This window comes from Hylobates moloch, unplaced genomic scaffold (genome assembly GCF_009828535.3).
Source record: "Hylobates moloch isolate HMO894 unplaced genomic scaffold, HMol_V3 SCAFFOLD_4, whole genome shotgun sequence".
In the NCBI taxonomy this organism is placed as follows: domain Eukaryota; kingdom Metazoa; phylum Chordata; class Mammalia; order Primates; family Hylobatidae; genus Hylobates; species Hylobates moloch.
In genome coordinates this window covers 89,895,877-90,040,055 of record NW_026652279.1, presented here as the reverse complement: position 1 = coordinate 90,040,055, position 144,179 = coordinate 89,895,877, and the positions used below count along the sequence as shown (strand labels likewise).

Sequence of the window (144,179 nt, the reverse complement as noted above, 5' to 3'; positions counted from 1 at the left end):
GAAATGACAGAAATGCACAAGCTAGACATCCAGCCAATCAAAACACATTGCCCAGAACAGTCAAGTTTAAATGGGAGCATGCGTTCCACGTCTTGAAGTTTAAGACACATTAACATTAAGCCTTTCAACTTCACACAGTAATACAATCCAGCAACAACACAGCATCAATCAACAAAATCAGACTTCACTAAAAGAAAGAGCTTGTGCTTCCCCCAAGGGAGCCCTGTAGACAGATTGCACCTCAAAGTTGAAAGGACAGTTAAAACTGCCTTCTCCTTGTTGCTTTCTCTGTTCTGGGACCACTTTGCAATTTTCCTTCTTTCTGAATATGTTTTATCTCAGGTACAAATAGGTTGGCTCTTCTGCAAAAGACTAGCCAACTAGTCTACCACAGAGTTAGTTAAGTCTCATTGTTTCAAATAAATTTGTGTTGCATTTTTAAACTCATTGACAACTCTATGTGTTTTTAATTAACTTCTTTGACTTCAGTTGTTTGAAATCCGAAAGTGGGCTTGGATAAAAATTAGCTTTATCAGTTTATGCCAGTGTATGTTTAACCAGGTTTTTTCTTTACTATACATTGACTCCAGATAGATGGGGACTATTGGTTCATCAAAGGCTGGCTTTTCCTGCATCTCTGTGGCAGACACTGGTTGGGTTACCTTGTGCAAGACGGCTCACACCAAATAGGGTTGGGGGAAGAACTGACACTTCCAAAACCAACTATGGTTGCAATTGTATACAAATGTCAAAGAGCCCGCATTCTTTATAAAGCTTAGCTAGGCATTGAGATGTAGGCTTTTAAAATATGACTTCTTCGTGGGTTTGTTTTGGTTTTTTGTTTGTTGGTTTTGAGACAGGTTCTCACTCTGTTGCCTGGGCTGGAGTGCAGTGGCACTATCATGGCTCACTCTAGCCTCGACCTCTTGGGCTGAAGTAATCCTCCCACTTCAGACTCCTGAGTAGCTAGGACTACAGTTGTGTGCCACCACACCCAGCTAATTTTGTTTTGTTTTTTATTTTTGTAGAGATGGGGTTTCGCCATGTTGCCCAGACTGTTCTGGAATTCCTGGGCTCAGGTGCTCCTCCTGCCCCAGCCTCCCATTGGGATTACAGGCGTAAGCCACCATGCCCGGCCATAATATGACTTCTTAAGCACCTTTAATACACCTAAATGTTGGGCTCTATCTTTCGATTTGCCAGATACAGGGTGGCCATATAATTTATTGTCCATGCAAGGATCTTGAGAATGGTTAGGGTTACTAACCAGATGGGTTGCCAGGACATCTGGTGTAAACCTGGACATCCATATATATGGGACTCTTTTGCCCCATGTGCCACTACCAAGTGTTTTTGAAAGTCATGTGCGTGTTGAAAATATTGCTAAATTTCACCTGCTAACTGTTCTGATGAATCTATGAATTTTTTTCATCCTGGAATCATCCATGACTTCCTACTTGATCCATCAGATATCAGTATCTCACTATTTCTGGACCCCAGGACACTTTCCCACCACGAAGTTCTTTTTCTGCTTACAGTGCTACTGTCTGTGTTTCCCATCTCTGTTCGTGGAGATCCCAGTGATTCTTTGGGACCTAACTCAGCAGGGCATCTTCCATCACCTTAGCTTCCACAGGGCTGTATTTATATCCTCCTTAGGGCACTCACCTCTTCCGGTTTTGTTATATTTTTGTGTGTTGTATCATTTTTCATTACTTAACTCAGAGAAGGAACCAACCACGAAGCTGCACCTCTACATTACTCATTGAATGTGAGCCCCTTGTTTTAGCTACTTCTTATATGTTTGGTGAATTGTTTTTAAAAGTGTGGTAGGAAATAAACATCCAAGAAGGTAGAAAGCCTTGTTGTATTTGGCAAGGAACAGGCTGATGCTACTGCTGGATTTGAATGCCGGCTTCTCCAATTAAGAGCTGTGCAATCTTGTGCAAGTTACTTAACCTCTTGGCGACCTGTAAAATGGGGATAATAATAGTACCTACCTCCTAAGATATTGAGTATTTAATGTTGCCAGGCACTGTCCTCACAGAACAGTGCTTGGCAAACAGTGCCTGGCAACATTAAATACTTAATATCTCAGCTATTTTTATTGTTCAGACTTCATTTCCCTATTTTTTGAGGTTTTATTCACATTTTTTAATTGTATTGCAAATAAAAGAAAACCAAGAGCTATCGGCATGTGTAATGGAGGGAGGCCTAATGGCCACCTATGTCAGGCACACCAGCAATATCCGCTGAGAACTAATGCCTTGGTGACCCAAAAGACACTTGATGGGACAAAATAAAAAGTCCTCCTGACTTGAAGGGCCAACCAGGCCAACCCCAACCTCTCAACTTGAAATCAGAGAGTTGAGGTGCTAGTTCTCTGCACATCTGTAGAATAGGGACCATAATAGTACCTACTCATGGGGTTACAGTAAAGATGAAATGAGATCATCTGTGTAAAGCACTCAGCATAGTTTCTAGTACCTGCTCTATATTTGCTATTGTTCACAGCATCTGTCCTGGAACATGAGTTGATTGTTGAGAGAGGTGTGGTGGGTGTTCCGGGGAAGATATCCTCATGTTTCCTCCAGCCATCAGGAACCTCATGGCTAGCTCCACCAGGAGAAGCTCAGCAAGAGAGTGAGAATGCAAGCCTCTCGTTTTTTTATTAGAGATGGTGATGAGGAGACCACCTTCCCCTCTCTGCGAGCATCCAGTGCAGGAAGGCCAACATCTACAGCTGCAAGAATGATCAGGTCGATGCTGAGGCAAGAGTTATGATTAGCAACAGAAGTGGCAAATTTAAGGTCACTAACTAGCAGGCTGGGAAGAGCCAAGAAATCTGTATTAATCATCAAGGACAGAACGTGAGCTGTTTGAGACTCTGCAGGGAGAAAAGAGGCTGAAAGTACCCACAGTTCTTCTGGAAGGGGGCTCAGAACCAATGAGTTTTCATTAGCATGGCTATTGCATCCTATAACCCTGGAGTGACTCACCCAGACTATAGTGGCCTAAAGAACTCAGGGTTACACACAGCACAGAGCCACTGTCCCAGGGAAAGAAGTTTATTTGCTTCCAGGCGCCTCTGTACCTAACTGTTACTGTTCTTTTCCCAAAGTCTCCAAAGAAGAGAGTTCCACCAACTTTTCTTGGCATTCTCTGCCAATAATTAGCAATTTTTTCTTTATGTTTATCCTTATTAACGCCTATTCCTGTTCAGCTGTGCTCATGGAAAGATAGCCAGCGTGGTTTGCACTATCCCAGGCAAGCACATCTCAGAGTCCAAATGGCACAGTTGCCTTCAGTTAATTTTCACTTAGATCTTAACCTTCTGAGTTTATTTCCACTTGAACTCTGGATATTAAAGTAGAAATAATGCTTTGTGACCTTTACGCGGGACACCAGCTGCTTCTCCACCCTTTCCCCTGTGGTTTAGTGACCCACACAGTCCAGTTCTGCAATAGCCTTGTTTCTGGAGTTCTAACCTCCTTCCCAGCAGGGAATGACTAATGCTTAGAGCCACGCATTACACCAAGGTTTACCAGGCAGAGCAAATAAATGGTCATCTGAGACATGCTTTCAAACAGAGATCTCTGTTCTTGGCATGAAGGTTAAGGTTAGTGAAAAAAAGTCCCACCTCTGCCCCTTTCTGTTCAGTTCCACCCCTTTATCTTCCCAAGGACATGATGAGAAAGATTTTAAAAGTGATCACAGTGGTTTATCTTCATGACATGGGCAGAGTTCCATGAGTCCTGTGACTCACTGACACTCTGAGGAACCCATGACTGTGGGGTGGGCTTGGAACAAACTCACTGTTGGCAGAAGCTGTCCACTGCCCCTATTTTTTGCTCTGGCAAAAATAGATTTCAGTGGCAGCTTAGGAAGGGGCCACGGTGGGGAAGAGGTTGTGGTAAGAGAACGTTCTTTCACATTCTCCAAATCTTCCAAACCAAGCTTTGCTCCATGGGACCACTTCACCCAGAAGTCTGGGCAGGAGCTCAGGCTCTGACGCTGTCATGGCTCCCAGCTTGATGGATGGGAGGAGGCCAGGAGCTGGGTTTCCGGCCAGGAACTAAGGGAACTCTATGCTACTACAGTCCCTTTACTTACTGGGATGGTGTTCATGGCCGCTGCCCACTGAGCCAGCCAAAACGATCTGTCACAGCCAAGCCCAATCACTCCCCATTCCCTGCTCCAAAAAAGAAGAAACCTTGCTGCAGCTTCATAGACACTTGGTCAATCTGCAATAATAAAAAAATAGAGGCAGTGGGGCATGGGGAGAGGGAAAGAAGAGAGGCTGGGGGCTGGTGATGGGACAAGTTGAGTTTGGAGCTGCAGAGTGGGAAACTTTGGGATGGGCTGGGAATACACAGGGGAGGATGCCTCCTTAAAGTAGGCTTCGGACTATGTATATGGATCCCCTTTGGGCTTTGGGATAATTAGTGAAAGATCAGAGTTATCTTGAAATTCCTTTGTTTGCAGGACTGCGTGTTAGGCTGCTCTGTGGGGGTCCTGGCTGTGTAAAGGTCACACGTGTAAGTGGATCATGGGCTCATTCATCTCCATAGGGCAAGCTGAAGAAGTTTTCCTTGACTCACTGGAAACAGAAGTAAAAGGCTGAGGAAGGCATTGTAGGGTGGGTATATCACACAGGTGATGGTGAAAAGTGGAGGTGATGTGGTAGGGAGGAAGGCATCCGTGTTTGCTATTGACTTTCTATTTCTTCTGCCAGGGAGCCTGGCATCTGGTTCGCCTGTTGCCCAGCAGTGGAGCAGTCACTTCATTTCACTGTGTCTCACAGTTGTCTCTGCTGTTGGCAACTGGATGTGGGAGGGAACAGTGAAGAGACTACTAAAGTTTAATGTCCTTTTTATGACCAACTTTTGTTGCTGACACCTTCCTCTTGAAGAAAGACACTGATTTATGACTGAGCCATCCCTACACACAGAAATCAAATCATTCTTTCTGTCTCTTAGCTTATTTTTGTTTAGAGGAGAGGATGGCTTCCATAGGCTGTTCAGAAAATGGCTGGGACAAATCGGAGTAAAAAAACTTAAAAGTTTTATTTCTGTCTCTTTCTCCCCACAAAGGAGTTTGAAATTCTTGCTTCAGGCCATATGGAGTGGATATTCCTTCCAGAAGGAAATTACAGACCACTCTCTGTTTCTACTCAACTGCTTTTCACTCCATAAGTGGATTCTTTGAAGCAGCCTTTTATTTACCTCAGATTCTGACATGAATAATTGTTTAATTGCCTTTCAGCCTACACAAGATAAGGAACCATGTCTCAAAAATTGTATAATTCTCTTAACTAAACAATAGCCAAGCCATCCGGAGTAGTTTTCAAAGCAAGAAAAGAATTCCTCACATATGTTAAGCATTTTATTCTTTTCAAAATGCATTGCTCTGTATTATTTCACTAAATTGGATAACGTATATGAAAGCGCTGTGGAAATTACATCACATAACAAAAAAGTGAAATGTTATAACAATGATCAATTTGATTTTCCATGTGGGAAACTGAGGCTTCACGGGGGTAAGTTACAGTCCCAAATCACAGCAGTTAAACGGAGCCCAGACAGTGGTCTGCCTTCTACCTCCGGATGTGCTCTCTCCTCTGCAGAGGATGCTTCACCTCTTGGGGCCTTCCCCAGCAGAGGCCCAGGATCACCTGCAAAAGGCTTCCCCAAGGGTGGGGCCAGAAGCAGGGCTGCAGATATGTGTCCTGAACCTCCCTGCTGGCTCCCTTCAAAGGCTTCAGGCATAGCAACCTGCCTTTCTGTCTTGTTCAGTCGCCACCAGTCAGCCGTCTGCAGACTTCTCTCCCTCATGTTGTGGCAGAGGAGTTGTACGTTCTCTAGATTTTAAAAATGTATGTTACGTTTTCTTTAAAAAAAAAATTGTCTCTGAAATAAGTTCCCAATACATTTGCATATTTTTAAAACGTGTTAGCAAATTCTCATAATAGGATTTGCGTTTGTTAGAGGAGGACTGGGGCAGAAATCACAGAGGGATGAAGCACCTGCCACTCCCCCACCCCTCAGTGGGTGCAACCCACCCAGGGAGGCAGCAGGATACAAGGTGGAGGAGTACCCCCAATACCCAAGAACCCCATGCGAAGGGCAGAGCAGCCTGAGAGCAGGGGCAGGATACCAGAGGGAAGGGCTCAGGAGGGTTTCAAATGCATCAAAGGACACAATCAACAGAGTGAAGGGGCAACCCAAGGAGAATCAAAGAAAATATTTGCAAATCATATGTCTGATAAGGGATTGATATCCAGAATATATAAAGAACTCCTGGCCAAGCACAGTGGCTCATGCTTGTAATTCCAACAGTTTGGGAGGCAGAGATGGGAGGATTGCTTGAAGCAAGGAGTTCAAGACCAGCCTGGGAAACAAAGTAGGACTCCATCTCTACAAAAAGAAAAAAAAAATTAGCTGGATGTGGTAGTGCACACCTGTAGTCCCCACTACTTGGGAGGCAGAGGCAGGAAGATTGCTTGAGACCAGGAGTTTGGAGGCTGCGGTGAGCCCTGATCTTACCACTGCACTCCAGCTGAGCTGGTATACAGTGAGACCCCCGCTCTTTAAAAAAAAAAAAAATTAAACATTTAAAAATAAGAACTCCTGTAACTCAACAACAACAAAGTGAGTCCAAATAAAAAATGGGCAAAGGACTTGAATAGACATTTATCCAAAGATTATATGTATACAAATGGTCAATAAGCATATGAAAAGATGCTCAGCATCACTAATCAATCATTAGGAAAATGCAAATCAAAACCACAATGAGATACCACTTCACACTCATTAGGAAGGCTATTAATGAAAAAAATAGAAAATAACAAGTGTTGGATATTGAGAAACTGGAAGCCGGATGCATTGGGAATGGGCAGGAATGTAAAACGGTGCAGCCACTATGGAAAACAATATGGTGGTGCCTCAACAAATTAAACATAGAATTACCATGTGTTTCAGCAATTCTGAAGCAACATCATTCTCTGGGGTAAATACCTGAGGTTTGCCATCTCATGCCAAGGCAATCGAGTATGCAGACACACAGGAAGTGGGTTTAGGAGCAGAGGTATAATAGGCAAAAGAAAGAGAAAAGAAAACAGCTCTCTTCTGTGAGAGAGAGGGGAACTTGAGTGGGAGTTCCGGCCGGTTGTGGAGTGCACAGGGTTTTATAGAAAGGCTTGAGGAGGCGGTGTCTGATTTACATAGGGCCCAAAGATTGGCTGGACCTAGTGTGATGTTTACATAGCTTAAGGGAAGCTGGCTGCCCCACCCTAATCTTATGCAAATGGGCTATTTGCCTGACTAGCTCCATGTTGTCTGCCCCCTGCTGCACATGTGGTTGGCAAGGAAAAGGGAAGATGAAGCTGCCATTTTGAACCTGCCTATTTCCCAGGTAACCCCTTTCCTATTGGCACAACTGCCAGCATTCACCTGTGCAAACTTCTAGCCTGCCTTTCTATGTCTGCAGCTTGATTTTACTGGCTGCTCTTTGTTAGAAAAGAAAATGATTGGGGGCTGCTTTTCATTAAAAGGAAAACCTTACTGAGGACTTCCTTACCCTCACTATCTGCCTAAATAATGTCTTTTTAACTCCTATATCATTTCCACTTCTGGGTATATACCTAGAAAAGTGAAAGCAATGACTCAGACAGTTAGTTGTACACCCATGTTCATAGCAACATTATTCACAGTAGTCAAAGGGTGGAAGCAACCCAAGTGTCCATTAGCATATAAATAGATAAGTAAAATGGGGTCCATATAATGGAAAATATTCAGCCTTAAAAAGGAAGGAAGTTCTGACACATGCTATCACATGGATTAACCTTGAAGACATTATGCTAAGTGAAATAAGCCAGACACAAAGGAACAAATATTGTATTGTAGACCAAAAATAAAATTATAAGGCCCCCCCAGTCATCTGTAAGGACCCCTCGTCTCAGCCAAGGGCACTCCAAAGTTAACCTGAAGAACTTGTTCAGGTCATCATGGGAAGGTGGGTGGGACACACCTCATTATACCCTCCTCCCTTTTGGAAATCAGAAACAGCCAGCCAGCATTAACATGAACACAGTCCTTAAGTCTGATAAGAAACATTTACAACCTATTCTCTTTGGAGCCTGCTACTTGGAGGCTTCATCTGCATGATAAAACCCTGGTCTCCACAAGGACATTTACCCAGACATTCTTTTTTTTTTTTTTTTTTTTTTTTGAAGTCTTGCTCGATCGCCCAGGCTGGAGTGCAGTGGTATTATATTATCTTGGCCCACTGCAGCTCCTCCCACCTCAGCCTCCCAAGTAGCTGGGATTACAAGCATACGCCACCATGCCCGGCTAATTTTTGAATTTTTAGTAGAGATGGGGTTTCACCATGTTGTCCAGGCTGGTCTCAAACTCCTGGTCTCAAGTGATCCACCCCCCTCCGCCTCCCAAAGTGCTGGGTTTACAGGCGTGAGCCACCGTGTCCCACCAGACATTCCTTTTTATGATAATAACTCTTTCAACCAATTGCCAATCAAAAAATCTTTAAATCTACCTATAACTTAGAAGCTCCCCCACCCCCCAACCTCCCACCCCCCCTTGCTTTGATTTGTCCTGCCCTTCTAGATGGAGCCAATGTGAATTTTACATATACTGATTAATGTATTATGTCTCCCAAAAATGTATAAAAACAAGTTGTATCTCGAACACCTAGGGTGCAAGCCATCAAGACCTCCTGAGGCTGTGTCATGGGCATGTCTTCAAAAATTTTTTTTTTTTTTTTTTTGAGATAGAGTCTTGCTTGCTCTGTCACTCAGGCTGGATGCAGTGGTGTAATCTCGGCTCACTGCAACCTCCACTTCCCGTGTTCAAGCGATTCTTCTGCCTCAGCTTCCCGAGTAGCTGCAATTACAGGCACGCACAACCACATTCGGCTAATTTTTTTGTATTTTTCGTAGAGATGGGGTTTCACCATGTTGGCCAGGCTAGCCTTGAACTCCTGGCCTCAGGTGATCTGCCCACCTCGGCCTCCCAAACTGCTGGGATTACAAGCGTGAGAGAACTTCCCAAAAAAATGTGAAGGTCTGAGGAGAGAGGGAGGTATTGAAATCCATCGAAGCTCTCTCCAGGGAGGACACTTTCTGGAGGCTGCTCCGCTGAGGCCGATGCCACTTAGAAGAGGAACTCACGCCCCTCGTCACCTCTGCAGTGTGTGACAATCCCTCAAGGCCCTTTCCCAGTGGGTACATGGCCTGGGAAGGATGAAGGACGAGGTGTCCAGCTCCTACCCCAGGGTCATCTATCTGACAGTTCATCTCTCCTGTCCCATCTGGATGGCAGACAGGACAGACTGTGCCCATCAGGGACCATAAAGGAAACTCCCCTGATCACTTGGCTCCTCCAGAGGGTAAGAGAAGAAACACCCTGTGTATACAGAATTAATACAGAGGGTGATGTATGACAGAAGTTTGACCTCATTCCTTTTTCCATTGGTTTTTAAGCTTTCATTTAAGCCAAAACAAGTGGTTCCAAATCGTCACACTCACACACACACACACACACACACACACACATACATGTTTTATACTCAATAGTTATTAAGACCAGCTATAAATTTTGCTAATTTCTTTGCTTCTTCCTGGACTACACTTTCCAGCAATTCTTTCAGGATAATTGATGGGTGGGACACTTTCTCAGGTCTTATATGTCCAAAAACATCTAATTTTACCCCTCATACTTGAATGATAATTTGATTGGGTAGAGAATTCTATAACAAGGTCACTTTTCCTCAGCATTTCAGAAAGTGACTACTCCACTGTCTTCTTCCACTGGGTGCTGCTAGTGAAGTGTGATGTTAGACTGATTCACATGCCATAGTGGGTGACATGCTTTTTCTCTCTCAAAGATTTTAGTTTTTCTTTATCCTTGCTATTCTGACGCCTTACTCTAATCTACAGGGGGTGATTTGTTTCATTAAAAAAAAAAAAAGTATCTTGCTTTGTCCTCCAGGGAACTTTCAATTTGAGGGCTACAGTTTCAGGAAATTCTTCTCTGTAATTTCTTTGTTAGTTCTGCTCCCTCTTCTCAATTTTTTTCCTACTGGAACCCTTAAAAGAGGGCTTTTTAACCTACTGTGTCTGGAGTCCATATTTCTTACTTTTCGTTCTTCCATTCCATTTCTTTATCCCTGCGTCCTGCTTTCTGGGAGATTCCCTCATGCACTTGGACTTATTTGGATATTTGGCCTTCACGCTTAGGTGTCTTTCTTTCCTTCTTTGAGACGGAGACTTGTTGCTCTTGTCGCCCAGGCTGGAGCACAGTGGTACAATCTTGGCTCACTGCAACCTCTGTCTCCCGGATTCAAGGGATTCTCCTGCCTCAGCCTCCCAAATAGCTGGGGTTATAGGTGCCCATCACCACACTCAGCTACTTTTTTTGTATTTTTAGTAGAGACGGGGTTTCACCATGTTGGCCAGGCTGGTCTTGAACTCCTGATCTCAGGTGATCCACCTGCCTCAGCCTCCAAAAGTGCTGAGGTTACAGGCATGAGCCACTGTGCCCAGCCAGGTTTCTTTATTCACAGTGACATAGACTAATTCAATTTGCACTGACTGCTAATAGGAGAGGTGGATGCAGCTGCCTTGTTCTGTGCTCCTCTCTATTCACAGTGACACAGGGGGGAATGAGTCCACCAGGGTGGCTCTGTTCTTCCCGAATAAGCACCCTGCCTCTTGTGCCTAAGCCACCCAGCTCCTCGATTCCAACCACCAGGTGGGACAAATGTTTGGTGGCACCTGGCCCTTCTGCAGCAGGACTCTCTTGCACACACCTTAGGCTATTTTTTTTTCTTCCTCTGATCCTTTTGGTCTTTTAGGGATTTTCAGTTTCTGAAAACCCCTTTCCCTAAAAATCTACAGTGGTGCAATCTCAGCTCACAGCAACCTCTGTCTCCTGGGTTCAGCGATTCTCCTGTCTCTGCCTCTCCAGTAGCTGGGATTACAGATGAGTGCCACCATGCCTGGCTAACTTTTGTATTTTCAGTAGAGATGGGGTTTCACCATGTTAGCCAAGCTGGTCTTGAACTCCTAACCTCAAATGATCCCCCCCATCTCGGCCACCCAAAGTGCTAGGATTATAGGCGTAAGCCACCACGCCCAGCCTGTTACATATTTTTTCTATTGTGTCTGAAAACCTAGTGCTGAAGGGAAGGCAGCAGTATGTGTTTGGGCCACCATTTTGAAAAAGGAAAGCTTCAAATAAAATCTTAGAAGTTCGAGATGTAAGAGATACAGTGCAGCACTTTAGTTGAAGCAGAGGTGGAAGCCCCAGAGGTCTACTTCCCTTCTCCCTCCCAGTGGCCTGTGAGGAGGCTGCAAGGAACACCCAAGGCTCTGTGGAGCCTGGCATGAAAACCACCCATCCATGTTATTATTGTGGCTTCATGTCAGCATCACAATGGATTTGATAGTTGGCACCAGGATCCTGATAGCCTGATCCCACCAATAGTGACAGACTACTTTTTTAAATTTAGAAACTTGGGACCCTTTTAGGACTTTCCTTGAAATTTCCATTTTTTGGTCTGACAGTTCACTTGCAAAGAACTGTAATAAGTAGGAGGCCATTGGCTTGAGGCTGTGCAGGTACTTTGAGTTCCTACACAATGAACTGCAATCTAACTTGGTATATATAAACAAACGAGAACCTAACTTAAGAGTGTATTTTTTTGTAACAGCCGGTCTCAGCCAATCACAAGCAGCCAAGCTTCAGCCATTCACAGGTAGTCAGCTGATCAGACCATGTCCAAATAAGGCAAATTCCTAGCCATAACCAATCAAGTTATGTCTGCACTTTACCTCTGCATTCAGCCTATAAAAGCCACAGCTCATGCTGCTAACTTGGAGCTCTACGAACCTCTTGTGGTTCTGAGTGCTGCCTGATTCATGAATCATTTTTTGTTCAAGTCAATTCTGTTGAATTTACTTTCTATAAAGTTTTTCTTTTAACAGAACTGACATTCTTTGAGCTCAATAAATTATCATGCCATTGCTGTCTCTGTTTATTAAGCCTGACTACATCCCCAAGTGCTCTCTGATGACTTAGTAAGGTGGATCTTCATACCACCCCAAACCATAATCTTTCAATATGTAGTAAATATACTGGCTATGAGTTCCACCTATGTAAGAGGTGTTTTTAAATTACTTTATATGGAACTCTCCCACTGTGGATATGAGGTAACAAACCCATTTGTCTCATGCACACAGTGGGGGATGGTTGAGTGCAAAGATTGTTGATGTTTTGCTGTGTGTTCCTCTGTGTAAGGCCTTCCTGGGGGCCATTGAGATAACTTCGGTGATTTATATCACCTCAAAACTTTTAAGGATTTAGACTTTCTTCTCTCTTGGTTGTATTCCTGTCTAAGGCTGGCCTATGTATGACCCAACCTTATTCAGGTAACTTATTCAGAGGTAGAAGATATTTTATTTATTTAGAGAAATAAGAAATCATCATACCAGACTAGTGATTTGAGTAAGAGATTTAAACAGAAATTTTTTTTTTTTTTAATTCTTGAAAGTATCTGTTGTTGGACAAGCAAAATTTTAATGTGTCAAAAATTTATTTAAACTATGTGGCCATTATCTGGAGTAGAATAGTGAGTTATGTCAATTATTTTGTTACTTATCTTACATTTTAAAGTCCTATCTACATACATAATTTTCATATACACCATAGAAAGTCTACTCAAGCCTCCATTTTCTCCAAATATTTAGTTGTTCTTAGTTACCTGTGATCATAAAATGGATTTTAGGCAGTATTATTTGGTTGACTTTTGCTTCAACTCCAGCAAATCCAGCAGTTTGTTGGTTTGTCACATATTCATCACCTATTCTCTTATCTGTGTTCTTTTCTAAGCAGCCCACCACCTTCCACTGGGGGATCCATGAGATTCCAGGGAAGCTGACTTTATCAATGGGAGTGAGGCATGAGGTCTAAGTTAAGCCAATCCGTGCTTTCCATTTCTTGGAACACAGATATTGGCTGCAGAGGGGGCATGTGTCTTAAGGGGGTCCAATCAGAATGAATTTTCAGATTTTCCTTGGAAACATTAGGCAGGAATGCTGTCCTGCTTCCCTGCTTCCCTTCTGGATTAGAATGAGGAAGTAACAGCCCTGAGAGCTCCTGGAAGCCATAGGGGATCTCAAAGAGAGTCAGCCTTAGAATTTGGCCCCAAAAAGGGCAATATGAAGAGCTAGGAACAAATAAGGTTCTTGGTGACATTGTTGAGCTCCTGGATCAAGCCTTATCTGGAGCCAATATTACCTCTGGCATTTTCAGTTGCTTGAGCCAACAAATTCCCTTAATTGTTTAAGCTATTTTGAATGAAGCTGTTTGTTGGTTGCATTCTAACTTGTATACTTTGTAGATGACATATTAGTATACAGCTTCACAGTTTAGAAATTGTATTATCTTACTTGATTGTCACAACATCTCCATAGAGGTATTTAGAAAAGCTGTTACTCCTCTTGTTTTATATGAAGAAAGGGACTGTGAAAGCATTGCCCTAGGTTAAACAGATGGTTAAGTAGAAGAGGAAAGTTATATGAGGACAGGAAGAATGTGTTTATTTTAAAGTTGTATTCTCAGCATCTTTTATGGTGCTTGCCAATTCAATGTAATACAAATTTGTTGAACAAATAAATCAAATAATAGAGCTGTAACAGTAAAAAAAAATGGGCTTAGCTGTAATTGATCATTAATTTTTTCCAACAAATATTTACCAAATGCCTATGTAGAGGTATGAGGCTCAGTTGTGCCAGTATGTCTAGTGAAAAAGACAAAGAAAATTGGTATTTCTAATGTTCTGATGCTCTTTTTAAAGTTTCAGAGAGTTAAACGATTATAGTATTTACATATCAAGTCCTGCCATGACTTGTTAGGGAGGGTCCTTGCATTTCAAATCTCTTTCTCTCTTTTTTTTTTGAGATGGAGTCTCACTCTTGTCATCCAGGCTGGAGAGCAGTGGCGCAATCTTGGCTCACTGCAACCTCTGCCTCCCAGATTCAAGCGATTCTCCTGCCTCAGCCTCCCAAGTAGCTGGGATTACAGGTGCCCACCACCACGCCTGGGTAATTTTTGTATTTTTAGTACAGACGGAGTTTCACCATGTTGACCAGGCTGATCTTGAACTCCTGACCAGGTGATCCACCTGCCTCGGCCTTCCAAAGTGCTGGGATTACAGGTGTGAGCCACTGCACCTGGCTGTTTCAAATTCCTTTTCTATTGCATATATCCATAGTTTCTGCCATATTCGCCTTGAGAATGGGGACTGCTGAGGTAGAAAGTCATGCCAATTGTTTCATGTTGTAAGTACTCAGTACCATCTGAATACCTCACAAATATTGAATTATATTCTCAATGTCTAAGTCTCTCTCTGGCAGTATGTTAGAATGTCCTTTCATTCAAATCTCTTGGGGACCATTAAGAGTTGAATTTACTATTTTAGCATGTATTATAGTAGATCAAAAATCCATACTTCATGAGTGAGGCAATATATAGATTTGATATTCCATCAGATTGCAAAGTAACAAGAAAGTAGAAGGAGAATCACCCTGTGGGAATGAGGCACCAGCTACCCAAGCAGTCAGAGAAATAGCCTGAATTGTAGTTCCCCAGGGATGGAATGAAAGAAGACACAACCAAGAAATTTAGCTCTTTAGATCTAATAGAAACCTCAAAGAATTAGATTTCAAGAATTGATAGATGAAAATTGTTTCAGGATTTAAAAAACTCAGCAAGGTTCCATTTCCTCTTTTCAGCCTTGAGTATTGGAAAGAGCAAAACCTTTTGAGTGAGACAGAGCAGGGTTCAAATCCTAACTCCAACAATTTAGGCAAGTAACCTGCTCTCTCTGAGAGTCATTTTTCTTATCTAGAAAATGGATAGTATTTACCTTGATAGGGCCAGGCATATAGGAAATGATAGCTGTTATTCTGTACTTTTTATATAAGTAGGACAAACTTAGAGTCATGAAAAAAGTGTTGTCACACTTATTTTTTGCTTTTCTTAGAAGAAAAAAAGGCTATACTTCAAAGCGTTCAATAGCACAGAAAGAAAAAAGAAAATGAAGGGCACATTTTGTAGAATCAAGATTTTTTCCTCAAATTCAATCATAGCCCCATAATGAGCTAATGAGGGTGGAACATTGCTCTCTCGTATCTCTCATTGCTACATTTACTAGCTTTCATCTGAGAAAATGAGGGAAGCTTTAGTTCACATACTTGAATACTGTTCCAAATGTCTCATGTTTCTGATAATGTCCTTCAGGACCCTGAGCAAACTAACTATAAAAGTGATGAATGACTGTGGATTATTCAGCAGATTCTTGGTATCCTTTCAGAAACGTTAAGAACAGCTCCTTAACTCTTCACTCATAAACTCGGTGTTGTTTCCCCTTGGGTAATTTCTCTCATCTTTGAAGTTGAGTCCCATCAGGTGACAATGGCATGATTTATTCACGTCCAGGGCCAATGGAAGAAGCACAAGGGTGGGAGGCTGTTAGCTCTCGCCAGCGCCCCCTCTGGCCACTCCGGCAAAGGCCGCCAAGTGACAGCACACTGAATTCCGGTGCAAGGCTCTGGTGCGGCCCTGAGCAGAGCCCAGAATGTTGGAACAAGAGTGGGGTGACCTGGCTTGCTGCTTCTGAACCTATATCATCCTCACTACTCTGATTAGAGAAAAAAAATGGGAGAAGCCTTGCAAATACTGTGCAATAGAGGTGGTAGTTTTACATAAATCTAAAATATTTGGCATGAGTTTTATGGAGACTCAAAACAACTTAAGGAATGCAATTTTTTCATATAAAATACCTGATAATTAACCTCTTCTTACTTTTTGAGTTATTAAACTTGAATCTTGGTAGGTCTTTTTTTTTTTTGATAGTATTAAGTCAAATCTGTGATATGTATAAAGTATCACTGACATGCTCAGAAAATACCTTTATCCTACACCACCCCCAATGGCTCCCAAGTACGTGACTTAGGAACCTTAGTGAGTTCATCAGTCATTCAAATCAAGGAAACTTATTGCCGAGTATTCTCCCTTCTTGGGAGAACTCAAATGTTTCACTCCTGTGTCTCACTTCTTTCTCATCCTGAAGTTGAATTTAGTCATAATTGTTATACTACTATAGCATTTGACACTTTTCAAAGCATGTTTATTCACAATATTACAAGCAGAGAAGATTTCACTGTTTTTGCTTTTTAGAGGAGAACATTGGTATTTAAAGAAATAGACAAATTTTTGTTTAATCTATTACAGTCTTGGATACTGATCAATTTATAGAATCCCTGAGTCTAGAGAAGAAACCACACATATCAGCTTTTAGTTGCAAGTTAAGTTTGAGATAAGTTCAATTTTAAAAAATCAAATTATAAATTCATTGGAAGAAAATTTTTAAAAATATTGTTATGATTTGGGGGAAGGTAGAGAAAAACTTAATAACTGGGGATTCCAGGATGAAAGTCATAGTGAAAAATATTGCTAAACTTAAGGGCTTAAAACACACACACACATACACACACATTCAAAATTTCTGAATGGTAAAAAATATATTCTGATATATTTTGGAATTTATCAAGCAAAAAGGCAAATGACAAGAATTTAAAAAGTATCATGTTTAATATATAAAGAGTTCTTGCAAACAAATAAGGAAAAGATGTCTCCATATGTTAACAACAGATCTAAATTGCAAATTCACAGTAGAAAAAATAAAAATGGCCAATAAACATAAAAAGTTTTAACCTTCCTGGTAACAAATTTAAAAAATTAAAACAATAAAATTCTCCAACCTGGTAGGGAAAAATAAAATAGAATAATAATACACAGTTTTGGCTAGGACTTTGGGAAATAGGTAACTTCATGCTATGGTTTTGGGAATTTCAGTTTGGAGAGCAGTTTGACATTACATATCAAAATCCTTGAAAAAGAGCATAACATCTGATCCAGGCTAGGGATGAATCAGCCAGTAATTGGAGAAGTTGCCAAAGACACAAGTGCAAAAATGTAAATGGCAGTATTTTTATTTTAATCATGAAAAATGAGAAACAACTTAAATTATTGGTAATATGGGGTCATAGATGTCATAATTAAGCCATAAAAAGAAAGGCTACCAAATACAATACCATGAATAGTTTGATGTAATTTTATTTAGGAAAAATGCACTCATTAATAAATACACACATATATAAATATATGTCATAGTGTACATATAAATTATATATATTTCTGTGTGTGTGTGCATATGTGTGTATATATATGGAGAAAGAGAGACAGTGCCAGTCTTGGTTCTCAGTGCTTTACATATAACAATTCATTTAATCCTCCCTACAACCCCAAGAAGTGAGTGCTGTAATAAACTCCATTTCACAAATGAGGAAACTGAGGCAGAAAGAGGGAAGCACTTGCCTAAAGTCACACAGCTAATGAATGGCAAAGCCAGGATTTGAATCCAGATATTGAGGCTCCTAAGTCTCCTGTCCTAAGCAACAACCCGGCTGCCCTGGGTGACATAGGGAGCTCTATGCCCTCTGCTCTAAACAGATAGACAAAGGCTTGGGGGACTCACAGTAACTGGCATTCAGTGCTTACCTCTGGGTGGTGGGATGATAGAGGGGACTTCTGTTTATTACTTGAAAAAATTAAATCAATACTTTCTGATTTTTCTGCACTTACAAATCACTTAGTGGTGAAGCAAAACAAATGTTTTTGTTTTGTTTAGTTTTTGAACTACAAAGTTTAGAAAACATGGATTTCTGCCCTTGTCCCGGTAACTTACAGGCCAAAATAGGATTAAGGGAGAGCTGGCCTAGCTTTCCCCACTCCATCTCTCTGCTAAGCCCTTGATTGTGAAGCCTCACAAAGACACAAAGTGTGTGTGGGGGGTTTGCTTTTTTGTTTTCATTTTATTTCTTTCTGAACATTCTATGCCTGTCAATTTTTTTTTTTTTTAGTAAAGGAACTATTGCATTAGGCCCAGCATTCCAAAGACCTGACATGCAGGCCGGGAGTTCAGGCCGTTTATGTGATGGGGCCTCTCCCTCTGGCTGTTGTCAGCCAGGCATTGGAGGTTTCTTGTTATTTCTGCTCAGTGTTTTGTTTTGTTTTTTTTTCCAAAATCACAGAGGATTTTAATGTGAGGAAAATTCTCTATTTTTTTTTTTTTTTTTTTGTGGCTCAAGAAGTTTTGGCTTTTATGGTTGTGACAAATACCCAGGGGACTAGAAATAGTACAGTGTTTCCTGGTATTAAATAAATAGAAGTTTTTAAAAGAGAACACAGATTTCTGAAATCTGTGTCAGCTTGATCGACTCTGAGGTGGACCTGTTTAGACTTTTCAGGACCATGGTGGTGGTGATGGTCATAATGACGGTCACAGTTTTCTGGGGGCTGGCCCTGTGCTCTGTCTTGTGCAAAGCGCTTTCCGCACGTTGTTTTTATTGACTGCTCCTAGCATACATGGGAAGGAGTTAAGGGTATCCCCACTTTTTGCAGGGCCCAGTGGTTTCCTGGCTGCCATGGGGTCACAGAGCTCCGAAGTGGAAGTGCTGGGATCTTAACTCAGGTCTGTCCAAGTTCAAAGTGTGTGCCTGACCATGCAGTTTGGGTCTAAGACCAGAGGTAACTACTGACTTTGTGGAGAGTGAGTGCCCACTTCCCATTCCCTCATCCACCCTGGAAAGCACCGGGGCAAAGGGGCTCAATCAACGTTTATGGAATGAATGAATGACTGGGTGAATGAATGCATGAACACAGTCCCCACCAACATGCCAAAGGGTGTGAACAGTAGAAAAAAGGCCATTGCGTAAAGTTCCTTTTAAAACTTTAAGACAAGGACTTGAAGGATGAAGAGTCTGGGTTTTGGGTGGCTTTATTCTCTTTTGGTCTGGATTATTTTAAATGTGGAGGGGGAATACTTTAAGTTCTGGAGAGAGAGAAGGGTGCTGAGGGTTGCCTAGAGAAGACAGAATAACTTACTCTAAATTACAGTTTGGTTTCTAGAGTAGGGAGTGGCAAACTTTCTTTGGAAAAGGGTAAGCAGTAGACATTTTAGGCTTTAAGGACCAGAGAGTCTCTGTTGCAACTATTCAGCTCTGCTTTTGTAGCATGGAAGCAGCGATATGTAAACAAATGGATGTGGCTGTGTTTCAATAAAACTTTATTTAAAGACTTTGAAATGTGAGCTTACTTTGTATTATTTTTGCATGTCACAAAATTATTACTCTTCTTTTGTTTTTTTTCAACTATTTAACAATACTACCCAAAATGAGCTACAGATTCAGTGCAATCTCTATACAAATGAAAAAAATTCTTAATCATGGTCATACAAAAATAGGCAGCAGGCTAGACTTGGCTGGTGGACCATACTTTTCCCACCCCTGTTCTATAGTCCAGACAGATGTGAAGAGTGAAGCTTTTCATCTTTTCCGTCTTGTCAGCTCAGCTGCCTTGGGTAGGAAGGGGTTTATAAAAAGTGCTTCTTCACTGCATCAGCTGTATGGCTGGGCAAGTTACAAGTTACTGGCACTCTGTGTGCTTCTATTTCCCCTTCTATAAAATGGGAATACAAATAGTTCATAGTTTGGAGGAGTAGATAAAATCATCCATTGAAGACACTTAGAACAGTGTCTGACATGGGGAAATCTTCACTAAATATCAGCCATTCTCATTATGGTTGTTGTGGTTGCTGCTGTTTGTTAATGGGGTGGAGAAAGACATGAAATCCCAGGAACAGTTTGGCCCTTTGTTCCAGGAGCAGCAATAATTTTGACAATATTATGGGATTCCCTGGGTTCATCCCTTGACTTTCCCAATCTGCCCATTTTAGGGTATAAATCTTTAGCGTTGGAAGGGTCTTCTAGTGAAACCCCCTTTCTAAAGCCAATCTTATCTGTAGACACCATTACTAAGAGCCATCCCTCTGTTTTTTATTCTTTTATAAGATAGGTGCAACCACAAGAGGAGATGCAGGAGAGGCTCAGGAAAAAACGAAGCTGATTATACTCACAAGTCCTAGGGACAAGGGGCACACACGCCGTGTTGGTCCATATGAGAAAGACACCAGGGTGGAGTGCGCAGAAGACAGGATGAGGGGGAGATTTAAGCCATAACCTTTGTTGGGGTTTCCGGGGAAAGGCGAGGCAGGGCAGGGTAAATGGTTTTGGATGGGCTAGACTGAATAATTCTGGCAGGCTTTGGGCTACAAAAAGGGGTCTCTGTTGCTGGCACCTGGTCCTGGGATGATGTAGGCAGAGGAATACTGCCTCGTGGGATGCACTGGCCAGATACAGGAGGTCTGGCACTGCACTGGTTAGTTTGCATATCAAAGGCACGCTTCAGTCCGAGTCCTTTCTCTAAGAATTGGCCGGATCCAGGAGGGGCTGTCTCTCCCCAACCAGAAAGGGTTTTAAGATGCCAAAACATCACAGTATACAGAAAATTTTAAAGTCTTTGCAACATACCCCCTCAAATGTGATTTCAACTGCATCCAACCCCATTAAAAGTTCCAGATGAGCCCCAGTTGTGTCCTGTACCTAACCAACACTCTTGTTTTTAGGCTTAGAGACCCTCCATCCCGACTTTCTCCTACAAAACTAGCTGTGCTCGTGTCCCTCTCCTAGGTCCTCCGTCTCCTCCTCCAACACTTATTGACCACTTGTAGGTGGCTTGACTTGAGGCCCCGGAGACGGGGAACAGGTCTTAGGCATCTTGGAGTCCCACACTCCTAGCCCACGCCAGCATTCCATCAGTGTTTGTAGAATTGAGTGGTACCCTGGTTCCCACACGTGGTTCACATCAACAGACTCACTCTTCTCCATAGTCACTTGCGCCTCCTCCAGATGCTCCATGTACTGGATGCTCCAAGCTGCTGCAATGTCCTAACCTACATTTGCCCCAGTGCCCCACAGCACTGAGCACCTCACCAGCAATTAAAGAGGTTTAACCAAAGTGCCAAAGCACATACGTAACCAGGATCAACTGACTGGCCTGGGAAAGCTTCTGTGTGAACCCTGCCACCAAAAGCGAGTGTTTGTTTGGGCAGACAGGAAGCAGTGAACTCAGAGAATAACATAGGCAGAGCCCAATGAAGTAAGCAGAGGGAAGGAAGTAAAATTTTCCATTCTAGTTTAGCCATGACTAAAGTTGTCAGGAATCAATGCAATAACTTCGAATTTGAACGTATTTGCATGAGTGGATCTCTTTGCAAATCTTGGCTTTTTTTTTCCCATATGTTCCTACTTTAGCTTTCACAAGACTTTTTACAGTTACAATTGCAGAAGAAATGATCTGAGACATGTTCAGATATATTTTGTTCATTTATTTAACAAACACTCAATAGTGCTTATTTATGCCAGGCACTGTTCTCAGAACTTTATATATAGCCATGACTCAATGCTGCTTTTCATTCATTTATTCATTCATTCAATAAAAATAAATCTGATATCTTCTGTGAAACCACATTGTACCAGGAATAAAAAGGCATAAGATGCCATTTTCTTTTCTCTTGGGCTTAGTGGGTGAGACAGACAAGTAAATCAATAACACAACGCTTATAGTACGTGATGTGATAAGGGGACACACAACGTGTATCATTTGTCCTATGGGACAAGGAGGAAGGACACCAAAATTAGCCTTGATAGGTGATTCTGAAATTGGGTCTTAAAAGTTGAGTGAGGGGCTGTGAAGATAAGAGGAAGCTGTGGCAGGAACAGCTTGTCCACAGCATCAAGGGAAAGCTAGCTGCACCCTCAGGGAGCCAGAAGCCGTCTTCCACAGCCTTAAGCAAAGGCTGTGTATCTGAACATGAGGAAGGGGCTTAGACAGCTTAGGCGGCAATCACGAAGTGCCGCCAACTTTGTGTCTTAGTTTGTTTATGCTGCGATAACAGAATACCAACTGGGTAACTTATAAAGAACAGAAATATATTTGCCTCATAGTTCCAGAGGCTGAGAAGTCCAAGATCAAGGTGCCAGCATCTGGGAGAGACTTCTTGCTGTGTCCTCCCATGGCAAAAGGTGAAAGGATCACCTTTATAACAAACCCACTCTCCATAACAAACCCACTCTCCGTAACAAACTGGCTCCTGAGATAATGACATTAATCCATGCATGAGGCAGTGCCCTCAGGACCTAATCACCTTTTATTAGACCTCACCTCCCAACTCTGTTGCCTTGGGGATTAAGTCTCCAATCCATGGACTTTGCTTCGGATTTGTTTGACACATTCAAACCAGTGCAAGATGCAAGTTCAGTTTCTGATGAGGGCTCTCTCCCTGGTTTGTAGATGGCTGCCGCCTGCTGTATCCTCATGTGGTCTTTCCTCTGTACGCCCACAAACTCTGGAGCCGTTCTCTTTTTATATGGACACCAGTCCTATGGGATTAGAGTCCCACCTTTATGACCTCATTTGACCTGAATGACTTCTCTAAACTATCTCCAAATACAGTCACATCCTATGGTGCTGGGTGTTAGGACTTCAGTACGTGAATTGCTAGGGGAACGTGGGGAGGAGGGATTGGGAGAGAGGAGACTGGTATGAAGGCTACTGAGATAGTCCTGAGAAAAAGTGGCAGAAGGCTAAGCAAAATCAATGGCAGTGGGGGTGGGAAGGAACCAAGAGATTCCTGAGATTTGTAGAAGGCAGAGTCAGTGGGTGGAGGCACCCAGTTGGCTAGGAGGACTGGGGTGGAGGAACAGCAGAAGATCGTAGCGGGGGAGGGAGGAAGTGAGAGGGTGCACTCTAGGATGCCCTCACAGCGCTGGATGGAGGGATGGTGATGCCTCCCTGGGATGAGAAACACAGGAGAAACAGCACATCGGGCAGGAGGAAGACGATGAGTTGCAGGTGCCAGGGGGAAATCATGTGGAGAGGTTAGCAGGAAGTTTTGTAGATTGGTCGGAGAGCCTGACAAGAAATCTGGCCTGGAGCTAGAGATTCAGACATCACCAGCTTATAAGTGGTCATCAGAGCCAAAGATTTGGACAAAGTCATCCAGGGAAGGTGGACAAGGACAGAACTCTGCAGTTCAAGAAAATGAGTGGCCTGAAATGAGGGACAAAGAGTGGGAGAAGACAGGGAGCTGGTACTATTACTCAAGAACCAGGCACTGAGCTAGATGCTGTGCGTGGGCAGTCACCTCACTGTACCCTTACAGAAGTCCCCTGATGTAGGCATCAAGCACACACACTGCACTTACTATATGCCAGATAATTCTTTGCCATAGCACATCAAATCCTCACAAACCTCACTCTTCACAGATGAGGAAATGTAAGCACATAGGAGTAATGTGTTCAAGACTGCAGAGCTAGACTCAAGACGCCAACTCAGGTGACAAGGCACCAGAGTCTGAGTTCTTAACCGTGTTGCTCTCCTACCTCTCCCTCTATTACCCTAATTGTAGAGATGAGAAAATGAAGGACAAGAGAGTTTAGGAAACTTGCTCAAGATGACATGGCTAGCAAATGTTAGAGTTAGATTTTTCAACTCTAAACCCTTTGCACCTTTCACTACATTGTGCAAGTTCTTCACAAGCTAAGGGAAGAGAGAACTGCAGGGACAAGTGTAGTCTATTGAGATCAAAACAGAAAGTGTTTATGAGGTTTAGTAACAAGGAGGTCATTGGAGACTTGGTCAGTTTCAGGAGGTGTGATGGGCAGAAGTCAAGGTATAAAGTCTTGAGGAGTAAATGTCAGGCAAGGAATTCAGAGAATTTTTTTCAGGGAGTTTGACCATAGAGAGAAGAAGAGAGATGGAAATGTACTAAAAGGGAAAGTGAGATGTTAAAATGTTTAAAAAGTTATTTTTTTTTAAGACAAAAGAAACCTGTAGATGTTTGTATGCTGACAGAAAATCCAAAAATGGTGGTAGTGGTGGTGCCTAATTGATTTTTAATCTTTTGTGAATTTGGTAAGGTTGAATCAAAGTTTCCGAATATGAACTTTGGACCTCCGAAGCTGAGAAACTGTGCCTGCAAGCTGCTGATGTCACCAAAGCACAGTTACCTTAATGGGGACACATAAGGATGGCAAAATCTTTATCTTGTCTTTTACCTGTGAGCATAGCCACAGACTCACCAATTGGTGATTGCCTTGCTATAAAGTCTCTAAATTTGAGTGGTAACACTATAGCTCAACTGTTAATCTCACTTGTAGCTTAAATAGCTATGAGGTACCCTACTCCAACTGCAAAGATTTAAAACCATGAGAAATCACTGCTGGTGAGAAGACAAATTGGTGCAGGCCTTTAGGAAAATGATGACACACGTTTCCAGAGCAGTACACATTCTCATATCATTTGTCCCAGTAATTCCATCTCTGAGAGCTTGGATACAGAAAAACAAAATCTAAGTCTGAAGATGTTTATTGCAGCATTGTTTATAAGGAAAAACCAGAAACAATCTGAGTGTTCAAGAGTAAAGAAATGTCTAGACAAACAATAGAATACACACTTGATGGAAAACAGCATAGTGATTTAAAATACTATTCACAAAGAAAATGCAATTTTCACAACATAATATACATATAATGTTAAATACGCAAAGCAGAATAAAAATTCTACAATAGGAACACAACTATGTTAGCAAACCGAGAAAAGACTGAAAAGGTCTTCACCAGGAGTGATTGTTTGCCTAGTTGGTACTTGGGTAATGAAAAAGACACTAAACATGAAAGGATCTCTCTAGCTCTCTACTGATTAGCAATGGCTTACATTACATTGAACACTATTTTTTTTCTGTTCACTTTTTCATATCTTTCTCTGGCATTTTGGTAATGCTTAAATTACCCATAAAGAAATGCAGGTGTTTTGCTGAAAATGCATCAAATGAAACCTCTAGACAACATACCAAGAAAGCACCTTTAAAATATTTTTATTATGCTCAACATCATGTTTCTGTATAAAACAATACACATTTATTTGGAAAATACAGGAAAATTGTAAAATCACAGAACTGCGGTGAGGTAAAGAAAAATTTCGTTTAATTCTTCTACTCAGATCTAAGTATTGATACCTTACTGTGGAGGAAACTGATTTTTTTTTTTTTTTTTTTTTTGAGACAGAGTTTCACTCTTGTCACCCAGGCTGGAGTGCAATGGCGCGATCTTGGCTCATTGCAACCTCTGCCTCCCAGGTTCAAGCGATTTTCCTGCCTCAGCCTCCCAAGTAGCTGGAATTACAGGCATTCACCACCATGCCCAGCTAATTTTTGTATTTTTAGTAGAGATGGGATTTCACCGTGTTGGCCAGGCTGGCCTGGAACTCCTGAGCTCAGGTGACCCACATGCCTTGGCCTCCCAAAATACTGGGATTACAGGTGTGAGCCACCACGCCCAGCCAGGAAACGGATTTTGATGGGAGGGACTGGTATGTTTATCTTAAACAAATGCATATAATTCTGATATAAAACCCCAGTTTAACATTTTACCCTTCAAGAAAGCCAAATCATTCATAGACAGTGTGGTGTAGGTTTAAGGGCAATCAAGAGTTGTTGAGCTTGATCTATGTGAAGCTCATAGGGTGAGTTGTTGAGTTCGATCTATGTGGAATGGGGAGTGTAGGGGCTGGTGAGGGCTCTGTAGTGGACCTACCCTCATTAGTGGACCTACCCTAATTGAAAGCAACTTTTGCAGCTGTTATTGTTGTTGAGGTTGTAGTCCACCAGCAGGTTGGAGACATAGGCAAAATATAACTAGATTTCAGCCACATGCTTGGACATGGTGCCAGAAGACGAGTTCATGCTGATTCCTGCATTTCTCCCTGTTATTTGAGGACAGGGACCATCCTCTATTCAACTCTATATCTCCAGCAAAGCACTGAACATAGCAGATGCTCAATTAACATATGTTGAAGTAAACTAAAGGCTTGGGTTCAAATTCCTACCCTATCACGTATTAGCTAGGTGCTCCCATTCACTTCTTTGGCTTCAACCCCATCTTTGATCTAGAGACTTTCAAATCTCCATCATTGACATTGTCTCTCCAAAACGCCAGACCCAGCTAACTCCTTGACTCCTGGACTTTTCTAGCTTGATGTTCCATAAGTAGCTCAAAATCAGTATGTCCCCCTTGAACTCTCACTACCTCTCCTCAAACCCTTACTCTTCCTCCTGTGAACCTTAGCTTCATTAATGGTGTCACCATCTCTCTGGGTACCCAAGCAAGAAACTAAGTGTCTCTCTCTGCTCTTTTTCATTTATTTACTCGTGAGATCCTTCCTGCTGACTCTAACTCAAAAATGTTGAAATCTCATCTCCATTCCCACAGCTGCTTTTGTTCAGACCCTCATCATATGTTATCTGGATTATTACATCAATCTCCTAACTAGTTTCTCTGCCTCCGATCTTCCTGTTTCAAAACATTTTCTACATGGTCATAACCAAAGGTTTCTGTCTGAACTTAGGCATAATTATATCACTTCCTTTCTTTAAAACATCCCAAGGCTCCTCATTGCCATAAGAATCCAAATTCCTAGACGACTCAGAGGGCCTGTCACAGTCTGGCTCCAACAGCCCTTTCTGGTCTCATCTCATATAAAACTCACCCCTCTTATCCCAAATAAGATGGTCTGCTCTAGCTGTTTAAAAATTTCCCCCCTCCCCCAGATGGAACCATAGCATCTCTCTTTGCATAGAATGGTACAGAATCTCCTCTCCCATCTTCTTATTGCTGCTGCTCCTTCCGCTGGGAGCTTCCCCTCTCTATTGGAAGTCTAGCCATGTGTCACCTACTTTGAGCACCCTTCTTGGGGCAGAACCAGTTCTTTCTCATAGTGCTTAGTCCATACATCTGTGATAGCACTTATTGGATCCTTGTGTGTGTGTGTGTGACCTCAGAGCTTAAGATGGTCCCTGGTGCATAGTGATGACCCTGTCAATGTTTGGGACAAGAGTGAAGTTCTAAGTAGGGCACAATGGATTTAACTGCTGGCACCAAATCCCTCCCCTGTGAAAACAGCCCCAGCCTCTGAGTCCTGTCTACAGTCTCAGCCCACCCCAGACCCATTCTCTATGCAGGGACCCTCAAACCTCCCTTTGCAAGAAGGTCTTCTGGATGCTTTTTTCACAGGTAGAGCATCCTTCCTGCGCCACAAAAGATTGAGTCAGTAGTGATCAATTCATGCTCAGTGAATTAGATTTGTTCAGAGAGGCCCAGAGATGGGGTAATGATCCCATGGGTAAAAGATCCATGTCTGGAGAAAGGATAGGTGTGCACCTAGAAGAAGAGAAGAGAGTGGGGCTCATTTATATTCTGAGATTTAAATGAGATATGGCAGGACTCTTCATCCCATCTGATTAAACCTACACAAGAGTTCATGTGGGGGCACACAAAGACTAACTAAGGATATTCTCTAAGTTCTACTCAACTTTTGGGATGTAGCTTAGAAACCTAAATCACAGTACTACAGAAAGCCTCAAAACTAGTCTAGATTCTCCTCCCATCCCATCCAGGCTTCTCCGCAGCAGAAACAGGTGTTTAATTAAATGGAATAATATAGTTCTCCTTTCATACCTCAGGAGATCAATGAGCCCATAGCTAGCACTCACATATTTATAGACTGAACAAATGAACATATTCTGGGGCTCAAGGAGATCACCACCTACTGGGAAGGCAGGGGAGGTGGGAGGATGCTAGGACCCCACTATCCCCACTACACGGCACACTGCAGTCTAGGGTTCACCATGCAGTAGAATGGAGAAGCAAAGCGATGAAACCCTCGTGGGATTCGTGAAGGCTTTATGGAAAAGTGATGTGATGATCAATGGGATTTCTAGGGGGAAGGGATCCAGGGCCAGGAACCAGCTGAAGGAAAGGCTGAAAGGAGGGACATGCAGGGTACGATCTGGATGGAGTTAAAATGGCAGAAAACCGAGGCTGAGTGAGAGGTTTGGTACTGAGGTGGGGATCGGAGTTCCAGCACTGGCCTTTGACAGCCTCTGGGTCCCAGGTGGAATGGGTGGGGTGAGAGCCCTTGCCTTCTTCTCCAATCAACATCAGGGGTGTGGTGTCTTAGGCAAGGGTGGGTGCTGTGCGCCCTGCCGCCCACCATAGGCAGGGCCTGGGAACCCGGAGAGGACTCTCCCCACCTCCAGCCTCCGGCAGTGTCCGCCAGGCAGGGCGGGGGCCAGCCCTGGTGTTGAGTAGCGGACCCCAGGGGGATGACTAAGCCTTGGCTGCGAGCAGACACGAGCCTGCCAAGTTATGAGACGATGATAACTCGGCCCCGAGCCTCTGGGGTCGTGGCCGTGGGCCGGCAGGGGCGAGGCGGGCGTCCGGAGGGCGGATAAAAGGGGCCGCGCTGCGCCGGGGCCGCTTTCTCCGCGCGGTGCCTGCAGGGCTCCTAGCGAGTGGCAGCTTGGGAGGGGCCCCCCGGGCGATCAGACTGGCACCTGAGCGGCCACCGCGTCCCGGCCAGGCGGGCAGACCGACCCCCTCCGCACCTCGCGCGCGACTGACGCAGGCAGGGCGCCCGGCCCCTCCTGGGGACCATCAGGTGCCGGCTGGGGGCTGTAGGGACCGGACGGAAGCAGGCGGTGTGAGGACCGACGACGCGGGCATGGCGGGGGCGGCCTGCGAGCCGGTGGCCAGGCCGAGCCTGACCTCCATCTCGTCTGGGGAGCTGCGCAGCCTGTGGACCTGCGACTGCGAGCTGGCCCTGCTGCCGCTGGCGCAGCTGCTGCGCCTGCAGCCCGGTGCCTTCCAGCTGCGCGGCGACCAGCTCGTGGTGGCCGGGCTCGGGGAGCCGGCGGCGGCGCGGGGGGGCTTCAACGTCTTCGGTGACGGCCTCGTGCGCCTCGACGGGCAGCTCTACCGCCTCAGCAGCTACATCAAGAGGTGGGTGGCCTCGCCGTGCGCCCTGGCCCGTCGCCTGGTACCCGCAGACGCCTCCACCCGGCTGCGGCCTCTGGGAGCCTGGGCTGTCCTCGCTGCCTGCAACACCGCGTGGCCCCTTGCTCCGTGCGCTTCTAGACTTTCCTTCTGCTTCTATCACCCGGAGCCTGCACGCTCGCCCTGGTTCTTCTGCCTCTTGCACTGACATTTTGCAGCTGCTGCTTGAAGCCTCCCAGAAGGGCATCAGGACTGCGCGCGAGGGGGAGGGCAGGGGCCCCCAGCCGGAGCTCATGACTGGCGGATGCTTCTCCCATTCTGGCTCCTTAACTAGGTCAGATGAGCTCAAATTGGGAGCACACCCTTTAGGGGCTGTCTGCAGCTCTGCAAGACTCACATCCTGGCTTTGGAGCATGGGTGGCGGTGAGGAGCAGGGGGCATGCACCATTCTGAGCACTGCCAGCCCTCTCCAGTGAGGAGACCGAGTGGAGAAGCATGCAAAAGCTCAAAGTTTCCCATCTCTGGCCTCCTTTCGTGTTTCAAAAGTAAACAAACCGCAGCTGAGAAGGGAACAAAGCCGTTGGAAGTCCAGCCCGGGGCCATGTGGGCTGTGGAAGGCACAGATAAGTTCTGGGGAAATAAGTGAGAAACCTGAGGGTCTTAATGGGAAGGAGGCCCCCAGGATGCTTGACTGTTGTGGTCAAAGTGCCCCCAGGCTCTTCTTGGCAGACCAGCAGGATGTGGCCCAGCGATGTGAAGCAGGCTTTGGTGCCACGGGGTAAAGGAGGGCACTTCAGGCCTGATTCCACATGGCCTCAGGCCTCCAGAGGTCACTCTTGGCGAGGGCCTGGAGTGCAAAGCCCTGTTATATTTGTGCTGAGAGGGCCAAGTGCCTGAAGAGGCAAGCATGGTCTAGAGTTTGACTCAGAAATGAATAAGATAGCCAGCTTTTGAGACACAGCGCCTTTGCTACTGGGAAAGACAGCGTGCTGTGGCGCCCTGTGGGTAGGAGGGAGCCAAGAGAGGCAAGCAAACAAAATGAGATATTGAACGTGCAGTCTTCAAAACTCCTGGAGAAAAAACTTGCTTTTCCAAAGATAATGAGGGCTTTGAATGCCTGAAGAACCATTCCCCAGCAAGAATTTCTCCCTTTCTTCGTGAAATGAAAATTCCAATTTCAAACCATAAGTGGAGGACTGTGGGAGGAACTGAGTCAGAAATCAGATGTGCACAGATTTAAAAAGAAGATACCCATTGTATTTGAGAACAGGGTATGAAAAATAAAAATGTCCAGAATGAACTAAAGCCATAAGTTAGGCTTTTGACAGAACCAGTTCTCCTAATTGTAGCAAACAGTGCTGCAGAATCTGAAATGATTTTGAAGTCCATCATCTAACTTTTGCTTTGAACACCTCCTACACAAAAGAAAATTAAACAACAGTGATTCCCCTGACAGCTTTGAATCTAGAATAAACAGCTGGGCCACAATGACCAGGTAACACAGACCAGGGTGCAAATACAAACCAACAAATAATAGGCTATCATCGTATAAGCAATACTGTGAGGGCTTTTGTACCTGGGAAATAGCAAGGAGCCTCCGAAAATAATTTAGGTGATGGAAGGAGCTATTCTATTGTCCTCAGGCAGGGAAGGAGTCTTTTATAACCAAGTGTGCAGTCCTGAAGGATGGCCAGGAGGGAATCTGGTCTAAATGGAGACAGCCTTCCAGACAGAGGAGGAGGACTGGATTCTGGGCAGCAGTGAGAGGTTCTGCCCTCGTGAATCAGGAGGTGGGAGGCATGCCGAAGCCAGAACTCAGATATCTAAAGCTTCGCTCCTCTGAGCTGCCAAATTTGCCCAGTTGCTTTTGGTTTTAGAGATAGCATACAACCTCCCTCCCTCCCTCCCTCCCTCCCTCCTTCCTTCCTTCCTTCCTTCCTTCCTTCCTTCCTTCCTTCCTTCCTTCTTTTTGAAAAATAAGCTCTGGCCAGTTTTATTAAAGATTTGCATGATTTTCTTTCACCAGTCTGTTCTGGCATGCTTCCAAAGATCTCAGGGCTGGGTGCAGTGCCTCATGCCTGTAATCCCAGCACTTTGGGAGGCTGAGGTGGGCAGATTGCTTGAGTCCAGGACTTTGAGGCCAGCTTGGGCAACATGGTGAGACCTCCTCTCTACAAAAATTAGCTGGGCATAGTGACATGCACCTGTGGTCCCAGCTGCTCAGGAGGCCGAGGTGGGAGGTGGATGGCTTGAATCTCGGAGGTGGAGCTCGCAGTGAGCCAAGATGGTGCAACTGCACTCCAGCCTAGACAACAGAGTGAGACGCTGTCTCAAAAAAAAAAAAAAAAAAATCTCAGAATCCCCTGGATCAGTGACACCAGGGTGCACTTCCTATAGTATTTTCCACGTGCTGTGCCCAATTTAATGTTATTACTGCTGGAGTGGTAGATGGCAGTTTTGAGAGTGTGTGGCTTAGTTCTGTATTTCAGATTTCCTCGAGGCCAGGCAGTTGGTGGGGATGACCAGTTTCACTTTGCCTTGTGTATCATCTTCAGAGCCGGCTTGCCCAGCTTGTATTTTCCACCCTTCTTAATGGGTTTGGGCCTAGAGTGGATGGACTCCAGTGACTTTTCATCTTCTTTGTGGCCACCATATTCTGGCCTTGGATGTGGGATGGCCTCTAACCAAAAGCAGCCACCAAGATGGCCAGGGATCCCAAAAGGCAAAATGGTTCTTGATCATTTTGGACCATAGAACTTTTGAGAATTGTACGTAGATTCCCCAGAAATGCAGATATATACCCAATTTTTGCTGACCATCCAGGATGTTCATGAGATACTTGGACCCAGGTTAAGAATCCTTGCTCTATTAATTAATTAGTTCTTTTTAACTCAACAAATATTTTTGGCATATGGGATAAGCCCCTGGTATAATTAGAATTTCTTTCTAGGACCTCATAAGTATATACTGTGGCTTTCACGAGGCCCTTTTCCAAGGAACCCCGAAAGGCTAAGAGCCACCGACCCTGACTTTCAGGTTATTCAGTCGCTAAGAGAGCAAGAGGATGATTTTAGCAGCCCTACTTAGGTTCATTTTCTAATACTTTAACATTTTTTCTAAGTACATACCTACCAAGTAAACTAAGGAAATCTAGCGTAGTGGGAAGGTTTAGTGATGACCATCAGCTCTAAAGCTCCTTCAAAAACCTACTTTAAAAATATTTGTCCTATTTTGTAGGATTTATGGCAAGATCTTTATTTTTATTTTTTTCTTTCGTGAGCAGGATTTTTGCCCATGTTGTAAACACAATGTGCTCAGGACACGAGATGTGGGTAATGGTCATTCAGGGAGCCATTCACTCAACACTTAAAAGTCAAAATTACCATTACCTATGACACACACACACACACACACACACCTTTTTTCTTATAAAGCAGCCTCTTGGTGAAGTATAATGGCAAACGTTTGGCAAAGAAGACCTGGAGTCCCTTCTTTTTGGTGCTCCCCTAGCATGAAAGAGGCTGCTTGGGGAATAAAAATAAATACAATAGTAATGGTGGCTACTAACATTTACTCAAATGGTGCAAAATATTTCACAGCTATTATCTCATAAAAGTTTACAAAGTTGGCATTACTGCTGTTTCTCGTTTTTACAGATGTAAGCATTAGGACTCAGAGCTTAAGTAATTTACCTAGGTAAGATGCTGCTAAATGGGAGAACCAGGAGAACCAGGAGAACCTATGCTTTCAGCAAATTACTTCAAACCTGAAATAATCTTGCTTTCTCACTCATTTTCTGAATCTACAAATAAATAACTGGAATTATGTCAGCTAGTGCACATCTTGTACAATCATCCTACAAAAGGAAGTAAATGCAGTGATGATAAGAAAGCCACTAAAAGCAGAGCTGTGACCTGCTCCTGGATGGGTGACAGTCACACCTACTCAGGGCGGAGAATGCAGGTGAGGTGAAGCGGCACTCATGGGGGTAAAATAAGGACAGTCAGGCTGGAACACACTTGGAAGTTTACTGGGGGAAGCCTCACCTCCATCCCGCAGTGGGAAGTGCTGGGCTCTGTCTGCCAGCCCAGGCCCAGTTCTCAGAAGAGATTCCAACTTGAGGATGGGAGGTTGGAAGATGTGGTCTTAGATGTAGCAACCTGCTTAGGACAGCAGCCCCTTAGCAGGACACATAGTGATGTTGGTGGAATAATAACCATGCATTGAGCTGTGAGATTTTTAGGAGCGTCAGTCTAGAGGAAGGGCTCTGCTCTTTACTAGCTGAATGACCTTGGGAAATTTACTTACTGTCCATGGGACTCCATTTCCTCAACTATAAAGTGGGAATAGTAATAATACCATTAAGCAGCACCAGAAGCCAAGAGCTTTACACACATTATTTAATTTCTTAGCCACTCATGGGGTACCTTTTTTTAGCCAGATTCTACAGGTTAGGAAAATGAATGTCTGCAAGGTTTAAAACACTAGCTGAGGTCACAGAGACAGAAATCACACTCAGATCTGATGTGTCTACAGCAACGTGCCACCTGGCCTTCTTTCCTGCCTGTCTTCTTCAGAGCCAGGCTCTGGACTTGCAGCCACACTTGGGTCTCCTTTCTACTCTCAGCTCCCCTGGTCCTTGCCACCTACCTGCCTGCCTGCCTGCGTGCAGCCACCCCATAGTCCCCATGGATGGGCTAGGCTGTGACTCTTCCTGGGGTGTCCCCTGCCCCTGCTCTTGTCCAACCCTTGTGTGCTGTTTGGCTTGACAGGACAATCTCTCTCCTACTACCCATCTCACCCCAATACATGGCTCTAACCTCAGGCCCCTTCTGACTTGCTCCCTTTGGCTTAATTAACTAGCAGAGAACCCAGTGGAGCCCGGACACATGAATACAGAGAACTATGCATTTCTCTGGCATTAGTATGTTTGATTTACCGGTTTGCAAGCCTATGAATAGCAGGGACCATGTCTTAGACCGGTGCTTCTCAAACTTTAAATAAGTATGCAAGTCTCCTGGAGACCTTGTTAAAACACAGATTCTGATTGATTCTCGGGGGAGCCCCGGATTCATCATGCCAGGTGATTCCAGTGCTATTAGTCCAAGGATCACACTTTGAGCAAGAAGGTTATACATTCATCATTTCATACCAAAATGGTGTATTTTCTCATCTGTCTCCCTAAGAGACTGTATGATCCTTAGAAGCAATGCTGTTTCCTTTCTCATCTCTGTGTCCCCAGTGCCCAGTGCACAGTAGGTACTCAGTAATCATTCCTCGCATGCATAAATGAATGAATCATTCTCTGCCCCATCAGAGTTTCACACACACTGTGTCAATAATTCCTTAAGGAATGAATGTATGAACATGTGTACCCTTGAATAATGTCTGTATGAGCCACACACATTAGAGTGAGAAGTGTAAAAATTTTGCTTTATTTCAGTAGAACTAGGGCAGAAGGCAGAGGGAAGAAGGAAAAAGAGATTAGGGTGAGACTCTGTGTAAGGCGATCAAGCTAACACTGGAAAGTCATGGTAGGGGCAGCCTGCTTCCCCCAAGAGTAAAATGGCTCTGTAAGCTTTTGCTTAGTGTCACAGCAAAGAATTATGATGGTGGCAAGCAGTTCCTGGGCCTCCTACACAGACTATTGCAGTGTGTGTTCCTCTTTTTCTCTGCTCAACTGTCCATATTTTTTTTAATGGACACACACACACACACACACACACACACACACACACACGCACTCCACCCGTTGATGGAGGCCATGGAGGATTTGAATTCCTATTTGTCACTGAGCAGAAATTGTTAGAGCCAAGGGAAATTTGGGGAAGCTTTGAAAGGTGGGTGTCTTAGAGGTGGGCCATCTTTCAGTGGCTCCTGATTTGCTAGAAGCAAAACACAATGCTCTTTTTTGGTCCTGCTTTTCAGATGTTGTTGTCATTAAGCTGCTCCCTTTAGCCTCCTAAACTGAAAAAATGAGGAAAGAAATTGGAACAAGGAAGGAACAACTCTTCCTCATTTATCAGATGCTGATATTTTCCTCATTTCCTGGGAACTCAAATGAACACAGCCCTGGTTGGGAGTCAGAAGCTTACAGAACTTCATCCTATGGGTTTGCCAAGTTGGCCAGGATTAGAGATACTTATGATGTTTATCAAGCAGCTACTATGGGTTCAAATTCATGTTTACATTGCATGTACTGCATTTGCTCATCATGAGGGGAAAAATACTGTTATGCCCTTTCCACAGATGAGTGAACAGGTGCAGACAGGTTAAAGAAGTCCCTCAAGGTCACAGTGAGTTGTGGCTCTGGAATTGAGTTCACATAGCCAGCAAATCAGGACATGAATTAGATCTTATTTTGAAATACTATGTTTCCCATTACATTGTCCTGCTGGGGTTTTTTTGTTTGGTTGGTTGCTTTGGGTTGTTTGTTTGTTTGTTTGTTTGTTTGTTTGTTGAGATAGGGTCTTGCTCTATTGCCCAGGCTGGAGTGCAGTGGTGCAGTCATAGCTCACTGCAGCCTGGAATTCCTGGACTCCAGCAATCCTCTCTCCTCAGCCTCCTGAGTTGCTAGGAGTATAGGCATGCACCATCACACCTGGCTAATTTTAAAAATTTGTTGTAGAGGCAAGGTTTTCCTAGGCTGGTCTGGATCTGCGTTGCCCAGGCTGGTCTATAACTCATTGCCTCAAGCAGTCCTCCTGTGTTGACCTCCCAAAGTGCTGGGATTACAGATGTGAGCCACCACGCCCAGCCTTGTCCTGCCTTTTAATCTTTGGATTGAAGCCAGGCTTAGAAACTTTCATCCCAGAAGCATTTTGGGGCCAGGGTAAAGCAATGAAGAAATGAGAGTTTAAAGAAACTGTCTATCTTAAAGTGTTTGCTTTTCATTCCTAATGATAAGAATTTCAGCAACTATGATAAATATTCAATATGTAGAAGCAATATTTGCATTAGTAATTCTGAAATATCTATGATTAAAGGCCGGGTGTGATGGCTCACACCTGTAATCCCAGCACTTTGGGAGGCTGAGGCAGGCAGATCATTTGAGGTGAGGAGTTCGAGACCAGCCTGGCCAATGTGGTGAAACCCTGTCTCTACTAAAAATACAAAAATTAGCTGGGCATGGTGGTGCACGCCTGTAATCCCAGCTACTTTGGAGGCTGAGGCAGGAAAATTGCTTGAACATGGGAGACAGAGGTTGCAGGGAGCCAAGACTGTGCAAGTGCACTCCAGCCTGGACGAAAGAGTGAGACTGCATCTCAAAAAACAAACAAACACACAAACAAAGAAGATCAAATAACTAGTCCCTAATATAATCTAGTAAGGATAGTCTTCAACTAAAACCAGTGATTACATGTCAGAAACTTAAATATCTGTGCACCTTAACAACTAAATTCTCCGATCTTACTGTATTTTAGTGAATGCTGACATTTATTTATTTCAATGGAATTTCAAGGTGTTTAACAATTGGACCATAACTGGGAGGCTAGGGATGGAGGAATTAATGAGGTATTTCTTATCTGTGGCCTGGCTAGAGATTGGGAGCTTATTAAGTAGGGATCTTGCCACAGTCTCTTGTCTGTAAGTTCTGGCATCAGAGGTCTTCTATAAGCAGTGTTTTCACACATCTGTGGTACAGTGATAACTGGCATGCACTGTGATGAGGTTTACAGTCTGTTAAGGAGCTGAAATTCAAGTACCCCTGAATCATCAAAGGCAGATTAAATTATGTTGCATGTAGTTTTATTATCCAAGGTGTTTTATGTAGCTCATGTGTAGGTCATACATTACACTCAACGTGTGGCTATCCAGCAGACTTCCTTCTGTGACCATGCCAAATATCTGCTCTTTGAGCCCAGTAGCATTCGAAAAAGCCTTCCACCAAATTCCAGGGAAAACTGATTATTCTCTGAACTAGAGATCATTTATAAGTTGAGATTTTTATTTGTGGGATCACTGACCCATCGGATGTCAATCAATTTTGTACGCAGAGGGAAATACTGCACTGGCATTTGTGTCATCAGGAAAGGCATCAAAACTGCAGATTTTCTGGGTGCATTGTACACAAATGCCATGTGCTTTCCATTAAGAATGACAATCAGACTCCAGATATTGAGAGAATAGAAGAATCACCATGAGGAATATAGTAAAGAAGCTGAAATGACCATGACTGAACTCCATGTAAACAGGGTGGTAGGAGAATAGGAAACCTGCCTCGAATGGGTCACAGGTGGAGCCTACCCCCTGCCTGCACCACCCATCTATTTTTTTATGTTTCTGTCAACCAGACTTGCCCTTTTCTTCCTCTGTTGCTACAGGGGTTTTCTTTCTCTTTTCTCCCTCTGTATCCTCACCCCCAATGTAACCACAGACTTCACCTTCTCTTCACCCGCTTCCCAAGCCACTCTTGCCTGCCTGCCTAATGATAATTTCAGCAACTATGATAAATATTCAATATGTAGAAGCAATATTTGCATTAGTAATTCTGAAATATCTATGACATTTGTGCCGGGTGTTTGGCAGCTGAATAGATGGATGGCAAGAGGGATGCGTGAGCACAGGGGCACCCTGCACTGCCTCCTTCCACTGCCCCCTTTCTAGCCTCTGAGCCCCTCCAGCATAATAAGGCAATGAGACACATGTAAATGCTCACCTGGTGCCCGGCTCATCAGTGGGACTCAATGAAGTTGCTGCATGAATGAATGAATGAGCCCAGCAAATGGTGGTTTTCTTTTTCCTGCCTTCTCCTTTGCTTTCTTTCTCTAGTAACTTTTGGCAGTTGGTCAACTGGGACAAAGAAGGGCAGGAAAATTCTCTCCCAGCTGACGTGCAACACCAGCACCACTTCCCTCAGTCTCCTGAGGTTCCCCCCATCTCACCTCCTTTCTCCTGTTCTGCCCAGGTGAGGGTGAGGGCAGGGGAGGGGTGAAGGAAAAACCATACCAAAGCCCGGTGTGGGTCTGCATTCTCTTACCTGGCCGTCCATTCCCTTGTAACACCCCAGCGCCCCACCCCAGTGCCCCTCCTCCATTCCCATCGTCCTCTCCTCTACTCCTGCCATCCTCACCCACTCTGTGAGCATCAACATCCGCACCCACCTTTTTCTTCTCTGGAACGCTGCAGCCCCATGTTCCCCTCCCCACCCCAGGAACAGCTCCCAAGCAGCCACCACTACAGATGCGGTGGGAGGTGGAGATTGCTTTAAAAGCTTGGTGAAATAGAAGGCAGGAAACGTTTTAGAGGCTCCATCAGGGGTCAGGTTTTAAACGCTCTCAAAATCAGGTCTGACAATCCCAGCAGAAAGATAATGACATAGATTTCTAAGAAACCACGCTGGGAGACAGCCGAGCGGAAGCCGTGTTTTCCTGCCTCAGGGTAGATATTCTCTCGCACGCTCTTGACACATGCCCCGGTCACTGTCTTGCGTGCTGGCCCCTCCGAGGGGTGGTGGGAGGTGGACGCAGGGGAGGGATGCCGAGAGTACTGTGGCCACCACTCCCTGCAGCGGCTGTTTTCTCGCCAAGGCTGTGATTTTCATGTCAGGCACTGGAAGGACAACCAGCCAGAAAGAATTGCTTGGAGCTGTCTCTGCTGATGACTAGATATAAGAAACAAACATGCTGCGGTGTAGCAAAAGGCAGCCCGCGCACTCAGCTCAGCCAGCCACTCGCTCCGTGCAGATGCTCGCAGCTGTGTCAATGGGGAACCAGCTCCGTGTTTCAGAGAGACTGCGGCAGGCGCATCCTTCAGCCCGCTGGGGGCCATTCAGCCTGCCTACATCCACATGGCATCTGAGCTTGGGTTTAGTTAGAAAATTAACTAGCTTCTTCAAGGAAGCTAGTCTGCACTTGGATCTTTTTATCAACGATGCGGACAGAGACGTAGCTAGGCTGCTTGGAAGATGTGAAGGGCAGGGAAGAAAGCTAACATGCTGGATGACACAGTCAGGATTCAGGAAGATCTTCCTAAATGAGAATAATGAATGAAAACCAAAAAGGCTAAATTTAACAAGGATGTAGTGAAAAGTTCAACATCAGTTGTTTTAGTTTTTTAATTACACAAGCTCAGCATAGGGGAGATGTGAATTAGTGATAGTTCATATGAATATGGGTTGATTCTGTAATCTATGGAGGGGGCTGGTTTATCTTGGGATTAGCGGGGAAGTGGGGAGAACGAAAGGAAAATTCCAGACCCACAAGTCAAACAGGATGACTCCACTGGAGAAAATTCAGCTAATTCTACTTATTATGTAGAATTCATTATCAATTCAGAGGGACTTAGAGCTCTTATAGCTTCAAATGAACGCTTTTAGCCCAAATGACAGATGATACTGATGATCATCTGGTAAAGTCTGAGAGCCAAGCGTTGATGCCAGGACACCACCAGGACCATGGCTGCCTGTGGGCTGCACGCTGATCCTTCGGCCAATCAGCCATGACCAGAAAGATTCATTTATATGGTGACCTCTATAAGGATGCATTTCAAGGAACTTCCCTCCAAGGTCTGGGGCTGTGGCAGATACCTGTCCAGTACATCCTCTTCCTAACTTAGATGAAAGGGTATGTTACATTTGCAACGATCTCTGCTTTTTCATAGGTATGTGGAACTGACCACCTACTGTGATTATAAAGACTACAGGGAAACTATATTGAGCAAACCAATGTTGTTCTTTATTAATGTACAGACCAAAAAAGACACTTCAAAAGGTAAGTATCTATATTAGTCCATTCTCACACTGCTATAAAGAAATACCTAAAACTGGGTAATTTATAAAGAAAAGAGGTTTCATTGGATCACGGTTCTGCAGGCTGTTCAGGCTTCTGCTTTTGGGGAGGCCTCAGGAAACTTACAATCATGGTGGAAGGCAAAGGGAAAGCAGGCACGTCTTACGTGGAGCAGGAGGAAGAGAGCGGAAGGGGAGGTGCTACACACTCTTAAACAACCAGATCTAGCAAGAACTCACCCACTATCATGAGAACAGCAAGGGGAAAATTCACCCCCATGATCCAGTCATCTCTCACCAGGCCCCTCCTCCAACATTGGGAATTACAGTTTGACATGAGATTTGGGCAGGGACACAAATCCAAACCGTATCTAAATAGTTTTGGTTTGGTCCTTGCTGGGACCAAACTGGGCTGGGGTGTGGACTGATGAGCAGGGCAGAAATCAGCTTGTGACAAGGTAGACAGCAAGGAGCCTGGTGTGTGAGGCCACCTGAAGCACAGCACAGGCCTGCAGAACAAACCCCTCAATGATCCTAGGGCAGAAGCCACCTGCCTGGGAGCTTCTTTTCTACTTCCTGCCTAGGCAGGAAGTGATCTGACATTCTGAGACTTTGGAGGTTGCAGAAATGACTAGAGTGATGAGGATGATATATAACATGCTCTACCACATATCAAACACCTACTATGTCTCAGAAGTGCTCTAATGTAATGGATCACCACAACAACTTTGTAGGGCTTATCAATTGAGGACGTTATGAACATGAACATCATTACTATCAATAATTATTCTGGGATGAAGGTATAAACTGACCCGGGCAAACTAGGATGCATAATTATCCCACTTAGGAGGTGCTTACACTATTCCCATTTTATAGATGAGGAAACTAAGAAAATAAATAGCCGTTGTGGATGCTTTTCTGTTTCATGCCATGATGTTGGAGTGTCACGTTTAGACACATCTCTTTATTGTTTCTTCTAAGAAATCAGATTCGCTGGTAACAACTATATTAAACCAAATTTCAGTATGAAAATGTCTCCATTTTGCCTTCCTCCTCCTGCTCAGAATGATATGTGGGGGAAGTCATGGGCATAACGTTCTGTAATAGAAGTAGAATTTCTTAAACTTGCTTCTAACTAACATTCTTAAAATGAGTCCAAGGAAATAAGAAATGATCCATGAATTTCAAATAGATTTCCCCAAACATTCACTCTCATTCAGATTTGTGGAGCTCTCGCTGCTCATTTGACAATAAAAAGTCACGATGCTCTTTCTGCAGGAGAGGCCAGGAACAGAATGCCCAGTAACAAGAAGTGCTCATTAGAACATCTGAAGCCCACGTGTTCTTTGGCTCGATTATAACCAGAAAGCCAGATAGTTCTTTAGGAATGTAATTCACAGCTGTATCAAGTACACCTCCTGCATCGATCACTCAGGAGGAATCTAAAAAAAGAGTAAGAGCCCTCTTCATTTTAACATTTTAATGAAAGTATAGGTAGTGGTACAAGGAGGAATTTGTAGGTAGCCTACAGAATGTATGAAGTTGTCGAACAACTATTATGGAAGGAGGCACGTGTCTGAGGCATGCTATAATGTGATGAATCTCCACAACAGAAATCCAGAAACCCACTACTAGTTAACTGTGATAAAAGCCATAAAGTGAAGAGGCTCTATGACACAAAGCTTAAGATGGTCAATTTTAAATTGCAAAATTATGATTAAGGCAATATGTCTAGTCTTGCTGTTATTCTAAACTGCACTTTTGTGCAAATCAGAAAAAGCCACCATTTCCTCAAGACGATTACTAATGCTTCCCACGAGTTTGTCATAATATAAAAATAATGTCTGTAAATGTGAATGACAGCCTCTAGAGTTAGGCAGTGTACAATCTGCCCCATCAGCACAACCGTGGAGTGTGGTGGCCATGAGTATATAACGAGCCCAGAGGTGTTAGTTTGGTTTACGTGAGATTTAATTGAAAGTATCAAGGAGTTTGCTTGCTTTGTTTATCTACTGTCTTAAAGAGGATATAAGGCAGCTTATATCTAAAGTGCCCAAAAAATAAGTCTGGAGAAAGAAAAACATGGGTAAGAAAAACAAGATGAATAAGGTTAGTTTAAAATGCCTTCCTCGAGGACGTAAGCACTTGCTGTTGGTGGACCGAAAGTTTGTCTCTGAGATTCTCAAAGTCAGTGTAAAACACTGAGTTCTAAAAATCACACTGGCTGGTCCCTGGCTGTTAAATGGAAGAGAACACAGGTATCTATGTGTCTCCTTAGACCAAGGACTGAGTAATTAAGGCCATGGAGCTTGATGCTGGGGACTGGAAAAGTTAAGACGTTGCTGGTTAATACCATTTTATATTTCCTAATGAGTAAACAAGATTCTTTTGGCTTAAATCACGCAGAATTGGACATGAGGGGTTACCGAACCAATCAATCAACAACAAAAAAATCTGTCTGCCAGGACAGACACGTGGTATTATTTAAACAATGAGAGGGAGATGTTTTCCCACTTGGGATTGTGTTAGAGGTAGCGGCAGGGAGAAGAATCAACCTCTGGTTGCCTTGGTCCATAGACCCCTAGACTAGCCATTTGTCAGAAGCATGTCTGGTCCCTGGAGAAGCTGGGGAGAGCTGGGCACCGGGTGGGGGTAGGGGTGGAGGTGGAAAGCATGGAGCAGCCCTGTTTCCTGACCTTTGCAGATTTTCTTTTGCAAATAAGAAAGTTTCTGTAAGAGCCAAGTTGTGATTTGAATACCCAGCAAGTCATGGTGGCTTATGCCTATAATCCCAGCACTTTGGGAGGCCATGCCTGGCAGATTGCGTGAGTTCAGGAGTTCAAGACCACCCTGGGCAACATGATGAAATCCTGTCTCTGCAAAAAAATACAAAAATTAGCCAGGCATGGTGGCAAATGCCTGTGGTCCCAGCAACTTGGAAGGCTGAGGCAGGAGGATCACTTGAGTCCAGGAGGTTGAGGCTGCAGTGAGCCTTGATTACACCACTGTACTCCAGCCTGGGTGACAGAAACTCTGTTTAAAAAAAAAAAAAAAAAAAAGAAGAAGAAGAAGAAATCCAGCACGGCAGGAACATGAAAACTGGCTATCTCGATCTTCCACTTCCCTTCCCCACACTGGATACATGCTGTGGAGGCACAATTCTCATCTGTGATAATTATAGGGTGGAATTTTTGATTTCTGAGACTCCAGTTACAAACTGCAGCCTTGTGGGAGCTGATTGTCTAGCCTGCCTTTACAGCAGCCCAGAACCTCCTTCAAATCTGCAAAATTCTCAGAAACACTTCTAGAAATCTGGCGAGGCTTTGTAGTAAGGTTGTGAGGGAGCAGAGAGGAAGGTTATAAATGAATAAAATCTCCAAAGGAGGTGGGAACCACTGCTATAGCAAATTATAAGAAGCATGCTTGTGGCACATGGACACACTTGTTTCTGAATTCTGCTTGCTAATTTCTAGAAAGGACGTACGCATTTCTTGTAAACACAAGGCACCCCAAGATAAGAAGACAGATAGAGCAAGGGATGGACATGGTCATCTCCTCAGTGATTGGAGAAAGTTACCGGCTTCAGGTAAGCCTAGCCTGTCTGAATCCAGGGCTGTCAACCACATGGAAGGAGCTTGTGCATTTCATGCAGGAACTGAGGCCCTATTGCCCTGGCTTAGGCCAAGAGAATGGCCTTTAGAAAACAAAGTGCATTCAGACACTTTATTCTCGAAGGTGGCATTATTGCTACCAATAAAATGAGTTTAGTTCTTAGCAACCTATTAGAAATGGGTAAGAATAAATGTAATTTTGGCCAAGCAGTTCAGAATTTTTAGATGGAATACGATGCAAATGCAAAGTTTTGTTAGAAAAGATAAAGACAACAAAAAATATCTGTGAAAGTGAAAGGGAAATAAGAGGTGTGATGTTTTGGATATTTGGGCGGTTGTTAGCTCTACAATGTCAACAGGATACTTAATGTCCAGGAAGTCAATGCAATGTTCCTCTCTCTTTCAGTTTGATTTTCAAGAGGCAGTGAAGAATTTCTTCCCCCCAGAAAATGAAGTGGTTAATGGAGAAAATTTAAGCTTTGCATATGAATTCAAAGCTGACGCATTATTTGATTTCTTCTATTGGTTTGGGCTCAGTAATTCCGTTGTAAAAGTAAATGGAAAAGTTCTGAATTTGTCAAGTACAAGTCCAGAAAAGAAGGAGACGATTAAATTATTTCTGGAAAAAATGAGTGAGCCTTTAATCCGAAGGAGCAGTTTCTCTGACCGAAAGTTCAGTGTAACTTCCAGAGGTATGTTAAAAAATTCCCAAGGACATGTGGAAGGTAGTTAAATAAAAGGGTAGAATAAAATAATGGAAGAGAGTCAATTGATTCAAAAGGCAAGATCTATTAACAAAAGGGAAATAGATCACAAAATTCAGAAAGTAAGAAATGGGACATGTTTATTACCAGAAACAAATGTAGTGACTTTTCCTTTTGGGCCCCTTTAAGTTTTCTGACATCAGGATTATATTATGCAGTATACCCCAAAATGACTTTAAAGATTATTGTTAATTTAAATGAGCATTAATGATCATTTGAGTATTATTGGCAATCATTTAGATATTAGGAAAGAACGCTGCCTTCCAAATGTTCATATTCTGTATAACAGAATGTGAACAAAAATAATCAGTTGGGAGGAGTCTCTATATGGTCAAGATATCAATCTTTTTTTTTTTTTTTTTTTGAAACAGAGTTTCACTCTTGTTGCCCAGGCTAGAGTTCAGTGGTGTGATCTCGGCTCACTGCGACCTCAGCCTTCTGAGTTCAAGCGATTCTCCTGTGTCAGCCTCCCGAGTAGCTGGAATTCCAGGCGCCCGCCACCACACCTGGCTAACTTTTGTTTTTTTTTGTTTTGTTTTTTTTTTTGAGACGGAGTCTCGCTCTGTCGCCCAGGCTGGAGTGCAGTGGCGCAATCTCGGCTCACTGCAAGCTCCGCCTCCTGGTTTCACGCCATTCTCCTGCCTCAGCCTCTCCGAGTAGCTGGGACTACAGGCGCCCGCCACCACGCCCAGTTAATTTTTTGTATTTTTAGTAGAGACGGGGTTTCACCGTGGTCTCCATCTCCTGACCTTGTGATCCGCCTGCCTCGGCCTCCCAAAGTGCTGGGATTACAAGCGTGAGCCACCACGCCCAGCCAACTTTTGTATTTTTAGTAGAGATGATGGGGTTTCACCATGTTGGCCAGGCTGGTCTGGAACTCCTGAACTTGTGATCTGCCCGCCTCAGCCTCCCAAAGTGCTGGGATTACAGGTGTGAGCCACCAGGCCCAGCCAAGATATCAGTCTTTACAGTATTTGGAAGGGTTCTCCAGATTTGGACAGAACACAAAAGAATAACTCTTGAGAAGGTTTCATTTAACACACTCTTGATGACATGTGGCAGGTTCTTGGTATTGACACCCGTGTGGCTGCAGGTGGCATGAATCATGGCTTGTCTGGATGTGTCTTCTGCAGAGCCCATTCTCTCTGTCTTTTGCTAGTCTGGACTGGAGAGCAACTTCCCTGAGTCAGGACTCTTGCTGCTAATTGCAGAAAACCAGCAGTCTCTGTGAAGTTGTGCTGTTCTCAGAGTTCAACTGTAAAATATAGAGTCCTCATTAATTGTATTTACAGCCTGTGTTTTCTGCTCTTTTGTGTGCGTGTTTTTCATTTTTTGAGATGGAGTCTCGCTCTGTCATTCAGGCTGGAGTGCAGTGGTGCCATCTCGGCTCACTGCAACCTCCTCCTCCTGGGAACAAGTGATTCTCGTGTCTCAGCCTCCCAAGTAGCTGGGACTACAGGTGGGTGCCACCATACCCAGCTAATTGTTGTGTTTTTAGTAGAGACGGGTTTTCACCCTGTTAGCCAGGCTGGTCTCGAACTCCTGCCCTCAAGTGATCCAACTGCCTCAGCCTCCCAAAGTGCTGGAATTACAGGTGTGAGCCACTACGCCTGGCCACACCCTGTGTTTCTTTCTTCAAATGTTTACAACAAAAATGCTTGCTACTAGCTATTTCTTATCCTAGATGTGATCTCTCTCGTTCTCTCTTCCTCTCTCCTTCCCTCCTTCCTCCTCTCTCTCTCCATTTCTTTCTCTTTCTCTCTGTGTGTTTTTCTCTCCTGCTCTTTCTCCATCTCTGTCTTCATTTCAGTCTCCATCTCTTCCATCTCCATTTCTGTCTCTGTCTGTTTCTCTCTCTTTCCCTCTCTTTCTCTGTCTCTCTGTCTTTCTATTCATCTCTTCCCATGTTGTTTCAGCTTTCTCTGCCTGGGAGTTACTCACAAAGATGCTTTTGTGCTCTGCTCTGTTGCAGTCATGTGGAGGATTATACTCTGATCCTTTTGGAGGGGACGATTAACTGGCCCCTTTGCTGCAGTGCCATATGTGCCTGGGCCTTTCTCTGACATCCCTGAGTTCACCTATCAGCCCCAGCAGCCTGGGCAGGATTTTCCGGTTTCACCATGGCTCACCCTCTGTCCTGTGGGCTGCCCGGAGTGTCCACACCATCTTTGGGACACTGAGGAACATTTGAAGTTAGGCAGTGCTTCCTTGAAAGTTTACTCTAAGCCAGCTCCGGGGCCACTTCAACTTCAGAGGAGTGTGGCAGGGTCCTTCCTGGAAGCTGTCATCATGCACTGCAGGACAGCACAGCCAAGATGCACCTCCTGCTTGTCACGCAGTCCAAACCTGGCACCCATGACAGGCAGAGCACAGGGCCACTAGGGTGCTAACCTGGCCCCATCCCCTGCAAAAACTGGCCTCTGTCTTCAGTAACTATTCCCAAAATAGAAGCCTTTTGCCCTCAAGTGTGAAAGAGTATATTAAGCTCATGGCAAGTTCACTCTAGCCCGCAAAAAAACAAGTGACAATCTTGTCCCACTAATAAAAAAAAAGCAACACATTTCTGTTTAGCCTTTTGAATTTTTCTGAGGAAGCCAGGATTCTCTATTAATTATTGAAATAGTTATGTTGCATGAATTTGAAAGGCACTGTTGGTTTTTTTTTCTTTCAGTGATGGTAATAATGCATGCTTTGTTTACTGTTTTTTAGGTTCAATAGATGATGTTTTTAACTGCAATCTGTCACCCAGATCATCTCTGACAGAGCCTCTTTTGGCAGAATTACCATTTCCAAGTGTTCTGGAATCTGAAGAGACACCCAACCAATTTATCTGATTGGACTGAACATTCTAGCAGTTGCTCCCACACTCCAGGCCTGTGCTAGACTATAGGCTGGGGGAAGGGTAGGAGGTGGGAGGCAGATACTTCCACCTGCGTGTCAATCTCCGGCTCCTCCATGGCTTCTATGGAGGACTCCTCTCTTCTGCTTCTGTGAATGTGATGCCCTGGCAGGCCCAGGGCAGCTGATTCCCCTAAAGGTTATGATTACCAGGATGGAAAGGCCTTGGTCCCATGGCATCGGGTGGGGCTGGGGGATATTCTCTACTTTGAACGCTTCTCCAAAGAGGCAGAAGGGCCACAGAGTTCTGCCACCCTGAACATTTTTCTCAGTTTCCTGGGAGTTTTCCTGGCAGTCTTTGTGGGAGTGGTCTGACTGGCTGTTGACCCAGCATGCTTCATAAATCAGGATTTGGCCCTCTGCTTGGAGTATCCGACCCCTTGATCTCAAACCTATCGAACAATGGGTTAAGAGTTCTATTCTCTTGCCAACCTGGCTGGGCAAAAGCCTGTGTCATCATCTTTCACTGGAAGGCAAATATGTTTTTCATCCTGCCGTATGACACCTATGAGAAACGTTCACGGTGAGGTTCACTGGAGGAGTAGCTAGGATGCTAGGACAGTAACCCTGCCACACACTGCCGGAAATTGGAACTCCCTTGGCCTCCCTCTTAACTAAGTGAACCATGTAGAAGGAAGCCAGGAGATATGCTACCGAACAATGACAGGGGAAGGGTATTGGACATGGCAGTGTCCTCCTTATTGAAAACACATTATGTCAGTTGGGAATTTTAAATAAGCTTTTAGCAATCCTAACACTAAAAGCAAAATAGAAGAAAGCTATACCATTACCATAATACATTTTTCATCTCATGGCTACCATGGAATTCTTGAAAAGGAAAAAAAATCCTATCTACATATAAAAACCTGCATGAATGAATCACTACATATGCTTATAATGGGGAAGAGTTATGGGTCCTGAGTGTAATTTTTTATCCTCTCTTACAAAGTTTCTGTATTATGCATTTTGATAACACTACTGATGATCCTTCCACTTATATTTGAAATGTTATGTACCACATTTGCACAATTAACACTTTTCTTAGCATTCAACCTAGAATTGATTAAATTTATGACTGAGGCTTCATGTGAGCTTTCCATTGTGGTTTGTGGGTGGTGTATTTGCCTTGTAACTTACTGAATTACAATAACAATTGTGGGTTTTCATAGCCACTTTCTCAGGAAGAGCCTTTTGAAGAACAAAGCTATGAAGTATTTGAAGAAAGGAAATAAAATTTGATACTGATCTTTCAGAAAAAAGAAGGGGAATGCTACTTAATAACAGAAGATGTTAAACATCTATTATTACACTCAGTAAAAAATGAAGAGTATTAACAATAAACTAAGTTTTACACCAGTGCAAACAAACTTTAGGTGGATATCAAATATGAAATGCTTCCCAAAGGAAACAGAAACTCTATTCACAAATCTGACAAAGAAGATTTTTTTTTTAAGTAGCAGAATTGAGAAAAACCATCAGTATCACCCCAGGAATGGACTAAAGATCTCGAAGGGTTCTTTCACCATTAAAACTTCTTTTCAGTCAACTCTGAATCAAATGCATTCACCCATTCCATATTTACTCAGCAAAGTTTTATTGATTGCCTGTAAGAAATATACACTGTGCTAGTGTATTTTATTAGTAAATACCACAAAGAAGTTATATTGGGCAATCTTTAAAATTGATGAAAAGCCTAGGAACAGATCTTCCTGGGTAAAAGAGGCCTCACACTGAGTATAAATGTGGCCCAATGTTGATATTTTAACAGTTTAAGATCAGTACAATCTGTAGGACAACAATGACCTAAGCAAGTAATTCCTTCATTAATTCGTTTCATCTTCATTCATTCAACACACATGCTTAAGTGCCTACTAGGTGCCATAGGCACATACCAGGTAGATGCTGGCATACAAAGGTGCCTAAACATGGCCTTTGCCTTCAAGGAGCTTCCACTCTTGTGAAAGAAGACCCTTGTGTAAGCTAATAAGACTAAAACAAGTGCTCTGAGAGAAATTCAGAAAGGAAAACATCTAAGATGCTTGTAATCCAGTTCTGGAGATAGAAACCAATGACATGTAATGTAAAATTTAGTTTTTATTTTATTTTGTTTTATTTTTGAGACAGAGTTTCACTTTTGTTGCCCAGGCTGGAGTGCAGTGGCATGATCTCGGCTCACTGCAACCTCTGCCTCCTGGGTTCAAGCGATTCTCCTGCCTCAGCCTCTCAAGAAGCTGGGATTACAGGCGTGTACCACTATGCCCAGCTAGTTTTTGTATTTTTAGTAGAAACGGAGTTTCACTATATTGGCCAGGCTGGTCACAAACTCCTGACCTCAGGTGATTCACCTGCCTCGGCCTCCCTAAGTGCTGGAATTACAGGCATGAGACACCATGCCTGGCAAAATTTAGTTTTAAAACAAATATTTAAGGATTGATTGATCCAAATGATTGATTTACCCAAACTCTCAGTGACCTTGGAGGCTAGTCACTTATTCCAACAAGAATGCAAGTCCAGAAATGATTTACAGAATGAGGGAGTTTTTTTTTGTTTTTTGGTTTTTTTGCCTGATGGTAGAAGCCTGATTTTTGGCTAAAAGATAACATTGCTCAACTTGATCGCCTACCTTAATTATCAGCTTGAATGCCGTTTTGCTGTTTCAAATATCCAATCTATCCTGAAAAAGCAAAGTTATGCCCCCACTGAAGAAATTCAAAAGAATGCGTGTCAGTTTTCAAAGGGAGTTTCTAAAGAATTTCAAAAATGCTTCAAGTGATAGCAACAGTAATATGGTTTGGCTATGTCCCCGCCAAAATCTCATCTTGAATTGTAGTTCCAGTAATCCCCACGTATCATGGGAGGGACCAGGTGGAGATGACTGAATCATGAGGGTGGTTCCCTCATCCTGTTCTCGTGATTGTGAGTCAGTTCTCACCAGATCTGATGGTTTTATAAGGGGCTTCCCCATTCACTGGGCACTCATTCTCTCTCCTGCTGCCCTGTGGAAGAGGTGCTTTTCTGCATGATTGTAAGTTTCCTGAGGCCTCCCCAGCCATGCGGAACTGAGTCAATTAAACCTCTTTTCTTTATAAATTACCCAGTCTCAGGTATTTCTTCATAGCAGTGTGAGAACAAACTAATATAAGCAGCATTCAAATAATTACTTTGAAAAAGAGAACATTCATTTGGATGGATAAGTGCTGGTATAGCAGATTTAAAATGACTGTTCACTTTTGCTGTTTGCTACTTGCATAAACCTGAGAGAAGAACTAACAATGGAAGGCATTGATAATTACCCAATGGCCACCACAGCCTGTGTGTTTCTTAAGTGTTCGGAGAAGAGGCTGGGTGTGGTGACTCACACCTATAATCCCAACACATTGGTAGGCTGAGGTGGGTGGATTGAGCCCAGAAGTTTGAGACCAGCCTGGGCAAAATGGTGAAACTCCATCTCTACAAAAAATACAAAAAAAAAAAAAAGTTTAGAGAAGAATCAGGGAGAGAAGGGCTGGCTGAAGAGGGAGGTCACATGTAAAAGGGATTGATGAGGTTTTGATAGAATCAATAGTCTAAACTTGCTGTTATGGTTTTATTTAGATGAAATGTAAGTAAATTTGGTAAGTAGCAAGTTAGAAGCAGAGCTTAGAATTTACCCCATTAAATTAGACTACCCTAATAGAAAGTAACTATATAATTTTTTTCTGGAATTTCCAATAAGAGGACCGAAATCATGGACTACTTACCTACAACCCCTCTTAGTGGCAACTATGACCTAGATGACTCAACAAGCTCTGAGTCTGTGATGGCTAATTCTACGTGTCAACTTGACTGGGCCACAGTGCCCAGATCTTTGGTCAACAGTCATTCTGAATATTTCTGTGAGGGTGTTTTTGGATGGGGTTTAGATCATGGACTTTGAATAAAGCAGATTGCCCTCTCTGATGTGGGTGGGCCTCGTGTAATCAGTCGAAGGATGAACTAGAACAACACATTGGCTTCCCCCAGCAAGAGTGAATTCTGCCAACAGTCAGCCTTCAGACTCAAGTGGCAACATCAACTCTTCCCTGTGTCTCCAGCCTGCTGCCCTATCCCACAGATTTTGGACTTGTCACAATTGTGTGAGACAATTCCTTAAAAGAAATCTCTGTTTTATTTTTTAAATAATCATGCTCGAATCAAAGCACTGCATACTGCATAGTAATATAAAGTCTTTTGTCCAAATATAAGAGCGAAGGCAGAGAAGCTTCACTTCGTTATCTTTGTATCCAAAGTAATTGGCAAGGTGGCAGATTGTCTGTGACCTCTTCTGGGCTTTTGGCAGTGGCCACCTGTAAATTCTTTTACCCGTTCTTCATTAGCTTGCTCTTTAAATTTTTGTCTTCAACTCTTTCCTCTCTCCCTCTCATCTGGGAGATGACCTTGCCTCTCGTATGACCTGGAGCAGTGCTTCTCAAACTGGAATGTTCTAGGAATCCTCCGGAGATCTTGATAGAGTGCAGATCCTGATTTAGCAGCTTTGAGCGGGGCCTGAACTTCTGCATTTCTAACAAGGTGCTATTGAGGTTACCGGAGCACAGCAAGGTTCTAGAGCTGTCCATCTCAAACTCTGTGAATCACCTGGGATCTTGTTAGAAATGCAGCAGCTTCCTGAATCTGAATCCATGTGCCCACACACGCCCAGGGGCAGATATACACACTCAGATTGGGGAGCAGCTCTCCAGCACACCCATCTTCTCCAGGCCTAGGCCCCATCTGCTCTCTCCTGTAGCTTCAAGCTCTATTTTTCTGCTCCTGACCCTTGGCCTAGGAATTTGGTTACTCCTCCCCTGTTTTAAGTAATAACTCTCTCTACCTGAGCCCCTCCTCCTCCCCAGCTAGAGGTTTTCTTCTCTGTTATAGTTCAAACTTGAGTGTTCTATATTTGCTGTCTCTTCACCCTTACCACCCATCTCAGTCTTTACTACTTCACATCATGTTCTCTTATGTGTGTGTGTGTGTGTGTGCACACGCGTGCATGGACATGCACACGCAGGTCTATGTGTGCATGCAGAAAGAAATTGTCACAAATTTTTTGTTTTTTGTTTTTGGAGATGGGGTTTTTCTCTTGTCACCCAGGCTGGAGTGCAGTGGCACCCCTACAGCTCACTGCAGCCTCAAACTCATGGGCTTAATCGATCCTCCCACCTCAGCTTCCCAAGTAGCTGGGACTACACATATGCATCGCCATGCCTGGCTAATTTTTTCATTTTTTGTAGAAATGGCGTCTCCCTATGTTGTCCAGGCTTGTCTCGAACTTCTAGGCTCAAAGGATCCTCTTGCCTTAGACTCCCAAAGTATTGGGATTACAAGCATGCGCCACCACGCCCGGCTGTAATCACTTCAACTGAAAACAACCAATTAACATTTAACCCATTCAATACAACTATTCTCAATTGTTTTGGATCAATTTGAAACTCTGCTAAAGACATATCAGTAACCTAAATTAGTAACCTAGATGCTTTAATTTCTGAATGATTAACTTACTCTGGCAGAATGATGTGGAATTTTGCCTTTCCTCCTTCTGGAATGAGAGGCCAGGATTTACTTAAACTTCCAACCTGGCCCCTTCACTGCATTGTTTAACCCAAGCATGCTCAGGTGAAGTCCAAGCGTCTCAGGATGGCCTCCAGGGACTTCCACCCCAGCCGGCTCTCAGTTTCCCCTGACACACTTTACAATATGGCAGTATTAAACTACTAAAGGTCTTGGGACTACACACACTGTTCCATGCCTCTGGGCCCTTGCACTACTTTGTGTCACCTGTCACCTCCCCCTGTTCACCTGGCTGACTCCACGCATCCTTGAGGACCCAGCTCAGGCACCTCCTCTTCTAGGAAGTCGTTCACTATAATAATCAGGGTGTTGCCCCAATGCCATCATACAGCTCATATTCAGTGCACGGTCAAGGGAGGGAAGAAAGCAGGGGGGAAATACTCTACTTAATCATTTAGAAGGGTTGCCTCAGGCAACCAGAATTCAAAGGCAGGAATAGTGCTATACCGCTAGCCATAAAATTGACCCACACAAAAATACACTTTGAAGTAGGAAGACTATAAAAGGAATGAAGATCAGAATAGCAACAAGAGCAATACCTTAGATTTGTGTGATTTTACAATTTATAAATTATTGTTGAAACTCGTCATGTTTACAGCACAGTGAGGTGGGTGCTGGTATTCTCATTTACAGATAAGGAGACCAGGGATCAGGGAAGGATTTGCTTACCCTAAGGGCCTGCAGTGACAGAGAGATCGATCCTTTGGCTCTCTATTTGGTTCCTACTGCACCATTTCACAGCTTGCCTAAAATGAGACAAATTGTAAGATATTAATAAGAATTCACTTTCAAAATTCTATATACTTGCTGCTCTATTTTAAAAATATATTTCTCTTAAATTATGCTATGCTAATTAGCTCTACCATTTCCAGACAGTAATCTGTTATTGGGTGCTACTTTTTAAATTTAGATGCCACTACTAAATCCTAATTTAGACTCATTCTTTTTAATAACATCTATGCCTTCTAATGTGTTCCACCCTCCATTGCTTCAAAACATGAGAGTTTATAATGTGTTATATTCATTCCATTATATGGATAGAACTCTACCTTCAGAAAATTCTAGTTTAGCTCTTCATTTTAAAGACATTCCTTGCACATATATTTGGGATCCTTACCTTGATGCTTTTTCTGTCTCCTTTGATAAATTCCTCCTTTGTCACACTGCACTATTTCTCTGAGGTCTTATATTAGAATAACCCCTTAAGAATAGGAACTGTTGTAAATTGCTTTGTAAACAGGTTGCCAGCTGACTCCGATATGTATTTCCTGTCTTCTCTTTTCACCCAAGTGGGTAATAACTGTGTTGTAACCTGGAGGCAGTCAGTAGTTACTAACCACCTAGTATGTCAAATTACCAGGTAGTGTTATCCAGCAAAAGGGGCTCACTGCACTAGAAGCCAACACTATGACACCAAGTTTTTGAGAAAAGAAAAGCTTCACATTGCAAGTCAACTTCTGAGGAAACAGGAGTCCAGTTCAAATCTGTCTTCTTGGACTGGCTTTAAGGCAATAATTTTATTACAAAAGGTTTAGGGTTGGATCCTGGGGTTAGCAGGTAATTGGTGGAAGCAAAGGGAACATCTGGGAAGTCTTCAGGCATGGATGGTTCTCTCTTCATGCTTCCTCATAGGTCCCATGTGCAAATTTGGAGGGAGTTAGTACGAAACATGCGGTAGAAATTCAGGCTGTGACATCAGCAAGCTTGCTGTGCGCAAACTCCATTTGGCCATATTGATTCCAGCTGATTTCAGTCAGTTTTGTTATAAGCAGAGGGAGTTTCAGCAAATTGTTTCTTTTCTTATCTGCCCCTGAAAACAAGAATTTCTCTTACTTACTGGTGTCTTTGACTCTTTGAAACGGTTTCAGTAGTTTCCAAGACATGAAGATAAAAGACCCCCTTCATCAGTGAAAACTCTTACAAGGGGATGAAAGACACAGCTTCCTCTATGACAGTACAAGAACAATTCAATTGACACTCACAAACGCTATGGTTGGTGCCAGGAACGTGGCCCGGTGAGGAGGACAGTGTCACATCCTCCCTGCCCACTCCTGTTTCCACGCGTGCATTTCCCCTTCTGCCCCTTCTCCTAAGCCAGGATAACCCTTCTGACCACGTGGAACTATCACAGAAACTGCTTCCATTTATACCAGACGACTTGGGATTCAGTCTTCTTGCTTGGTTCTTATTGACTGCAAAGATCCATGACAACTTTGCACACATTTGCTTAAGCTGAAAGCTAATGGATGAAAGTTTGTAGTTGAAAATCTACTTTCTCTTCAATCTCTTCCCTTTTTGCTTTTCTTAGGAAACATACAAGACAGTGGTCCGGAAAGCTCACTGCAAGAACTGTACAAATAATGTAAAAGTAAGGCATCCATAGGATCAAAACCACATTTCTTTGCTCTCTGCACCCCATTCCCGCGCCGGCCAGGTTAAGCCTCCTGCGTGGCCAGCACCCGTTGGCAGGGGCAGAACTCCCTGGAACCCGACCCTTGTCTCCATGGCGACACGTCACAAAGCAGCCCGCGGCTCCCGCAGCGCTGAGATAGCTGGAGCCGGGGCCCCGCGGCCGCCTCCTGGGGCAGAATGGAACAGCCTGGGCCCAGGGCTCCGGATCCCTCTCTCTGCCGCCACAATCTCCAGCCAAGTAAGACAGCAGACTCTGCCGGTCTGCGGGGCGGGGCTGGGGTCTTTCCCGGGAAAAGGGTCCTGTTGAGAAAAAGGGGCCTTAGGTCTTTAAGGGGGTGGCATCGCTCTTAGGAGTACGCTCAACTGAGGAAAAGAAGGGGAGTCAGAGAGAATGACAAGGCATTCATGACGCTGCCCCTTTTCAGTCCTTCGCATACCCTTTGCCAAGTCCCCGCTCCCTAAAACGCGCAGGGTTAAGTTTTAAACACTCAAGGAAATGCCTGGCTAAGAGAGGGCAGGAAAAAAGGAAGAACCGGTGATTTTCCAAGGAAAACAGGGCCAAAGGCAAAGAAGAAAGAGAAGTCCCGGAAGCCCTGAAGAGAACAGGTCCTGCATGAGTCCCGATCCCCACACAGGGTCTAGGAAACAGCAAGGAAAGTTGGGGAGGGGTTGGCTGCTGAATGCAGTCCCAGCGGTGTCTGCAGAGGCAGGGGCCCTCCCTGGGCTGTCGCACAGGCTGGGAGCCATGGCCTTCAGCTACCGCCTCTAACCCGAATTGATTTTCTTCCACAGAGATTTTGTATTTCACAGAGGTAGTGCTTTTCATCCTAATTCTGCCCACAGACGCAGCAGGTTCACCAGTTCAGCCTTCTGGGTCTGTGGAGGGAGAGCCACTCTAGCTGTGACGCTAGTGGCATGATTACCGTGTAGTCAGCTCTATCATGGTCTCTTGTGGCAATAATTGCCCATTGCTGCCGTATAGCTGGGTAATTGTGATTCCACAGTGGCTATGGAGGAGTGAAGGATTGTTCAAGTACAAATTCCCTAGAACTGTGCTCGCAAAAGAATGAATGAAATGCATATTTTCATTCCAATTCATTCCATTGTAAATTAAGAATGGAAAATGAAAATACTTAATTAGTGCAGAAAATATCTAATACACTCAGTTTCTATATGATGGGAAGGCAAACAGGAGAGACAGAGGAGGGAGGATCCTCCTAGCATCCCGACAGCACCCCTTTGGATGCTTCTCTTCCCTTTCTAACCACCCTGTTTTCCCACTGTCTCCCCATTTCATCCCCTTCTCATCTGGGAACTGTTGGAGCCCCAAGATTGATCCTTCGAGGCTTGCCTTCTCTTTGTGACCATATCCTGCCACAGGGCTTCAGGTGCTGCATAAAGGTGCCAACAACTCTCTAACCTTTATCTCTGACTTGGACTTTCCTCCTAATTTTTCAGACCAGAATATCTGTCTACCAGACAGTTCCATGTGGGTGTCACAGCAGGGCCTCCAACTTGACATGTGCAAAATCACACTCCTTGTCCTCCTCAAACCTTCCAGACTTTGAGAGTTCAGTTAAGACGGTCCTAGCTGCTCAATTTAGAAGAGAAGGCAGCTTCCTTGAGACTACAGTTTGATCACCAGGTCTCTTTGATTCTGCCTCCAAAGCTCTAGGCGAATTCACCCCTTTACCTCCAGGCTTGGGCCTCTAATGGCTACTCTGTGCCACTTCATCCCCCACTGCTGGGAGAGTCACCTTCCAAAAGGTAGGCTTGATGTGTCACCACTGCCCAGCTTTGGTCCAAAATAGGATGCGGTTGATGGTGACTGATGACTAACTGCTACTGAATAATTACTACAGATGGGGCTCTGAGGTGCTGTATTAGCTTCCTGTGGCTGCTATATGTTCCCACAGACTGGTGGATTCAAACAACAAAAATTTATTTGCTCACAGCTCTGAAGGTCGAGAGCCTGAAATCAAGGTCTGGACAAGTCTGCACTCCCTCTACAGGCCCTAGGGGAGAAGTGGTCCTTGCCTCTTCCAGCTTCAGGTAGCCATCGGCACTGCTAGTGATGGCAGCGGCTGCTGCCATCATGCTGGCTGCAGCAGGGAAGCACAGCTGGAGCTGCAACACTCTATGGGGCCGGTGGGAGCTGCCCCTTCTGAGTTGGGATGGGAGCTCCCTGTGCCGCTACAGCTGCCTAAACCACAGCTGTAGACCCAGGCCTCCTGCTCTATGGAGCAGTCAGGAGCCCTGTCATCCTGGGTGAGGCTACAGCCACCCAAACTGCGGCTGTGGGTCTGAACCTCCCTCTGCCTCTGAGCCTCCCTGTGGAACCCACAGCTGCAGACCTGGGCCTTTCACTCCATGAGGCATGCAGGAGCCAGGGACAAGCAGAGCTTTGCCTCTTCCAAGTTGGTGGGGCAGGAGCTCTCTGGTGCAGCTGCGGCTGCCCTCCCAGGCATGGGACCTGGGCATCTCTGCAGCCTGCACCCTTGGACCCCCCAGCAAGGACACCCTTCACCCATCCATCACTGCAGGCTCAGGGGTATCTGCTCCCATTGCCAGGCAATACCCCACTCCCATCCCTGCAGGCTCAAGGGTATCTGCTCCCACTGCCTGGCCTCTCTCCACTGGCTCTGATTTCACAGTGGGTTTTGGGCCAAGCCCCAGGGCTGTGAATGGCAGCAGAAGGCAGACAGAGTCCTGGGTGGAAGGGGCTGGAGTCCCCAGTAAGGCCCCAGCCTCCGACCAGGGAGGGCCTGAAATCTGGGGACCAGGCTGCCAGTCAGGAACCTGAGTGGGGACTCATGCTGCCTCCTGCAGCCTGCCCATGGCCACCCATGGACCAATCAGCATGCACTTCCTTCCCTCTGAAGTCCATAAAAACCCTGGGCTCAGCCAGAGCAGGGAAGAGGACAGCCAGAGAACGAAGAGGGCAGGGAAAGACAAGGGAACCCTCAGCTGTAGAGGAGTATGCTCTCTGCTGATAGCTGGAGATGATGGGGCAACTAGCTGCAGAAAGGAAGGAGTACCCTCTCGACTGCCAACAGAGAGGAGCTACGCTCTCTGCTGAGAGCTTCAGAGAGCTGCAGAGATCTCCGAATGACTTGCCTATGGAGAGGAGCTACGCTCTCCAGGGCCTCCTCTCTACTGACAGCTGAACACTTGACCGGATGGCCTGCCTACAGAGAGAAGCTACCCACTCCTCCGAGCTGTTCTAACACTAAAATTCTTCTTCATTCTTCACTTGTCTGTGTACTTCAATGTGGGACAAAAACTCTGGCAAAGGCACTGTAGCCACAGTTTTCCAGCCAGAAAAATCAACACCCCAGAGATCCTGTAATGCTAGCTTGTGGCCTCATCACTCCAGGTCTCTGTCTCTGTCTTATGAGCACACTTGTAATTGCATTTAGGGTACACGAGGATAATCCAGGATGATTTCCTAATCTTGAGATCTTTAATTGCATGCACAAAGACCCCTTTTCCCAATAAGGTCAGATTCACAGGTTTTGGGGATTAGGACATGGACATATCTTTTTTGTAGTGTCAACATGTGGCGCACTACAAGCAACTTATATTTATCAATACCTTGAATCCTCAAAACAAAGTGAGGGAATAAAATAATATATGTGAAAATATTTTGTAAAGTATAATAGAATATACATGTTACTATTTTATAATATTTTTAAAGCTTTATATTTTCCTAATGGTGAACACATCCAGTGGGTGGTCAAGGTTAGCAGAATGAGGCTTTAGGATGCTTTGCTGACCTGTCATTAGCCATCTTTCCCTTTGCTCCATTCACATGGAGCTATTTGTTGTGCCTTATCTCAGACTCTCATATCTCCTGCTACTTCCTCTGTAAATTGCTTTACTTCATGTCCTGTGTTTCTCTTTCAAACATCTACTAAATTAAATCGCAGCTCAGATGCCACCTATGCTATGATGACCCCTGGGCCTGCCCTTGCTGCCCCATCTTCTCATCCAAGCAGAAAGAATTGCACCCTCTTCATGTTCCCTATGACACATAGGACATCAGCACCACATTAAACTTGTGCTCATAGGATACATAGCTCATCTCTTGGCCTGTGAGTTCTCCAAGGCCAGGTCAAGACTCTGTGTCCCAGTGCTCCACAGGGCTTGGTCCACGGGAGGGCTTGGGGACTCGTTTGCAGGAGGAACAGAAAATGAGAGAAGAAAGAATTAGGAAGACATAATCACAGGAAAGATGGATATGAGCTACAGAAAAGGACATTGAAACACTGAGAAGAAAGTAGTGACATGCAGAGAACATACTAGAAACAGATTTTCAGAATATTGTGATTACAGATTTCTCAATGAACATTTCTGTTAATGAAGAAAATTAATTCCAATAGCATACTGTACTTTCAGAAGCTTTGTCAATAGAGGTAAAAAGCATGGAAATACAGCCCTTACAAAAAGGGTTGTAGTAAGGGAAATCATTAACATGAAATTAAAGGAAGATGTACCAAAGATCAAGTGTGCATCCAAGCAGGTTAGGATTAGGGAGTGGAGGGAGTGCCTGATCTGTATAAAGGTAACAATGGAAGAGGGAGGCTCGCATGGCCTCAGTTCCTGGAAGCAGTAAGGCATGCTGCTCTTGTCCGTCAGACTCCTGATCCGGGCACCTGGCAATTGGTGACTCCAGCTGCCAATCTATCTTCAGAAGGGATAGGACCCTAGACAGGAACACAGAGAGGCATGTTGTGCTTGCCCACATGATTGATTGGGAGGTGCTGCCTGGAATGCTGTTCTGCCAGGCTTTTTGAGGCATATCTGAGCCTAATAGAAATGTGATCTGGACTGTTAGAGTTGTTTGCCTTAGAAAAAAAGAGGGAAAACTTATGTGTGGCTTTTGTGCAGAATATCCTTGCTGATCCTTCCAAAAGTCCAATGCGGAAGTTCAAATCAGGTAAGAGAAGGCTTCTTTTATGAGTGGCATGCCTCACAATTTCTTCCCTTTTACTTGTTCACACTTGTAATTCTTTTAACAAAGAACATTGAATTCTGCTGTTGGGATAAATGCTTTCAAGCATAAAGTGATGCCCACTAAAGAAGGAATATTGGAGAATGACGTCATTTCTTGTAGAGCAGGATTAGAGTACAGACGCTAGGAGTGCATAGAAGCACAGTTAGAGTGGGGAATACAAGGGCCTAAGGCTTCAGTTATCTGACTAAGGGGCTTTTAGTGGAGGTAGAACTTCAGCCAGGGTTAAGGGCACAGGTGATAGTTTCAGATGATCAGATCCTGATTGGAAATGAGAGTCTGTTAAATTATAAACAAGATTTGATTGGGATAGATGAGGAGATGAACATTAAGAGGTTCACAGATAATAGGAGCCATAAATATTTGACCAGAGCTCCCTTTGCTAAGCAGTAGCATATAGCTTTTAAAAATATTGGGAAATTGAAGAAAAATACTTAATAGCAATTGTAATAGGACACATGAAGGGGAACAAATACAGGCAATGAGGTGGCTACAGTATTCTAGGGATGAAGTGATAGATCCTAGAGAACATTGTGTATTCAAAAAGTAGAGATGTTCAACCCAGGTTCTCATGACATATAAAAAGCAGCAGGTAATTACCCAGATGTGAAGAGTGAGAGAATGACTGAATTTTAAATTTAAAATGTATATTCCTGAGAAATTTGGTGGTACCTTGTTGACAGTGGGAGTTTGGGGCAAATGAATGGTGTTGTTGCTGGTATCTACCTGTCTTAGTCCATTTTCTGTTGCTATAACAGAATACTACATACTGGGTAATTTATAAGTAAAAGAATACTACTTTAGCTAATGGTTCTAGAGGATGGAAAGTCCAAGAGCATGGCACTGGGATTGGGTGAGGGCCTATTAGCTGCATTGTAACATGGTGGAAGGCATTGCATGGTGACAGGGCGAGAATGTGCTAGCCCAGGTCTCTCATCCTCTTTTTATAAAGCCACCAGTCCCATCATGGGGACCCCTCTCTGATTACCTTATCTACTCTTAATTACCTCTCAAAGGCTCCACCTCCAAATGCTATCAACATATACACTTGGAGATTAAGTTCCCAATACACAACATTTGGGGGACACATTCAAACAATAGCACTACCAATGGTAAATTCTCAGCTGGCATCCTCCTGGAACCATCAGCAGTATTTAACTCCCTTCTCTGTGACACTTTCTTTGACTTTCAGGATGCCACTGGCTCCTGGTTTCTTCACCTCGCTAACAGTTCTTTTCAGCCCCTTTACTGGCTCCTCCTTCTCTCTCCAAATTCTTAACATTGGAGTGTTCCAGATCTCAGCCTTGGAACTTCTGCTCCAAGTCTACTCCCTCCTTCATTGATCTCCCCATTCTCATAGCTTTAGATAGCATCTACACCACAGAATTTTGCACAACCATTACAAGACATGAATTAGAACTACACCAGATGACTTGGAGGAGTTTTCTATCAGACACCGTTAGTGACAGATATAAGAAAAAGACACTTTGTGTCATATGAGCCCACTTTTGTGGAACAAAATGTTGATAACTGAAACCCGACATGTCTATGTATAAATCAGCATGTGATTACCTCCACATGTATGCAAAGAAACAGGCACAATTGTTAACATGTGCTGCTCGGGAGGAGGGATAGGAAGGAGAGTGGCAATGGCAGGGAAAGGAAGAAGTAAGGAGGTGTCCATTATAAAACTTGATGTGTGTGATATGATCCCGTGTGTGTAAAGTCATTCTGGGTGTCTTTAGGTACATCTAATATGATGCATGTAAAGTTGGTGACTAAAACATAATAGTAGGTCTCTTAAGATGATAGAATTCCAGATGAATTACTTTCCTCTTTATACTTTTATGTCTGTCTTTAATTCTTTAAAATAGCATGCATGAATGCTCAGGAGAAACAGTAGAACTATCTTTTATTTTGGGGTGAAACACAGATAAGTCGAGCTTTCCCTCCTTCCTATTAGAGGTTGTGTTTTGGCCTTTATTCCTTAGACTCTAAAGATAAATTATCCAAAATGTTTTCTTCTCTTGCAAAATTATCTTAATTGTTAAAACAACATTTCATCAAAATATTCTGGTTTGCCATATTTAAAACTGCTTTATTGTACTTTTAGCAGGTGACCCCAGCTGGGATTCCTATGCTACCACTATGAGGACTGCATTCACGCCTAAAACAGGAGCAGTGCCTGCCTTAATTCGGTAGATCATTATTTGAGTTGGATTGATATACATGTTTTAATTTGTTGACTTGTCTTTTATGACTCAGAATCCAAACACACAGACAGGAATTAGAGAAGCCTCGTAGAAATGCTCTTGGGTACGGGCTACTGTGTGCATACCTCTGCTCCAAGCATCAGTGATACCCCTTCCCCTCAAACAGTATCCAAACCTCCTATAGGGAAACCGAGAAAATGGCTACCAATTTTTCATAAAGTTCCTGTGTATTGTGGTTTACAGCAGACCCAATATATAGGTTAATAAGGTTGTGCTACCTAAACATTCATGTGACTTGAATCCATTCCCTAATATATAGTAGGCGGGCAATGACAATTGAGTGAATAGATGAATGGATGAATAAATACTTGTTATCATAGCATCACCAAGACTAGTCTTGGAAGCTGGAAGAAGGCCACTGTCCCCCTATTCTTATCTCCACTCCTCCAGATACTGCAATATTGGCTTCAGCTTCTCCTCCAATTCAACCTAGCTGAGAGTAGTGGGAGTTTATAAACATCAGCTGCCTTTTTTTAATTTTTTTAATTTTTGAGATGGAGTCTCGCTCTGTTGCTCAGGCTGGAGTGCAGTGGCTTGATCTCAGCTCACTGCAAGCTCCGCCAGCTGGGTTCACGCCATTCTCCTGCCTCAGCCTCCCAAGTAGCTGGGATTACAGGCATCCACCACCACGCCGGGCTAATTTTTTGTATATTTAGTAGAGATGGGGTTTCACCGTGTTAACCAGGATGGTCTCGATCTCCTGACCTCGTGATCCACCTGCCTCACCCCTGCAAAGTGCTGGGATTACAGTCCTCAGCTGCCTTTCTAAGCTTCTAAGTTCATCAGTAGGTGAGTGAGAGTGGGATTATGGGAACTCCATCATCTTTTTTTTTTTTTTTTTGAGACGGGGTCTCGCTCTGTCGCCCAGGTTGGAGTGCAGTGGCGCCATCTCGGCTCACCGCAAGCTCTGCCTTCTGGGTTCACGCCATTCTCCTGCCTCGGCCTCCCGAGTAGGTGGGACTACAGGCGCCAGCCACCACACCTGGCTAATTTTTTGTATTTTTTAGTACAGACAGGGTTTCACTGTGTTAGCCAGGATGGTCTCAATCTCCTGACCTCGTGATCCGCCTGCCTCGGCCTCCCAAAGTGTTGGGATTACAGGCGTGAGCCACCACGCCTGGCTGCCCCATCATCTTTTACGGTGTCACTGGTAGGTATGAAATCAGCATAGAGAGCCTTCAATTATCTTCATTCTGTGAATTGTGTCCAGTGAGAATCTTTTCACCTTAAGCCTGGCCAACATGGTGAAATCCCATCTCTACCTAAAATACAAAAATTCGCCGGGCTTGGTGGCGGGCACTTGTAATCCCAGCCACTTGGGAGGCGGAGGCATGAGAATTGCTTTAACCCCGGAGGTGGAGGTTGCAGTGAGCCAAGATCACACCACTGCACTCCAGCCTGTGTGACAGAGCGAGACTGTCTCAAAAAAAAAAAAAAAAAAAAATTTCACCTTAAAAGTTCAAGATATTGAGAAGTGGAGTAGGGTATTGGTAAGACCATGGCTATGGAGTTAGGCAGAAATGGCTTCTATTCTCAGCCCCCTACTCTTATCCGTATTATCTCTGCTACCTTGCGCAAGTAACAAGCCATCTGGGGCTCAGTTTTGTCATTAGTGAAATGGGAACAATGATACCTGCCTAAAGTGGCTGTTCTGAGGACACAAAGCACTAGGACAGTGACTAACACAAAGAAGTTAGTCATTTTCATTCATTTTTCCCACCATAGTATGTGATAGATTTCCAAAAAGTACAAGGCTTCAAGATTCCAGATTTCTGAGTTACTAGCTATCCCAGTGAGTCCTGTAACTGGGAAATTTTATCATCCGACTGTAATGAAAGTGCCAGCTATATAACAGTTGCCTGAAGAAGAAATGTTTAGGATGAAAGCCAAAAACAGATAACTTAGGGAGTCTAGGTCAGTGATGTTTGAATTTATGTATTTATAAAGTTCTCACAAACGTTTTCAGTATCAAAGTTTTAACTTTTTTATTTCAATAGCTTTTGCGGTACAAGTGGTTTTTGGTTACATGGATGCGTTGCATAATGGTGAAGTCTGAGTTTTTAGGGTACCCATCACTCAAGTAGTGCACATTGTACCCAATAGGTAATTTTTTATTCCTCACCCACTTCCACCTCCCTCCCTGCTTCTGAGTCTCCATAGTCCATTATGTCATTCTGCATGCATTTGGGTACCTATAGCTTAGTTCCCACTTATCAGTGAGAACATATGGTATTTGGTTTTCCATTCCTGAGTTACTTCACTTAGAATAATGGCCTCCAGCTCCATCCAAGTTGCTGCAAAAGACATTATTTCATTCTTTTTTATGGCTGTGTAATATTCCATGGTGTATATATGTACCACATTTTTTTAATCCACTCACTAATCAGTGGGCACTTACGTTGGTTTTATATCTTTAAAATTGTGAATTGTGCTGTGATAAACATACATGTACAGTTGTCTTTTTAATAAAATGACTCCTTTTCCTTTGGGTAGAGATACCTAGTAGTGGGATTGCTGGATCAAACAATAGATCTACTGTTAGTTCCTTAAGAAATCTTCATACTGTTTTCCATAGAGGTTGTACTAATTTACATTCCCACCATCATTGTGTAAGTGTTCCCTTTTCACCACATGGTTGCCAGCATCTATTTTTTTTTTTTTTGACTTTTAAATAATTAAATTCAATTACCCTTTTTGCAGGAGCAGAGTGGTATCTCATTGCAGTTTTCTTTCGTGTTTCCCTGATGATTAGCGATGTTGAGCATTTTTTTTTTCGTATGTTTTTGGCCATTTGCATACCTTCTTTTGAGACATGTCTGTTCGTGTCATTTACCAGCATTTTGATGGAATTTTTTTTCTTGGTGATTTCTTTGAGTTCCTTGTAGATTTGGGATGTTAGTCCTTTGTTAGCTGCATGGTTTGCAAATATTTTTCTCCCATTCTGTGGGTTATCTGATTATTCTAATTATTCTTTTTGCTGTACAAAAAAGCTCTTTAGTTAAATTAGGTCCCATTTATTTATTTATTTATTTTTGTTGCATTTGCTTTTGGGGTCTTAATCATGAATTATTTGCCTAGGCCAATGTCCAGAAGAGTTTTTCCTAGGTTATCTCCTAGAATTTTTATGGTTTCCAGTCTTATATTTAAGTCTTTTATCCGTCTTGAGTTGATTTTTATAAGGTGAGAAATGCTAGCCAATTTTCCCAGCACCATGTATTAAATATGGTGTCCTTTCCCAAATTTATGTTTTTGTATGCTTTGTCAAAGATCACTTGGTTATAAGTTTATTTCTGAGTTCTCTATTCTGTTCCATTGGTCAATGTGCCTACTTTTTTTTTTTTAAACCAGTACCATGCTCTTTTGGTAACTACAGCCTTGTAGTATAATTTGAGGTCTAGTAATGTGATGCCTTCAAATTTATTCATTTTACTTAGGATTGTTTTGGCTATTTGGGCTCTCTTTTGGTTCCGTATGAATTTTAGGATTTTTTTTCTAATTCTGTGAAAAATGATGGTATTTTGATAAGAATTGCACTGACTCTGTAGATTGCTTTGAGCAGTATAGTCATTTTCATGATATTGATTCTTCTGATCCAAGAAACACATCCATGGGATGTGTTTCCATTTGTTTGTGTCACCTATGATTTCTTTCAGTAGTGTTTTGTAGTTCTCCTTGTAGAGATATTTCACCTCCTCCTTGGTTAAGTATATTCCTGGGTATTTTATTTTTTGCAGCTGTTGTACAATGGATTGAGTTATTGATTTGATTCTTAGCTTGGTCATTGTTGTATATAGCAGTGCTACTGATTTGTGTACATTGATTTTGTAACTTGAGACTTTATTGAATTCATTTATCCAAACTCTAGGTATATGATCATATATCATCAGCAAACTGCAATATTTTACTTTCTCTTTTCAAACGTGGATACACTTTATTTCTTTCTCTTGCTTGATTGGTCTGGCTAGGACTTCCAGTACTATGTTGAATAGAAGTGGTGAAAGTGGGCATCCTTTTCTTGTTCCAGGCCTCAGAGGAAATGCTTTCAACTTTTCCTCATTTGGCGTAATGAAAACTGTATTTTTGTCATAGATGGCTCTTATTTTTTTGAGTTATATTCCTTAGATGCCTAGTTTGTTGAAGGTTTTTATCATAAAGGGATGCTGGATTTTATTGAATGCTTTTTCTGCATCTATTGAAATGATCATATGATTTTTGTTTTTGATTCATTTATGTGATATATCATATTTATTGACTTGTATATGTTAAAGCATGCCTGCATCCCTGGGATGAAACCCACTTGATTATTGCATATTATCTTTTTGATGTGCTATTGAATTCAGTTAGTATTTTGTGGAGGATTTTTGCATCAATGTTCATCAGGGATATTGGTCTGTAGTTTTATACAGACCAGTATTCCTGGTTTTGGGTATCAGTAATACTGGCTTCATAAAATGAGTCAGAGAGGATTCCCTCTTTCTCAATCTTTTGGAATACTTTCAGTAGGATTGGCACCAATTCTTCTTTGAACGTCTGGTAGAATTCAGCTGTGAATCCATCTGGCCCTGGCTTTTTTTGAAGCCAACAGTTTTTTTATTACTGACTCAATCTTACTGCGTGTTATTGGTCTGCTCAGGGTTTCTATTTCTTCCTGATTTAATCTAGGAGGCTTGTATGTTTCCAAGAATGTATTCATTTCCTCTGGATTTTCTACTTTGAGTGCATTGAGGTGCTTATAGTAGTGTTGAATGATCTTTCATAATTCTGTGGTGTCAGTTGAAATGTCTCTAGTTCTATTTCAAATTGAGTTTATTTGAATATTCTCTCTTCTTCTCTTGGTTAATCTAGTTTATGGTCTCAATTTTACCTTTTCAAAGAACAAGCTTTTGGTTTCATTGATTTTTTGTTTGTTTGTTTAATTTCATTTTGTTGTGCTCTGATCTTATTTCTTTTCTTGTACTAGCTTTGGATTTAGTTTGTTTTTGTTTCTCTAGTTCCTTGAAGTATGAAATTAAGTTGTCAATTTGTGATCTTTCAGACTTTTTGCTGTAGGTATTTAGTGCTATAAACTTTCCTCTTAGCACTGCTTTTACTGTATCCCAGAAGTTTTGATAACTTGTGTCACTATTATCATGTATTTCAAAGGGTTTTTTAATTTCCATCTTGATTTCGTTGTTAACCCAAAAATCATGCAGGAGCAGATTGTTTAATTTCCATGTATTTGGATAGTTTTGAGAGTTCCTTTTGGAGTTGATTTTTAGTTTCATTCCACTGTGATCTGAGAAGATACCTGATATGACTTTGATTGTTTAAAATTTATTGAGACTTGTTTTGTGGCCTATTGTATGGTCTATATTGGAGAATGTCCCATGTGCTGATGAGAAAAATGTATATTCTGCAATTCTTGGGTAGAATTTTTTGTAAATATTTGTTGGGTCCATTTGTTCTAGAGTGTAGTTTAAGTCCATTGTTTCTTTGTTGACTTTCTGTCTCAACGATCTGTCTAGTGCTGTCAATGGAGTGTTGGAGTCCCCCACTATTATTGTGTTGCTGTCTATCTCATTTCTTGGGTCTAGTAGTAAATATTTTATGAATCTGGGAGATCCAGTGTTAGATGCACACAAATTTAGGATTGTAATATCTTCTTGTTGGATTAATCCTTTTATCATTACGTAACGACCTTCTTTGTCTTTTTTTACTGTTGTTGCTTTAAAGTCTGTTTTATCTGATATAAGAATAGCTACCCCAGCTCGCTTTTGGTTTCCACTTGCATGGAATATCTTTTTCCACCCTTTTTCCTTGGGTTTATATGAATCCTTATGTTTTAGGTCAGTCTCTTGAAGACAGCAGATATTTTATGGTTTGTGGATTTTTTTTAATCCATTCTGCCAATCTATTAAGTGGCGTATTTAGGCCATTTATGTTCAATGCTCATAGTGAGATGTGAGGTACTGTTCCAGTCATCATGATAATTGCTCCCTAGATGCTTTCTTTTCTTCATTATGTTATTGTTTTATAGGCCCTTTCAAGAGGTTCTATTCTGGTGTATATTGACCTTTTGTTTCAGGATTTAGAACTCCTTTTAGCATTTCTTGTAGGGCTGGTCTGGTAGTGACAAATTCCCTCAGCATTTGTTTGTCTGAAAATGAATTTATTTCTTCTTTGTTTATAAAACTTAGTTTTTCTGGATAAAAAAATTCTAGGTTGAGAGTTATTCTCTTTAAGGAGGCTAAAGATAGGACCCCAATCCCTTCTGGTTTGTAAGGTTTCTGCTGAAAAGTCTGCTGTTAGTCTGATAGGTTTTTTTGTTTTGTTTTGCTTTTTAATAGGTTACCTGGTGCTTTTGTCTCACTTCTCTCAGAATTATTTCCTTCACATTGACTTTAGATAGCCTGATGACTATAGGTGTTGGTGAAGTCCTTTTTGTGATGAATCTCCCAGGAGTTCTTTGAGCTTCTTGTATTTGGATATCTAAATTTGTAGCAAGCTCAGGAATGTTTTCCTCAATTATTCCCTCAAATAATTTTTCCAAACTTTTTACTTACTCTTCTCCCTCAGAACACCAGTTATTCTTAGATTTGGCCATTCTACATAATCCCATACTTCTGGGAGACTTTACTCATTTCTTTTTATTCTTTTTTCTTTATTTTTGTCTGGGTTAATTCAAAAGCCTTGTCTTCTAGCTCTAAAATTCTTTCTTCTACTTGTTCTAGTCTGTTAAAACTTTCCACTGCATTTCGTCATTCCCTAAATGTGTCTTTCATTTCTAGAAGTGCTGATTTTTTTAATCTATTTCTTTAGAAAATTTTTTATTCATATCCTGAATTGTTTCTTAATTTCTTTATGTTGGTTTTCACCTTCTTTTGGTATCTCTTTGAGTAGCTTAATAATCAACCTTTTGAATTCTTTATCTGATACTTCAAAGATTTCATTTTAGTTTAGATCCATTGCTGGAGAGCTACTGTGATCTTCTGGGGATGTTATAGAACCTTGTTTTGTCATATTGCCAGAATTATTTTTCTGGTTCCTTCTCATTAGGGTAGACTATTTATTCTAATTATTCTTGAGTTTATTTTTTATTTGATTTTTTAAAATTTCTTTTTTCCCCCTTAAGGATGTGACCTTAATGTTTACAGTTTATTACAGCCTAGTTTGGCTCTTGGTGCTTTCAGGGGTGAAGACTGTATAAGTTCCTTGGTTATAGAGAGTCTTTGTATGATGGCTTTATCAAATGTCAACATAAATTTAAATAGCTGCAAAAGATAAAACTTCCTCCCCATCCTGCATATTGACATTTTAAAATAAAACTTTTCAATAAAACCAGTGAATACTCTGAATGCTTTAGCAAATTAATACCTGCCATGATCTTTTAAATAAACACACAAATAAGCTCTTCTTTGATCATTTATTTCATTTCTTTCTCTTCTTGAACTCTCATTCCCACTCCACTTCCTCCATAGAATTTTTCCCTGCTGTAATATATTTTATGTTTGGAAGCAATTTATTGATCATGCTATTATACTTCTTTGCAACTATTTTAGTATATTAATTGAAATTAATTTTTAAACATGTTATATGACCCTAAGTATTGAGTTATCACAATTATTTTAGTACACAATTGCTCAAAGCAATAAATACATTATAAATGTTCACAATTATGAGATACAAAAAGAAAATTTTTTTGCAACTGCATCTTAATGAGATAAATGTGGCTGTTTAGTTTTCAATTAGTTCATATATCTAGTTTTGAGTGTTGTTATTTTTAGAATGAAACTGCACTCAGCATCAATTTTTTCTGCTTCTCTCTTTTTTCAATTTATAGATTCTAATGTTAAGAAACCTTGTTCATATATATATATATATATATATATAAATAAGTAGGTGCAAATGAAAGGAGTTTTAGTATAGCAGTGTCACTCAGTACTCTGAACTCTTTCTGAATTGTGTCCCAGAAATCACAATGTGATTTTTAATGACTGATCAGCTGACAACTTGCTTCGGTACTCCTTAAATTTTATTGAAAGCTATTAATAAGATGATTTGTCATCCAGTCATTGAGTTATTCCCTATCGCAGTTTCTGAGAATATACTGAAAAGGCACGTATTAACAAATGACTATTAAATTGCACCTGTTACTCTTTCACTTGGAGGCAACTTGTTTAATTTTCTATATTCAAAAAGGATTTGGAAAATGAAAACACTAATTTTAATAAATTTCTATAATGCAAACTTTTTTTTAATTATTATACTTTAAGTTTTAGGGTACATGTGCACAATGTGCAGGTTTGCTACATATGTATACATGTGCCATGTTGGTGTGCTGCACCCATTAACTCGTCATTTAGCATTAGGTATATCTCCCAATGCTATCCCTCCCCCCTCCCCCAACCCCACAACAGTCCCCGGTGTGTGATGTTCCCCTTCCTGTGTCCATGTGTTCTCATTGTTCAATTCCCACCTATGAGTAAGAACATGCAGTGTTTGGTTTTTTGTCCTTGCGATAGTTTGCTGAGAATGATGGTTTCCAGCTTCATCCATGTGCCTACAAAGGACATGAACTCATCCTTTTATATGGCTGCATAGTATTCCATGGTGTATATGTGCCACATTTTCTTAATCCAGTCTATCATTGTTGGATATTTGGGTTGGTTCCAAGTCTTTGCTACTGTGAATAGTGCCGCAATAAACATACGTGTGCATGTGTCTTTATAGCAGCATGATTTATAATCCTTTGGGTATATACCCAGTAATGGGATGGCTGGGTCAAATGGTATTTCTAGTTCTAGATCACTGAGGAATCACCACACCGACTTCCACAATGGTTGAACTAGTTTACAGTCCCACCAGCAGTGTAAAAGTGTTCCTATTTCTCCACAGCCTCTCCAGCACCTGTTGTTTCCTGACTTTTTAATGATCGCCATTCTAACTGGTGTGAGATGGTATCTCATTGTGGTTTTGATTTGTATTTCTCTGATGGCCAGTGATGATGAGCATTTTTTCATGTGTTTTTTGGCTGCATAAATGTCTTCTTTTGAGAAGAGTCTGTTCATATCCTTCATCCACTTTTTGATGAGGTTGTTTGTTTTTTTCTTGTAAATTTGTTTGAGTTCATTGTAGTTTCTGGATATTAACCCTTTGTCAGATGAGTAGATGGCAAAAATTTTCTCCCATTCTGTAGGTTGCCTGTTCATGCTGATGGTGGTTTCTTTTGCTGTACAGAAGCTCTTTAGTTTAATTAAATCCCGTTTGTCAATTTTGGCTTTTGTTGCCATTGCTTTTCGTGTTTTAGACATGAAATCCTTGCCCATGCCTATGTCCTGAATGGTATTGCCTAGGTTTTCTTCTAGGGTTTTTATGGTTTTAGGTCTAACATGTAAGTCTTTAATCCATCTTGAATTAATTTTTGTATAAGTTGTAAGGAAGGGATCCAGTTTCAGCTTTCTACATATGGCTAGCCAGTTTTCCCAGCACCATTTATTAAATTGGGAATCCTTTCCCCATTGCTTGTTTTTGTCAGGTTTGTCAACGATTAGATAGCTGTAGATATGTGGCATTATTTCTGAGGGCTCTGTTCTGTTCCATTGGTCTCTATCTCTGTTTTGGTACCAGTACCATGCTGTTTTGGTTACTGTAGCCTTGTAATATAGTTTGAAGTCAGGTAGCATGATCCCTCCAGCTTTGACTTTCTTCACAGAATTGGAAAAAACTACTTTAAAGTTCATATGGAACCAAAAAAGAGCCCGCATTGCCAAGTCAATCCTAAGCCAAAATACAAACTTTTTCGATAAAAGGCTTTTATCATACTTTGAATATATTTTTATCAAAATCTTGGAGCTGAACATTTAGCTTATACAGTTTATACCATCTTTACCTAGTTGGTAAAATCAGTCCTTGTTGTTCAAATCAATAAGTAAAATCAGGTTTATTTTGTGTCAAAATAAAATCTAGCTATACTTTCAATCCAAATAAATGTTAATATATGTTTTGAGAATATTATAAAAACCACTGAAAAATAAATTATGGAATGCGTATTGTAGAGAAGACTATTAAAAGTAGACAAGAGAAGTGTTAAAAGATTTGGGTCTGATATGATTAATTATATCCAAGTAACATATATTTAGCTACACATTTTATTGCATTATTTTTGGATATAATTCAATGAAATATGTAGCTAAATGTATAAGTTGTTTGAGAAGTGAAGAGTATAATAAAAAGTATGATGTTTCCTAAATATATTCTCATGTATATAGAATTCTGCTGCTTTCCTTTTGGGAATGATTAAATACCAATCATGTATAAAAACAGAAACAATTTTATTAATTTCATCAGACATCAAATCAAATATTTACTAGTATTCAATGAAAGAAAGTTACATATAGTGAAAATTAAAATTGGTCTGGCAGGTCAGCCTATAATTTCATTTATTGTTAAATATTTTACAACATAAAATAAAATGAAAATTGGCTGTATTGGAGAAAATATTTTGTAACGTGATTGGATTCAGAATAAAATTTAAATACTTTATTGAATGATTAATACAAAACCTGAAAACAATACAAGATGCCTATTTATCAGTCTTATCCAGTGAATCTTTAAAAATTTGCTGTCTCGGAAAAGATTCTGGGCATGGTGACTCATGCCTGTAATCTCAACATTTTGGGAGGCCAAGGCGGGTGGGTCACCTGAGGTCAGGAGTTCGAGACCAGCCTGACCAATATGGTGAAACCCCGTCTCTACTAAAAATAAAAAAATTAGCCCAGTGTGGTGGCATGCGCTTGTTGTCCCAGCTACTCAGGAGGCTGAGACAGGAGAATTGCTTGAACCCGGGAAGTGGAGGTTGCTCCATCCTGGGTGACAGAGTGAGACTCTGTCTAAAAAAAAAAAAAAAAAAAAGGGCAGGATTCTGGTTATATTTAAAGTAATCAGCATGACCAACCTGTGCTGCTTCATCACCTCAGAGCTGCTTTTCTTTCCAGCTAATTGCATGTCCTAGAGATAAGCTGATAAATGCCTATCTTTAAATGTGGGAGGAAAGGAGTCACTTTAAGCATTCTACATCCTCTGCTCTTCTCTCAGAGGCCTCTCCCTAAAAAGAGGTGAACGTTTTGTAATTGTTAGGAGATAGAAAACCAGACATTACTCTCAGCCATGCTCTGTGACTTACCTAAATTCAGAGCCTCCCCACATAGACCTAGTACCCTGGGTCTAGCAGAACCCTTCACTCTGTAGAAATACACATGATATTGAGAACCAAAAGCCCAGGCAAGCGGTTCCAAGCAGAACTTGGATTACAAGGAGGCGTCTCTGAAATCATTCCCACCATGTTTCCCTTCACTGGGGGGCCCCCTTAGGGTTGGAGGCTTATTTCTCGGGGCAATGCACCATAGAAAGAGCCTATGGTGAAATGGGGAAGGGAGAATCAGGTAAGCGGTATAGGAAGAAAGAACCCACATACATTTGCAGGTTTGTTTTCGGGTGGGTATGTTCTAGGAAAGAGTATATTGAGAAATTGAGATCTGAAAATTGATTCTTTTAAAGCTTTTTGTGGCTAAGTGTGGTGGCTCACGGCTATAATCCCAGCCTGTAGCATGCGCCTGTAGTCCCAGCTACTTGGGAGGTTGAGATGGGAGGATCGCTTGAGGCTAGAGGTTCAAGACCAGCTTGAGCAACATAGTGAGACCTCATCTCAAAAAATAAAAATAAAAATAAATCAGCTGGGCATGATGGTACATGCCTGTAAGTCCTAACTACTTGGGAGGCTGAGGTGGGAGGATAGATTGAGCCCAGCAGTTTGAGGCTACAGTGAGCTATGATGGTACCACTGCACTCCAGCCTAGGCAACAGAGCAAGACTGTGTCTCAAAAAAAAAAAAAAAAAAAAAAGCTATTCGTGCTGTGTCCCCTCCCTTTGGAAACTCTCCAGTTTATAAACTCTGAATGACGATAGAATGATCATCTGGATGTTTGTTTCTAACTTCCTAGATATTTGCTTCTTACAGAGATAATCTGAATCTATTCACCCCCTTAAAAAAAATAAGTCAAAATGAAATATTTTAAACATACACAAAGAAACATACAACAAATCCCCCACTATGACCCAGCAACAGCCCTGTTATCTGTACCCTCCACTGATCCTTCCCACTGGAGTATGTGGAAGCAAATCCCAGGCATTGTATCATTGCGATTCTAAAGATTTTGTATGTAGCTCTAAAAGATAAGGATGTTTTAAAAATATGTAACAATTCTATTATCTCACCTATAAGAAAACCAATTCCTTAATATCAAATAGCCAATCAACAATCAAATCTCTCCAATTGTCTCATAACTTTTTTTTTTAAAAGGCAGTGGTTTGAAATTGAATCCGAAAAAGGTCCACACATTTCATTTGGTTATCGTCTCTTACCTCGTTTTAATCTTTTAAAAAAAAGGGAGAGAGAACCTTTTTTTTTTTTATTTTCTGACAAATTCTTTGTTGAAGAAACAGAATCATTGTTCCGGGATTTTTTTTTTTTAACTCCATGATGCCATTTAAATGATTTCTCTTTTCATGTATTTCCTGTAATCCAACATTCTAAAGACTTCATCTGATTCAAGTTTTGCATTTTGGCAAAGATATTTAATAAGTGGTGATGCATGTATTCACTCAGAAGCTCATAGCATCTGGTGATCCTCTTTTGGAGCTGTGAGTGGACATTGCTGGCCATTGCCTAGATTCATTATTTCATTACGGGCTTGAATCTAGTGATATTTCAATTCTTATATTTCTTTCCTTTATCAAATGGGAGATTTCTATAGGGAGAAGCTTTTCTTCACCAGCTATTTGGTTACACTGAAGTGCCATTTGTACTAGAGAGTGTTCAGCTCTTTAAAAAAATTAATGAAATAAATTTCATATTGTTATGTTTTTTAATTTTATTTTAGGCATCTGTACTTTTGTTAAAAGCCATCCTAAAATACAGCGTTGTTTTCCTTCAAGGAAAACCTGAAATTAAATTATTTCTGGCACCAACTCTTATGCCAATCAATCTTTTTAAAAAATGTAATGAGTAAATGATTTGACATGTGTACTTTTGTGAGATTTGGTATTTAACCTCTAACTCTAATTTCTGCTGGTTTTTTTTATAGCCAAAATGGTATCAGAAGATTAGGATATACATATTCACTTAGTGATCCTATTCTCAATCAGACACAATATAGTGATGAGTACACTTGGAAATCACACTCTAAAGAAGATTTGATCAAAACTGAGACTTCAAGTGAAATCAAGAGCCACAAATCTCATCTCAATGAAGTAAGATAATATCTACGTATGTGTTGAATTTAATACTGTACTGTATCAACAACCCATAAGAATGAGAGTTTAAATATGTCACAGAGATCTTTCAGCTTCTACAGTCACAGGATACATGGTTCTTTTTAGACTATTTCCTGTCTACCTTGTCACATTTATTTCTAACCACTTATGTTCTATCCTCTGGAGTTTTTTTTAAAAAAGGACTTTTTAAAAATTGAAGTGAAATTTACATAATGTAAAATTAACCTTTTAAAGTGAACAATTCACTGGCATTTAGTACATACATGTTGTTGGATAGCCATCACCTCTATTTTTGTTCCAAACCATTTTCATCATCCTAGAAGGAGACCTCATACCCATTAAGCAATTACCCCCGATTCCACTCCCCACCGTCTGCTTTCTTCCTCTGTGGATTACCTTTTGTGGATATTTTATATGTGAAATCAATAATAGGTGACCTTTTGTGTCTGGCTTCTTTTCACTTTGCATAATGTTTTCAAGGTTCATCATCTAAGAAATTATCTGACTAGAAAGATGACAGGAAAAGCACTATTATGAAGACTACCCATGTAGCATCCATGTAGCAAATATCAGTACTTCCAGTTCTTTGTCACAGTTGAATAATATTCTCTACCATGGATAAACTACAATTTGTCTGTCCGTGCATCCATTAATGCATCTCTGGATTGTTTCCACCTTTTGGCTATTGTGAATCATGCAGCTATGAACAGCCACATACAAGTACTTGTGCTTAGCCTTGTGTTTCATACGCTCTCAAACCTCCATTTTTTAAATCATTCTGTTGCCTCTACCTAGAATGCCCTTATCCTGTGCACTAAGGGAACTCCTATATTTCTCCAAGACTCACATCAAAGAAAGCCATCTCTAAGTCCCTTCTCTCCTGGATGGAAATAACTGATGCTCCCTGTGTGTTTTCTTGTCTTTCTATTCCCTTCTCCCATCACAAAAGGCAATGCTTGGTTGTAGTAAAGGGTTTCATTTACTTGACTGCCACATGGGATGAGACCACCTGGGATGGAGCCACCTTGATGCATTCAATAGATGATAAGGTGGTAGAATGAACAGGATTTGATGACTAAAAGGATGCAAAGGATAAGGAAGAGGAAAGTATAATGTTCAACTTCTGACTTGGACAGCTGGCGTATGCAGATTCTGTTTACTCAGCTGGAACATGGTGGAGGACCAGGTTGGGTGGAGAAGGGCACTGGGGGAACATGTAGTTTTAGCTGAAGATATGTTCAACAGGCAGTTTAATAGACAGGTCTGGAGCTCTTGGGGGAGAGATGATATTTATAGACCCATACATACACACACACACACACACACACACACACACACACACACACATATATATGTATGTATATATCTCTTGGAGATATATACATAAAACTCCTGTCTCTAAAAAATATATATATCTAAATTATATATTTAATATATAATTTATATATAATATATAAATATGTCTCTAACATATGTATTATTGTGTATAATTAGATATATTAGAGACAAGATCTTGCTTTGTGGCCCAGGGTGAAGTGCAGTGGCACAATCAATCAGAGTTCACTACAGCCTCGAACTCTTGAACTCAAGTGATCCTCCCACCTCAGCCTCCAGAGTAGCTTAAAGTACAGGTGCATGCCACCATGCTTGGCTAATTTTTTATTTTTTGTAGAGATGGAATCTCACTCTGTTTCCCAGGCTGGTCTCAAACTCGTGAGTTCAAGCAATCCTTTCACCTTGGCCTTCCAAAGCCCTGGGATTACAGCCATGAGACACTATGCTTGGTCATCCTTTATATTTTAAAATTAATGTAAAAGAGTTGATTACAATATTATACTGTATGTATACAATATTATACTGTATTTATACATTCACAAACACTCAACCATATAATTTTCCCTTCCTCTAAGTACTATTGAAGGCTGTCAACCAATGAGAGCTAGTGTGGCAGACTGTCCTGTGTGTTCTCAGCCAATGAGTGTTCACATGCCAGACGGCAGGCAGCTCCTGTTAATCTAGGCATTGAATATCAACAACTGCTAACGTTACACAAGAAAAACAACCATATATTATCTGCCTCCTATAGCCTTGTGAAACACCGTTTATTCAGGGATGTCTAATCTTTTGGCTTCCCTGGGCCACATTGGAAGAAGAAGAATTGCTTTGGGCCACACATGAAATACACTAACACTAATGATAGCTGATGAGCTTTAAAAAACGAAATCGCAAAAGTATCTCATAATGTTTTAAATAAGTTTATGAATTTGTGTTGGGCCACATTCAAAGCCGTCCTGAGTGGGGCCGCAGGTTGGACAAGCTTGACTTCTAGTTTAGTGAATTTGAGTCTCTGGATCCACTTGCCAATTTGCAGGAAATACAAGGGATAGAGGAACTTGTTAAACAACAAATGCATAAGCAATCAACAAAATCCAGACTGTGGGGACCTCTGCACATCAAATGGCTTCTTCGACAGATAAATTATAATTTTATGTATTGGTTTTTCCAGTTGATAAATTGTGAGGGAAAGAAGGGAATCAAGAGAGAACTTGAAAATTAAAGGAGATTTAAAAGACAAGTTTGGGACAGTGAGTATACCTAACTATTTTGAAGAATTTTGGTGCAAAGGGAAACTGAGGAATAGCTTAGTAACTAGAAGGGGAAGTAGAGTGAAGAGAGTGCTTTCTTTTTAAGATAGGAGAAATAAACCAATACTGATGGCAATGACCCAGCAGGGAGGAAGAGATTCAAGTTGCAAGAGAGAAGTGAGGACTGTTGGAGCGATTTGCTGGAGTAGACTCAGTAGAGGGGGATCTAGTGCTGTAGGCGGGGCTGGGCCTTGCTGAGAGCACCTGCGTGGCTCCCCTCCCGTCACAGCATGTGTGAGTGCAGGTGTGGTGGCTGGGACACGGTTGGTGGGCTGTGGAGATTATTTTCTGGTGGCCTCAATTTTCTCAGGGAAATAGGAAGCAAGATCATGGGAAAGAGGGATGATGGCAAGAGGGGGTGGAGATTTCAAGTTTTATCATCCTAAAATCTCTCTTTTTTATTTTATTATTATTATACTTTAAGTTTTAGGGTACATGTGCACAACGTGCAGGTTTGCTACATATGTATACATGTGCATTGTTGGTGTGCTGCACCCATTAACTCGTCATTTAGCATTAGGTATGTCTCCTAATGCTATCCCTCCCCACTCCCCACACCCCACAACTGTCCCCGGTGTGTGATGTTCCCCTTCCTATGTCCACGTGTTCTCATTGTTCAATTCCCACCTATGAGTGAGAACATGCGGTGTTTGGTTTTTTGTCCTTGCGATAGTTTGCTGAGAATGATGGTTTCCAGCTTCATCCATGTCCCTACAAAGGACATGAACTCATCCTTTTTTATGGCTGCATAGTATTCCATGGTGTATATATGCCACATTTTCTTAATCCAGTCTATCATTGTTGGACATTTGGAAGTGAGAAGAGGGTGCTGGCCCTTCCTGTCCTTCAGGAAGTTGCTGAGGCCTCTGCATGTGAGGCAGGGTTTTCCTCAGGGGCTCCCAAGGGGAAAGCAGCCACTGCCTGTGCTCCCTGGGAATGGCCAGAACTAGAATTAACATGGGTTATTTCTTCCCTTAGTCTTATCTGTAGGAGACTTCTGGTTGGAAGCACAACTCTTTGAAGTTTTCAATCTCATTTTCTCGTTTTCAAAGTGAAAAGTCAAAGAAATGTACACAGCCTGCGTTTCGGCTGGGTCAACCAATGGCTCCTGTTGACAGGCTCCCTGCATCCATGCACCTGCAGTGGCAGCTGGTTGTAAAGGATTCTGAAGAATATGTGCACACAGACACTCAGATTATTGATCCTATTAGGTGAACCCATATGGATTTTCTTGAAAATCGTGTTTGCTTTGACAGGACATTTTCCTGTGGACACTACCTCACTGTCAACAAACGGGGACACTAAACAACTGCCTCCCTTGGAAAATCCCTGCTTCAATGAAAGAAGTTAACAAGGCACTATCAAATCAGTTTATTTCCCTTACTAAGAGAGACTTTGTGGACAGATCAAAAGGTAAACACATTTGTTTTTCTTTTTTTCCCAGGTCATGTGGTAGGCACTGGAGTTGCAGTGGTCGGCAATATGAGTGTGTTCTTCTCCTTCGAGGAACTCAAAGTCTAGGCATGGAAACAGGCAACTTTGCAAATAAAAACCATCAAGTATAAAAAGGTGCACCTTGTGGGAAATGCAGGTTGCTGTGGGCATACACGAAGACATCCAGCCTAGTGTGGGATGGGGGGTCAGGAAAGGCTTCCCTGCCTGGCCCAAAGGATAAAAAGGAATTAGCCAGGCAAAGAGGTAGGGGAGAGTTTTGTTACAGGATTGAAGACCTGGAGGAATATTTCAGGAACTAAAAGAACTTCAGCAAGAGTAGAGCATCAAGGGCAAAGGGAGAGTTGAGGGAGGAGATCAACATGGGCAGAGAGCACCCAGTCTGGAAGGGCCTTACAGGGCATACTAAAGAGTTTGGAGTTCATCCCGGAAGCAATTAAGAGGTTTTTATTAAGGTAGTGACACAGTTCAGATGTCGGCTTTTAGAAGCCTCACACTGGCTGTAGAGTGAAGAATGGAGATGGCCCTTCAGGAGGAAGGTGGACAGGAGGAGGCTGTTAGAGGAGCACAGAGAGGAGTGAGGTGGCTTGACACAGGGCTGTGGCAGTGCGGGTGGAGGCAGGATCTGCAAAGTGGTGGCATGGGCACTTCAGTCAGCCATAAGCCCCTTCCAGGGTAGGGGCTGTGGCTCTTGGTTCACATTGTCTCACCAGCACCCACCCCAGTGCCTGGCTTATCGCAGGTGATGAAAATAGATATTGGTTGAACAAATAAATGAATCATAGGGATGAGTGACTGACAGATGTCAGAGATAAGGGATTAATAGGAGTCTGCCTTGAAGTTCCATGTGGATGGGATACTGGTGTCTTCTGTAGATAAATAGGAAACCATGAGAGGATGAAGTGAGGGCCATTTTATTCTCTCCCTTGTTAGAGATGAAAAGTCCAGCATGCTATTCATCCTGCTTCCTGGAAGAGCACACGTGTCCTGGGGATAGGAACTCTGCTATGCAGATTCTCTCATGCTTCACCTGGCTCTGCCCTTAGGGCTCTGTGGCTAGGAGCACCTTTGACTGGTTTTTTGTAGGGTAAGTAGAGATGACATCATAGCTCCCATGTCTCAGGGGGTCAAAAATGAGTTCCATCTATACCGACACATTTTCCAGAAATGACATATTTGGTGATTCAATGCAATTTTGTTCTTGTTTATCAGCAGGAAATTTACTTTATTGAGAATTCATGAAAATTGATTATATTTTTAAAATCACAGACGGAAACCTTTTCCTAAGTTACTGAGAAAGCTACACATGCTGGTGCATGGCCCGTGACACAATGGCAGTTGGAGTATTGATGTTCTCCTACTTTTTGGTGACAAAATAATGACACCCAGTGACTGCTGAGGAAGGCTGGCTGCCCTGTGGGCTCTGAACACAAGCCGGGGAGTGCTGAGGGCCCCTGTTCACCCGAGGACAGGAGAATGACACATCTCTTAAGGCCTGGGTGTCTCCACCTTCATCCTACATCCCCTTTCCTGCCCCAACAGAACCATCAATCCCTGTGAGCTGTGGCTCTGTCTCCCTGTCCCCTGAACAAGAAGTTTATCTTTCCAGTTCTCTGGCCTTTTCCCCAACATCATCCCTCCATCTCTAAAGTATGAATCCCACCCCAACAAAATGCACATTGACTGTAGTATATCCCGTCTAGCATGTTCCAGATGAAAACAAAAACAGAGCTTTCCCTCAGCCCCATCTTTTCTTTTAGCTACTGTTCATTTCTCTGCTTCCCTCCATAAACAGCCAACGTTTACTAAGCCCTTAGCTTTTCATAAATCAACACAGTTAATTTTCACAACCTGTGAAGTTATTACCTCCAATCAAAGAGGGGGATCTAAAACTCAGTGTGGTTAAGCAACATGCCCAGGGTTGCCCAGCTTGGGACTGGTGGAGTCTAGGATTTGAACCCAGGCAGTCTGGCTTCTCTTATTAGAACTACCTCCTTCCCAGCTAAAATTCCTTCAAGAGTCAATTTATACATGGTGTTCTGAATTCCTAACTTCTTGTTTACAGTTTTTAAAAATTAAAATTTACTTTTATTAAACAAATGTGTGCATATACTTAAATGATTACTTACAGGTATATAAAGAAACAACAGTAGTTCCTTGACCTACCCTGCCCCATCCATACTCCTATTCCTCATTGGCAGACAATTTCAATCTGGTTAACTATTTCTTCTTATGTGATTTTTAAATAATATGCTTCTACTGCTCTTCTTCATTCATGAATTTTAGACATTATTGACTTCTGTTTTGGAAGCTGAGGATTTGGCTGTCCTATAACTCTGTCTCACTGGCCCTCCATCCATCATGTCAACATAATTATATTACAGATTTCTTGTTAAATTCGATTGCTAGTGTATATATTATGATATGATATACTGTGATTACATGAGTACGTAAATGTTTGCTGCTGAGCCAAGTTGTATTTCATTATTTCCTTTACTTGTTGTTTTCTCTTATTTTTACCAGAATTAATTGTTTTTCTCTATGTGTTTACTTTTCTACATGCCTGTCACTATTTTTTTCCTACTTTGTTGTACACTTACCAAAATTTTTTCCAAACACAATGACAGAACAGAACAGAGAAAAGACAGGAGAGAAAAATATTAAAGGAGTAATGCAGGAAAAAATTCTCAGAGTTTCTAGATTGAAAGGGCCCCTGAATGCCTGACATAATGAATGACAAAAGACTGTCATTAATGCATGTAAGTGTGGAATTTCAGAATGTCAGGAATAAAGAGATCTTAAGGGCTTCCAGGGGATGACATAAGAAAGGATCAGAAATTAAAATGGCATCTGTCTTCTACATAGAAATCCTGGATGCTAGAAGACATTTGGAAAAATGTGGTGAAGGGAAGTGATTTCCAATCTAAAATTCTATATCCAGCCAAACTATCAAGCAAGTGTAACAAAGAAAAAAAGACATTTCCAGATTGACAAGAATATACTTTCGAAAGTTCCTCCAACACACCCTTTCTTAGGAAGCTACTGGATAGTTGGATCAAGCCTTGAATTATCTTACCTTTTCTCTCCTAGCTTCTTTCTCTTTGTATTTTTGTTCTGTTTATTTGAAAACTTCTATACCTTTTTTGTTTTGTCTGTTTGTTTTTCATGGAGACAGAGTCTCCACCAGGCTGGAGTGCAGTTGTGTGATCTTGGCTCCCTGCAGCCTCTGCCTCCCAGATTCAGGCAATTCTCATGCCTTAGCCTCCTGAGTAGCTGAGACTGCAGGCACACACCACCACGTCTGGCTAATTTGTTTGTATTTTTAGTAGAGCAGATTTCACCATGTTGCCCAGGCTGGTCTTGAACTCCTGCGGTCGGGCAATCCACCCACCTCGGCCTCCCAAAGTGCTAGGATTACAGATATGAGCCACCATGCCCGGCTGAAAACTTCTTTACTTTTTAATCTAGCTCTTCTATTAAATTTTATTACAGGTCTCATATTTTTAATTTCTAAGCTCTCTTTCTTCCTCCCTCCAATCATTTTTTAAAAACAGCATTCTGTTCTTATTTTATAGATGCAGTAATTCTCATGAATTTTAAGATATTTATGATATAATTAACTTTCAGCATTTTCATCTGTTTCTTGCATCGTTTCTATTTTTCTCTGAGTGTCTTAATGGTCTAATGAAAATTTGATTGTCCATATTTGCAAGGGAGCAGAGGCAGATTTATTATAAAGCTAATAAAACTCAAGTTTCACTTTTGTGGACTCTTCTTTTTCTTAAAGTGGGTGCACACAAAATATTAAACTCCAGGGCTCAAAAACCTACAAAGGAGGTACTCAAATATAATTAAAAACTATGTACAAAGAAGGGACTTGTTAGCTGGTATTTGACTTAGGTGATTAGAGGATGAGCTATCCTTTTTGGGGGAAATCCCTAAATGCCATTATTTGTGGATAAGTATCTCCAGAGAGGTAATGCTGACTGCTGGCATTCTGAGAGCAGGATTGGCGAAGCAAGGGGTTGGGATCTTCCTGGCTGGTGTGCAGTCTTTCACTGACCCCTCTTTTTTTCAATCAAGCATCTCATTCCACTCACCTTTTACTGTGCCTGGTGTCCCTCAGTCCAGAGCTTCTTTGGTTCAGTTTTGCAGAGAATAAACTTCTAAATAGGAAGGAATAGTCATATGACTATGCGGGGTTATGAAGGTGATCCGGAAAGCCACTTGATATTCAAGCTTTCGGCCAAGCCTCCGTGTTCAGCCCTGAGCCTCGCTCCCTGCCTTCCACTATACCTGTTACCTTTGAGCCTGCAAGTGTTCTGTAGTGTGAGTTACCTAGTTCACTTCTTTGCTATTCCCCTCTGCAGTCATCTAGGCTTCAGCTTCCTCTACTTTGCTCAATCAGTTGCTACATCTACATTTGCTTTCCATTTTCTAAAAAATGTGTTAACATTTTTAATCTACGATCATTTTGATGGAGTTTGGGGACAAAGGAGTCCTAACTGCAGGGAGACAATCCACTGAGTTTAATGGGAAGCTTACCCTTTGACTTTTCAACCCCTTCCAACCTGGTGTCTGCCCCCACCATTCACTGAACTGCTCCTTTCAAGGTCTGCAATGACCTTCAATGGAGATTTTTCCATTTGCATCTTACCTAACTTTTGAGCATCGTTTAACTGTGGATTCTGCTCTCTCTCTCAGACCACTGTTCTTGCATTTCTGTGCTGCCACACATTCCCAGTTTCCCCCTACTTTTTTGACTCCTTCTCTCTGGTCATTTTCCTGTTTGGCCTCTAACTATTAGAGTTTCTGATTCCTTTAAAGAACAACTATCCTGAGAACCTCCATATTTGTATCTCTTCCCAAACCTCCTCAGACCCTCAGTTTCCTATATTGGGTGCTGAGTAAAAGCCTCATGAGCATTCCAACTCATCTCCTTCCTCCGGCAGCTGATCTTCCTGCATTATCCATAGGTTCCCTCCAATTCTTTCACCACCTGGCAGATAGAGGAGCTTTCCCAGTGAGCTTTTCCAGTTTTGTGTCCTCTAACCCACTGTCCATAAGACAGCCATTGTGAGTCTCCAGATGTGCAAACTGATGTCACTTTATGGATTAAAACCCTTCAGTGAATTTTCATTGTCCTCAGGATAAAAGCTAAATGCCTTACGTGAGTCCTGTACAATCTAGTCCTGGCCGCCATGCCGCCTCCTCCCTTGTCAGCCCCCACCCTCATGACCTTGCCGGCCGTCCCGACTCACAGCCTCCACATACCATGCCTCGTGGCCTTGTGCTGGTGGCACACATTGCTTCCTCCCTGTGGAGCAGGTCTCCCTTCCTTCTCAGCCTCTGTCTACCCATAATTTAAGTCTAGTTGTAGGCCTCACCTCTCTTCTGGAAGCCTTCTTCGATCCTCCACCTTTGTGTTGTTGGCCCTCCATGTGTTTTAACAGCCCTGGTTCTTACTTCTTTTGTAGGACTTATGATATTGTAATAATCTAAGCTTCTGAAGCACAAGGGCCGTGTTTTAGCTTTTTATTCTCATTACGGAGTTAAGGTAAATGACTGAGGAGCACTGAAAGGTGCTGCTTTTCACAGTCAGGCTTAGAGAACGTGGCTTTGATGAATCAGTACATACAGCTGATAGACAGCAGCGCTAGTTCCCACTTGGCTATAGGTTATGTGTCAATGGTCCTAATGGTTTTTTTGTTTTTTGTTTTTTGTTTTTGAGACGGAGTCTCACTCTGTCGCCCAGGCTGGAGTGCAGTGGCCTGATCTTGGCTCACTGCAAGCTCTGCCTCCCAGGTTCATGCTATTCTCCTGCCTGAGCCTCCCGAGTAGCTGGGACTACAGGCACCTGCCACCATGCCCGGCTAATTTTTTTTTTTTTTTTTTTTTTTTTTGTATTTTTAGTAGAGACGGGGTTTCTCAGTGTTAGCCAGGATGGTCTCGATCTCCTGACCTCATGATCCACCCGCCTCGGCCTCCCAAAGTGCTGGGATTACAGGCATGAGCCATAGTGCCCGGCTGGTCCTAATAGTTTTGAATGGTCCTTACTAAAGACTTACTTTTGGTTTGGGCCTTTCTGCAGATGCCATACCTAATCTTAAATGGGCCAGTTTCTTTCTTTGGGCTAAACCATTCCAGTTTTACTCCAGTAGAAAAGAAACCCAGGGGAGCTGAGCTCCTGAGGAACAGGACCCCTGGGGGGAGGCATCATTGGGTCAGATTAGCTCTAACTCATAGTTATTATTTCTGTCCATACTTCAGCACAACTATGGGGGTTTTAGGTGTTGCTTAGGTCCCTTTTTATCAGGAACCTGTCTTCCAAATAACACATGAAGCTCATTAACACAACATTTTATAAAGAAAACAAAAGCCTCAGTTTAAAAGAACTAAGCCCATGCTATGGAATGAACAATATATGGTTTACTAGGGGTTACCTTAAGCATAGCTTGATCACATAGGCAGTCACTAGAGTGTACTTCAGATATTAATTGCTAATTCATAGCAATTATGTTTCCAGGTTTTTTGGTGTGTGCGTTCACTCATTAACTTAGTAAATACTTAATGAGCTCTATTACTGTGATAAGTACTGAGGATCAATGAAGAGTGAGACTCTTTGTATTCTGCAAAACTCTTCCCAGGTGATTCTGATGTCTTATTTCCATGTGAGATCTATAGTTCCAAGTGTTATGGTTGTAAGGCTCACCACATTCCCCGTTCATTCTATAGATATTCAAGTCTAGGTCCTGGCTTTTGCCTTTTGTGGGTCTTCATCTCCAATGATTCCACCTCTATGCCGGTCCATCATTGTTCATGTGGAACGGACGTTCCAGACCCTTCACAGCCTGGCCCCAGCTTGCCTCTCCTATTTCACCCTCAGCTCCTCCTCCCTGCCCTGCATGTCCCACCCTTCTGTGAGCCAGGCCAAGTTTCACAAACACGCTATGCACTCTTTGCTTCTGTATTGACCGTTGTCAAAGCTCCTTACTGTCACTGCCTTTTAGTCCTTGTCATCCTCCTCTTCCTCCAACACAGCCCCTCATACTTTCTCTGGGCTCCTGTAGCACCCTATTTAAGCTCTGAGTCAGTAATTCTTAAGCACATGGGTGGTTTGTTTTCACAATCTAAGTGCCTGGGGCTCACTTCTGGAGGTCCTCAATGTCTGGAATGAGGGTCAGCAGATGTATTCTGAGAGACCCTTCCCAGGTGATTCTGATGTCATATTTCCACGTGAGATCCACAGTTCCAAATGTTAGGGTTGCAAGACTTACCGCATTCCCTACCTGTTTGTTCTGTAGATATCTTTGTATTCACACTAATTGTCTTAAGGTAGAGCGATGACTTAATTATGTATAACCTTGGCAAATAGCACAGAACTGATATAGGAACTGGAAACATTTACTCTCGAGTGGTAGCTCTAGGGAAGAGATATAGATAAAAGCATCAAGTATTTCAGTGGAAATTTGTTTTTGCTTGTAAAGTTCCTAGTGAAAAAGCCAAGTGTCTTAGTCTGTTTTGTACAGCTTTGACAAATATGTGAGACTGGGTAATCTATAATGAAATAAATTTATTTGTTTCATGATTCTGGAGGCTGAGAAGCCGAGAGCATAGTGCTGGCACTTCACAAGAGCCTTCTTGCGGCATCACCCCATGGTGGAAAATGGAAGGACAAGAGCGTGAAAGTGAGAGAGAGAAAGGAAGCCAAACTCACCCTTTTGTCAGGAACCCACTCTTGCAGTAATTAGCCCACTCCCACGATAACAGCATTACTCCACTCATGAGGGCAGAGTGCCCATGACCCAAACATCTCCCATTAGGCCCCACCTCCCAACACTATTGCGTTAGGGATTAAGTTTGCTTTTGCGGGGACACATTCAAATCATAGCACTAAGTTATAGATGGAAGTTATAGGAACAGTACCACATGGTTTTCCAAAATATCTTAAGGGGTGCCCTGATTTTGAGCCCCACAAGTTCCTCCCCTCTATAACCTGTCTTCTGTATGGGCAGTTTATGAGGTCATTACGAGGACTATTGAATACCCATGCCCTCTCCTCCTGAGTTATCTAAAGTAAGAGGCAACATGTACTGGAATCCTCTCCTCCTCTGCTGGTCTAGACAGAAATCATTTTTTAAAAACCAATATAAAAATGCTGTCAAGTGCCAGTAGGTGCAATTATGTATCCTTTGATGTAAGATGTATACCAGTAGGTACCATTATAAATCGTTTGATATACAATATATGTTAGGATTTATTTTGAAAAGATCTATTGGAAAACTAATTTGGAGGATAATTGAGTTCAATGTCAATAGTAATTTGCACTGTTTGGACATTGCTCATGAAAGTCATGTTTTTGACATCTTTGTCTTTCTGAATAAAGATGGTGTTACATGATATGTCTCTGAACTAAGGCTTTGTAGCAAGAATCAGGAATGAACTCATTCTAAGTGAGATGGATTGTGACTCTTGCCTCTGTAATCTGATAATGTTTGTAACACTGGCTTCAGTGCTTCATAGATATTGAATGAATATGTTTTAGCAGAGATATTTAAAAGAAATAACAGTGGTGCTATCCACTAATGCCAGTGATGCCTAACCCTCCATCAGTAAGGGATAAGCTTCGAGTGTTTTTTTTTCCAGGTAATGGGGATGATATACACCACCCCATCTAAGCCTGCCAGATTAAGCAAATAAAACTATGGAATGCCCAGTTAAATTTAAATAATGATATGCAGTACATAGCAAGTATTTACACTAAAAAAGTCATTATTTATCTGAAATTCAAATTTAACTGGGCATCCCACGTTTTATATGGCAACCCTGGCCCTATCCAAAATCTCTCTGACACCCACCTCTGCCCCAGGGACAAGACAGACCCAGTGGAGTGATGAGTGTCTTCTGTGCCCACTGAGCAGACTCATGACATAAAAATATATTCACTAGAGACCACTTCTGATCATTTGAGCATACACTTCCTGTGACTGATAAAGCAGAAAATTATTTCTCCATCGAAGTGTTCGTACAGGGCACATTGACCGGACCTCTAAATACAACAAGAGTGGGTTTAGCTACTTTGTTCACAAGGAGTAAGTATTGCCTTCCATTTCCATTCCACCCCAGCTCAGAAGATTAAGAAAAGTTCTCACTTGTCTCTGGAAAGGAAAAAGTTACTTCCCCAACCTCCAGACACCGAATTCCGAAGGAATTACCAAATTCCAGCTAAAATTCCTGAGCTTCAAGATTTCAGTTTCAAATATGGATGCTACTCAAGCTTGCCCATTGCTTCTCAGGGTCTAGGTGAGTACAGCTGCAGTTTCTTTTTCTTTTTCTTTTTCTTTTCTTTTCTTTTTTTTTTTTTTTTTGAGACGGAGTTTTGCTCTTGTCGCCCAGGCTGGAGTGCAGTGGCACAATCTCGGCTCACTGCAAACTCCACCTGGGTTCAAGTGATTCATCTGCCTCAGCCTCCAGAGTAGCTAGGATTACAGGCATGCACCTAATTTTTTTATATTTTTAGTAGAGATGGGATTTCACCATGTTGGCCAGGCTGGTCTCAAACTCCTGATGTCAGGTGATCCACCCGCCTCGGCCTCCCAAAGTGCTGGGGTTACAGGCTGGAGTTACAGGGATGAGCCCAGCCCAGCTGCGGTTTCTAAAACAACCTCACAGATCCTAACCCCTGGCTCCAAAACTTCTCAACTGTACAGAGGGCGTTGGCAGCCCGTTTTGGTAAGAGTCGTGGAGAAAGCCAGAGATCCTGGCATGAAATCAGAACCTTGTTGCTGTGGCTCCCGACCTGGAACCCAGGGAGCCAGTACATTTCAGAAGATGACTGACTGCTTAGGCCAAGAAATGAGTGTCATCCCTGCTGGGGAGGGGCAGTGGTTGGGATTAGGGGATACTTCCTCCTTCTAAAAAATGAGAGGGAAGGGTGCAGTTGCTGTCAAGTGACAGAAAGCAATGAGGCGAGAATCCAATTTAGTCTCAATTTTCTACTGGAAGTGTATCCACATGTGCATCCCTTGAAAGTTTTTAAAAATTCCATGACCAAGCCACCTCCAAGCTACTAGTTCAGCAGAAAACTTGGTGTCAGTCTGAGACATGATTCATTCCTGGCATGGGGTTGGGATCAAGCAGCACTTGAGACAATAATCAAAGAATAGACGCTTAGCACCTTGGGGTTAGAAAGTGGCCTAGAAATTACCTCGTCCAGAGCCTCATGTGTGTGAATCTTCCTGACTCCATCCTTGCCAAGGGGTGACAGTGCCCCTGCGTATCCACTTCAGGGTAGCCCCATCCCCCTTCGTTGTCCGATGCTCCGTGTAGAAGTTGTAGCAGCTGTAATATTCCTTGCTAAACTTCTAGCCACTGGTTCCACTTCTTCCCATGGATGTTATTTAGTATAAATCTATTACTCTACAAAAACCTTGTTACATGCCTTCTAAGTCTTCTCTTTTCCAGTTAAAGCATTTCCAGGCCCTACAAACACTCTTCTCGGGGTGCAGTGTCAAATCCTCTCACCAGTTTGGTTCCTCCATTTGGCCAATGACCCCTTAAAGGGGATCCCTGGAGCTGGAAGGTGTTCTTAAGGTTTAAAAGGATTGGGCAGGTCATGAAAATTTGGTTTTTACATCGTGATTTTATTTTTTTCATGATAGTTTCTGGAATATCAGAACTCACATTAAATGAGCAATATTCATAATCAAATATAAGTGATTTGGGTGTTTCCTGTACCTCAGACCCCCATTAGTCCAAATGGACAATGAGTGATGACTGTAAACACCATCATTCTTCTAAAATGTTCATCCAAAGATGCCTAGGTCCCTGGAGGGAGGTCCCTTACTGTGCCATCCCAAATGTGCACAGGAGATGTCCTGAAAGAAGAAGAAGCTTCTATGAGGACCTTTGTTTATTAAGCAGGCAGTGAATGTCACCATCATAGTGGCCAAGGGCAAACTTCCTCTTTACCCTCTGAAGGTTTGCTGAAAAATCAACTGACAAAAAGCAGATTAAAAGGAGAAAAGGCATATAAATTTATTAACATGCATGGGAGTCAAGCAAAATATGAAAACTCAAAGAAATGACAGGAGGGTTGATGCTTTTATATCATCTTGAGGTTATAGAAAGAGCTGGCTAAACAGGTTATGGGAGGGGGAGAAGAGGAGGCCTGGCTAGCAAAGATGGTGTTGTTCAGTGGTAGCAGCCCCCAGAGAGAATGATGGTAAAAGTTTCTTTTAGACCTATGAAGTCTGAGCTTAGTTAATCTTTCTTAGATCTAGACAAGGGAAGGCCTTGGAAAGCCAGGCTTCATCAGTGCGGATTCCCTGTGGATGCAGGTCACCCCACTCTCAAAGACAACTTTGCAGGACTACTTCTGTCTGCAGGCCTTCTCAACAGCCATCTCAAAGTATATCAAAGACGTGTAATTTGGGGTGAAATATTTCCGTTTCCTTCACCATCACAACACACTGACCTGCATAAGAGTCAAGTTCAGGGAAAACTTCTCTTCTGAAAGTGATGGTCAAACTCACCCTTCTGGTCATTGTCTCCCATCACTGCCACTTCCAGCAGCAACAGGCTGGAAGTCCCTGTAGCTCTGCTCAGCCCTGGTCATTGGAAGAACTTGTTTAATACAGAGACTTAGTGTCCAGCATGATGAAGGACGCTGCCTAAGCTCAAAGCTGGGCTGGGGGCTGTCAGGGTCATTTTCATACAATAAGGGCAAGACTGGTGTGCTTGGGTGCCAGCCTCCCGACCTCTCCTCCCTTGTGTATTTCTATAGTGCCTTCCGTGCTGCACAGCTACCTGAGGAACCAAGAGCACACGAAGAAACAGACCACGTACCAAAGTGACTATGACAAAACCTACCCAGATTTCTTAATGCTTTTAAACTCATTTACTTCCTCTCAAGTCAAAGAGTACCTTCAGAGTGTTTCCTACAAAGGTAAGATGAGGTCTTATTTCACACACTTACAGATCACAATACATTGCTTTTGCCAAATAGAAACTGTTCAAAGTTCTAGCCACTGGAGTTGAATGCCCACAAAAATGAAAACATTGCCTCAAAAAAAAAAAAAAATCTCACAGTGTTGTGCAAACCTCAATCCACTGAAAAGACATTTTCCTTTAAGGAGGCCCCAGTGGCTATATCCCCACTTATTAAAAAAGAGACATACAGCTTTTCACTCATTTCTGATCTCATTTTGCCTGTGGTTGTATTGCTCCAGGATGAGTCCTCTTTTTCTTAGAGCTAATTGATTTCTCCTTTGGGTGTTTGTACAGTCACGTTGTTTTGCTGTATTTTGTCTAATCTTTATTTTCTGTTTGCTGGTACATTTTTGTGACAAGCTTTTTAAGGTACAGGAAAATCTCTATATATCACTCTCTCAAGGAGAGCAAATGCCATTGATGTGGCTTCACTCCACATGACAAAAGACTTATCCTAGTTTGCAGCCAAGTGACTGGAATCGATTTGGGAGCATCTTAGGTGCAACTGGTCAGTTTAACTGAGAGTGTGTAAAATGTCAACTCAGAGAATAAGAGAGCTTAAGGAGAGGAAACTGAGCTCTTCCTGCAGCTCCCTCTCAGTATCCTACGTGAGGGATCACACACCCCCTATTCCTCCTCATTTGTGAGTACATCACCCAATGCAGATGTAAAAATTTATATAAAATATATTCATATGCCAACTAAACTAATGTATCACATACATTTATAAAACATACAAACTGTTACAGAAGGAAGTAAAAAATATCAATAACAGTCTAATATTTATTCTTGTACCCAGCTGATCATTTTCTGTACCCCATTTTGTGCTCTAGGCTATTTGGGGGCTACTAACTTATTGTGTGCCCTGTGGTGAGGTTGGGACTTCCACTGGCCATGTGGGATCCCTCCAAGGGCTCTCTGTCTCTTGTCTGACTCTCTTGGGCCTCCAGGTGCTGTCCCCAGCCACAATCAAAAGAGCTTGCACCTCTGAAATCCTCGCTGAAACCCTCGTTTTTGGGATCTCCTGCCCTAAGAAAGACTGAAAACCTACCGTAGTCAAGGCTGACAGGGAGGGGTGTGTGTGTGTGTGTGTGTGTGTGTGTGTGTGTGTGTGTGTGTGCTGGGAGAAAGGAAGCATTTTCCACTCTCACACATTGAGGGCTGAGAGCCTAAAGACCCTTCTAAGAACTTGAATGCTGGGTTTCAGGGAGGTACGAGAAGCAGGTGTTTCCCTCCTATTGAGACAGGAGTATATGTTTTCTGTTGAGAGAAAGGAACATGGAGGGAGTATGATGCCTCCTTGCTCTCCACAGATGCCTCTGGGCCAGTCTGGCACCTCAGAAGAAAACCAAGAGGCTCCTAAGGGTCCGCTAGCTCAATCTTCCCAGAGTTCCCAGCCAAAGCTCTGCAGCAAGCTCAAGTCAGCCTGCCTGTTCTTGCTCGCAATTTTGTATGTAAAATTATCCTCTGCATTTTACAAGGAGCTCTTTTTACCTTTAGGATCCACATCTGTTGGACGCTGTAGAAAGAGAATTTTTGTCTTCCCTAAGCAGATGCTCCCATCTGCCCAGGGACTTGCAATGCAGATGCAGCTGTCATTTCTCTGCCCCCATGGAAATCTTGGTGGCTGCAGGCACTGCTGTCTCTTACTGTGTGTCAGGTGCAATCCAAGCCTTAGTGGCACCCCTGAGGGTGAACTAGGGACTCCTCAAAGTGCTCTGGCAGCCTCGGATCTACATTCTCCAAGATGCCGGGGTAAGCTGATCTTTCAGGTAAACACTCTGTCCACCTAATGGGGCTTTCCTCCCCAGACAGGTGAGGTAGACCTGTTAGCTAACAAGGTAACTTAGAATAAGCTAGGGTTTTGTTTCTTCTTAGCTCTTCTGCTTTCCTGGTTCCCTCAGGGCAGCACCAGGGGCAGGTGCCTGGAGGCTCATGCCCCAGAGCTTTGCTCTTTGGGGCTGCCTTGGGCTGATGCAGGATCTGCTTCCCATGGATTTTCATTCCTCTTTCCAAGCTCTGCTGTGGAATGGCCCACTCATCAATGCCAGCTTTATTAGAAGCTGAGAAACAAATGGAAGATTCCCTCTGAATTCTTGTGCCCAAAACCTCTTGTCATTTTCTAGTGTCAGGGATGGCACTGATGCTTTTCAGCTGGTGAATATCACAGCAGAGATTTTGTGGCTGAGTACATATGCAGATAATTTAAGAACCTGGCAGATGTGTTAGGCAGAATTATTATCAACTCAGCTTAAATTATTTTACAGGATTATCTCTCATAGGTTGTAGGCTCTGATGGAATAGAAGCCTAGAACAGGTACATTTTAAAAGAGAGAAAGAGAGAGAGAGAGAAAGGGAAAAGGCCAGGCTTGTTCTTAAGTAATGGACCAAGTTGGGTGGGAGGTGGGGGTGTGGGAGAGAAATGGTGTGTGTTGGAGGGTGAAACACAGAGAAGAGAAAACTCCAACATGACAAAAAATAAAGCTGTGAAAGCGTAAGGGAGAGAGAGCTGAAGGCAAACCTTTCATTTCCACTAACTCTTTGTGTCACCACTATTTGGTATTCAGTTTATTTATAACTTGAGGAGGTTGAGCTAGTTATCTTTAGTGACTATTCTACTTTCAAAATTGTTTTAATCTTTGAGTCTGCTTCAGACCACTCAAAAGCTTACTCATTGGGCAACTGTTTCCTACTGGTAAAGACTGTGTCATCAGTCCACTTTTCCCCCAGTTGAAAGGTAAAATGATCTGATACCCAGTTTTCTGTGAATTTGTTCAGCTATTGCTCCCTCCCCATCTCTTCCTCCAACTGAAACTCCCACAAATGGCCATGTAAAAGGCATTTCTTCCTAGCCTGTGATTCAATATTAAGAATCATTGTATTTACTCAATAAAATGCTCAGTTGATACAAAGATAAATAAGGAATCTTCTTCTCAGGGAACTCATTATCTGGTATGGGAGATAGACACATAGTTAAAATGTCACCAGTTCTGTAATCAAAGTAATCTTCAGGTACGGTAGCAGCCTGTGAGGGGTACTCCCAACCCTGTGGATGGACAGGAGATGAGGAAAGGCTGCCTGGAGGAGGGGTCCTATAAGTCTTACAGATGAATCTGCATAGTAAGGAGAAGCAGGACCATTCATGGCAGAAGCAACAGCGTAAACAAAATCATGAGGAAATGAATTTACATTTATACATAATAAAGATTGCTATCATTTGACTTACAACTGGTAGCCTTTTTGAACAGTTAAACTGACATTAAATTTTACACACTCATCCTTTTTACTAATTCATGTAAAACTTGGTGAACGGTGTATGTATACCTCTGGTATCAGAAGAAAGGATTTTTTTCTTATTTTAACATAAATTCTTTGCTATAAATTATTTGGTAATAGAGACAATGCTTAAAATGCTTAAAATCAGAAAGACTGACAATAGCAAATATCAATGAGAGAAAGCAGTCAGAACCCTGTATACCATTGGTGGGAATATTAAAGAGCAAATAATACAATCACTTTGTTGTTGTTTTGTGTTTTGTTTTTGTTTTTGTTTTTGAGACAGAATCTCCCTCTGTCACCCAGACTGGAGTGCAGTGGCACAATCTCGGCTCACTGCAATGTCTGCCTTGAGGATTCAAGCAATTCTTATGTCTCAGCTTCCCAAGCAGCTGGGATTACAGGTGTGCACCACCACACCCAGCTAATTTTTTTGTATTTTTAGTAGAGGCAGGATTTTGACATGTTGGCCAGGTTGGTCTCAAACTCCTGGCCTCAAGTGATCCACCTGCCTTGGCCTTCCAAAGTGCTGGAATTACAGGCATGAGCCACTGTGCCCAGCCATCAAAGAGTACAATCGCTTTGGAAACAAGTCTGGCAGCTTCTGCTAAAGATAAACATATACCTACTCCATGACCCAGAAATTCCACTTCTGGGTATTTGCCCAAGAGAAAGAAAACCATATGTCCACAAAAGGACATGCACAAGAATGCTTATAACCACTTTATTCTTAATAGCCTCAAACTGGATGCAACCCAAATCCCCATCAGTAGGAAAATAGATAAACTGTGATATATTCACATAATGAAATGCCACTCAATAAAAAGAAATTAGTTATTGATATATACAACAAAACGTATGAACCTCAAAAACATGCTGAATGAAAGAAGCCAGACACAAAAGAATACCTTCTGTATGATTTCATTTATTTGAAGGTCTACAACCGGGAAAACTTATTTTTGATGAAAGAAACCAGAACAGTGGCTGTCTTGAAGTAGGGAGTGTTGACTGGGAAGGCGCGTGAAGGGTCTTCTGGGATCGAAGGAATGATTTATATCATCCTGTGGTCATGGGTTACAGTAATGCGTGTGTCACTTCATCAAACTGTACAACAAAAGATTAGTGAATTTCACTTTATGAAAAGTATAGCCAACTAAAAAAATACTGGAGACAAGGTATGGAGTAGAGTAGGGATGCTTCAAAATTAAACATGAAATCACAAAAACAAACAAATGAAGACATAATTGGAGAGAAAACAGGAACAAACACACACACTCACACACACACACACACACACACACACATGCACACACAGACATCCCTGATCTATGGGCCTCCACTGGCATTTGTGACATTGAGCAGGATAACATGAACATTGAATATTAGCATGACATCACTTGCATTTTCACTCCTTTTTGGTTTTCTCTGCACAGGTGATAACTGCTGGGAGTGAATAAAGTTTTGCAGCTCCACTCTGTACTATTAAAGATATATATGATTAGGGGCTGGGTGCGGTGGCTCCTGCCTGTAATCCCAGCACTTTGGGAGGCCGAGGTGGGTGGATCACTTGAGGTCAGGAGTCTGGGATTATACTAAAAGTACAAAAATTAGCTGGGCATGGTGGTGCATGCCTGTAATCCCAGCTACTCAGGAGGCTGAGGGAGGAGAATTGCTTGAACCTGGGAGGCAGAGGTTGCAGTGAACCGAGATCGCACCACTCCCCTCCAGCCTGGGCAATAGAGCGAGCCTCCATCTAAAAAAAAAAAAAAAAAAATATATATATATATATATATATATGTCATTAGGAGTAGGGAATCATAGATGTTCAGAACCACACAAGACTCCTTAATGTTACAGATCAGGAAATGGAGGCCAGGGAGGGGGAGTTGAAGGGCCTTCCCAAGGTCAAACAGTTACCATTCAAGGACAGTAAAGCTTACCAGTATCGGTGGGTACAAAAGCAGCCCTGGCGTCTATGAAAATTTTGGAACAATAATTTCTATTATCATCACTGTTTATTACTATGCACCCAGTAATAAAAGGATAAGACAACCATTTACTGTTTTTGATGGGCCAGGCACTGTCTGGGTGCTTCACACACAGTGTCCCTAATCTATTCCAACGTCTGTGCACGGCAAGTACTGCCGTGCAAAGATGAGGAACTGAGGAAGTGAGAGGTTAAATCATTTGCTAACAACTGCCAGCACAGAACTAAAACTTAAGCCTGTTTCATTCTGAAATTCGTGTTCTGTCCAGTAAGTTTGCTAATCCCTTGAATATTAAGTTTACTCTTCTTAATCAATAATTACGCAACTGTGCCTGTTTACGTATTAGGTATAATAGCCTGCTATTATTTTGGTCTTACCAAATTTGTGTATTTAGTAATATTATCAGATATTTTCTTCCTTCCTAGAATTTCTCAATTTAGCATTTAAATACTTACATGAAAATTTTCATCCTGTTTTTCTTCATACTTTTCAGATAGACAAATTATTGATCACTTTATTCGTACTCACTGTGACACTAACAAAAAGAAGAAATGAAAAGGGAAAATAGTACAAATGAAGAAAATCTGAAAATCAATGGAAGCACGAGGACATTCCTACTCATTTTCTCAATTATCAAGGAAAAATAAGATGCAAATAGCTTCAAGTATGTTGTGATAATCATAAAATTGTGTCTTTTGCTTCGCTTTATTTTTAAACAATAAAATTAAGTCTACAAAATTTCCCCTGAACATAGCTTTAGCTATATCCAATAGGTTTTGATACAGTGTTTTTTTCTTTTCCCTTTTGGATACTTAATTTGTAGTTTCAATTTTGATTTCTCCTGTGAACTAGGAATTATGTGGAAGAGATTTCTTAATGTCCCAGTAATTAGAGACTTAAGAAATCATTTTATTGCCTTATCTCTTCTTTGAATGAATGAAAGTTTAAAAATCTGCTTTTGGGAAATCAGTTGCAGTTTTATTTAATGCCATTAATCAAGTATATGATTAATTTGTGTATTACATGAATATAAGAGAAAAAAATTATAGTTTATTGTATTTTTTAATTCCTTATTTCTTTAATTGTATACTTGAATTGTTCAATTCTGAAAGAATATTGGAACCTCCCACAATAAATGTATTTTTATCGATTTTCCCTTGTATTTCTGGGGTTTTTGCTTCATATATGTGGCTGCTATATTTTGTATTCTATTAGGGATTATGAATTATACAGAGCTTCTTCATTGATTAACATTGCCCATTATATACTATTCATCTTTGGCTGGTTAATGCTTTTTGGCTTTAAATTGCATTTTAATTGATATTAATGTTGCTATTGGTGCTGATTTGATTTTGATTTTACGTTTGCATTTGCTCAGTATGTCCTTGCTTTCATTCCCAATCTGTCTTTGTACCTTTGTTGCTAGAAATAAATTATGCCTAGCTTTTATTTCATAACTAATATGTCAGTCTTTGCCTTCAGAGAATTTAGTCAGCACAGAGCAACTGTGATGCTTCACATACTGTGTTTTGTTTTCTATGTCATTTTTTTTGCTTGCTATTTGCTGTTTGTTCTTTTTAGTTTTAATTTTGCTGATTTTCTTCATTTTCCCCTCTAATGTTAGTTTTGGAAATATATTGTTTTTCATCATACTAGTAGTTTTTATCACACATGGTCATTATTAGATTTGGGTTTCTCCCCCAATATATAAAAATTCCATCATCTCTATGCTCTCAGGACCTTGTACTTCCTCGTTCTTCCCATGGCTACTGACTGAGAAGATATCCTTTATTTCCTCATTTCACACTGTACTTTTCACTACATCTCCCGCACGTGCTCTTACGTGCACACATGCGCACACACACACATACACACAGCCGCCAGCAGGGCTCTTGTGGAGAAGGAGCTTGCCCTCTAGGTTTCCCACCATTAGCAAGAGTTTGTTGTTGTTGTTGCTTTGGTTTTTTTTTTTTTTTTCCTTTCTTTTTTGACCCCTTATTTGGGCCTGTCCTATTTCCTGCTCCCATTTTGTATCAAGGCAGTCATATCCCAACCATTCCTGCTTTAGACAGGGGTAGTTTTCTATTTATCAGCTGAGTGTCTCCCTGCCCCAACGTCCTTTGCAGATCTGGGTCAATACTTGATCATTAAGCTGCTTTTATGCCTTTCTTAGAGTGCTTAAGACTGTTGCAGTGGCCACCCAGGAGCTTTACGTGGACTGTCTCCTGGTTTAGTGTGTGCAGTGTGGGACTTCCTGACTGTCCTCACAGCATCCGTTCCGAAACAGAGGTCCATACTCCATCAGGGCCCTGAGCCAAATATTAATAAATGGTAGCCCCTTTGGTCCACACATACTTATTGAGCACCTACTACCTGCCAAGCAGGGCTTTAGGGGATGGGGATAATGCACTAGTGAAAGACAGTAATGGAGCTTCCATTCTAGAGGGAGGCACCAGGAGGCTCCTATTTGAGATGAAACTTCAAGAGTAGAAGGAGCCAGCCACATGGAGAGATGGGGCAAGACCTTTCCAGGCTTAGAGAACAGCAAGGCAAGGGCCTTAAGACAGGAATGATTTTGGTGTTCTAGGAACTGGAAGAAGGTGGAGTGGTTGACACATACATAGTGTCACTCACATACTGAGTTGGCCAGGGACAGGGAAAAGTCATACAAAAAGAGATCAAGGAGGCAAAAGTCGGATCATGGTGTGAGTGCCATTGTATTTCTGACAGCATAGACTCCTGTATTCTATGTAACTTTATTTCACAAAAGTCAATAAATTTCTATAAATTTATTGAAATATAATTTCAATAAATTTCTATTGATTCAAGTTGTGGATCACCCATGAATGTTGTTTTTATACTATTCTTCTTCTTCAAATTTCGGTAGCAAAGTTTTGTGTAGGACTTGAGGTTTTCGCCACTGCAGACGTGTCTGTGTATGCATCTTAAGTTTTTAATGTATCTCTACACCTTGGGTGTCCCAAATGGGATCTCTGACCTCCCAAATGATTTTTTAAAAATTCACATACATTGAGGTTCACTCTTTGTGCTATAAAGTTCTATGGGTTATGACAAAAGCATAGTGCCATGTATCCACCATTACACTATCACACAGGATAGTTTCACTGCTCCAGAAATTCTCTGTGCACCACCTGTTCAATGCTGTCCTCCTCCCCTCAAACCCCGATTACTTCTTTGGAGATCATTTTGGTATTCTGGGGATAGGGTAGCCAAGAAAAGCCAGCATCACCTACCTTGCCCAGGGGCAGACAGCATATGGATGAGTATTGCCATCTGTCTGGACACAAAAAGTCATCTTACCTACAGGGTTCTAGAACTTGTCAGTGACATCACTCTAGAGCAAGATGTTCTGCTTGTAAATACAGTATTGAGATGTCATCATCGACAGACTGTTACTTTAGGGACGGTGGTAAAGTGAATTATTGGCCCCAATTCTTCATCTCTCCCTGTATCCACACCCCTGGCCATGTAACCTTGCAGTGTCTCCCACTAAAGATGGAATGTATTTCCCCTGCCCTTGTATGTAAGCGTAGCCATGTGGCTTTCTTTAGCTAATGGATTGTCAGAAGAAATAAACCTGGGCTGCTCACTGGTCCCAGGAGAAAAATGAGTCACCCCAGCTGACCTGCTCCAATGACTTACAAACTGTGAATGAGAAATAAATGCTCTTTGCTGCATGCCAGAGGCTAATGTAGCAATAGCTGACTGGTACAGGCACAGCCTTTATTTAGATGCAATATTCCTGGGACCCTCAAAATGAGAAAAAGCTTTGTAGAATCAGTTCTTTCTCAAAAATATTAAATTATATCACTGTCAACAAATGTGTGTTTAAAAAGCAATTGCATTTTAAAGTAAGAGTGTGGTTGATGTTCTCTTGTATCTTAAAAATGGCAAGGGTGTTTTAAACATTGAAAACTTCAAAGGTTCTCATGAGGCCAGTAGCCACTGCTTATTTTAATGTGCTAGAAGCTGTGAGTGCTTTAATCTGGTTCATTCTCAGAGAAGATCGGCAAACCCAGATCGGTCATGGACCTGGCATGAGTTAATTATGTGGCACTAGAATCTCTACTGTTATATTTCTAAGATAGTAGTTTTTCAGCAGTTACTAATCCTGCCATTTTTTTTTTTCTTGTGGTATCTCCCGATGGCTCTTTAATTCTCTTTTTCCCTTCCTGAAAAACACTTGTTAGGCGATTTCGGGGGTGTTGATTTTTTTCTGGCCAGGAACCTCTGTGGCCACAGCACCTTTGCCCAAATTCTTGTCCTGCATCCAGGAAGAATGAGGTACAGAAGTGAAGGGTGAAGAAGAGTTTTATATAGTGTTAGAACAACTCAGAGGAGTGGGTAGCTCCTTTCTGCTGGCAGGTCATCTCTGAAGCTCTCAGTGGAGAGGGTACTCTTCTCTGCAGCTGGTCATCCAGTCCCATCATCTCTCTGCCCTCTTTGCCCTCTGGCCATGCTCTGCCCTGCTCTGGTTGAGCCCAGGGCTTTTATGGACCTCAGAAGGAAGGAAGTGCATGTCGATTGGTCCATGGGTGGCCATGGGTGGGCCTGGAAGAGGCATCATGAGTCCCTACTCCAGTCCAGGGGACTGGCAGCCCAGCCCCTAGTCTTCAGGCTCTCCCTGGCCTGAGGGTGGGCCCTTCCTGGGGACCCTCTTCCTTCTACCCAGGATTATGTCAGCCTCCTGCTGGGACTTGGCCCCCAACCCCGCTGGGAGATTGGAGCTGGCACTGGGAGAAGAGAGAGGCCAGGCACTGGGAGCAGACACCCCTGAGCCTGCAGGGGCAGGGGTCCTTCCTGGGGCACTCGAGGGTGTAGGCTACAGAGATGCCCAGGTCCTGTGCCTGGGAGGGCGGTGCAGCTGCACTCGGGAGCTCCCGCCCCACCAACTCAGAAGAGGCAGGGTTCCCACTTGTCCCCAGCTCCTGCCTGCTTCCTGGAGCAGCAGGCCTAGGTCTGCAGCCACGAATGAGGCAGCTGCAACTGCACCTGGGAAGGCAGATCCTGCCTGTTCCCGTTTCTCCCAAGAGCACAGGAAGGCTCCGATCCACAGCTGCAGTTTGGGCAGCTGTAGCCTCACCCAGTAGTGGGGGGTTCCTTCCTGCTCCCTAGAGCAGGAGGCCTGGGTCTGCAGCTGTGGTTTGGGGAGCTCCTGTCCCAACTCAGAATGGGCAGGGCTCCCACTGGCTCCAGGGAGTGTACAGCCCCAGCTGCGCTTCCCTGCTGCAGCTGGCATGATGGCAGCAGCCATTGCCATCACCCTTGCACACACCTTATTCAAAATAAAAGTGTATATAGTGGATTTCTATGCTTTCTAGAAATATCTGTTCTTTGTTTTGAACCTCTTGAAGAAACAGTTATGTAAATGTGTTTAAAATTGTTCCACTTTGTTTTAAAATGCTTTTGTGAATAAGTAGAAAACAACATCCCTTTAGAATGAAGGCTGCAATAATTTTTAAGAAAGTAAGAAATGAAACGCAGATTATACGAAGTTGTTTTCACTACGTGTTAGAATTCTCCTTTCTGTACAGGAGTTGTATGAGGCTGGAGCAGGGCTTATCAGCCTTGGCTACCCAATCAAATGACCTGGAGAGATTTTTAAAATCCTGATGCCAAGGCCACTTTCCAGACCAATTACATCAGAACTTCTGGGGATGGATCACAGGTGCTAAGGTGATCCCCGTGCACAGCAAAGAGTGAGAACCACTGAACTAGATGGGGGATCTCATTGGTAAATTGCACCTGCGAAGGTTAAGTTGGTAGTTTAGTCAAGGTCTAAGCAGGAAGCAGAATCCACCCCATTTGTTTCAGATGATAGGGCTTAAGTAAAGGGACTACTTACTAAGGATGTAAACGTGGGGTAAGGCTCCCAGAGACTTGAGAGAGAAGAAAGCTGTTACCACCTCTCCCTGTGAAAGCCTGGGCTGTCGGGGAGCTGCTGTCCCCTGGAAGGGACAGAGCATTTTGGGGGACATGACACAGGGAACAAGAAGGGAAAAATTCCTCCAGCCTTGCTTCTCCTTCCCTCTCATATAATCTGATCTCCTGGCAATGACTGTCACTGACAAGCCCAATGGATGCTTACCAGCAAGGTATTGACGGAGATGCAGTCCAAAGGGTTAACCTCCTGTGGCACCAGCCAGGCCAGAACAGGCGATTAAAGGGAATTTGGAAGCAAAATAAGATATAACCAACACAATTGGCCAGCCTTGCTGAATGAAAACCACAAGCGGAGGGTATGGCCAAGTACTGAATAAATTTTTGAATGTAGTTTTATAAAAAGTTTCTAAAATAAGGAAATTATTCATTTAAAGAATTATCTTAATAAAAAAGATATCATAGATATATCATGAAATTGGGACTATTTCAGAAAATTCAAGGCATATGACTATGACAATTTAAACTTTATCCTTTATTTAACATTTATTTTTAAATATTTTTAAAGTCTTTCATACCAGACACCCTGCTGTACTAGATACAGAAATGAAAGACACAGTAATCTATTCTATTTCTAAAGGTCTAAGAGTCTAGCAAAAAGTACAAGTTGGCAAATGTAATGAAATTTACAATTTTGCCAGCCTAGAGCAGCATGCCTCACTTTGGGGGATACTCTCCCACCCCAATCCAGCCATGTGATTCCGACGTCAGCTGAAGGCTCTCTGTGCCCTGCCCAGGCCAGGTACCATCTGAATGTGGTACCTTTCCTCTGTGGCCATGGTTGGGGTTTGGCCCAGGGTTTTCTTCCATGGGGACTGGGCAGAGCACTCTTTCCTCTGTTTCTATGAGGCTCTAAGAAGATGCGTCCAGAGCTACCCGTAGTCTTCCTCCCTGTCCCACAACGGCAACCAGCCCCAGAGAATGGAGACCTGAGAGAGGATGTATGAGGAACAGAAGAATCCTGATGAGACTGGAGTGTCTATCCTTGAAACCATCTCCATCCACGCCCCATGAACAATTCATTCCTTGATTTGACTACAGCTGGATTTAGCTAGATTTCTGCCACTTGTAATCAACAGGGTTCTAACAAATACAGAAGGAAATCTCAGTAACATCCTAAAAGATCCGTGTGCAGAATGCTATGGGATTTCTAAGAGCTTGCCTAATCCGGCCTGTAGGGTCAGGAAAGGGTTTCTGGATCAAGGTAAAGGCCCAGGTTTTTATGGATGTACAGCCACTATAATTAGGCTATTTTCAAAAGCAAGAGTTTCAAACTGAAATGCCTACAGGGGTGCATAGGCAAGAAAGCAAGATATTTTTCTCTTTCTGTACTCCCCTACTACTCTCACACAACACAGAGCACTACCGTGACCACATGTATGGGGTTTCTCCTCCACCGAATGGTTCTCCAGCACCAGGTAGGTGTCCTCCTAGCTCACAGTTCAATTCAACTGTGACACTACCTGGAGTTGCGCAGACCTGGCAGGATGAGGACTCATGAAACCATCTTTGCAAAAATTATAACAGTGAGAAATCTGTAACAGTGAAAGGGATCTGACCTAACCAACTCCATCTTGTGTCTAACCTTCAAGCTGCCCTTGTTCATTGCTGGACATAGGCTGAACTATCTTTGGGAGGAACTTAGTTTATAGCTTAACTTTGGAACAAAGATGATAACAGCCCTTTCTCAAAACAAACCCCTTCTTGCCTGGTGACTTGACTGCCTTTGTAGGACTAACAAATTAGCCACAAGAAATGCAACTTCCCCATTACTCCTGCAGATAACATCGCTATTGTAGAGCCTAAGATTTGGGATGTCTTTTCAGGTTTTTGGATTTCTGATGACCGATGGCTCTACCCAGACTCACTATCTGGTTCTGTGGCCCCCACCCAGGAACTGACTCATCGCAAGGGCACAGCGTCAATTCCCTATGATTTCATCTTCGACCCAACCAATCAGCACTCCCCGCTCCCTGGCCCCTACCCGCCAAACTATCTTTGAAAAATCCTAGTCTTAGAATTTTTGGATAGACTAATCCATGTAATAATAAACCTATGGTCTCCCGTTCATCTGATTCTGTGAGAATTAGACTCTTTCTCTATTGCAGTTTCCTTGTCTTGATAAATTGGGTCTATCTAGGCAGCAGGCAAAATGAACCTGCTGGGTGATTCCACTCAGTCCCACAAGACTGCTCCCCATTGCAGAAGTAGTAAGTCCCCAAGTTACTCACAGCTTCTGCCTGACTTGACTACAAATTGAAAGTTCCCATGATTGCCTTCTTGAGTTTGATCATTTGCTAGAACAGCTCACAGAACTCAGAGAAACACTTCACTCATATATGCCAGTTTATTATAAAGGGTATTACAAAAGACGCACACGAAGAGCCAGATGAAGAACTACATAAGGCACAGTATGGGGGAAAGTACAAGGAGCTGCCAGGCCTTCTTCAGGCACACCATCCTCCAGGCATCTCCAATGTTCAGCAACCTGAAAGCTCTCCAAAGCAGGTCCTTTTGAGTTTTATGGAAACTTCATTACATGTGCATAATTGAATACATCATTGGCCATTGGTGATTAATTCAAACTTCAGTTCTTCTCCCTGATTGCAGGGTGGAGCTGAAAGTCTCAACTCTCTACTCAGGATTGGTTCCCCTGGCAACCAGCCTGCATGCAGAGTCTATCCTGAAGCCTCCCTCCTTCCCCGGCAGTCATCTCAGACATCTCATTCACATACAAAAAGACACATCACTTCGAAACATTCTAGGAGTTGCCTGCCAGGAAACTGAACAAAGACCAAAATAGGTATTTCTTATTGTAAGTCACGGTATCACAGGGGGCCTGGCAGGTAACCTAAATGAGGGAAGCGGGCCAGGAGTGAGACCACAGGGAGACTGGTGAAATGAAGAGTGCCCACTATGTTTAAAAGGGCTGCTGAATTATCGTAGCAACAACAACAAAAAATCTACTCCATTTTTGTTTAAGGGGCCTTTGCCCATTCCTGCTCATAGGCTAAGATAATTTTAGAGCACTAATATGCAAAAACAACAATCATGTAGTTTAAAAAACACTTTAGGATTAAAGGACACATATTCAAACAACTATGTTTTGTTAAAGATTTATAGGACCATTAAGACCTGACCAAGGACAAAGACATTCCCAACCTCCCCAGACCCTTGCTGGCACCCAGTTGTCTGTGGTTACTGGTTAGATCTTGATCTCAATTCCCTCCTCTTTCCCCTGCCCTTAACATGAAAAGTACCTACAATTTGTATTGGCTTAAGGTGGTGCTTTAGGACAATAGCTCACCATCTTCTCGGTTTTCTGGCTCTGCAATAAACCTGCTTTTCCTCCCACCAATTTTTTGTCCCTTGTGTTTGGCTTTTGAGTGGCAAGCTGCTGGATGTGGGTTTGGTTACATTATCTCTGGATAATTGTTGCCTTGTTAAAATGTATTAGTCATGTAGGATTTCAGGAAAAGCAAAAAATATGTTTTTAAAATGTATTTACAATTTTTATTGTCACTCTTTCTGGTGTATAGTGTTACAGGTTTTGACAAATGCACAGAGTACTGTATCTATCACCCCAATCATTATATGGGAAAGTAAAATTCCCTTTAAAATTCCTTTGGCTGTTCCCCTGTACACAGCCCCACATCCTTAGCTACTGGCAATGACAGGTTTGGATTTCATCCCTATCATTTTGCTTTTTCTAGAATGTCATATAAATGGGATAATACAATATATAACCTTCTGTATCTTCTTTGATTTAGCAAAATGAATTTTTGTTGTTGTTGTTGTTGTTGAGTAATCTGTAATAATGTGTTGCTTTTTATGGCTGAGTATGGACGTACCAGTTTATTTATCTGTTCACTGGTTGAAGAACATCTGGGTTGTCTCCAGGTTTTGGCATTTGTGTATAAAGCTGCTATAAGCATTCAGGTTTAGGTTTTCTTTTCTTTTTTCTTTTTTTCTTTTCTGTTTTTTTGAAACAGAGTCTTGCTCTGTCACCCAGGCTGGAGTGCAGTGGTGCAATCTTGGCTCACTGCAACCTTCACCTCCCAGGTTCAAGCGATTCTCCTCTGTCAGCTTCCCAAGTAGCTGGGATTACCGGCACCCACCATCACGCTCAGCTAATCTATTTGTATTTTTAGGAGAGACAAGTTTTTACCATGTTGGCGAGGCTGGTCTCGAACTCCTGACCTCAGGTGATCCACCTGCCTCAGTCTCCTGAAGTGCTGGGATTACAGGATTGAGCCACTGCACCTGGCTCAGGTTTAGGTTTTCTTGTGAATACAACTTTTCATTTCTCTTGAGTAAATAAATACCTGGGAGTGTTTTTGATAAGTAAGATGAGTAATTAGGAGAAAATTTCCCTCACAAATATTAAAATGTATCATAAAATTGCCATACTGTACTATGTTACAGGTACCAGGAAAGATGAGCAGATTAATAGGACAAAAATAGGATCAAGAAAAAGGCTAAAATATATATGAGAACTTAGTATGTGATAAAGGTGCCAGTGTAAAACCATGAGAAAAAAATGACTTATTGAATACACGTTATTTTTTAAAAAGTCCTTTGGAGAAAATAAAAAAGATACACCTTCAAATTGCTACTCAACAAAAATAAATTCCAGATGGAAGAAATAAACAAATGTAAACTATAAGCTATAACATAAAATTTTCCAACTACTAGAAGATTTTTTATTTTATTTTATTTATTTATTTATTTTAAGTTCTGGGATACATGTGCAGAACATGCAGTTTTGTTACATAGGTATATGTGTGCCATGGTGGTTTGCTGCACCCATCAACCCATCATCTAGGTTTTATGTCCCGCATTTATTAGGTATTTGTCCTAATACTCTCCCTTCCCTTGCCCCCCACCCCCCAACAGGCCCCAGTGTGTGTTGTTCCCCTCCCTGAGTCCATGTGTTATCTTTGTTCGACTCCCCCTTAGGAGTGAGAACATGCAGTGTTTAGTTTTCTGTTCCCATGTTAGCTTGCTGAGAACGATGGCTTCCAGCTTCATCCATGTCCCTGCAAAGGACATGAACTCATCCTTTTTCTTGGCTGTATAGTATTCCATGATGTATATGTGTCACATTTTCTTTATCCAGTCTATCATTGATGGGCATTTGGGTTGGTTCCAAGTCTTTGCTATTGTAAATAGTGCTGCAATAAACACACATGTTCAACCATTGTGGAAGACAGTGTGGTGATTCCTCAAGGATCTAGAACCAGAGATACAATTTGACCCAGCAATCCCATTACTGGGTATATACCCAAAGGATTATAAATCATTATACTATAAAGAAAAATTTTTAAAAGAAAATCTGTGGCTAAGGAAAGCCCTTTCTAAGCATGTTGCAAAAACCAGAAACTTAAATAAACAGACTACTAAATTTGTCTACGTAAAGTATGGCTAAAACAAACTAAAAAGACCTCCCCCTCCCCACCAAAAAAATCATAACCGTAAAAATGTTTAGGAGACAAATAACTGAAAAAGTATTTGCATCATATATTAAAAAGTAGCAATAGTAGTATTATCTATGCAAATATTAATCATAGTTCATGTAAATCAATAAGAAAATAACAAACGCCTCAATGGAAAAATGGACGATGGTTTGCCACATTGGCAAAGATGACCCAGCATCAGCAAGGGTGGTAAAGGGCACACTCGTGCATTCATGGGATGTGTATGAATCTCCCAGAGTTGCTGTATCAAAGCACCACAAACAAGGTGGCTTAAAATAACAGAAATTTATTATCTCATAGTTCTAAGGGCTAGAAGTCAGAAACCAAGCTGTTTGGCAGGGCCATGCCCCTCTGAAGCTTGTAAGGAAAGATCCTTCCCTGCTTCTCCCAGCTTCTGGTAGCCTAGGCATTCTTGGTTTGTAGATTTATCACTCTAATCTCTGCCTCTGTTGTCACATGGCATTCTCTACCTTCCTTCTGTCTCTGTGTCCAAAGTCTCCTCTTCCTATAAGAACTCCACTCATATTGGATTATGGCCCACTCTAATTCCTCATGACTTTATCTTGATTACATCTGCAAAGACCCTATTTCCAAATAAAATGGCATTCACAGGTTCTGGAGGTTGGAAATGCAACATATCTTTTTGAGGGACACAATTCGACTCATAACAGAATGTAAGTTGGGTACAGTCTTTCCAAGGGAGAGTTTGGCAATATGTTTCAGAGTTCCATTTTCATAAATATACACTAATGACGTCTTTGCACAAATGGGAAACTTACGTACCGGGTTTTGTTGTGATTGTTCATCAAAGTGTCATGGTCAGTGATTGTCTGGGACTGGTGTGTGGGAGTAAAATAATTTACCAAGACAGGAATGAGTTTAGAAAGGCAGGTTTATTGCAGAAAGGGGAGGTATGTTGCAAGGATACAACGGGCAAGACAGCAGAAGGAAGGCTGTCTGCCAAGAGGCAGGGCCTGGAGGGCAGTCGTATAAGGAGGCTAAATGCTTGTGGACAGGATGCTGGGGCATAGATGGGCTGTGAGCTGAGTGCATGTCACAGGATGCCTGAGTGCTAACGCGCCTTTTGCAGTTGACCCCATTTCTAGGAATATTTGTTCCTTTTTACCCCAGCTAAGCCCGTTCTTTAACTTTTTCTCTTAACTTTTTAGGGCCCCACGCAAAGCATTATATAAAACTCCGGAAAAATGTCAATAATCGTTATGCTCATTAATACGGAACCTTTAAGGAAATTCAGAATGAAACATTATGCACACATTTAGGTCTATTTTTATTGATATGGAAACACACTCTAGATATCTTGCTAAGTGAAAAAAGCAGGTTACAAAATGGTATGATCTCATTTATATAAAATTGTACATTTTTACATAAATGTAGAGCCTGAAAAAATGTTCAGCAAATTGGCCACGCACGGTGGCTCAAGCCTGTAATCCCAGCACTTTGGGAGGCCAAGGCGGGCGGATCACGAAGTCAGGAAATTGAGACCACGGTGAAACCCCGTCTCTACTAAAAAAAAAATACAAAACATTAGCCGGGCGCGGTGGCGGGTGCCTGTAGTCCCAGCTACTCGGGAGGCTGGGACAGGAGAATGGCGTGAACCCGTGAGGCGGAGCTTGCAGTGAGCCAAGATTGCGCCACTGCACTCCAGCCTGGGCGACAGAGTGAGACTCCGTTTCACAAAAAAAAAATGTTCAGCAAATTAACCAATTAATAGTGGTGACAGTAACTTGGCAAAGGAGCAAGGCAGAGAGAAGTCAGCTCCACCTAACTGAATGGAACGGGCTTTTGGTAGGAGAGAGTTCCTGTGAGCCAAACAGAGGTAATAAAGCTATTGGGGCAGAACAAACAAACAAACCCAAACAAAACTACACAGGTGTCCACCTCAGGGAACTTCATCTGGAGGAACTGATATCAAAGTTCTGTACTGGATGATATCTTACATGTAGTATTTAAAATTAGAGCATCTCCACAAGTTTTTTTTAAAGGCTGGGAGAGGTCATTTTTGTGAAGTTTAAAGAACCCTGCACTTGAGGACAGAGAGCTGGGCTGGCCCATCTCCAAACAGAAATGGCTGTATTGCTTACTGATTATGAAATCTCACATGCATCACATCTTATCTGGACTTTTTTCTTCCTATGTAGGTGAGGATTACAACCCTGCAGCAGTTATTTCAAGGATTAAGTAGGTGAACTATTTGGGGGCCATTGGCAAACTGGGAAGTGCCAATTCATTCTTCAACTGTGTTAGGCAGAGTTCTAGGCTCTGGGGATTCCTCAGGAAAGGGGATAAATGTACATTCATGGAGCTAACATGCTGAAGGGAGAAAATTGCGCACCTGATGTTGGCTGGGCCCTTGGTAAATTGAGAAAATTGAGGCAGGAGAATCACTTGAACCCAGGAGGCGGAGTTTGCAGTGAGCCAAGACCGTGCCATTGCACTCCAGCCTGGGCAATAAGAGCGCAACTCGGTCTCAAAAAAAAAAAAAGAAAAAGCTATTTTCAGTCTTTGCTTTTTAAAACTCTCGTAGAATTTTTAAAACTTCCATTAGCTTGGATTACAGGCAGAGTCGTTTACTGTAAAAATGGGTAGGCCGGGCGCGGTGGCTCACGCTTGTAATCCCAGCACTTTGGGAGGCCGAGGCGGGCGGATCACGAGGTCAGGAGATCGAGACCACGGTGAAACCCCGTCTCTACTAAAAATACAAAAAATTAGCCGGGCGTGGTGGCGGGCGCCTGTAGTCCCAGCTACTCGGAGAGGCTGAGGCAGGAGAATGGCTTGAACCCGGGAGGCGGAGCTTGCAGTGAGCCGAGATCGCGCCACTGCACTCCAGCCTGGGTGACAGAGCGAGACTCCGTCTCAAAAAAAAAAAAAAAAAAAAAAATGGGTAGTATAAAGTAACTGTTTATGTTGTCAAAGAAGCAGTATTTTGCTCATCAGGAGGAAGGTAGAGGGAGATCGGTCCCGTTCACTGGGAAGCCTGACCACTTCGCCCACAACCTGGCATGAACCATGGTGTACAGCAATGCATCAGGCTCAGTGTGTTTAATGGGCTGTTGCTATGAAATTTTTGTTCTTGTAATCAGAGCCTCTGCCTTGATAACTTAATCGCACTTTAAAAAATCTCTTGAATTTGAGTACATCCTGAGAATATCATGAGGGCTTTTGATTAATGTAAAATTAAAGCTCTTTCAGAAGCATTAATTGAATAAAGAGAACACTATTCAAAGAGCTGTAAGGACATCCCAAACCATTTGAAGATACAGACTCTGCAGTCATTATCTTAAAATCTGGTTAATTAAGGTGCTAAGTGTCATTTCAAACATTTTGACTTCCGGGTACTTTATATTTAAGTTTCTATCTAATTTTCTTGTTCTCTTGACCATTAGGAATCTATTTTTTCTTCTCACATTGAATCTTTTTGTTTCCATGTTAGCAGGAAAATAACTCTAGAATATTTCCAATGCAGTCTTTCAACCCATCTTTCTTACTTGCCAAGTGTTGATGAAATGTCATAATTACAAGTGATCTGTTTCTTCTGTGGTGACTAAGCTAAAACATGCTCCTTGCTTGGCAGAATAATTTGTTTTTTGACTGTTGAAAGAAATAAATTGTAAACATAATATTAAGGTAGTGTTAAGATTGACAAGCCATATACTTAACAGATTGGGTAATTGCTATTTCCCCAAATAAGGTAAAAGAAACCATTAAGTTATGGGTTAACAGTCAAGTTAACAGGTTGACTTGAAACCACAAGTACCATTTAAGATGCTTTTGGCTGAAAGTCATAGAAGATCCATAATGCCTAAACGTTTACAAAATTAATTACCTTACAACATAAACTAGGTGGTAGAGAATTCTCCAAAGTTGGCTAATTCAACATGTAATTTAAATAGAATATTCTTCGCTGTGTGAGCTTTAGTCCTCACATTCGTCCTGCCTGCAAGATTCTGCAGCACCTCCATGCAGAAGCTCCCTCTGAGGCAGGACTGGAACTCTGCTTTCTCCTTTTCTTCATTTTTTAAGAGCAGAGAAACCTTTCCCCAAAAGCCACTCAGTAGACTTCCACCTACCTCTGATTGGCCAAAGTTGTGTCAAATGCTTATGACTAAACCCAAATCAGAGAGGAGAATGGGTTGCTGTGCTTGTCTCAGGCGGCTTGATTCACCCACTGAGATGAGGGAGAAACCCCTCCTTTCATGAAGGGCATGACCCCCAACACCTACTCAAAGGCAGAGTTCTGTCAGCCAGGGAAAGATGGGCAGAATGGCTGCTGGGTGGAAAAGCATGTGCTATGATTTGAATGTGTGTCCCCTCCAAACTCATGTTGAAATGTGATCCCCAGTGGTGGTTGGACCTGGTGGGAGGTGTCTGGGTCATGGGGGTGAATCCCTCATGAATGGCTTGGTGCAGTTGCCGTGGTAATGAGTGAGTTCTCACTCTGCTAGTTCCTACGGGAACTGGTTGTTTAAAGGAGCCTTGGCACCTCTTCTTCCTCCCTCTCTTGCTCCCTCTTTCACCATGTGACATGCCTGCTCCCCCTTTGCCTTCTGCTATGATTGCAAGCTTCCTGAGGCCTCACCAGAAACAGATGCCAGCACCACACTTCTCGTACAGGCTGCAGAACTGTGAGCCAAATAAACCTTTTTTCTCTGTAAATTACCCAGTCTCAGGTATTTCTTTATAGCAACACAAAGTGAACTAACACAGCATGGCAAGCACCAGTGTCTGCCTGCACAGTCTCCTGGTGTTCCTCCTATCTCTCCAGCTGCTCCCCTGTCAGTCCCTTTGCTTAGTCCTCCTCTGCCTCTCCTCTAAACATCCTCCTGGGTCCTCTTCTCTATGAGTGCTCTCTGCTTAGAAAATCTCACCCAGGCTCCAGTCCTGTGGTTTTAAATGTCATCCACATGCTGGCAACCCTCCAAATTGATAGCCTCAGCCCTGACCTCTCCTCTGAACTCCATATCTGGACACCTAACTGTCCATTTGACATCTCTACTTTCAGGTCTCAGAAGCATCTCAAACATGATATATTCCAAACAGAAATTTTTATATTTCCCAAATCAGCAACTCCCCAAGTGTTTCCAGCTTAGAAAATGGCATCTCCATCTGCCCAGTTGTTCAAGACAGATGCCCAGGAGTCAGTCTTGACTCTTACCTTCCCTAACGACACAACTCAACCACTTTTTTTCTGTTCAACCTGTCATCTAGCATGGTGCTCCAAGGATCCAGCCAACAACAGGTGCTCAATAAATATTTGTTGAAAATTGATTGAATGTACTTTTATAATATGAACCTTGACTGAAGGGTGGAAATGTGGAAGTTAGAAGGAGCATGAGATTGGCATTCTGATAAAGGTGTTCATTCTAAGATGAATTGAAGGCAATGTTTACAATGCATTCTGGGAGGCATAATGCCATTATTCCTCCTCAAATTCAAATGTAATCCCACTCATCTTTGAACAAGACTTTCATGGGCACTAAAGCAGTGGTAGAGATAGAGTCTTATAATTTACTTGGAGCTTCTCAGATGCATTGGCCTCCAGAGTGCTCCTGGTGGCAACGCCATGTTTGATGACGCAGTGCACAGTGAGGACCCAACATGAATTGAAATTGTAATGCATTATCTGGATTTTCTCTCAATAAGGCCTGTGATCAGTGACTGCTGAAATAGAGAGCTGAGGGATGTTGTTCTTGTCTTTTCCATTGTCAGTAATACTGATTGCCATGATGTTGAAAAATTGGAAGATTCTATCAGTCAGCTACTGCTGCACAACAAGCACCTACAAAATCCTGGTGGCATACAGCAATGAACATTTATTTCACATGCATCTGCTGCTTGGCTGGAGTGGCTTGTCTAGGCTGCAGTAAGTCTTAGAGCTGTCGATCTGGCTGGATTTGCAGGGGGTGACTCCTCCCCATGTGTATTCATTTGGGTTCCAGCTAAAGTGACAGCAGCTACCAGAGGCAGACTCTTCTCACAGTGATGACAGGAGGGCAAGTGGAAACTCCTGAAACCTTTTAAAGCCTAGACTCACAACTGGCACCCTGCCACTTTTGCCAGTTAGTCAAAGCGAGCTGCAAGACCAAGCCCGGAGTCAAGGGCAATGCATGATGCCTTTTGTAGGAGGATTCACAGGGTTATAGGGCAAAGAGTATGGATATAAGGAGCAGGAGGAATTGGGGCAATAATTGAGTCCACTTGAGTATATACCACACATGGGAGAAGACAAAAGAGAAAGCCTGGGCTCAGGTTGAAGTGATGGAGTCCAGGGTGGAGCTGCCTGTCTCTCTATTCCTGGCTGCATCTCACTGTAATTCAGACTACACCGTATGTTCCCTTTGGAATAGACTACCCGATAGAGGCTCCATCTCTCCCAAATCCATTTGTTATTTATTCAGTAATGCCTGGACTACTTTCCAGGCTGGTGCCCTGGATGTTGATTCCTCTAGTACGGTTGTTATGGGAAACATTTCATTTCACATCTGCTGACACAATTTGCTGTCTCTCTATAAAAAAAAAAAAAAAAAAAAAAAGAAGAAGAAGAAAAGGAGAAAGCGAGAGAGGTTCATACTCCAATGGCTGTAAAGGATAAGGAGTAATTTATTCAGAGCTATATACAAATCAGACTATCGTCTTCCAGACAGAATCAATAATATAATTTTAAGCCCACACACATTTACAAACGCTAGCACTCCCATGCAGCTGGGTTGCCATGGGCAACCAGGGCATGCCAGCTCCTGATCTGAAGCAGGCCGATGTCTCCCAGCCTTGTAAGCACATTCTGCAGACAGAATTCACAGAATTCAAGGGAGCTGAGGATGTTAGTGTTGGCTCTGATCTGACCGCCACACAAATGCACCCCTGTGATGGTTTGGATTAGCTCTTGTCTGAACTGCTTAGCTTTATTTAAACTTCTGTTTGCACAGGACTTCTTCAGTCTCCCTTCTGTGTCTGTTTCAGCAGGCTGGAGATGGAGGGGGAAGTGTGTGAAAGACCTGTGGGCAGGGAGGAGAGCAGGTAATGAGAGTTCCACCCACAGCCACTGGTGGTCACAGCTGCCAAGGGTGGGGCTCAGGTCCACTGAGGGCAGGCTGGGTGCTAAACCAATGGATCTTCCCAATAAGAACTGGGCCCAATGGATCTTCCCAATAAGAGAGCCTGATGGGGTGTTGGGAATGGATGTGTGTTGGATGTGAAAACAAGAGCCAGAAACAGGAAGGCAGGAAGGAGAGAAGAGGGTGGTCTGGCAAACACAAACATTGGGAGCAGGTAGGGACAAGCAGGTCCCGGTAAAAGTGCTGGGGATGGAAAGAGTGTGCAGGAATGACCCATGATGGTTGCATTTGGATATGTCAGTACAAACCTAAATACACTGTCAAAGGAAGCCTGAATTAGAGATTTCCTGGTGAGGAAGCCACTGACCTTCACAAAAACCACGAAAACATTTAATGAAGAATGCAGAGATTTTTTTTTAAATTAAGTAGTATGATAAAATCATGTGACCTGTCCCTACCCAAATGGACCTAGTCTTTGTCAGGCACAAACAGGAACAGATGGATAGGGAGGCCTGGGCTGTATCCCACACCCACCACTGAACCAGCATAGCCTCGACCTGTAACAGAGGCTTCGACCTCTGTGTACACATCTGCTGCAATGGAGAGGTGCCTTGGGTGGGAACAATCGAGCAGAAGGTCTTAGGGGGGACTGGGCTGGTGAGGGGACCTGGAAGCCTGGGGTTTGTGTGAATTGGGGTCGGGGGGCTCATCAGAAAAGCCTTTAAAGTGCAGCAGAAAAATTGTAGGAAGCACTTGGAGATCACCTGGTCCAACTACCTCATTTTACAGACAAGAAAGTTCAGGTCACAGAATTTAAGTAATTTGCCCAAGGTCAAAACCCGAGAGAGGCAGGTGGAAGGCAGTGGGGGCTGTACTGACCATGGGGCAGGAGGAAGCCCCAGGCTCCAAGCAGAGGGTGGCACAAGGAAAGGAAAGGTCAGGAAAGTAGATCTGGGATCCAGAAGGATCATAGAGAATGACAAAAGTTAGGGGGCCCCAGACACCACTGCTGTTGGGGGTCACAGTGACAGTGGACAACAGGAGGACACTGGCTAATGACATGGCCCTGGGCAGAGAAAGGGGATGAGGGTGAGAAAGAGTAAAATCTTGGCTGGACTTCTGAGTGTCGGCGGCAGGTCAGATAGTGCTTCTGTTTCCAGGAGAGTGAGGAGTGGGAGAGTAAAAGATGACTCCGGTCGGGAGGCTGGGCAGCTGGTCGGATGGTGGCATCATTCCTAGGGAATGAGGCTGGAGCAGCTCCCAGCATGCTGAAGATGGAGGAGCCAGCCAGACAACTGGAGGAGAAATCCTGCCTCCAGGGAAGGCTGCCCTGCACCTTTAGGATCAATGGGACCCCCACCCACCACGCCTCGCTCATGCTAGGGCAAGCTCCAATGTCTCTGGCTCCAAGGCTTGTCTCTGACTCTTATCTCCCTTGTTCCTGAATCCTCTGGCTTCATATTTTCCAGTATAGACCCCCAAGTTCTGATCGTCTTTTATTAATCTGTGTGCACAATTACCTCTGAAGTGGTAATCTCGACCATTGCCATCAGATGCCTGATTCCTTGTGCACACAGACATCAATGACACCAACATTTCTGCATGAGGAAAAGACATGCTTTCCCGCTGTCTGTCCCGAGGGACCCCTTTCCTGAATAACCTCACCCCGCTGTGATGGTGCCTCCCATAGCTCTCCTGAGCTCCAGACCTTTATTGCTAATTTCCTGGTAAGCCTCTTTACCCAGATATCTCAAAAGGGGCTTTGATGACTCCAGCGGAATCAATTACCTTAACTGCACTTCTTTTCTCCTTTTCTCGTAGCCTCTTCCCACTGTGTCAGCCAGAACCCTGGAGCCATCCGGTCTCTCCCCAATCCCTGCAGTCACTGCTGCTGCTCTTCTCCATCCCCCCCCTGCTCTGCCTTTGTGCAGGTCCTCTGCAGTTCCATTCTGGGCTGCTGCAAAGGGTCTCCTTCCCTTTCAATCTCTCCTTCATGCTGCAGGGAAAATGGTCTTTTTCTGAAGCCTTGCTGGGATGGCTCCTCATTTTCTTAGGGATGATGAAATCCAACCTCCTTAATATGACCTGCGCTTTCCTTCAGGATCCCATCCCTACACATTTTTTGGCCTTGTCTCTCCCTTTCCTGGCTGGCGCCAGAATTTCCTCATGCTTCATCACTAGCAGCTCCATGACTACATCCAGCATCCAGCTCATTGTTGCTTCTGCACTGTTGTACTTGTTCTGTCCGTTCCTGGAAGAACAGCCTCTCTTGTCTGCCTGAAAATCTAATACTTACCCTTCCAATGGCTTCCCCTTTGGGAAGCACCTCCCCGCCCAACCTTGGCAGCCAGACTTAAGGGCTTCCTCTCCGTGTTGTTGAAGAGCCCGAAGGACACCCTCTGACATGGCACTTACTGTGGTGTAAAATTGTTGGCTCACCTCTCTGTCCTTGGTTTTGTCTTCACTGTCTCAGCAGCTAGCACATTGTCTGGTGTAGGGTGTGTTTTTAATAAATGCTGGTCAAAGTAAGATGATGGAGGAAGAAATGAGTGAAGAGTTCCAGCAGTGCTCCCTCACTGTGCCCGCTTCCATTCTGAAGGAGCTGCTTTCAGTGTTGAACAGAGGCTGACTCCCAAGTAAACCACCCCCTGCAGACTAGCTGCAGCTTTGCGGATACAGATTCTGCTAAGCTGGGGTAGCAACAATATTTAGAACCAGAACGAAACCTAGGGATTCCTTAGAACACCTTCTCATTTTAGGAGCAAGGCTCAGAGGGTGAGGCAGCATGGCCAAGGTCACATGACTGGATAGTTAGAAAGCCACTTCAGCCAGGTACAATTACAGTGCTGTAATCCTAGCACTTCGGGAGGCTGAAGCCAAGTGGATCGCTGGAGCCCAGGAGTTCAAGGCCAGCCTGAGCAATATAGTGAGACCTTATCTCTACAGAAGATTTAAAAACTAGCCAGGCATGGTGGTGCATGCCTGTGGCCCTAGCTACTTGGGGGAGCTGAGCTTGAGCGCAGGAGGTCAAGGCTGCAGGGAGCTGGAATCACGTCACTCCACTCCACTCCAGTCTGGGAACACAGTGAGATCATATCTCAAAAAAAAAAAAAAAAAAAAAAAGAAAGCCACTTGAACACAGATCTGACCTAAAGTTCCTTGGTCTTTTTCCTGCAAACCTTCTGCTTGCTACAAATGGATGGGCTAATTCTTTCATTTAAACAATACTTTTTTTTTCTGGCTACAAAGGAAGTGTTCATTATAGAAAATTATGAATTGATTGTTTAGGCTCACTGTAGAAAATAAAGAGAAAAGCAAAGAGAAGAAGATAGGAATCATGTGTGGACATTCCACCAGAAAGACAAATAGTTCCTTCTATTTTGGCTTTTTGGATTGCAAGGAACAGAATCCCCTGGAGTTGACTCAAGCCAAAGGGCTTTGTGGTAGGGACACAGGTGGAATAACAAAGAATCTCACAGAAATCTTAGAGCAAGAAGCTGTCTCAGGGCTGGTCCTTATTAAGCTAGAGGGAGAGCGGCTTTGGATTCAAAGGATATTCAGGGATCCAAGAACAAATAGCTCAAAATTTTTACCCTGGAGCCCCACTGTTTATACAACTCAGCTCACTCCACATGCCTGCTTCTTTCGGTCCCACCAGGATACTTTGCAAATGTGCTGGTTTAAACACTGAGAGAGACTCGCATTGGTCCAGCCCCTTTCCAATAGTCCTCAGATTGATGGACATCCTTTATACTGTGCCCAATCAGCTGTTAGCTAGAGCGTCAAGGGCTTGTGGCCAGCCTCTTGTAGGATAGTAGGAGGCTGTCCTGGCCTCAATGATAATAATGATAATAGTCAACATGCATGGAGCACCTGCCACATGACTTGCACTACTCTAAACACTGCCCACACGTTATAACATTAGCTTTACTTTTCGCTCTATGAGGCAGGCACTGTGATGATCATCACTTGACAGTTGGGGAAATTAAATATCGTAACCTGTACAGCTGTAGCTCTATACTTGACTGCCCTAGCTAAAAAGGTGATGCATCTATAACGCTCCCGTCTCCTATCCTTCTCTCCCCCATCAGTCTCCTTCCTGACAAGTCCCAGTGCTCTCACTTTGGTTGCCCCAAGTACCTCATTCAAGTGCTCCATGCTCCAGAATCATCTCTACTCCCTCTCCCCTCTCCCATCTGCCCAAATCCTGCTTCACTCAGTTCATCCCGTCTCCCCACCTTCCCTTTACCTGACCCCAGAGAAAATTGGTCTGGCCTTTTGGAGTGTGGGGCCTGCCGTTAGTAGAGGATTCTTTCCTCTAGGGTAAACTCTGTGTTCTTTGGACACAGTGAAATAAAATATCAGGGCACCGGGCCGGGCATGGTGGCTCACTCCTGTAATCCCAGCACTTTGGGAGGCCAAGGCAGGCGGATCATGAGGTCAAAAGATCGACACCATCCTGGCCAACGTGGTGAAACCCCATCTCTACTAAAAATACAAAAATTAGCTGGGCGTGGTGGCGCATGCCTGTAGCCCCAGCTACTTGGGAGGCTGAAGCAGGAGAATAGCTTGAACCCGGGAGGCGGAGCTTGCAGTAAGCTGAGGTGGCGCCACTGCACTCCAGCCTGGCGACAGAGCGAGACTCCGTTTAAAAAAAATAAAAATCAGAGCACCAAGAGTGAGAGTGTCCTCAAAGGGTTTCACAGGCTCTGTAGTGTGAACTCCTACATGCAGAATCCAAGCCACATCCAAGTTTTACCAGGATGCTCCCAGCCTCCTGCCTAAAGGGAGCACTGTTAATCACCCACAAATCCTGAGTCCTGAAGATGGCAGTCCTCTGATGACAGGGGACAGAAGACCTGCAGTCCACCTTATAATCTACAGCTGGGCCCTAAATGAGACAACTTCCTTTCCCCTGAGCCAAATTACGGGCAAGATGAAATGAGCTTGCAAACTTCTGCAGCCCTATTTGGCAACCAGAGACATGAGTTTTCCCCTAATCTCTCTATTTCAAGAAGATCCAGCAAGCAAGATCTTTAAATGGAGGAAGTTTAATCAAAGCACTAGTAGGCATTATGCTCTCCTAAGCACAGACACGAAAGGGCGCAGTGCTTGGGCATAGAAGCCTAGAATCTATTGTTGCCTCTGTTTCCTCAAGATGGAAACACTGGTATGGAAGAACCGCGATCTCAGACACCTTTGGGAATTTTCCTGAGCAGCCCCCAAAGTGCTGTTGTAAAATTAATGGTAATTAGGATTATTGCTTAAACAAACTGTCACTTATATCTAATTACCATGTAATACAATCAAAATTATCATGAAATACATGTCAGATTCACTTTGTTGTAGACTTTATGTGATTACAATCTTTACCTTCTGTGGATTTTTTTCCTTAGCAGTTTACTGCTTACTTGTTATATTACATGTGCAGAACTAAAAGTATTTAAGAAATGAGTGGCTGGGATAGAGACCCCTTTCTTGTCCTGTTTTTCATTCATTATTTATGAATAAATAAGAAAAAAGTATTATTTTTATGATTATCTTTTGAGACAGGGTCTTGCTATGTTGTCCAGGCTGGTCTTGACCTCTCCTGGGTTCAAGTGATCCTCCTGCCTCGGCCCCCTGAGTAGCTGGGAATACAGGCACGTGCTACCGTGCCAGGCTCCTGCTTTTCTTTCTTTTCTTCCTAAAGTGGGTTAGAAGGTCTTTCAGCCTGATGTCTTCCATCTTGATCAATAAAGGCAGAGGGCCTATCCCCCTACCCTCTAGAGTCATTTTCGTGGGAAGGTGGCTGTTGTGGCTGCACAGAAGGGAGTCGCATGCGGGCTGGGTGGGCCCAGTCTCACCGAGACCCTGATGGGCCAGTGTCTCGGGTGGGGTCTGCGCAGCATCCTGAACGCAGCGGCGATCCTAAGGGACCCGTGATGCTTCTAGCCCAAACCTGCCCTGCTGGGTCTCGGCCGGTGGACCAGCAGGGGCCGCCGAGTGCCGACCCCCGGGCTGGCTGCTGTGGGCCTGCCTCACCCGGCGGAGAACGCACAGCCACTCCTTGGGAACCGAAGAGCTTCCGCACCGCACAGGCCTGGCTAGGAGCCCAAGCGCAGAAAAGGTAGGGGTGCAGCCACATCGGTGGGCCAGGGCAGTCTGCCAGGCGGGGCCTTGGGACGGGGCTGGAATCCCCCAGGCATGGCCAGGAGGTTAGCCTTCTGCCAATGACCCCGTTTAAAGCCCAGGTCCAGAAAGGGTGCTTGGTGGCCTGCTGCGGAAGGTGGCATCCCGCCTTTGCTGCCTATAATGCCCCTCCCCAAACTCGCACACCTCCCAGCCACCCCTGTACCCACGTGGCCGGCTTCTGTGAGTTTCTTCCTCTCATTTTCCCATGCCCACCAATACTTCCCTTTCTATGCCCACTTCTTTTCCAGTCCAATCCCGTTCTTTACTTTCCAGAGTGACAATCACCTCTTTGGATAAATCAGATTCATGCTAACAATGTTAGTGTATAAATAATTTCCAGTAATCCCCTGCACTTGATTTCAATTCAGCAAACATTTATGGAGCAATTCCATAGACTGGGCCCTAGAGAAAAATCAAACTTAAACAAAATCTAGCCCCTCAAGGCTTTACACAGCTAGCGCATTTTTTCCTCAAAAGAGATGTTTTTAGGTAGTACCATAATGAGATTTTTAAAATTTTAATAATGTCATTTACATGTTAACATGCTGTAAGAGTATAACAAGTACATGAAATCCATTATTTCAAGATTACTTTTGTTTAGAATGAGGCTAAAGAAGGTAGTATGTAAAATAAGTGAGGCTACTTAGAGAAAAATATTCAGCAAATAACACCGAAATGGCAAAATCTGTGCAGATGATGGACTCATGGCTAATTTCTAGGAAGCAGGAACTCAATGGGAGAGGAAGACTGTATCCAAAAGACACGTAATCCAAACAGGGAAACTGAGAGGGGGAAATTACTTGCGGCCTTGGGAACAAGGAAAGCTTCTTGGAGGAGGCAGCATTTGAGATGGGCCTTGATGGACAACAGAAATAAAACTAATGTTGAACAGTAAGGTGGCAATGGATCATACGGAGTTAAGAATTGTTTTTTTTTTCCTTTTTCCTTAGTGACCTGTGCAAATAATATAACAAAAGAGGCTTTCCTGAAGGCAGGGATCTTCATACTGTGGGTGAGATCAATGGGTCAGAAAATTGATTTACTGGAATATGATTGGCATCTAAAATACTGACCAACAGTTACTGTCAGAGTGCAGCTTCCAGCATAAGCACAAGCAGTGTGAAACTTTTGTTTCCAAGTGAAGATGGAGTCATTTGAGTCCTGTGAAATGGTCACGGTCAAGAAAGTCTGAAACATGTTGCCCTGTGTGATGTGCTTTCAAGCATGGTGGAGCCTCAGGAGGAATCTATTGCTGATCCCCTCTCAAGTTGTGGCACACAGAAGTCATCTGTGTTGGCTCCACTTCAACCTTCCCTTTCCCAGCAAGTCTTTTGTCAGTATGCTGGGATAAAGTAGGAAGTTTTGGTAGCTGTCAGCGGATGGCAGAGCTTTATGGGGCATACTTCATGGCTGAGAGTGAGTTTTTAACTGCAGCCAACCTGGGTTTTTTGGGTTTTTTTGTTTGAACTTTATTTATCAACTAGATATACAATATTGAGCTTTTTTATTGATCTTTATTTATCAACTAGCTCTATTTATCAACTAGATATATAATGAACTGTGCATATTGAATGTATACAATTTGATGAATTTGGACATAGGCATACACCCATGAAACCATTATCACAAAAAAAGTAATAAACATATCCATTACCTCCAAAACTTTCCCTATGCCGAGTGTGTGTGTGTGTGTGTGTGTGTGTGTGTGTGTGTGTGTGTGTGGTTAAGAGCACTTACTATGAGATATACCCTATTAACAAAATTGTAAGTGCATTCAGTATTGATGACTTTGGTAGTGTCGTTGGCTATAGGTGCAATGCTATACAGCAGATCCCTAGAACCAATTCATCTTGCATAACTGAAACTTTACAGAGGTTCCTCAAACAATTAAAAATAGAACCACCATATGATCCAGCAATCCGACTTCTGAATGTATACCCAAAAGAACTGAAATCAGGATCTCAAAGAGATGTCTGCACACCCATGTTCGTAGCAGCACTGTTGACAACAGCCAAGATATGGAAATAACTCCACCTGGTTTCCATCCTTTGCTAATTGGGTTAGCCAGTTTGGGGACTGCAGTTACCCAAGCCATACTGCTTGTGACTGGACTGTTTGGTGGGGTGCCTCTGAGGCCCGAGGCTCCTCATTGCCAGCTTGGAATAGTGACAGGATCTGAAGCTCCCAGTGTGAGGTGTGTGTGGGCTGGTGCAGGATCCAGGCTGTGTGGGAGGACGTGGGATGATGCCGCTTCAAAGTAGAATGGGATGGCCTCGGTGGCACACATTTAAATTCGCTGCAGGAAAATAAGCACACAGCAGCTATTTTTAATTTGCCTTAGAACGTACAAGAGCTAGCATTGCTCATAGAGCAAAATATTGGCTTTGGATAGAGGAGATGAAGAGGTTCTGAGCTTCACCTCTCACTTCTTTGCCAAGAGATACTGGGAAAGAGCCCAGGGAAGACAGCAAGCGGCTGAACTGGGCCATTTGTGAGCCGGTACGAGTTCACCTTCCGTGTTGCCACACTCCTTCCATCTCTGAGGACCCCAAGCTTGTTCCCCTAGCACCACAGGTCAACTCCTTCGTATAGTACCCCTCCCTCTCTCAAGGTCTGCTCCCAGGCAAAGTTCTGGAAGTTGCTTTCTCAATCTGGTGTAAAAGACTGATAATAGCTTGCATGTACCTTTGCAGACGTTTTTGTATTTCGACAAGGCTGAACACCTTAATGCCAAGCTGTGCCGCTCCAGTTGTCCAGCCTGGCACATCAGTGGGGAGCGTGTCTGTAAGGGAAGGGGCCTTTCCTGACACAGCTGGAGCACAGCATGTAGTAGCTGTTGATTCCACCTCTGCAGACAGTCAGATTTAGTTGACACTACTTAGAATTAGATTTTTAAAGCTGGAAAGAACCTGGTCGAATTTCCTCCCATTAAAGACAAAGAAACAGATCTGGAGGCCTGATGTCACTTCAGTTCAATTCAACAGGTGTTTTCTGAGCACCTACTGTGTGCCAGACACCAGCCTGACATAAGAGAAGCAATGAGTGATATGATATGGCACTTGCCCTCCGTCTTCCCACCCTCACACAGTCAGGTGGGGCAGACGCAGGACCGCATGCTTGCTTCTGCGGGCAGGACCACTAAGAGCGGGCAGACAGACTACCGGTAGGGTCAGTGTTGGAAATGATTCTTCAATTTGCTAGAACTATGAAGAATGACTCATACAGCACTCCCAGAAGGGTACTCTCATTGCCATATCTCTGAAATCTTGGGAAATAAAGTTAGATCTCGAATGCAGGGGTTAGGGACACAGACCCAAGAAGTTCATAACTGTAAGCTTCTCTCAATTCAGTTGAATTCAACAAACATTTGTTGAGTGCTTATTTGTGCCCATTACTGAGAAGGGTACCAAGAGCACAGAAAATACCTGTTGAATTGCTAACATAAGAAAGTCTTGTGGCAAAGCATGATGTGATTTTCAAACTGCAGCTCTCTGTCCCCTAGTGAGTCACGACATCGGCTTAGTGTATAGTAGACACAACTTAGGGGTAGAGAAGAGGAAATACAATAGAAAAAAAATAAGAGCACATTACACAAATTAAAGGTCAATAGTGTTTCACAAAATATGGTGTATATGTGAGTGTGTGTGTATATATATATATGATCAACAGCATGTGTACATATATATGTTTAACAGATTCTTACTGAGGATTATGATATAAGAGAAAATTTGAAAGTCATGATTTACAACACCCATAGGAAGGGGTGATGCTTCAGGCTATGTGCCTGTGGTAGAACCAACTAGAATGTAAGTTGACAGTGTATCAGTTATGGATTGCCAGAGTCATGCTGCATAACACAGTACCACAAAACCTCAGTGGCACACAATAGTACTCACTGGTTTTCTCAGGTGCCTGCTCATCAGCTAGAGAATTCTGTTGGCCGTAGTTGGCTGGCTCACACATCTGAAACCCAGTAGGCCATTGGCTGACCTAAGATGAACTTGGCTGGGAACTGGGGCACCTTGGCTTGCTCCGTGTATCTCTCCTCTTCCAGCAGACCAGCGTGGGCATGTTCTCATGGAGATCAAATGAGCAAGAGGACACACCCATTGTGCATACCTTTTAAAGCCTCTTTGGCATCATGTTTTCTAATTTTCCACTGACCAAAGCCACAAACCAAGCTCCAAATTATATGGCAAAGAGTGTGGGCCATTTTCACAGTTTACCACAACAATGAGCAGTAAGGTTGGATTTGCTCTGATTCGTCCTGTCCCCAGGTTCTTGGCCTTCCCTTTTTTGATCTTGATTTGAGCATCTGGTGCCTAGAACTCCAGAGGGTATGGCTAGAGCCTTTGTTCCCTTTGCAACCTAACAGGTGGAAAAGTTACAGATGGACAGCAAGGAGGCACCCTCGGGAGACCCACTAGAAAGAAGATACAATGCAGGACCTGGCAGGGTCCTGGCATCTCCTGGCAGGGCAGGGCTGGGTGGAGGGCAGTCAGGAGAGAGGGTGTGAGGGAATCTACAGGAGGTAATTTGACAACTTGGAACATCCTTGTTCTTCCCAATTTTGTATTCAATTCAAGGAGGGAGTTTCAATCAACTTGTTCCAGGAAGAGGATAAATTAATCCCATTTCTAATGTAGAAAAAAAACAAGCCTTCTATTCCTGCCACTAATCTGTGATGTGACCTTAGACAAGATACTTCTCTGGGTCTCAGTTTCCCCACTGTAAAGGAAAGGGGATGACTCTATGGGTTGGATGGTGCCTTCCAGCTTCGTCTTCTCTGCCTTCCTCCAATGCCTTGCTCATGGTACAGATGCATTGCTTAACGCCCACTCCACCCTCCAGTGCTCAGGACACAGAGATAATCCATCCTAACCTTCCCTATTAGAGTGGCCATTGCCTCAACAGCCTTCTCAACATCCCACTCCACTGCTACAGCTGACCGGTGTACACAGGCAAGATGAGCTCTGCCATGCTTATTTGGTAAAGCTGAAGGAAGCAACTCTCTTTATTTCTAAGCCACTAAAAGGCCATGGAATATACCCGAGCAGCTGGAAAAGCAGCAATGTATTCATTTCAGATTAATTTAGAGAAGCGAGCTGGAAAATGCTGGGGCCGTGCCTTGCAACAAATTTGGATCCTCTTAAAAGCTCACATAAGCTGTGATATCCTGATGGTAGGAAGTCTTTAATACTCACTGGGGGAAGGGGAAGGATCTGACTCTTTAAAGGTCGCCGTTACTTTTAACTATTTTAAAAGAATAATAAAGGAAGAACACCTTCAAGTAAAGGCATTTAAGGTTCATTTCTAAGGGACCAGCAACTTGGGTTAGAACAATTTACACTAATTTTACACTGGATGAGAAGAGTGGTGATAGTGGACATTAGAGGCCGGCAAGTCCACACTGCTCCCCCTCTGCTCATCCATCTGTGCTGTCCCTGGAGGTAGCTGGGGACCTCAAGCAGAGTCTGGAGAGCTGGGCTTGAGTGACCGGTGGGCAGCGTGGCTCTCCTGTGCTGGGATCCTGGTTCCAGCACTTACTAGCTGTGGGAAGCCTGGCAAGTTCATCAACCTTTCTGGGCCTCAGTTTCCTGATCTAGAAAACGGAGACAATAATTGTATCTCTCCTATAGAGTTGTTGTGAGGATTAACAGAAACGTGCATGTAAAAGACTCAGTACTTGGCACATAATAACCTCAACAGAGGCTAGATATTAGTGACAGTGCTGTCCAAGCCTGCATTCATTATTTTAAAATTAAAGTACTTTTCTAATTTTCCTAACATGGCTAAAAAGACAACCCTCTTTCAAGTTTCAGCTTGTGGTGGGTTTGAAAGTTCGCAGCACAGTCGCCCCCTCCATTTTTGCTCTCCTTCCCTTGCTTAAGCAATATCTGGTCTCCATTTTTACACAAGTGGTTTAACAACCTAGATTCACTGACGAGGTCCCCTTAGCCTTCCCTCCTTTCCTCTTCATCTGGACAAGCTGCTGGGGAATCCCCTGAATTTCAACCCCAGGGGAAGCCCCAAACCTTCTAGAGTCACTTTCTCTTTTAGAATCTTAAGACCATTGATCATATCTGTCTATTTTCTGAAGCTGTAGAGACAGCCACTCAAGAAACGGAATTTCAAAAGGATACTATATTCGATGAATTAGTCAATTCCCTTGTGGTAGACGTGAAATTATCCCTAAACCACCCCAACAGAGGAGACTCTTACAGTGAGAGGCAAGGAGATGCTGGGTTGTAACAATAGGAGAGCTCATTTGCAATGCAAATGAGCACCCAGCAGGCAAATGAACCCTTATGGGAAAACCACTCTAATCGTAAAACCTACTTGCTTTGGGGAAACTGCAATGTAAGGACAAGCAGAATCATAGCTCCGTGAGTTTCCCTCTAATATAGGATATTAGGGAATTATCCAGGTAGTTTTCTATGAAATTGTGCTTGAATGAAACAAAATGCATTGCTGGGCAATAGATAATATCTTTAAACATTGAATCCACAATTGCAGACTAAATTATTTATGGTTGTCACTATAGCTGTGATAGTTTGGATATGAAATAGGCTTTTCCCTCTGTTTTTATTTGTAGGAAAACAAGTCAGTCAAGCTTTTTAGTGATACAATGTGACTTGCTGTCGATGGCAGTTACGAATTTCCAAGCCCTGCCAAGCACAGGAGTACCCAGAAGGGACATATGTTTTCTCTGCTTTGTGTTCCAAATTTGCCTTAAAAACATGCAATTATGTGAAGGCCTGATTTATATTTTCAAGGAAAAGCACAATAATGGCCCTGTTTTCTAGCTGTGTTTCTCCAAAACGTATTTATATTGCTGCCTTTAAAAAAGAAGTTGGCTAATGATCACTGGATTTTTGCTTTCCTTCGTGACATATGAAAATTTGATGGGGTCTGTGAGATTTAAGAAGTGTTTTCTTAAGTGCAAAGGAAATTTAGTTAACATAGTGTGTGCCAAGAGCCTGACAAATCTTCTGTAGTTACCTTTCATCCATTTCCTTATTTTTGTGGAGGGTGGGAGAAGGGAGGCAGGAAGTGAGAGAAGATGTGGCCAGGAGGCGATGATGGTAGCGTGACCCCAGAGGACAGACAGCAAACCTCGGCTGGCTCCTAAAGCATGACAGGTGTGGGTGTGTCATGCTTGTTTGGTGGAGGTGGGGTGAGGTGGGATATTTGTTGCGGATGGCTCTGAGGCGAAGTTGTGAAGAGAAAAAGGCTTTTTGGTTGCATTTTATGCTTAAATGAAAATTACTGTAAAACCCTTTATAAATTATATAATCACACTCCCTTTAGATTTCATGCCCTTCATTGCTATTATTAATGATGGCTTTCACTCCACTCTCTCAGCAGCATTTCCAGGAAATTTATTGAGACAAGATGAGTTAGTCTCTTTCTGGATTGGGGAGCCCCCTCCTGGGAGGTAGGGCAATTTTTGTTGTTGTTGTTTTTTCTTTTTCAGTGATAAAGGTAGAGAAAGGCAAAAGGCCAATTCCACATAAAATGGTAGTTAGTGGACAGGCACTCCATCACTGTAAAAAATTTCAGGAAGTATTGAAGCTAAGACGAAAAAATATTCAGGTACAGTGGAAAAAATGAAAGTTTGTGGTAGGGATAACATATAGGCAATATATTTTTATTCCTTTGTACAAATCTGCAAAACAAATGTGTTTTATGTAATTTATGGACTAATAAAGTATTTATATCTGATATTTAGAATTGTAAGGGCTCAGAAAAATACAATGTGAAAAATTGTGACAGTAGCATATCTTTCCTATAATTTTCCAACCTTAAGAGAAATAATTTTCAAATCCTTAAAAAGTTGTTTCGCCTTCTGGATTTCACATCTAGAACTCAGGAGACGTCATATAGGTGTTCTTAGAGACAGGATCTTTTCATTTTTATATTTATTTATATTTATTTATTTATTTTGAGACGGAGTCTCGCTCTGTCGCCCAGGCTGGAGTGCAGTGGCGCGATCTCAGCTCACTGCGAGCTCCGCCTCCTGGGTTCACGCCATTCTCCTGCCTCAGCCTCCCGAGTAGCTGGGACTACAGGTGCCCGCCACCATGCTCGGCTAATTTTTTGTATTTTTGGTAGAGACGGGGTTTCACCTTGTTAGCCAGGATGGTCTCGATCTCCTGACCTCGTGATCCGCCCGCCTCGGCCTCCCAAAGTGCTGGGCGTGAGCCACCGCGCCCGGCCGAGACAGGATCTTTTTATTAAAGCTCAGACCCAAGTATGTTTTTCTCATGTGTTGTGTGTGAGCCTGGTAAACTCTCATCTGCTTTTTTGGATCCTAGAGAAGACTTTGGCCAAAGAAGACCTTGAATTAACTCAGTGGTAATGTCTTTTGTCTGATAAGGGAAATGGCTCTCAGTTTGATGAAATATCTTTTGCATGTATTTAAATACTGGTAAGATCTTTCTCCCAGTTAAGTTTTGAAATTACTTCCTGGGTTCCGTTCTTGCCAGAAGAGCCCTACGAAGAATTTTCAAGTAGAAACTTCAGGCTACATGTGTCTCCACTCTAGACCTGGGTCCTTGGTTTTGTTCCCCGATGAAAAGTAATTGTGACAGCATTCGAATCACAATTTGAAAGATGCTTTAATTTTATAAAATGGCAGATCTCCCAGTAGCTTTGGTGTCAGTCTGAGTTTTATGGGAGGGGCCACCACCTTGGAGACTGGTACACAGAGATTTCAGGAGATGAACCTATTGGAAGAAAAGCCAATTTCCTCCTTTGCTGTTTGCCTCAGGCCTCATGAGACAGTGTAAGAACATCACAGCCTGACTTGGCTGTACTCACTGGTGATAGTTTATTCATTCTAAGCCAGATGTTTGGGGATTTTCATTTACAAAAGGCAAATTGGTGAGACAGTAGCTAAGAGACTGAAGGTGAGGAGGAGGTATTCTCTGGTGATCCATTTATTGACTAAAAGAGATCCAGTTTCACTAACACCAGAGTACCTCCATCCAATGGCCACAGCTTCAGAAAATTTACCCCAGAAAAAGACATGGCAGGTCAGTTCCCCCAAGGCCTCCTCCTGGCTCAGCACGGGTAAGAGATGGGCTGGAGAGCAGAGGATGTGGCAGAGGCAGCTCTAACACACAGGACCCCTGACAGGGAACAGAGTCTTTGGAATCTGACACAGTAAAATATTTGTAGACTCCCTTTTCTCATTCAGTCTAGTTCCTGATCCTTTTTCTGAGGGGGTGTGGAGGCTTCCTCTTTTCTCTCTCAAGTCAAAGCCTAGCCTATCCTCCCTTCCCTCCCACTACCTCTCCACCTCCTCCTTCCTTCCACCCAGTAAAGCCAACCCTACCCTAGAATTTGGGGTTGTGGAATCAATTGAATTGGCATAGAGACTCACAACAGTGAGGGCTGGAATATCCAAAGTTACCTGGAGGCTCAGCTTATCTCACTGGACTCATAAAGAGAAATTATGTGTTTCCAGAAATTGTATAGATACTACTATCAGCATTATACATTTTTAATTTATTTTCTTTTTGTTTTGATAAGGTAATATCAAATGACCCTTGAAGAGTTACAAAGCTTAAATGCACCCTTTCAGGTAGGAATTGGTCAGGTGAACTTTCAAAATATTCATCTGGGTAATTTGATCTTCTTTTTGAAGATTGATTTTTCAGTGAAAATCCTTTTAATTCTATAAAATAGCAATGAAGATTAAATTCTTTTTAAATTGTCACTTCTTAATGGAATTAGAAACAAATTGTGAATGCATCAGAGAAATGAACAAAAGAGATACATGTTAGAGATTGACAGAGTTTAGGCAAGTCTAATTAGACATTCAATTCTTTGGACTTTGGCTCCTAGACTAAAGAAAATGCAGCTATGTTCATAGCTAATTATTCTTTTTTTGCTTTCAGGAATATGAAAAGAGAGGAAGACAGCTGCTGGATCTGGAAACTTTCAAATACATAATAAAACAGAGTATGAGGTCACAGAATAAAGTAAATGGGTTTTATAAACATTGGATCATTGAAACCACAGTTAAAACTTTAACCACATAAACCAATTAGGCCAGATGATCTATCTGTAAGATCACTCTCAGGTCTGAACTGTAGTTTCTACTTAAAACCCATCTGATTTACTTAACAGTTTACATGGTAAAATATATTTAAATTACTTAGTACACTAGACCAACAAGATATTTGAAGACTTATCTTAAAAACGAGAAAAGGCCGGGCGCGGTGGCTCACGCCTGTGATCCCAACACTTTGGGAGGCCAAGGCAGGCAGATCATTTGAGGTCAGGAATTCACGATCAGCCTGACCAACATGGAGAAACCCTGTCTCTACTAAAAATACAGAATTAGCTGGGCATGGTGGCCCATGCCTGTAATTCCAGCTACTCAGGAGGCTGAGACAGGAGAATCGCTTGAACCTGGGAGGCAGGCAGAGGTTGCGGTGAGCCAAGATCGAGCCATTGCACTCCAGCCTGGGCAACAAGAGCAAAACTCCATCTCAAAAAAAAAAAAAACAAGAGGGAGAAAGACTTTTATTACATCACTGGTTTTATATGTATTTTTGTCCAGAGAGTTTGAGCATTTCCCTTACCTCAATCTGCTGGAATTAGGTATTTTAAACTTTTTCTCTGCCACCTTGGTTAGCCTAGAATATGAAATCTTAATGAATAAGGTTGCACTCATATCATAAAATAAAATATATATTATAAAGGAAAAAGCTGTTTAAGCTCTATTTGTTAAGGTTTCATGATTACGTCTGAAATTATAGGAAAAAAGTATTCAAGGTAAAGCTCTATGATCTTGTCCCTGGAGTTTGAACAGAAACACACCCTTGTCAGACTGGTGAAGTCCCCAGGTGCCCTTTACAAGGGCAGAGCCCCAGATTCCATGGCTACAGCGGGAGTTTAGGTGTGCTCAGCATTTCACTTGCTGTGGGAAAGGGAATGTTAAATAACACATATTTTTTAAAAGTGTCCCTTCCTGTCTTAGCCTTTTTGGGCCACTATAACAAAACACCTTAGACTTGGTGGCTTATAAACAATAAAAATTTGTTTCTTATGGTTCTAGAGGCTGCAAAGTCCAAGATGACGGCAGATTCACTGCCTGGTGGGGGCCTGCTTCCTCACTCCTGGACAGCATCGTCTCACAGTGTGCTCACGTGGTGAGGGGTGAGGGGTCTCTCTGGGACCTCTTTTTATAAGGCCACTAATCTCATTCATGAGGGGTCTGCCCTCATGACCTAATCACCTCCCAGTATCATCATATTGGGAGGCCCCACCTCCCAGTACCATCATATTGGGAGGTAGGATTCCAACATATGAATTTTGGGAGAACACAAACATTTAGACCACAGCACCTTCATTTGTGTGAAACGAAACAAACTTCCTATTAGGAAGAGAAAGGAGCATCTTATTTAAATGGATAAATTATTCAGTGTTTTAGCAATGTCCCAGGTATTTTAAACCAAAATAGTGTCATTACCTACACTTTTAGAATGCCTGCTTGCCTAATCATCTACCCATTCCTTTATTCCTTCCTTCCTACCTTCCTCCCCTTCCTTCCTTCCCTCCTTCCCTCCTTCCTTCCTTCCTACCTTACTCCCTTTCCTTCCTTCCCTCCCTCCCTTCCTTCCCTCCCTCCCTTCCTTCCTTCCTTCCCTCCCTCCCTTCCTTCCTTCCCTCCCTCCCTTCCTTCCTTCCCTCCCTTCCTTCCTTCCCTCCCTCCCTTCCTTCCCTCCTTCCCTCCCTCCCTTCCTTCCTTCCTTCCCTCCTTCTTTCAATACATATTTACTGTGGGAGACTTTGTCTTAGCCCCCATGGTACAGTCAGTCAAGTCATGGTCTGTGTCCTGGGGGAGATCAGAGCTGCAGTAGAATTAAGCCTGGGTGCAGCAGGAGCACCCAACCCAGACCAAGGAGCAAGGGAGCCTTCTGCAAGGTGAACCTTGGGCTGAGTTTTGAGGGATGAAGGGAATCGCTCCATAAAGGAGGGAGAGAGAGGCAAAGCCTCCTAGGTAGAGGGAACCGCATGTGCAAAAGCACAGAGGCAAAAGTCAGCATGCTGCCTGTTCCACACATCCAGCAGAGCGTATGTGAGGAGAGGCGGTGGGGCACCAGGACAGACATCACATTATCTGGGGCCATTTTAGCTCAGCAAAATGTTACCCAGTACATCACTGAGGAGCCATGAGACCATTTCTTTCTTCACTTATGTGTCAGTCATTGACTTCCAGCTATGTGTCCACGTTGCTTTAGGATCTTTATATATTTTATTTCATCCATCTCCAGAATATCAAAAGAGCCCCCTCAAAAGGATTCTTATCCCTATTTCATAGCTGAAAAGAATGAGGTTTAAAAAATCTGAGTAACTTGCTTGAAACCCCTCAGCTACTAAGGGATAGATTTGGGATTGAAACTCTAGTCTGTCTCTAAAGCTGATTATATCCGTTAGGATTGGCTTTAACTACAGGTGACAGAATATGCATAACCTCAAAGGCCTAAGTGAGGCAGAAGCCTTTTCCTCTCTCATGTAGGAAGTCGGGGGTCAAGTGGCTTCATAAAATTTTCAGGGACTAGACCCCTTCTACTTTGTGGTTGTGCCATCCTCAGCCTGTGTGTTCCTCCTCATGGCCCAAGGTGGCTGCTCAGACTCCAGCCAACATGCTCTCATTCCAGCCAGCAGGAAGGGAGGCATGTCAAGAAAAGACTCACCCCTTCCTTTTAAAGACAACTCCCAGAAGCTGCTCATGACACTTGCATTTGCAACTTTTTAGTCAGAAATTAATCATATGTCCTATCTAGTTGCAAAGGAAGCAGGCAAATGTGGTCTTTGCTCATTTCTTTTCCACTATTCTAGGGTTTTGTATTCTAGTACCTGCTAAGAACCAGAAAGTATCTCCTTTGCTCTTTCTATGCAATACTGACTTACTTCATTAAAATTCATTGCCAAGAAGGGGAAGGAGTGCTAAAGCATACATTCAGGCGGGGCACCATGTGTAGGATATTTCAGATGTAGGTGGCATCTAGAGGAACAGTGGTCTCAGCCCAGAAGCATACCAAACCCTTTGGCTTCCTTGCGAAGCCAAGAGGGTGTCCTAACTTTCCTAGAAATACTGTACTTAGATGCTCCTCCTTTAAAACTGATACTGGTCTGCAGTTACCCACATAGTACTTATTGTTTTCCATTACATGGTTGGTTTGCTTGTCTGTGACCTTGCTAGATAGTGAATATCACAAAAGAACATCTTTCAGCTCTGAAGCCTCAGCATCTGGCACGTTGTTTGACCTACCACTGGTGCTCAGTCTATGTGTCTCCAGTGGCTGAATCACTGTGTGGAGGCAGAGTTCAGCGTCCCTGAGTGTCTCACTGAGAATCATGCCCTTTCATGCAGAAGCACGTGCTCCTCCTCAGCTCTGGGCTGGAAGGAGGAGGCTGGGTCTCTCTGGGCACAGCCCACAGTGCTGCAGGGCCAACAAGAGCCCCACGTGATGGCCCACAGCCTCACCATGCAGCTTACAACACCACATGGCCCTCCCCTGCTGCCATCCTGTCTGGAACCTCAGAGTGCCCAGGAGTACACACAGCTGCCTGAGGCTTGGCTCCACTGTCACAGAGGTGGTCTCGGGGGCAGCCTGAGCCCAGTGTGTAAATGCTACTTCTCCTGGGCTTTTCTGCTTTCTGTTCCATCTTTGACCCTAGGCTCTTGTTGAAGCCATACCTCTGGCTGTTTTTGTTTGTTTGTACATTTATTCCAAAAATCTGTGTTAAATATTGTGTGCATTGTATTGTCTAGTGGCCATGGTGAAGTTTGGCACCATCAGCCCACCCCGGGAATGTGACGTGTCTCCACTGGAGCATGACTTAGAAGGAACTGGTGCTGAGCTTGGTTGCACAGCCAGGGTCTTTCTTCACGGTCCCTACACTGGCCCTGGGTGTTAGACTCACCAGCATGCAATGCCCTGGTGTGTTGGATACCAGGCATCACCTCATCTTCTCCATTTCACTGTATTACTTACTGCTCAAAGGCAGACACCCTGGGATATATGAGAAAACCAACACCTTACTTCCCAACACAGACATGTAATACAACCAGCTCTGCTGAAGCTGCCTTCTACATACATTCATGAAATTATAGATCTTGGGGCTTGAAAGGACCTTAGAGTTGTTTTAATGTTTAACCCCTTCAGTTCTCAAATTTTCTTCTCTGCTAAGCCATGAGCCAGCATGTGCTTGAATGCATTCAGGTAAAAAGAACTCAATACCTTACAGGGCAGCCCATTTCAAGTTTGGAAAGCTCTGACCTTAGATATTTTTTCTCCTCTATGAACTGAAATTAGTCTTTATTGACATTCTACCTTGTAGCCCAATTTCTATACTTTTTAGCCACTGTATTAGTTATTCATTGCTCCACAATAAATTATCAAAAACTTAGTAGCTTAAAACAATACACTTTTTTTTTTTTTTGAGACAGAGTTTTGCTCTTGTTGCCCAGGTTGGAATGCAATGGTGCAATCTCGGCTCACTGTAACCTCCGCCTCCCGGGTTCAACAATTCTCCTGCCTCAGCCTCCCAAGTACTGGGATTACAGGCATGCGTCACCACGCCCAGCTGATTTTTTGTATTTAGTAGAGAAGAGGTTTCACCATGTTGGTCAGGCTGGTCTTGAACTCCTGACCTCAAGTGATCCAACCACCTTGTGTCTCATTGTGTTTGTAAGTGAGGAATCCAGGCATGGTCTAGCTGGGTCCTCAGAGGGGAGACCCTCAGCTGGGTCTCACCAGGTTGGGGGTCTCATTTGAAAGCTTGCCTGGGGAAGGATCTGCTTCCAAGCTCACATGACTGTTGCCAGGATTCAGTTCCTTGCAGGTTGTTGGACTAATGGTCTCAATTCCTTGCTGGCTGTTGGCCAGCGGCTGCCCTTAGTTCCTGGCCACTTGGGCTTCATTGTAGGGCAACTAACAGTATGGCAGTCAGCTTCATCAGAGCCAGCAAGGGAGCGAGTCTGCTGGCAAGACAAACTATGATCTCATGTAATGTCATCACAGAAGTGACATCCCCTCAAAGTTGAGGTATTCTATTGGCTCCAAGAAAGTTACTCAGATCATGAGAATAATATAGGCCATGAACATCAGGAGGCAGGAATCACTGGGTTCATCTAACAGTCTGCCTGTATAGCCACCCAGAAAAAATATCTCTCTCCTGCAGAATGATCCTGCTGATATTTAAAAATAATTCTCATGACTTACAAGTCTTTTTGTCTCAGTTTACACCCAAGTGGGTATCCTCACCATCCTTGTCCTTTGAACTTGGTTTGCTGTTTAACTCAAAATGAGGTGCCTAAACAGAGACTAGTGTTTCGTCAGGAACTGACCAGGGCAGAGGGGGGACTTCCTGGGAGCATGAACACTGAGGAACACAGAGCTTCTTCTGAAAATTAGGGCTTGATTTAAAAAATAAAAGGTCTAGGAGCCCAGGTCTCCCACTGGAGAAGGGCTTTGGCATCTGCACTGAATTTCAATTAACCATCCTATTAATGTTTTAGAGTTCCAGAGATCTTTGAGTATTATGCATTTTTGAATGTGAAGTTTATATGAAGATTTCCTCCTCCTTCTATACCCCTTTCCCCAGCAATCTAGTAATTTCTGTAAACAGATTTGTTTTTTTTTTTTTCTCTCTAGAGTACTAAACAAATAGAACAACTGTTCATGAAAACAGACTGTGAAGCACTGGGCAGAATTCAGTGGGGTAAGTTGGGCTTTTTGTGAATCAGATTTGGAGTCCTAGGGAATTTGCATAATGTATTTATTTCCCAGCCCACTCCTTTCTGGAGAACCCTTTGCCCCTCAGTTCCTTTGGCCAACCTGAAGTTGAACCAAGGGGACATGCTTGCTCACAATCTTCAAATTCTTGCCATGTCTGGCTATACTTGGAGTAGTTCAACTAGGAATTTCAGTAACTACGGCAAGTTCCTAGAAAGATATCCTAAAACTAAGGATTGAAGGGTGTGTCCACTACTTCACCCAAAAGCAAGAGTACACCAGTGAGCAAGAAATGCCATGGGCAGCGGCACCTGGTGATAATCAGATGAGTGTTTGGAAGAGGGATGCCGCAGAATAAATTCTCAGCAAATATGATCGTCATTATTATTAATATTTCCAAATTTGGGATGTATAATAATGAGAGGCTAAGAAGGCTGCTTTTAACATTCTTCATCGTCGTGTCCATCAGTGTACTTCCATTGTCCTAGAATGAATTAAGTTTTAAAATGACAAGTTGAGCAGTAAGACATCTCTCTATTCAGGCCGGACATCCTGGCTCACGCCTGTAATCCCAGCACTTTGGGGGGCAGAGGTGGGCAGATCACTGGAGGTCAGGAGTTCAAGACCAGCCTGGCCAACGTGGTGAACCCACATCTCTACTAAAAATACAAAAATTAGCCAAGAATTTTGGCATGCACCTGCAGTCCCAGCTACTGCGGAGGCTGAGGCAGTAGAATTGCTTGAATCCAGGAGGCGGAAGTTGCAGGGAGCAGAGATCGCGCCATTGCACTCCAGCCTGGGTGACGGAGCGAGACTCTGTAAAAAACAACAACAACAACAAACACCTCTCTATTCAGATTCTTGGCCAGTTCCCCCACCAAATCAAATACAAGTGGTCTCATTGTCATCTGATTTGAAAAAGGAACATTCAGGATTCCAGGGAAAAGAAGGAAAGCTTCTAATGAAGTAGGGCTTTGGGGGAAAGTGGAGAGAAAATGTAAATTTCCCAAGCCCCAAATATCCCCAATCCCTTCGCTCTGACCACAGAGTTCTTTTCTGCAGGGGTACTGCTAAGATTCGAAATGAGTCCTACCTGGTGGGTAGGACTGCGGAGTTGTCACACCCATGGGGATCCATGTCTCTGGCCAACCACTTACTAGTTATGATTGTAGGCAAGTTATTTAACCTCTCTAAGCTAAATGTTCCCAATTTGTAAAATGGGGTGAACAATAGAACCTATCTCCCACAGTTATCTTGAGAATTGAGAGGAAGGTCTGTGTTGCATGGAACATGGTACACTCTCAATAACAACCATCATCATCATCCTCTTTAGAGAAAGAAACTGGCAGCAGAAGCCAGCCCAGCAGCTGGGTAACAGACTTCTGGGCTCAGCTCAACAGGCACACCCCAGTTATTACCCCCCAAGATTTTGGCAGCCGCGTTTATGTGCTAATAATGATGTTATGTCCAAGAAAGGCATTGTCCATGCCCAGATGGTAAGGAGAATTTTTGAAAGCCATAAAGACAGTGGACGTTTCATGAATTGTCCTTTATCCTCCAGGGTGGCTTCCGCACATATCTGCAGCTAGAGTATTTGGAGCGAGCTAATGCTTTGGCCCGACAGAAAGAGGTTTCCTTCCTGCTGCCTGCTATGCTGCGGAGGCTGTCATATGGGGGTCCCGTGCTGCGCATTCTCTCTATGCCTGACGACACCTTAATCATGATCAGAGAAGATGGAGCTATTTATTTCTGGTCCCTGCAGCTGAAGTTGAAAAGAAGAAAGCGAGTCTTTGTATGTGATTTTCATTTGATAAGGATGCTGAGTGCTACAGTTTGATTTTATTTGCTATTTTAAACGGCTTCTTAAGTGGTGTGATTACATAAATTGTGTCCTTGAATATAATATATTCATGCTGGATTTTGCTAGTCTGTAGAATGCAAATAAAATATGATCTCTCTATGTAGTGCAAGATAAAGCTTCATTTTTCTTCTAAAATCAGATGGAATGATGAATTACATGTGATTCCATCATGTGATTTATGGTATGTCTTAATGAATGACAAATAGAAAAGAATCTTCCCTTCCTCCCCCCATTAACGGTTATATCAGTTTAGGTAGCTATGTTAGGGCTTCTCTTCAGAGAACTTACCGAATGACAGAATCAGAAATTCAAAAGACAAAAAGCACTGGGGAACTATGCTTAGGAATGACAATGCCTGACCCATTCCAGGATATGTTCTATTTTTAAAGCCATTCTTTTATTATCTCAACAAATATTTGAGCCTCTGTCATAGACCAGGCATTGTGCTGGGTGCTGGGAACACAGAAACCCAGTCTCTGCCCTCAGGAAATGTATAATCTATCCCAGATATTATAGCTGCCCCAAAGCGCTTGGGATGCAGAATATGCCCTCCCTAGAGAGAGAGAATAAAGTTGACTCTCCAAATCTATGAAACAAATTATTTCCACTTGAAGGAGAAAATAAAGAAAATTATCTGATGTTAAACACGCATACTACAGCCAAGAATGGCTTGAGACAACTGAAAATGTCTGATTATTAAAAAGGCATATGTTTGTTCATTTCCACCCTTCAACCCTTTAGGACAAGTCCACCAGCCAGAACCCCAGGTGGATGACAGATGTCATCATCATGCTACACTGCGATAAACTGATCATTAGGACCAGGAGAGTGATGCTGCTCTTCAACCCAGAAGTGAACAATCGGCCAAGAGTGGTGGCTCACGCCTGTAATCCCGGCACTTTGGGAAGCCGAGGTAGGCAAATCATTTGAGCTCAGGAGTTTGAGACCAGCCTGGGCAACATGGTGAAACCCTGTACCTACCAAAAATACAAAAGGATTATCCAATGTGGTGGTGCACACCTGTGGTCCCAGCTACTTGGGGGTTGGGGGCTGAGGCAGGAGAATTGCTTCAACCCAGGAGGCAGAAGTTGCAGTGAGGCGAGACTGCGCCACTGCACTCCAGCCTGGGCGACAGAGCAAGACTCTTCTCAAATAAAAAGTAAAATTTAAAAAAGAGAAGTGAACAATCACTGTGTTACGGAATCTATTTTCATGTGCGAATTCACACAAACAGATACATGTTTGTGGTATGAAGATAAAGTTATGAGACCCTTTTCAAAAAATACTGAAACTCATGTATCAATTGAAGCTACCATGCAAGGTTATCACTTTGGCCTGTTGCAGTGATGCTGTCATTGCCCCCAACACAGACTGAGGTTTTCTTTTGGGGAATACTTCTGGGGCCAAAGTATGGGCCAGACTAGAAAAACATTAGCCTTGGTACTTTTTAGTACACCTTATTTTATATTCAACATAGTTTTCCTATTTTATTAGCCACAAAATTTTGTCTGTAGTGCTCTGAACTGATCCAAAAAATAAAATCCTCTGTAGAAAGATGATCACACTCACTGCTGAAGCACTTCAGAAGAGCGAGTCTCAGGCTGGGAAAGGAGGCCCTGAGGTTTTAATCAATGGCAACATCATGAAAACGAATATGCAGGGTCCTGGGCGCTGCTTGACTCTTCTCAGTAATGGGCCAGGTCAAAGGCGGTGTGGCTTGATGGGAAGAAGATTTGGAAAATGTCAGATCAAGGTTGAAGCAAAAGCAATTTATAGGCCATTGACCACTGCCCATAAAAATAATAATAATTTTTTTTAAAAGAGCAATTTCAACACCTTAGGAGAATGAATTATGAGTGAGTGGGTCTAGGCTGAAAAACGAGGCTGTTTAGTGCTGGAGTCTGGGGGGCGTGGCTATGAGAAGGGAGAGTGATTGACATTCTCACAGCACTGCCTACCAGGACACCCCTTGGACTCCTTGGAAGCTCAGCTTCTTGCAAGGGTTTTCTCCTCTCTACCTTGTCTCTTCCAGAAGTCCCTAGGATTTAACCACTTGAGTGAAAAGTTAAATACAACCTCAAACCATCTAGGCTATTAAATATAATTAATTTTAATTGTTACATATCATAATGTATATATTTATTAATATATTTAAATCATTAACATGTATTTATCAAAATATCATAAACATAATAAATATTAACTATTCTAAAAGCAACAAATTTAGATTGATATATTCAGTCCAGTTTGATTTTTTAAAGTACACTCAATGACTTTATCATGTGTTTTAAACACACAGAAGTTCAGAGATTGGAGCAGGATCTTATAGAGGCTCTCTGAGCTGACAAGCCAGAAGTTGAGACAGGGCATATGCCATTGGGAGGCAGAGAACCACTTTTGAACTGCAGGACAGGTAGAAAGGAAGTGAAAAAAAGCCATTTAGCACTGAGACAAAGGCAAGGCCTGTGGACTTGAGAGTGACTGGTGTGAACAAGTCAAAGCAGTGAGTTGTTTTTCTCACACCCACAAAATTCTTCTTTTCATCAGCTCCAAGATAGACAAGCTATCATAGGAGGGAAGGGGTCCGTGCTGCAGCTTAGGAAGCGGGGAATTAGGGAGGCACCAAGTGAACCCTTTGGTGTAGAGAAAGAGGCCTTCAGCCCTCCGCTTTGCAGAGCTAACCCTTTTCATATTATCAACATCCAACAGCAGCTCACATTCTGAGCACTCCACAAGCCCCAGATACTACACTGAGCCCTTTCTCCCACGTCATCTCATTTAATCCTCGCCACTCTCCTATAAGGCAGGGACTGTTATGATCCCATTTCACAGATGAGGGCACTGAGTGCTGAGTTGGGATCTGAATACCCCTCTGCTGGAATCCAGAGCTCAGGTGGTTGAAAATTGTGTTAGCCTCCTGATGGAGAAGGACCAGCCCCGTGGGCAGATTTAGAACCGGGCCAAAGAAGTGTTCCCAAATGGGGAGAGCTGGGAGGGAGGCCTCAAGCTCCACCCTGCTAGGTCATTGTTGGGTGCCTCTGTTTTGTGGGATTTGTGGAATATAAAATATTTCTACAGAGATGAAGTGGGAAGCTTAAAGTCTACTCCAAGTGTGCTTGATTTTTAGACAGGAGCCATGAAACCCAGCTGTAGGAGCTCTCTAATGCAGAGCCCTGCTGTCAGCTTGGTGGCCTGGAAGCTGTACCTGTGGAGCTGGACTGCTGGCAAGGGAAGGCGTCTGCAGGGCCAGGAGGTCTGGTTGTGGGTGGCTACCCCTGGACGTTAGAACCTGGCCTCCTCTCTCCTGGGGCAGCTGGGTTCAATCAGTAAATGTCAGGTTCCAGGCAGCCTGTCACAACCATGGCACAGCTCCCTTTTTGTGCCCAGCAAAGAGGGAACTTCCTGCATCTAGCAAGGACAGGGAAACCAGGGAGGTGAAATTATTTTTAGAGTCATGCGGTTACAAATTAATTTCTGCATTAAATGAGACTGGATTCATTTCCTGAAATTCAACTCTGATCACAGTACTCTGCTCCTTAATAGTTACCAGTTTCTTCTCCAACACAGTAATGTCCAAACCCTTCTGAGGCATCCACGTCCCTTCTACCTGTCCAGACTTTGCCTTGCTGTGCCTTGAGGCTGGGGAAGCACTAACCTAACTGAACAGAACAGGGAACCATCAATGTGTCAAACACTGTCACCTCCATACTGTTCCATGTGCTGCCCCTTACCCCAGCCATCCGTCCAACAACATTTGTCGAGCACTTACTATGCGCTGATGTTATTGGACACAGAGATGCACATGCGAATAAGACCTGGTTCCCAACGAGCCATAAGTCTCATAGAGCAGGTGGTCCTGCTATAATCCTACCATTCTTTCCAGCTCACACGTCATTGTGAAGATTACCTAGAATGTCCATCATAAGCAGAAGTGAGTGTACCCAGGAGATTCCTCAGCCTTGAGCTGTGGCCGCCAGTGTGCAGGTCCTTAGTCATTTGTGGGTGACACCAGTGCCTTAAGATTTACTGTCTACTCTCTGGCACCTACATATCAGCTGGTGCATGGTAGGTACTCAGGAAACGTTTGTGGATTGACCAAGTCAGAAATTCTTATTTAAGTGGATGAAGAGAAGGTCCAGGCTCATTTTGCCTTTCCTTTCCCCCTCCTCCTCCTTCTTCTCCAGATGAGATAGAAATCTCTTTCAGCTGCTCAACAATTGCAGTGAAATAGGTCTCTCTTTCATCTCTCTCCTATCAATCATTTTGTATATTGAGAAATATAGAAAAAAGTTAATGGATTTAGAATGAAATGATTGAAAAGCAAAACTATCCCCGAGTGGGTTCTTGCAGAGGGAAAGCCTAGGAGACACAAGTCAGGCTCAGCTGCCCTGCCCTGCCCTGCCCTGGAGCACCTTTCACATAAGACAAAGAGGCCTTTTCCCCTCTGGCGTGCAGCTCCTGCCCTATGGGACCCCGGGTTCCTCCCCAGCTCATCCAAAACCTGGATTCCCATCCAGAGGGCAGTGCCCACTCACACCCCATGACAAAGGTTGGAGGTGGTGCTGCAGCTTCCCCATGCCCTGACGGGGCCCAGGCTCCCAGCTGCTCTGCACTTTTCATCTACCCGTAACCACCCTCATAAGACCCTAGCATCCAGCATCAGGGGATCTGGGTTCCTCCTAGTGTAACCCTGGGCTCTGGGGAGGGCAGGACAGAGTGGTGGACCCATGCAGGCTCCAAAGGCCAAGGGGTCTGGGTCCCTTCTCAGCCCTCTTACTCATCTCTGGGGACCTGAGCAGGTCATGTCTTCATTCTCAACCTCAGGTGTTTCATCTGCAAAACAGAACTTATACGACTGGCCTCACTGAGCTGTGGTTGAGATGAAATGCATGCTGTAGATAAGGCCCCTAACACAACACCCAACAGCAGGCGCTCCACACACAGAACACCCTTTCCTTTTCTAATCCCAGCCTGCTGCGAATGGTAGGAACCATGCTTGATGGCCCCCGGGGCTTCTGTTCCCACATCTGGCCCTCAAAGCCACTC

At 43.1% G+C, this 144,179-nt stretch overlaps 2 protein-coding genes and 2 long non-coding RNA genes across 9 annotated transcripts; 2 read left to right on the top strand and 2 right to left on the bottom strand.

Annotated features, from left to right (window-relative positions):
• The first annotated feature begins 28,356 nt into the window (after window positions 1-28,356).
• MEDAG (mesenteric estrogen dependent adipogenesis) lies at window positions 28,357-47,961 on the top strand. The gene is made up of 5 exons (XM_032149161.2): window positions 28,357-28,879; window positions 39,476-39,585; window positions 43,076-43,188; window positions 43,620-43,905; window positions 46,687-47,961. The coding sequence occupies exons 1-5, from the start codon at window positions 28,602-28,604 to the stop codon at window positions 46,809-46,811; spliced, it is 912 nt and encodes a 303-aa protein (XP_032005052.1). The 5' UTR covers window positions 28,357-28,601; the 3' UTR covers window positions 46,812-47,961.
• Window positions 38,136-54,426, bottom strand: LOC116466384 (uncharacterized). Its single transcript, XR_004247522.2, has 3 exons — window positions 53,582-54,426; window positions 53,134-53,210; window positions 38,136-38,844 (listed from the first exon to the last, which is right to left on the bottom strand). It is a non-coding gene; the product is annotated as an uncharacterized LOC116466384 (long non-coding RNA).
• A 568-nt stretch (window positions 54,427-54,994) lies between these two features.
• On the top strand, window positions 54,995-140,017 carry TEX26 (testis expressed 26). Of its 6 annotated transcripts, XM_058438193.1 has the most exons (13): window positions 55,002-55,114; window positions 62,004-62,088; window positions 75,285-75,450; window positions 79,376-79,532; window positions 88,698-88,874; window positions 91,357-91,518; window positions 97,320-97,490; window positions 128,880-128,949; window positions 131,049-131,100; window positions 131,417-131,500; window positions 137,192-137,258; window positions 138,834-139,064; window positions 139,875-140,017. In XM_058438193.1, the coding sequence occupies exons 1-7, from the start codon at window positions 55,054-55,056 to the stop codon at window positions 97,379-97,381; spliced, it is 870 nt and encodes a 289-aa protein (XP_058294176.1). In that variant the 5' UTR covers window positions 55,002-55,053; the 3' UTR covers window positions 97,382-97,490; window positions 128,880-128,949; window positions 131,049-131,100; window positions 131,417-131,500; window positions 137,192-137,258; window positions 138,834-139,064; window positions 139,875-140,017. The 6 variants fall into 6 exon arrangements, with proteins under 6 accessions (XP_032005046.1, XP_058294176.1, XP_058294177.1 ...); XM_058438194.1 differs by lacking the exons at window positions 131,049-131,100; window positions 137,192-137,258; window positions 138,834-139,064; window positions 139,875-140,017 and having other exon boundaries at window positions 128,877-128,949; window positions 131,417-131,498; XM_058438196.1 differs by lacking the exons at window positions 128,880-128,949; window positions 131,049-131,100; window positions 131,417-131,500; ... (1 more) ...; window positions 138,834-139,064; window positions 139,875-140,017 and adding exons at window positions 56,832-56,928; window positions 104,614-104,862 and having other exon boundaries at window positions 55,067-55,114.
• On the bottom strand, window positions 95,785-100,141 carry LOC131383384 (uncharacterized). The gene is made up of 3 exons (XR_009213373.1): window positions 100,081-100,141; window positions 97,282-97,361; window positions 95,785-95,942 (listed from the first exon to the last, which is right to left on the bottom strand). It is a non-coding gene; the product is annotated as an uncharacterized LOC131383384 (long non-coding RNA).
• Window positions 140,018-144,179: the final 4,162 nt, after the last annotated feature.

What these genes read in the sequence shown, in the direction of transcription:
- MEDAG (XM_032149161.2), top strand. Translation starts at nt 28,602, where the DNA reads ATGGCGGGGGCGGCCTGCGAGCCGGTGGCCAGGCCGAGCCTGACCTCC. An exon ending in GAGAAAGTTACCGGCTTCAG is followed by an intron (nt 43,189 to 43,619) that starts GTAAGCCTAGCC and finishes TCTCTCTTTCAG; the next exon opens with TTTGATTTTCAAGAGGCAGT. An exon ending in GTTCAGTGTAACTTCCAGAG is followed by an intron (nt 43,906 to 46,686) that starts GTATGTTAAAAA and finishes ACTGTTTTTTAG; the next exon opens with GTTCAATAGATGATGTTTTT.
- TEX26 (XM_058438193.1), top strand. Translation starts at nt 55,054, where the DNA reads ATGGAACAGCCTGGGCCCAGGGCTCCGGATCCCTCTCTCTGCCGCCAC. An exon ending in ACAAATCTCATCTCAATGAA is followed by an intron (nt 75,451 to 79,375) that starts GTAAGATAATAT and finishes TTGCTTTGACAG; the next exon opens with GACATTTTCCTGTGGACACT. An exon ending in CTTTGTGGACAGATCAAAAG is followed by an intron (nt 79,533 to 88,697) that starts GTAAACACATTT and finishes ATTCCACCCCAG; the next exon opens with CTCAGAAGATTAAGAAAAGT.